The sequence below is a fragment of the Lipophrys pholis genome, assembly GCF_963383615.2.
Source record: "Lipophrys pholis genome assembly, chromosome: 14".
NCBI lineage: Eukaryota > Metazoa > Chordata > Actinopteri > Blenniiformes > Blenniidae > Lipophrys > Lipophrys pholis.
Genome location: NC_137633.1, coordinates 22,562,410 through 22,706,588, shown reverse-complemented (window position 1 = coordinate 22,706,588; position 144,179 = coordinate 22,562,410). Strand labels below are relative to the sequence as shown.

Here is a 144,179-nt window from a genome sequence, read left to right as displayed (position 1 = left end):
CGAAGCTATTGTCGTATTTACTGAAGTAGCAGCGCCCGCAGTATATAGCAGTGACCGTCGGAAAAAATGTTGCATGAATATGATCTATTCTCGTGAAGTCATCGTCTTTATCGAGATTGTTAATGGGTCCGAACAGAACCATCACGCGGTCCGGATCCGGACTGAGGTCTGCCATTTGGTGATGTCTGACGTAGGTAATAGCGCATGTGCGCTGATATTCCATTTCAACAGATATGTAAAGTGCACATTTTAAGCTTCATACCCGTCTTTAAATTGTGTTGATGGGCCAAGTAAAACCAGTTAGGATGAATAATAAACGACTTCTTTTGGGCCACGCTCAGTGAGCGGTTGGAGCAGTTCATAATCGTTTATTTTCATTAATTTGTGCATGATTATTGATAAAATGTTTTCTATGAATATAGTGCTATGTTTATGAATGGAGCTCTATGCTCCATCCCCCCGCCTCCGAGTTTCAATTTGTCACACGTGACTAACAGCTAGCCAATCAGGAAAAGACATTTGGTATTTCTGTGAGGAAAAAAGTTTTATTTTTGGATGATGAAGTAGCATGACACCATGAAGTAGATAACTTTGTCAAGATCCAAGTGAAGATCCAAGTGAAGTTCAAACTGAAGATTAAAGTGAAGCTCAAAGTGAAGATCAAAGTGAAGATCAAAGTGAAGGTCATAACAGGATGCTGTGAAGCAGATGTTTACAGCTAGTAGACGGCCCACAGCAAGACTGATGTTCCTCACTGAAATGTTGACCTTTCCTCGAGAATTACATTTAGATAAGCAATTTTTTCATTTCAGAGTAGAGAAATCCTAAGTTTGCAGGTCCAATACAGACACGGATACGGATACATTTCACTGCTGGGGAAAGCTATACTTCAAGCCAAAAATGTCAGATACACACTTCCACGACGAACTCCCAAGTTCACGTAAGAACTCCTTTTACACACACCTTTCTTTTTTTATAAGAACTGGATTGGATGTGGCGTTATTTATGGTACAGTGGAGAAATACTGTATTGTCGGGACCTGGACAGGTAGAGATGCCAACATGTGCCACCCAGCTGCTGGCATCACACAGCCAGCTGGCAAAGCTTGTGCCCTGGCAGAGAATTTGTTTATGCGCTGGTCTCATGAAAACTCATTTACACTCCAAGCTTGTAACTTTTGTGAAAGAATTACATTAGATATGGCTTCATTCATCTTTAATTTCATGTTTGTGGCCGTCAACATAGAAATCTATCTTTTACCCGATTATTGTTTTGCAATTTTAGGTTACATCTAGTATGTCAAAATGAATAAATTTATCAGCTGTATCAGTAAAAACTGCTAATGGTTATGCAATGCATGCCATGAAACCATGTCGCACTGTTTCCAGGTCCATATGCGAGTAATTAACTCGTTGGTAAATATTTTCGTGGGTATACAAAGGTTTGAATATCACAGGGCCTCTGAATTCCTCATAAACTACACATGCATGTCCAGAGTTAGATCCACTTTGTGCACTTTGCTTCATGTTGGGACATCAGCCTCCAAAACCACATGTTCCTTACATCACTTTGTCAATTCTAACTTTCTGTTTCTGCTTTGCTTGCTGCCATTCAGTTTGGGATTTGAGACACAAGACGTTGAAGTTCACTGCAGTTTTCCAGGGGCGGCTGACTCTTCTCCTGCTGACCGGACTGATAGCACTCAGCATCCTCTGTGAGTCCATCTTCTTGTTTTCACACTCAGATATTCACCGAAAATGTAAAGTCCCTAACAGTGTTGTTTCTCGTTGACAGATCACAACAACAATCAAGAGCATGAGATTAGAATGAAAGCCATGGCTGATGACAAAGAGGCCTTGCAGCAGAACCTGAGAACAGTTCTTACTGTGAAAAAGGCAGTCGAAACCCAAATAGACGACTTACAACAACAGTTGAAAGTCATACACCAAACGCACACCAATAACGATACACTAACTGAGGAACTAGCAACCCTTAAAGCTGCTAAAAGCCAGTTAGAGACAAGCAACGCAGCCCTAACCAAAGAGTTGGAGCAAACAAATAACCTTACAGATGCGTTGCAGTCAAATAACAATGTCTTGAACAGAACCAAGCAACTGTTACAAAACCAATACGACTCCATAGTCAAGCGTTTGAATGAATCACAGGAAAACTACACCTCTGTGAGCAAAGAAAGGGACAGTTTACAGAACAAGCTTAACAACACGGAGCAGCTGCAGAAAATGCACAATGACTTGATTGTGACGTTTGAAAACTTAGTCAACAGCTACAATGTGGTCAGCAGCGAGAAAGATGGGTTAGAGAGCAGCTACCAGAATCTCACCGAATACACGGACATGTTGCAGGCCACCTGTAATTTGTTGGTGAAAGCACAAGACACGCTGCAGGCCTCATATGAATCACTGGTGAAGGAGAAACAGGAGATTGAAAACAGATTTGCCAAGATAACGGCAGAGAGAGACCTGCTGAGGGTGAAAAGCGACAACCTGACGGCCCAGAGGGACCAACTGCTGGAGGAGATTCAGAAACTCAATGGAACCATTTGTGGTAAGAAGGGAAAAGAACATGTTTTTTTTACTAGAGATGCACAGAAGCCATTTTTTTCAAAGGAAGTGTACAAGTACGAGCAGATACTGGTATCAATATTGGTGCATCCCTAGTTTTTACATCTCTGAATATACTCTTGACCTGACTCTTTAAAAACAAGGGCAGTTGAAGGAAAGACAAAAGCACTAATCTCAAAATTGAATGATGCTACACATCAAAGAGAAAAATCTCAGATGCTAGAATACATACCATATTTTTCTGAGTACTTGTTTGCTTCTTACAAGTCAAAATGTAGTCTGGAAAGTATGCTATTTTATAGGCTTTATGCAGAAGCCTAAGAAAGGCTTGGATTATAAGGGTTGAAAACAACTTGCAGCCTGCTACATACTCATTTCAGTATCAATGTATGGTTATTAATCAATGCCTGTTTTACAGCCACAGGGAGCCCGTGCCCGTCCTCCTGGGTGTCATTTCAAAACAGATGCTACTACAGGTCTTTTGAACAGAGATCCTGGAACGCAAGCCGGGAGTACTGCCTGAACCAACAGGCAGATCTTTTGATCATCAACAGCGAAGAGGAATTGGTAGGTTTATCCATGTGGATTTGTCTTTTTCTGCAATAATAGACAAGCTCGTATGGCTTTGTGTGCTCAACTCTGTGGTAACTTGTACGTCTCTTCTATTGCAGAATTTCACCAAGTCACTGTACTCCTTGAACTCTGAGTCCTGGATAGGAATGCATGACGTTAGAAGGGAGGGAGACTGGAAATGGGTGGATGGGTCCAACCTCACCTTATCGTAAGGACATTCAATTATTCATCACTTTATAGTGCTGGAGATGAGTGAATAAGTTATTTAGACTGTGATACAATTATTATTAACGTTACAATTTTGGCCTGGTTTCACCATGACTACCGGTTTGTCAAAGGATTTTTGGTCCCCGTTTCAATCCGTAGACATAATTGTGAGGTAAAAAGGGGAGCATCCTTGGAAGGGTTAAATGGGGAGAAATGGGGCTATAGTTTGTCGAGTAGATTGACATGTGGACAGATGGGTCAAACCGGCAACCCCCCAAATGAGAGACAAAGTGTCCTTGAGCAAGACACTGAACCCCAATTTGCTCCCAGTGGATGGATTTCCATCGATGTGGTTGTTTGATTAATGTTAGCTGGTTTTACCTTCCGTGGTGCTGACTTGAATGAAGTAGACTAACAACATAGATGGATTGGTGTCAGTCTGGACAATTCTAGTTGTGGATATCATGAATGACCTCTCTTGAATGGCCAGAGTAATTCATCAAAGCCTACACGTTCAGATCTAATATGCCAGTTTTGATGCATGTGCCATAATTTGAAATCCAACATGACTTTTAATGTCTCTCCATGTATTTAGGTTCTGGAGCCAAGGCCAACCCAACAGCTATGCAGGCACCGAACAGGACTGCGTGGAGATGTGGCACTTGCCAACGATTTACACCTGGAACGATGAAACCTGCACTAGAGAAAACTACTTTATCTGTGAGATGTAGTGTCAGGTTCAACCTCTGGACATTTATTAAATCTGCAAGAAAGAACACACACCGAAGTCAAGTTCTGGTCTTACTCGCGAGGAGAACGGACAGAGAGTGTTTCAGTTACAATCTCCAACCCGCTCTGAAAACTCTCTGCGTCTCCTCTCTTTTTATTATCTCGTTCCGAGGTCACAGTGGAGAAACATAAGTCACACAGTACTTCTGCAATCCATGAGAAAGTCTGTTGGTACAGTGAATGTGATAACTTTACGTAGAATTATTCCAACATGTAGCCTTTCTGCAAACCAATAGAAACTGTCAGGAATGCAGACCGTCACGTCAGGTACACGCTTCCAGCCACTCATTGATCGAACTGACTGGGACACCACACACTTCTACAAAACCCCCTATGAACTAAGGCTCGAAGCCTCTTTCAGTGAACTGTTTCTCAAAGTTTCTCCCCCGAAGGAAAACACCAGCAACAATAAACAGGCCATAAAACAGCAGCCATCGTCTCCTCTCCAAAATCACCCTCTCAGTTGTCCACTCCTGCAGCTGAAGCCAAGTCTCTGAATTCAGGATGCTGAATTCAGACCCGGTAACAACCAGTTACCAGAGCAACAGCACCACGGACGGTGCTGTCCAGAACCAAACCAAGAAGGATGAGAGCTTTTGTCTGGGCAGAGAATAGTTAGAATGATGTTCTGTTAACATGCAATGTGTGTTTCAATGTGCCGCTGATCAGGCCGCAGCATCTCATGTTGTTTGTGTATGCACATTCACGCGCACCAACCAAGTCCAGGACTCTGGTTTTCCACCTCAGAACCAGAGGTCCAAGTGAGCTCCAGGCCCACTGGGAGCTCTGTGTGGAGGAACCAGGGTTCAGAACCGAGCCTCGCAGAATTCTCTGTCTTTCTCTGGTCTTCATCCTCTCTCATTCTCCCCCTTTCTTCACTAACCCGGATCTCCTCGCAGCCCTGCTCTCCTCTTATCTGATCAACATAAACTCACACACACTCCTGCATGTAATGCCTATGCATGTTAGCTGCTGCAGAGCAGATCTGCCTTGATCACTAGAGTTCTAACTGCAGGACCCGACCTCCACTTAGGACTCAGGTGCTCAGAACCGGGCCAACAGAACCGCCCGTTCGTTACGCCCTCGGTAGACTAACTCGCTCCGAGGTCATTACACCCCCTCACATTGACCCGAGGACGTCTGCCTCCACCTGGTGGACGTTCGAGGTCATTACACCCCCTCGTCACTCCAGACCATGCACACACACACACACACACACACACACACACACACACACACACACACACACACACACACACACACACACACACACACACTCCTTGTACATAGTGCTTGCTGTTTAATAGATTAGATCTCCGTGTTAGATGTCGTTTGCTATTTGAATGTGTTGATTTATGAGATGATTTCCGAATTATTTATGAATTAATACATTTTTATTAATAAACGCCTGTTAGCTGAATTGTACGCTTCTTGGTGATTATTGTGTATTTATTGTTGACAATTCACTGGTTTGTAACAGTCTGTGCTCGGATCTCACACCTTCCAATTTATTTAAGATTGTTATATTTTATGCAGAAATATTAACTAAGTTAAATAAACTTTTTACAAACGAGACTGATATTTTGGTATTAGCTATTTCCAGTTTATCTGGTGGTGCCCCGATTTATTATTAATACATAAATAACACATGTATGCAAATTAATAATTTTTTTATTAATAAATAATTTTTGATAATTTATTCTTTTTTTTTCTTTTTTAAGTAATTACTCAATTACTTTAGGAGTTGTCAATGAGTAAATGACCGTTTACTTCCATTAATAATTTAAATTTTTCATAAATTACTTCCAGTGATTTATTACTTTCAGTAATCTATTACTTACAGAAATTTAATGCTAATGACCAACCATAAATCCCAACAATGGGAAATGTGTCCATTGTGAACACATGCATTATGAACGGATTGGAAATCAGTAGCCTCGATGAAGACGAGTTCATCGAACTTCCTGAGGTGTAGTCACAAAAAAACATCCCTGTGAGCAAAGATAATATTCCCCGTCAAGAGGATGTTAACAGTTGGTCTCATCTGAAGGAGGTGAAACTTCCCACTATCCAAGCAGAAGTTGGATTGCTCATCGGAGCAAATGCTCCCAAGGCGATTGAGCCACTACAAGTGATCAACAGCGTGGACGACGGACCATACGCCGTGAGAACAATATTAGGCTGGACAGTAAACGGTTCTCTCAGAGGTGGAATGGAGACAAATAACTCGAAAGAAGTCACTACCAACCGAATCTCAGTAGCCAAGCTAGACGAGCTCTGGCAACTGCAGTTCAAGCAACACTTTCCTGATGCTGGACAAAACGAAGACATAGAAATGTCTAAGGATGACCAACAGTTTATTAACATGGTGTCTCAATCTGCAAAACTCATGGATGGTCATTACAGTGTTTGCCTTCCAGTGAGGAACAAGTCATTGCTCTTGCTAAACAACAGATCAGTTGCGGAGCAACGTGCATTGAACTTTTTAGCTTTTAGCTTTGTCCAGGATGAGTAGTGGATCATCAACTGGTCAATTGCATCTTTGGGCTCTTGCACCTGAATCACATGTGCTTGAGCTACTCTTTTGATCTCTGGCTCATCGATGTCGGGCATTCCAGGATGGGCGTTAGGGCCTCTAAATCATTGAGGTCTGAAGATTCCTTTGTGATGGGCCTGCTGTTTCTAATGGCCTCAGCTTCACACAGCAAGGTATGGAGACCTTCTTCATCTAAAGGCTGTTCCCTCACTGTAACATTCAAGATTTTTCTTACAGAGCGGATTAGTCGTTCCCAGCTTCCTCCGTGGTGGGAACCTGTTGGCGGATTGAAGTACCACTGGATACCTTTCTGTTGCAAGTCTTTTGCAATCTTGCTGGTGTTCCATTCATTGATTTATTTCTTCAACTCACGGTCAGCTTTCTGACTCGCTTTGTACGAGGTCACAAGTATGCGCATTGTTTGGATTACAACTGGGTTTAAAGTGCCTTCGACTGGCCAAGGTTTTTCGATGTCTGGCCACCGCTTATTCCATTTTGTCGACATCTTTGCAATACCTTTGATTAATGGATTCTGCCTTTCCACTACATTGACAGGAGTAGTCAATCAGAAAAGAATGAACCAAATGTATATGACCAAATATCGGGCATGTATAAACACCCAAATGTGTGTTTAATACTCAGATAGTTGTGTAGAGAGTTCGTGTTTAAAAATGTCACTCGCCTGTTCTGAATCAGATCGAGTGCAGCCATGTTGCTGTTGAAGCCAATATCTCAGTCGCTGTGATTGATTGACAGGAGGACCCTTGGAATCGCCACTCGTAACATGATTGGGAAAAAGAACAGGCAAAACAGGCAAGAGTTCAATATCTTATCAGCATACTATATCTCATAACACAGCAGTATATGCAAATCACAACAATTTCAATCTATATTCCTTTAAAGTCTAAGTCACAGCTTTAAAGAAGCAGCTACATATCTGAGTTTATTTTGTCCTTCATCCCCCCCTCTATTTATTTTATTAGTAATCCTAAAAGCAGAGCGAGGACAAAAGGATCAGAGCAGGGAGGGAGAAATGGAGAGGGAGGGGTGGGGTGGGGTAACTACACAAAGGTCTATGGTCAGCTGACACTTTATCTACCTATTAATACACTACGTCAGGGAGGTTTAAGAACGGAGTGGGGCGGGAAGGATCGGGCTGCGGAAAGGGAAGAAGTTACAAAAACTTCGGAGGCCACCCACATCGAATATTCCTATATGTGAACCTATGTTCATTACACTAGTTTTTTCGTGGTGTTCATCATGCATTAAACAGGACTTACTGTCCACAGAGGGCTAAAAAAGTCACCATGAAAGCTCATTGATTTTATATTTATCACAAAAGAATAGTCTCCTGGGGCTTATTGGATTACAAAAACCTTCCCTTATCTCGAGAAGTTTATAGAGTTTAGCAAAACATCCCCAAGATGAATTTTTATTTATTTATTCTAATTTAAATATGTATCGTAACGAATAAACGAGTCCCGTGTGATTGAATACCGGGCTCACAACAATATATATCATCCCAAGCGATCTAACGTCAGGCTCATGATAAATACCAGACATAATTGAATGAAAAAAATGGAGAGGAGAGAAAAAGAAAAGCAAGAAACTTAAAAAATAAAAAACAAAAACAAACAAAACATTTAGTCCAGGAGCGTAGCGGGCCGGCCGCCACACGCCTGAAAAGAAGAGGGAGCTGATCAGACCTTCTACAACCCTGGCCAAAACATGCACCTACGCGTCAGTTACCAACGTGCAACCGACGTGGAAAACAGAGTGGAGAAATACTCCCAGTCAAACAATTATATCCAATAAAATACAAATCAAGGATAATATCTAAACTTTTTTAATAAGAATATACCTCCATAAAAGCCTAAAAGTGGATATTAAATCCCCAAAGCTGATTACTCCTGTCAATGTAGTGGAAAGGCAGAATCCATTAATCAAAGGTAATGCAAAGATGTCGACAAAATGGAATAAGCGGTGGCCAGACATCGAAAAACCTTGGCCAGTCGAAGGCACTTTAAACCCAGTTGTAATCCAAACAATGCGCATACTTGTGACCTCGTACAAAGCGAATCAGAAACAAGGGAAAAAGGGCCAAAAACGTAAAGCAAAGAGACACATTGAACTTGGCATTCTCCAGTTGTTTGAGAACGAGGGACAGAAACGTGCTAAAACCACATCAGAGAACAAAAAGAAGACTGAAGAAGAAATAAAAAACTGTGTCAAAATAACAGATGAACTTCTAAAAGAGATCAATGAACCTTTCGCTCACACGGACCCAGTGAAGGTTCCCCCACCCAATGTCAAAGAAGTAAAGTTTAAGGACATTTACCCTCAGCTTCCAGTGGTCAATCAGGAAGGACGATATGTCATCACAGATGATGATGATTGTGTTATAGAGACTGGACAAGCAGAAACAACAGTGAGGATGATCCCAAGCATAAAGAGTAAATCAAAGACAGTTCGTCGAGGGTCTAAAGATGGACTGAAATTCAAGAAAACAGGATTTGGAACATATGATGACCAGAGTGACTCTGAAGGGGTCATGGGTGGCTATGATCCTGCAATCAGACGTATATTGTCGAAGGCAGAAAAGAAAGGAGGTAGAACCTCGAAGAGAGAGTACCCAGAGGTTGTCAGCTCCACCGACAGTAAAATGGGAGAGTGTGAAGAAGACTCGGATGATGAAGCTCCCCAATTCTCAAGAAAATTCTTTTCCATGACATCCAGCGCCAGAATGGAAAGAAACAAACAACAGACTTCAAAAGAGACCAGTAGGAGTTTAAATCAATCTATCTCAAGGGCTGAAGGAGAACGTGAGGCATTAGAGAGTCATCTGGAAGGCCTCAAGCTACAACAAAAAGAACTATGGGAGAAAGAAGCACGACAAACAGACGACAGATATGCATTACATTCAAGAAGAAAAGAGCTTGCCAACAAGATGCTCCCAGTAACGATACGAGGACAGAATCTGGAGCACAGGCCTTGGCAGAACACTGACATGTCGGACATCCTTGAGAAATTACCTACACTTCAGGACGGTGCCCACCCTTGGATTTCAAAGTTGGAGGAGATTATGGTAGAAATACACCCCGCTATAGGAGACATAAAGAGACTTCTGGCTAACCTCCTTGGAGTCCCAGCCATGGAAGAAATTCTACAGAATGCTGGACTGAATCGTTATGTGGGAACCGCGGTGAATGATGCAGAGTTGTTTGCCGGATATAGAGGTCGATTTTGGAAAGCATTAAGAGATACATTTCCAACAAATGTGCATCCTGACAACATTCTCATTGAACCACTGGGATCAGAAGAAAATCCGAGAGCCTATGTCTCAAGAGCCCACCAAGCATGGAGAAATATCACAGGAAATGATCCAGGTTTTAACCAAATGGAGCAGTCAATTCTGTGAGCCAAAATACAAAAGAGACTGCCAACACCAGTGAAGAGCAGATTAGCAGAGGTGGTAGGCCTTGGAAGCATGGCTAAAGGCGTTTATACAGATCATGTGGCTCACCAAGTAGAGTTATATCGAAAGAAACAACACGATCAGAAAGAACAAGATCAAGAAACTCTCAGAAAGCTCACTCAGATCCAACTGGTGGATAACAAGAAGTAAAAGTAGGAGGTAGTCATACAGAGCCAGCCTCCTCCAAATCAACAGATGCAACCAAACCGGGTCCAGACCCAGTTATCACACCTAACATCGATGACTTCCTTTGTTCCCTACCAACAGCCAGCTTATGGACAGACGCAGTATTGTCAAGAGAAAGTAGTCTATTTGGGTCACGCATGGACATAGAAGCATCTCTGATAGTCATTTAGAAGCCATCCGCGAGGTCCCGAGGCCTCGAACAGTCAGAGAAATGATGACATTCCTAGGCATTGCTGGATCAGCATGGATAGAAGACTATGCTAGTTTAACGGGACCACTTAGATCTATGATTAAAGACACGAGTAACGCTCAACTTCATTGTAATCTTTCTTGGACTCAGGACGGCCTTGTGGCATTTGAAACCATCAAATAAAGGTTACAGGAGGCACTAGCTTTAGCGCTCCCTGACTACTCTAAGAATTTTTTGTTGTATGTATCTACCTCTACTGAAGGAAAATACACATGTGCAGTCCTGTGTCAGCCCACAGGTACAGGGACTAGCCTTCAACCAATATATTATTATTCCACTGCCTTTTCAGATGTGGAAATGGGACTACCACTGTGCTAGTGAGCAATGGTGGAGGTCTCTCTAATGTATGACAAAGTATCATCAGTCACAATGAGTTATTCAGTCATGATTTCCACCCACCACAGTCTTAGAAATCTTTTGAACTATGGCAAATACACACTTACTATGCCCAGACTAAGGGATTATGTCTCAGTAGCCAAATATGCAAATATGTAACTCACATGTTTGCCGTTTCTTAAACGGTATATAAAGCCAGCCTGAACTTTGATAGGATGAGAGAAAGCATTTGGACACCTTTGGACATCTTTCCGGTACCACCCTTTTTTATTTGTTTCTGAGCCTAAGTAAACAGTTGTGGTCCTGTGGATTTTTTTTATGTGGATAAAGAAAAGGGAAATAGATAGAGCGTCAAGCTGAGGCTTCATTCAGTGGAAAACCTACAGGCTTCCTAAAGGAGTTAGTGAAAGGCGATCACGGTGGTGTGGCAGTTGGACAGCACTTTCACTTAGTGAAGTCATAATAATGTGATGGCGGAGCAAGTTAGTGACGTCTGCCGTGCCGCATTTGGGTTTTAGATTATTTAAAGTTGTACATGGCAGATTATTTGTGATGGCGAAGCACCCAAAAGCAGAGACGGGTAATCGGAGGTAAAAAGGAACAGTTTATTCTCTCCACAAAACACAAAGCGAGCCGGAGTATGGCTGAAAAAACAAAACAGGAGTGCAAGCAGCAAGCGTCGGAGACCAGACGGGAGGCGACACCAGGACCACTCAGGACGATCGACAATAATCCGGCAGCGCCCTTCGATCAGCTGCCGGCTGAAGTACCACGCTGATAATGATCAGCCTCAGGTGTGTGTGCTTGTCCCTGGAGAGTGCAGCACTAAGAAAAGGGGAGAGAGAGAGGAGAGGCGCACCACACAGGAAACACAGAACATCACATTATTGCTTTGGTAACTTACATGATCTGCTCCAATTTTCTGACATTGTGAGTTTCCCTTTAAATTTTGCTGCCGCAAGGAATTGTGGGGCAGCATGAGCTCGCCTCCTTTGCGAAAGGATGCATCAGTGGTTCCTAAGCTAAAGGAGGATCTAAAGCAGACCTGGGCATTGTACGGCCCCGGGGCCACATACGGCCCTTTGCTTGACTCTCACCGGCCCATGTAAGGTTAATTGGGAATTACATTTTTTTCATTCATTTTCTTCCGCTTATTTGTTTCCGGTGACAGTCTGAGCACTGTTACCCAGATCACAATGCACCGATTAAGAACCTTCCTGCAGGTGGTGAACCCACGGGAAGGTGACGCCCGGCGTGGGACACGAACCCACTGAGATTGTGAGTCTCATGCTCTACCAACTGAGCTAGCCGGGGGATTTACAAAATAAACATATTTTCTAATTTTACCTCATGCATAGACTAAAGCTGCATTGCTTTTATTTTGAAGTTGCATTTTATTCACGTACAGTGACGCAATACGTAAATCAAGACGTGCGCATGATTGACAAGACGACTTTAGCCCTCAAAAATGTCCACTCATGCTAAAAAAAGAAAGGTAGATGCCGAATGCAGGGTTTTCAACAAAAAATGGACTACTAAGTATTTAGTTACTGAAGTCAGAGGTAAAGCCGTGTGTTTAGTTTGCGGGGAGCAGATCGCCGTGTTTAAGGATTATAATTTGAGTCGGCATTATGAGACGAAACACATTGAGAAATACAAAAACTTGAGTGATGCTGACAGGGCGCGGACATCGGAAGCGTTGCTAGCTAAGCTACAAAAGCAGCAAGGCTGTTTTACCAAGCTTCACGCATCCAGGGACGCAGCAATCAAGACCAGCTTTGTGATATCCCACAAAATCGCTAAAAACAGTAAGCCATTCTCGGAGGGGGAGTTTGTCAAAGAGTGCTTGGTGGACTCTGCAGCACTGATTTGTCCTGAAAAAAAAGAAGCATTTGAGCAAGTCCCGCTGTCCAGGCGAACCGTGACGACGTTGAGGACATTGCGGGAAATCTGGAGCTTCAGCTGCAACGTGAAGTGGCAAGTTTTGACTTTTTCTCCTTGGCTTTGGACGAGAGCTGTGATGTCCGTGACACAGCCCAGTTACTCGTATTTGTCCGTGGGATAACGGACTTTAAGATGACGGAGGAGCTGGCTGCAATGGGGTCAATGAAAGGGACAACGATAGGGAGTGATCTGTTCACGGAGGTAAATACGTGCATGGACACACTGGGACTGAAATGGGACAGACTGGCAGGTGTCACAACGGACGGTTGTCCGAATCTTACGGGGAAAAATGTCAGACTTTTGAAACGTATGCAAGATAAAGTGACTGAAATCGACGCAGATCAGAAATTAGTATTTTTGCATTGTATTATACACCAGCATGTGTTGTGCAAGTCAGTGCTGAAAATTAACCATGTTATTGATGTTGTAACTAAAATAGTAAACTTCATCAGGGCACGCGCATTGAATCACAGACAGTTTGTTGCACTTTTGGAGGACCATGAATCTGAGCATAGTGACATCGGCTACCACACAGCTGTCAGATGGCTCAGCCTGGGAAAAGTGCTAAAAAGAGTTTGGGACCTGAAAGCTGAGATTCAAGAGTTTTGTGAGAAGAAAGGCAAAGACATCCCAGAGCTCTCAGATGAGGACTGGATGGCAGATTTTGCATTTGCTGTCATCGAGGATGAAATGCACATGATTTCCTCTCCCTTTGCCTGCAGTGTGGATAATGCACCCAGTGATGTTCAGCTGGAACTTATTGACCTGCCGTCTGATGCAGCACTGGAAGAGCAGTTTAAGTCAGGATCACTGCTGGATTTTTACTCTTCTCTCAAGAAGGAGAACTTTCCAAACATGAGGAGACATGCTCAGAAGACGTTGGTTCTCTTTGGCTCTACCTACATATGTGAACAAACATTCTCAGTGATGAAGTTTACTAAATCCAGGTATAGATCCTCTCTCACAGATGATCATCTGTCAGCTTTGCTTCGCATCTCCACCTCAGACATTCAACCTGACTTTGATGCACTCGTTAAAGCCCAGCAGAGACTAGATTTCTCACACTGAACAAGAAAAAAGAACTCCAAATGAGGTGGTTAGACTACAAATGTAGTAGACATGTAAAGGCACCAACTAGCAGTGAATGGGACACTTTCTTTGGAGGCCCTTTTCTCAAAATCACAGTTCAGTGACAATCATTATAATATGTTTCTTGCTTAATATTTAGAGTACAAAGACAATGTTGTGATGTCTTTAGAAAGCTAAGAACCTCTTTCCAACAGTACTGTATATGAAACTCAAAATGTGTTTTGGGGTGAATTTGACTGAAAATGATCACTAATATAATGAGTCACAAATGGTAAGAACGTTCACATTTTGTTTACCATTGTTGTGGGAAAATCTGATTGAATAAATTACATTTTTTGTAAGGCAACCTCACCTTTTCATTGCTTAATCATAACATATACACTAACCAGCTTGTCAAAACAATGCTATTTACTGATTTTTATAAAGAAATACAATTAATATTATGCAGAATTGAGTTAAGCCTTTTGACCCGGCCCTCCACAATATTTTCTGTTTCTCATGTGGCCCCATGGAAAAAATAATTGCCCACCCCTGCTCTAAGGGAAGCAACGAGCCTCCTTTCCTTTGCTTATTGAGAATTCGGACAGTTCTTATCATGGCCGCCACACAAAACACTTCCGGGGTGAAGGAAAAGTCGATAGTTAAGGAGAAAGGAGGGACAATTCGGATGTACCCTCAGTCTCTTCCTGTTCCAAGAGCAAAAACTGTTCTGACACCAGAAGGCTCTCAATCACATTATATTGTTTGCCCAAGCTGCCGAACAGCACAAGGGAAAAGAAAAAAAGGATACGGGGCTCTGGGGGCGTGAGAGCGAGAAAATCTTTCGTCTCCTCGTTGCTCTATTTGTGTTTTTTCATGTCTGTCTTGCTTCAGTACGGATCCCTGGTATGACGGCTCCCTCCAGCCACAGCACAAACCCCAGGCGGAGCTGTGTTAGCAATTGTAATTAAAATAAAAAGCTTAAAAAAATGAAACTGACTGTTGTTTGTTCGCTTTTGCACCGACTGCAAAATATCTCTTTATCAAGTAATGAGGTTTCTTTCTTCGAGCTCGCCACATCTTTGTAAAACTGCATTGACCATAAACTACATTTCCCACAATGCATGCTGATTGTATTATTTTTATAATACTAAAGATGTAAATTAGCAGTTTTGCTACAATCTGGCACATTTACAGTTTGTGTACAGTTTGTATATGCTTGTTCATTAATGTGTGTTGTCCCGATCAAATGAATAAATACATTTTATATTTCCCTTGAAGATTGCCGTGTATAAACATCCATCCAATTTTCAACAAGTAGAATTGAGAACCACAAATGATCCCAAAATATCCAGGAAGAGAAAAATTGATGGAGATGAAAGGTTGTTTCATGAGCAATGGGAAGGTGAATACATGTTTGTGCTTCAAGGAGAAAAAACTGTATGTTTTTTGTGTTCTGAGGCGTGTCGGTTGTCAAAGAGTAAAATATAAGTCCACATTTTGACACCAAGCACGGAGTTAGGTATGCAAAAGTTAGACTTAACAGAGCAACTAGCAAATATATTTTTTTACATCTATGCAAATGCATATGTAATATTTATAATATGAATAAGTAATAAAGTCAGTTAGTTAAAATTGAGGAGTAGTTACATTTATTTTACATTATATTTGTCTACATTTAGTTACATTTATATTGTCTACAGTTGCATTTGGCCCTTTGACAGCAACCATCATGCTGATGTGGCCCTCGGTGAAAATGAGTTTGACACCCCTGCTTTAATACATGTAAAACATACAACACACTGAAGAATACACCACAATAAAATTCATATACGACATAATGCACGAAGAAACATACCACATTACCAAACAGACAATACAGCATTTAAAAACATTACTACATCTATCCTTGAAGTGCGAAAGTTAGTTGCATTATCACATATTCCAATGTTAGCCACACACAGTGGCGTTTCTAGATGTAAATACTTGGTGGGGCAAGATTTTATTTCAGGTCTCGTGACACTACCGAATTCCAAAGTAAAGTGGGTGCACAACCTTTTAGCCATAATGTTATAACAGGCGCTGATCCCATAAACATGTTGAGCGAGTCTTGGAGATAGCCGATTAAAATAAGGATGATGGGATGCAAACCAGCTCATATTTCTTCATAGATGGTAGCTCAACCACTCGACCACCAGTAAAGCTAATAAATTGCTTGATTCTTAAAAAGGTTTTTCCCACCGCGACACAGTTTACCACCAGGTACCTTAAGTTTCCCCGCTAAAGTAAGATTTTCAAACTTGTACTTGTAAATAATCAATCTAATTTTGTTTCTTAACTGTTTGTTAGCTTTAGCTGCTAACAAGCAGGTATTTGTGACGACTCGCTCCGGTTCTGTGAAGCAGTGACTAATTGAGCGGCAGCCAGTCAAATCTGAGCATCTAATGACGTTGTGAGTGGGGCTTCGGGCTTCAAGCCCCACGAGGCGTCAAAATCACATGATCTGAATGAATAGAGCTACAGCCAGAGCATGAACACTTAGTTAACTGCATCCAATACACACTGCATGATGAGAGAGGGTCTAGCCCCACTAACGCACCATCGGTGTGGATCAGGAGGAAACAGCAAGAGGAGACCAATAACCAGGGAGTACAGTCCTCACACAGTAATTTGTGCCATATAAGAGGAAGTTTTATGAATGAATGAATGAATTTTATTTCAAATATCTATAAAAAAAATATGTAACTATTTGTACATACAAAAGAAAGAAAAAGTAAAAAAAAAAAATCTAAATAAACACAGAGCCAATTCATAACAAAACGCCGCACATTGTTCGAAAATGGAGTGGGAAGAAGTCCAACATTTTTAGTTTCCCACCCCTTATTACTTATTTTTTAGTTTGTACACAGATATCCTTATAATTATATAATACAGCTATATAACTATATACCATGTAGCATACCCCCCCGAATGTAGGATGACACTTTACTGATGGATTTTAGGTTTAATGGCAGTAAACCACCAATCTCACCGTAAGAGCTGGGGATACACATAAAAATAGCATATGAACTTACAGCCATACTCTTACATCCGTTAACCTAGCTTAAACATAACAGTTTTAACAATTCATCTCAGCTTTACAATAAAATCAATACAATACAACTTTCAGAAGCATAAAACAGTCAAATATAATTTCTTTACCACACAAACAAACCTTGTGCCTCTATCAAGGGGGCTGCCAGAGGGTAATACCAGTAAATGCAGTAATTATGCTCTGTGAAAACTTTAATCTTCTCCGTCTCCTTTCGTTGCCGTAAAACTAGCTTCTTGCACTCTAGAACAGGAAGTTGCGCTTTCAAAATAAAAGCATCAACACACAAAACAGGAAGTTGACTTTAGCGGATAAAAAAATGAACTCGGGGTTATTTACACTCCCACCAAAATTATGACTGTTGGTTTACATAAGAACAACAAATAATTTTCTCAAACGAAACAACCCATGTAAAATGGTTTCATTAGGAACTTTCCAACAGCAAGATGAGTTTTTGTACTGGACGCTCTACAACTGAAGGCTTACTAGAGCGTTGACCTTTGTTGGTTAGTCCTTTATCTCCAAATGAGATCTTTGCTCTTCTCACAAGTCCATCATTTCCTGTGACAGTCTCTGAAACTCTCGCAAGTTTCCATTCGCCTCTGGGCGATAGTTCATCCGTGTCCATCACAACATCACCTACTTTTAGATTCCTCTTAGGTGAGTGCCACTTTTGCCTTGAAATGATATTGTGAACATATTCCCGTCTCCAGCGACTCCAGAACTGCTCTGCAAGGAACTGCACGCGGCGCCACCTCTTTTTGCCATAGAGATCCTCCTTTGGAAAAGCGCCAGGTGGGGGTTGGATTTCATGTGGAGCAGATGATTAGGCGTAAGCGGTTCTAAGCTGTCCGGGTTGTTCAGGTTATCCACAGTTAGGGGTCTGCTGTTGACTATAGCCATAGCCTCATAGAAGAAAGTCCTTAATGAAGCACCATTGAGTGTACCATGAGCAAGTGACAAAGTGGTATTCAGCACACTTCTGACAGTCCTTTTTTGACGCTCCCACACTCCGCCTGCGTGACTGGAGTGGGGTGCATTCATCACAAAGTCACATTGCCTTTCTGCTAAGTAAGTACTTAGTCTCTGAGTGTTTAGTTCTTTTAGTGCTGCTTTGAACTCATTTTTAGCGCCAACAGATTTTGTTCCCTGGTCACATTGGATTCTTCAGACTGCACCTCTGATTGAAATGAAACACCTTAATGCGTTGATAAATGCATCAGTGGACAGGTCGTCTAATAACTCAATGTGAATGGCACGGGAACAAAAGCAAGTGAATAAGAGTCCATACCGTTTGTGTTGTTTCCTTCCTTCTGTTGAATGGAGGAGAGGGCTCTAGACGATGTGGGGGTAAGTTGCTCATCCTCTGACCTTCTGGAGCTTTGCGGAGTCTGCGGCAAGTCACACACTGACGGATGAATGAAGCAACAGTTTTACTCATTCCGGGTATCCAATAGCCATTTGCTCTGATTTCATTTATGGTGAATCCCTTTCCTTGGTGTTTGACTTTGCTGTGACAATGAGATATTATGAGCTTGGCTGCGTGAACATCCTTCGGAATCACTGGGTGTTTGAAAGAGTCACTTGGTGAATGTCGGAGTCTCCCTCCCACCTTGAGGAGACCATCTGTGTCCATGAAAACATCCAGTTTAAAAAGTTTGTTGTGACGTGGGAGCTCCTTTCCTTTGCTTAACAGTTTTATTTCTTGTCCATATGTTTGACTCTTTACATCACGAATGATCACACGTTCAGCGTTTTGTTGTTCACTTACTGTAGCTGGAGCACTTGACTTGATCTGCTTAGCCCTTCTAATGAGATGTGCTACAGCTTCGATTGATTTGGACTATGATGAGAACTTACTTAGACGTTCAGCAAGACTCACAGTGTTTGTGACTTTGGTTAACATTGTCTGTGCTTTTCTGACTTCTGGGTCTCCAATGACTAGATCTAACTCGACAGTTTGAAATGTGGGCAGTTCATTTTTCCACAAAAAGGCAGGGCCAGTGAACCAGCTCGACTTGATTAGCTCATTGACCATTTCACCTCTTGACGCACTGTCAGCCGGGTTCACTTCTGACGGCACGTAAAACCACTGCTGAGGGCTTGTGCTCTGTCTGATCCTTTGGATCCTGTTGGCTACAAAGGTGTGGAAACGGCGTGCATCATTGTTTATGTAGCCCAGTACCACCTTTGAGTCAGTCCAAAAATATTATTTTGCATCATAACACAGTTCTTCCCTTAACATGTTACTGACTGAGGCTGAAACTGCACCTGCTGTTAGTTCAAGTCTGGGAATTGTGGTCAGCTTTGTTGGAGAAAAACTCTAGCCTTTGCCATCACCAGAGACCAGTGAATCTCATCTTTAGCATTTTTGGCTCTCAGATAGCTGCACTGTCCATAACCACTTGAACTCGCATCAGAAAAGTGGTGCAACTCTATTTCTTTCGGCTCACCAAAACTGACAGGTAGATAGCAGCGATGTATGTTCAGCTTTTCGAGATTTACAAAGTCATTTTGCCAACTCTCCCACCTAGGCTTTAGTGTGTCTGATAAGGAGTCGTCCCATCCGATACCGTGTTGGCACATTTCTTGTAAGATCTTCTTTCCGTTTAAAACATATGGTGCTAAGAATCCAAGCGGGTCATAGATTGACGCAACAGTGGACAGAATGCCTCTGCGTGTGGCCGGCTCGACTTTTAGCGTGTTGTCAAATCTGAAACAATCCTTTTCAATGTTCCATTGGATGCCTAATGCTCTTTCTTGTGGCATATCTTTGAATGTTAAGTCCTTTGTGTTTATGCTTACAGCACATTCTGATGGACCGGATGCTTTGCAAAACAGTGTGATCGTTGGAAATAAACTTATGTAGACGGAGGTTAGCTTTGCTGCAGATTTCTCTCGCCTCCTGTGCCAACTGTATTGCTTCCTTCGCTGTGTTTGTGCTTGTAACACCATCATCGACATAAAAGTCTTTCTGCATGAACTGTGAACCTGCAGGATGTGAGAGAAGATGATCATTGAGACTTGTTCTGTTGTGTTTGGCTGAACAGTCGAATACGACACGCAGTTTTGTGGGCTTTTTGGGGTGATAAATCCCATGGTGGGGTATGTACCACTGTTCACCTTGTATTCCTTCATTGTGTATTTTTTCAATGTCTCCTCTTTCAATGATGTCATTCATGTATGCAACATAGTCCCTTTTGTAATTTTCGTCCTTGTTGCACTTCCGCTTTGAGTGTTCGAGTCTGATTTCTGCAAGCCTTTTATTGTCTGGTAAGTGTGGCCTTTCTTTGAATGGGAGAGGCATCTCATAGTGTCCTTGTTCGTTTTTCTTTATTCCTTCCTTGAGTTTGTCCAGAAAAATTAGATTCTCTTGTGAGACTGTTTTGTCGCTAGCTTTTGCGTCCTTAAAATCTGACTCAAGAACATTGATCACGTCCATAGGTGTAACAGGAGGTAGTTCTTTTACTGTTATCCTGTGGCACAGACTTGTTTCTGTTTCGTTAGGCACAGTGGAGCTGCCAACTATACTCCACCCCAGATTTGTCTGGATTGCAAATGGCTCACTGTCCTTTCCAAGTAGAACCCGTTTTGGAGCTAGAGTTCTGGGACCGTTAAATCCAATGAGTAGTCCAACATCACAACTCAGGAGGGGAGGTACCTTATCAACAATCTCTGACATATTCTATGTGCTGCACAGGACACGTGTGTGTGTGTGTGTGTGTGTGTGTGTGTGTGTGTGTGTGTGTGTGTGTGTGTGTGTGTGTGTGTGTGTGTGTGTGTGTGTGTGTGTGTGTGTGTGTATGTAAGAGATGAAGAAAGTTAATTATATTATATACTTTGGGACAAGGGGTGAGAGTAAATAAGTTTTTACTTCTCACTCCTTTTCGAATACTCATCTGACAATGTTTTTTTTTCTTGATTTATTTTTTTATTATTATTACTGTTATTCATTTATTTATTTATTTATTTGAGAGGAAAACTTTGTTGTTAATTTTCTTTTTTTTCCTTATTTGTTTTCGTACCTTATTCGAAATAAACATTTCAATCCATCAATCAAGAGTTGAAGATTCTTTAATTTCCTCAATTATTCTAAAAAAAATAGGTGAGAGTAAAGACCATAATTCTTTGTAAAATTCAGTGGGGTATCCATCAGGTCCTGGAGCTTTACCATCAGGCATGTGCTGGAGAGCTTCCTGCAGTTCTTCTACTGAGATGGAAGCTTCTAGACCTTAGATCTGTTCTTCTTTTAATTTCAGGAGGTCAACTGTGCTCAGAAAGTCTATTTCAGATTGTGAAGGGTCAATTTGTGAAAAGTAAAGTTTTTTGTAAAATTCTCTGAAGGTATTGTTTATTTCTTGTGGGTTAAAAGTGATTTTACCATTTTGAGTTTGGACTGAGGGGATTGTACATTTTTCTTTATTTCGTTTTAACTGATTGGCTACAAGTTTGCTGGATTTATTACCATGTTCAAAGTTCTCCCAGCGTAGTCTCTGCAGTTGAAATTGTGTTTTATGTTCAATTATTTTATTCAACTCTATTTTTAATTTCCTTAGTTCCATTAATAGGCGGTCGTCTTTGGCGGCAGCATGAGCTGTCTCCATGGTTTGGATTTTATCTTCCAGTTCTTTCTCCTTTATTTTTTCCCTTTTGGTCTTGTATGAGGAGTATGAGATGATTTTGCCTCTCATGACAACTTTAGCCGTCTCCCAGAGGACACAGGGAGAGACACCAGGCAGGTCGTTTATTTCCTAAAAGATTGGCCATTGTTTTTTAAAGAATGTGAGGAAGTCTGGATCCTTGAGCAGTGATGCATTAAATCTCCATTGTCTAATAGGAGGGGTGATTGTTCTATTAGTGACTGTCATAGTGACAGGTGCATGATCACTAATAGTAATGGGGTGAATCTGTGTGTCCAAGGTGTATTTAATCACTGATTTACTAGAAAGTAATCTAAGCGTGAATAGGATTGGTGCACTGCTGAGTAGAAGGTGTACTCTTTAAGAGTGAGATGAGAGGTGCGCCAGGCGTCGCAAAGGCCATAGTCACTCATGTACTGCTGGACTAAGTCTGTAGATTCCCAGTGTCGGGTGTTTGCTACTTTACTAAGGCCGTTTTCCAATTCTTAGAGCGCCAGTGTGTACTCGCCTACGTCACGAGTAACTACTAGCAAGGTGTCCTCGGAAGTGCAAATTTACGAGGACGCATCGCGCTCAACAAACAATTGGAACACGAGCGTACTCGGCATCACAGTTGTAAGAAGCACACGTAGTGGAGTTACAAAACATCACAAAACGTACAAAAAAAACAATGGAACGAGTGGTGGCAGCTGCCATGGCAGGTATGATGTACCGTGAAGCCAAGGAGGAAGCAGCACGACTGGAGGGAGAACCAGGAGAGATTAGACAGGGTGCAGAGGAGAAGGAGGAGGAGGAGGAGGAGGATGGCCCTGATAGCTCACCTCTCTGGTTCGGTAGGTGGGCTTAAAAACTTGGCTGATTTGTTCATGACATTATAGGATGACAACTTATTTGAACCTTTTCTATCAAATATGATGTTTGTAGTACAGTGTTAGTATTACTTCTCGCCCCCTGTCCTCCTATACTGCCTTTCTATTACTATTCATCTGATTGGAAGTAAGCTAAGAATAAAAGGTGATCAGTAATTCCTCACCAATAACACCATTATTTTACTGTTTGTTTTACTGAGTGTCTCTGATGTATTTTAAACTAAATAACCAGGATTCGACATACCTTCTCCTCATGTCTTCTATCATTAGGATGTACTGTATTTGTGTACTATACATCCTAGTGAAGCACATAAATCATTAGTAGTAATCATTTCTCTTTAGAGTAAATCCAGAAATTCATACATGGCTGACACTGTTGAGCAAAGTAAGATATTGAGCATAAACAGAGCAAGTCAGAAGTACAAGGAAACTTTATTGAACAAACAACATTACTTACAAAAGTAAAAGCACAAATAAGTTAGAAAGTGAGAAACATGAACTTCAAAACAATGACATGTTTTTAAACTTTTCTAAAATCCTCTCTTTTATTTACCAGGAGCAGAGGCCCCTGCAGCGATATGCACAGGTGAATAACACTGTGCCTATCCTGGCCACTTTTTTCTCTGGAGGGGACGTGACACCAGCCTTCAGGGTTTCCAGGGAGAGCATCGTGAGGCTCACACAAATGCTGCCCCGGGAAAAAACCCATGGATGGAGCCATGAGCTGGAGGTGCTGGTGACCATTTACTGGCTTGCCTGTGGCGCCTCCTATCGAGTCACAGCAGACATCTTTTCTGTGCCACAAACAACAGTGTGGCGGATCATCCACAACACTGTTGACGATCTCATGACCATCATCCATACAGTGATACACTTTCCCAGACAGGAAGAGATGGAGGACGTCGGAGCTGCTTTTGCCCGCCTGGCCGGCCATCGGGCATTCTGTCGTGCTGCTGGGGCAATTGATGGATGCCACATACGAGTTGTTCATCCTGCAGAGCCACAAAAGAAAAGTTATTACAACAGGAAACCTTTCCCCTCCATCATCCTGCAGGGCATTTGTGATGCCAAAGGGACATTCCTTGACGTGTACATTGGCAACCCGGGATCTGTGCATGATGCCCTTGTTCTGCGCAGATACCCCATGTACCAGAATTCTCTGTACCCACCAGCTGGGTACTTTCTGCTGGGTGATGGAGGGTATCCCTGCCTGCAGCGCCCAGTCTCTGTAATGACACCTTACTCACCTTAAATAACAAACTAAATAAATTGACCTCTCAACGGAAGTAGAATAATCATACAAAAACCTTCACTAATCCCTAACACCCAGTGTCACTGAATGAGTATGAATATTGGCCGTAACAAACCCAAAAAAACAGTCACATTCAATTTATTCAGAGCCCTCGCACAACATCTTACAGACGTGAAAGGGCATCGGCGAGGACATTATCACGCCCACGAATGTGCGTGATCACAAGATTAAATTGTTGTAAGCGCAATGACCAATTCATCAGCCTTTGGTTCTTATTGCGCATCCGATCAAGAAACACCAGAGGATTGTGGTCCGTGTATATGACCACAGGTACACTTGAACCACCGACGTAAAACCTCAAAATGTTCCAAGGCCATGATCAAAGCCAGCGCTTATTTCTCAATTGTGGAATACCACCGCTGGTGCCGATCCATCTTCTTTGAAAAGAACGAAACAGGATGTTCGACGCCCTCACAGTCATCCTGCAGGAGAACGGCACCCACGCCCGAGTCACATGCGTCCACAGCAACCTTAAAGGGCCTGTCAAAACAAGGTGCAGCATCTTGGTCTGGTCAAAGGCATATTGACAGGCCTGAGTCCAACAGAAAACAACTTTTGGGCTGAGAAGGTCAGTTAAAGGAGCCGCCACCTTTGAAAAGTTCTTGCAGAAGCCACGGTAATAACCAATCATAGCCAAGTAACGGCGGAGCTCCGTACGGTTAGTAGGCGGCAGAATTGCTAAAATCGCCTCAACCTTCGCCTGAACCGGTCGCACCTGACCTCCCCCCACCTGTTTCCCCAAGTAAGTGACAGTCGCCTTGCCAAACTCACATTTCGAGAGGTTCACAGTCAGGTTGGCCTCCCGCAGCCGCTGGAAGACTCTGCCCAAATGCTCCAAATGCTCCACCCAAGATGACCAGCAGATCACTACATCGTCCAAGTAGGCTTCACAGAAAGGCAAACCAGACAACACCACATTCATAAGCCTTTGAAAAGTAGCTGGCGCGTTGCACATGCCAAAAGCCATCACATTGTACTGCCAGTAGCCCTTTAACAAGTCAAGCTTACTGACGTACTCTGCTGCGCCCACGTGATCTACGCAATCATCCATCCGAGGAAGCTAATAACAATCCGGTTTAGTCACCCCATTTACCTTCCTAAAGTCTGTACAAAATCGGTCATCTCCGTTGGCTTTCAATGTTAAAAGACATGGCGAACTCCATGCACTGCTACTATTCTCGGCTATGCCATGTAGCACCATGTAATCAACCTGTTTTTTTCAAACGAGCGCGTTTTTTCGGATTGACGCGGTAGGGATGCTGTTTTATGGGTTTAGCGTCCCCCACGTCAATATCGTGGTAGAGCACGTGCGTCTGGGAGGGAACATCCCCAAACAGCGAATCATATGTCCGGACTAATTCGACCAGATCACACTGCTCCGACTCACACAGATGGGAAAACAACCTCGGCAAATTTTTCAACGCCACTGAGTTGGCAAACCTCCCCTGGGTCAACGCCACGGACCCGTGATCCTCCTCCGGATGTGCGGAAACGGACAGCTCCTGTTCATCTGTCGCCAAACTGATACAAACGTCAGCGCGTTCAGCACCACCGGCAGCGGACAGCTCCACAGGTGCGGCACCATTTCCTGACGGGGACCCCACAGGCTTAACACGCTCGAAATACGGCTTCAACATATTCACGTGACACAACCGCGTTGTACGGCGCTCAAATGGGTCACCAACAGCTGGGATTGGATACAGGGGCGCTGGAGGAATAACTTGATTTGGTTTCCCAGAGACTTGGCACCAATGACACGCCCGACAATAACGCGCAACATCGATTTTCAACCCGGGCCAGAAGAAGTGACGTAGAACGCGATCATAGGTTTTTCTAATGTCAAGATGACCAGAGAGCGGATTGTCATGGGCCAGTTTTAGTATCTCAGCCCGATACGAAGTGGGAACAACAATCTGCGTAACCACGCTCCACTCTTCAACTGGAGAAACATTCAGCGGCGTCCATTTACGCATTAATAAACCCTCTTTTACGAAGTAACCCGTAGACATGGATTCCTTCAAGTCACCAGTCACTGCGACTTCAAACACACGTGCCAAACTTCCATCTGCTTTCTGGTCGGCAATCAACTGCTGCCTGGACAGCGACTGATTGCTCGAATCAGGCACGCCTTTTTCACACTTCACATTGCCCCGTGTAGGTACCATAGGCTCTGCGTCTTTAACAATGTCGGATTCAAAGTCACGCATGAAACTGTCACTCAAATCAATGTCTTCTTTTTCCTGCTCCATCTGACGTTGAGCAGCTGCGCGCGTAACGGCGCAAGATGTAAAAACATGTGGATATTCCCGTGCTAGCTCGTCCGGACAGTTGGACACAATAGGGACAGGTGTGACTTCAGGCGTAACAAGCACTCTGCCTCCTGCTAAATCATTCCCCATAATTACAGACACTCCATTTATCGGGAAATCAGGGCGCACGCCCACCACAGCGTCTCCCGACCACAGGTCTGACTGAATGATGATTTTATGCAGAGGAACGCCAATGTCCTGCATATTGAAACTACGCACAGGGACCACCGCACCAACCGCAGTGTCATTGTTCAGCGGCAAAACACCTTCCAGAATAAAAGACTGAGAGGCCGCCGTATCGCGCAGGATTTTCACAGGGATTTTACATTCACCGGACACCGACACAAACCCGTCCATGACAAATGGCTTGAAGTCCGCGTAATCACAGGCTTTTTGACACGAAGTGACTGCTCAACATTACACACAGTTTTGATCACAGCAACTGGCCTTGTATTTTTCTTTTTAAGAACAGGACAACCAGAAATGACGTGACCTTTTTTCCTACAATAGAAGCAGGTCACGTCTTCTTTGTTCTTGCCCCCAAACGCATCAGATTTAACGTCTGCACTGGACAACGAGCTCGGGACAGGTTCCAACGTCTCACACACATTTTTACCTTCCTTGCCATCACCAGTAACTCGGCCAAAAGTGTTGAATGCAACGGGGCGCTCTGTAAATCCCGACTTGTGCGTCAGTACATATTCTTCCGCCAACACAGCCGCCTTATTCACCTCAGTAACTTTACTCTCATTTAAATATGTAGTGACTTTTTCTGGGGGACAATTTTTGAAATCCTCCATTAATATTAGCTGTTTAAGCTGGTTGAAATCAGTGATTTTTTGAGACGCACACCACCGATCGAAGAGCACTTCTTTCTCCCTTACAAAGTCCACATAAGACTGATTGTACTGTTTTCTCAGCCCTCTAAATTTCTGCCGATAGGCCTCCGGGACAAGTTCATAAGCACGAAGAACCGCAGCTTTTACTTTCTCGAAATCGAGGCTATCAGTAGCAGACAATGACGCATACGCTTCCTGCGCCTTCCCAATCAGTGAACACTGCAACAAAACTGTCCACGTATCTCTAGGCCATTTAAGAGACTCGGCCACTCTCTCAAAAAGAGTAAAATATTTGTCCACATCCTTTTCATTGAATTGTGGAACAAGACGAATATTTCTACTCACATCAAACGAGCTCACCTTATGTTGCTGCTGCTGCTCCATGGCCAATTCAAGCTCACGCAGGCGAATTTGAGCCTCCTGCTCAACTCTCACTTTCTCCAAAGACAATCGTTGGAGCTCCACTTCCAGCTCCTTCAAACGAACAGAGTCCTCACTGGAGGACAAACGAGGACTTTTTGCTGGAAATTCCACCATCGGTAAGATTCCCTTCTCAACAAGTGCCTCAAGCAGCTCCGATTTAACAACCTCCTTCTTACCTTGCTTCGAAACGGCTACTTTATAATGATCCGCAAGCATTATTAACTGCTCTCTCGTACACCTGTCAATCACATCTATGCTCGCTGTTTTCACAAACTCTTCCAGATTCAGTTTAAGAGACATGATCGCTCAAAATGTGCAGCCACCCCAAGCACCACTGTCTATCGCGCGCGCACACACACACACACACACACACACACACACACACACACACACACACACACACACACACACACACACACACACACACACACACACACACACACACACACACACACACACACACACACACGTCAGAATAAACTACACAAGAGTCCTGACTAGCCTCTCACCGCACTCAAAATAACACCAAAAAATATCCAAAACGAAGTCCAAACGAAACACCCCTTAATACGAAAGTTACCAGCTAAATTCACCCACAAAACGAAGGGCCAAAACACAAAGGTAACCACAGGGCGACAAATGACTACGTGCTAGAATTTTAATTAGAACGAGCCCCCATAAATATGTTACACCCCGAGGAGGAATGGAACATACTTTGAAGGACACAGGGAAACGGTTGGATTTTTACAATTTTTATTTAATTTTCTTTTAGTACGTTCGTTGGTTTTTAATTCAAAAAAAGTGTTGAACCTGAAAAGCAAGTGGGCTAGGTAAAAACTAGAACCCAACAAAACCCCATAAAAACCCTGTGTCCTAAACTAACAAAATATCAAAAGAACAGGTACCTGGTGGGCTGGCAAAAACAAACAAACAGGTGCGGTACCGGGCCAACCCTGTACAGGGCCGTAGGAGCCGGTACCAACACCCAATCTAACAAACGAAAACCCCAACCTACTTCTGAAGGATAAACAAATCGAAAACAGGACCAGTATGTATATATATATACATACTGTATATATACATACTGTATATATATATATATAAATAACAAACTAAATAAATTGACCTCTCAACGGAAGTAGAATAATCATACAAAAACCTTCACTAATCCCTAACATTTTCACAAATTAAAGCATATCACTGTAAATAATTGTATAGGGCTGTACAATATTGGATGTAACATGTTTTTTGTTTGTGTAATAATCAATACACAGTTGCATTGCAGAACAAATTGCCTCGGGTGGATTTCGTCAATCATAATTTATTTACAATTTTTTCCAAACAGAGCGAGATATCTCTCAGCTCTTTCCTCCGCTGCTTTCTCTCTCTCCTGTGCTCTCGCCATGTACTGCCGCTCCCTCTCCTCCTCTCTCTCCGCCTGCTCCTTCAGGAATTGGAGGACAGCATCGTTGTCCCTCCCTCGCCTCTGTACTCTGTGGCTTCGTCTGGGGTGGAAGAGGTAGAGGCTACAGTGCTGACAACGCCACCTGTAGTGGTAGTGAGGTTTGAAGCAACAACCAGGGGCGGAGTGATGGAGTGTTGCCCCCGGAGTGCAGCATCCATATCCCCATACCACTGCCAGGTGGCAGCGGTCACACTACCTGCCTCGACCCCTTTTCCCGTTGGCGGGTCCCTAAGCTCCTGAAAATAGTATTAAAATAATAATAGTACATATATTAATTAATACATTGAGAAGCTAAAGGTGCATTTACACATAAACAAAGACAAGTTACAAAATGCACCGTCTCAATTCTTGACCCCAGATCACCATTTGCACCTAAATTTATGCTTCAGGTCAGAGGAGTCACGGACAGTTATCATGCGTTACAATTAATATCACGAAATGAAGACAAATCATGGTGGGCCATCATGAACGGACACTAATATGGTTCTGTGCCGTTGGGCATCGTCACTTTCTCTCATTAATCTGTCAGGAATGTTGCGAATTCGGAGAATATGAACATTATATTCGCAACTCTTAGTGCCACTGTGTATGCGCACCTTCAGTGTGTAAACATACTCACCCTGCTGAAGCTCACTTCTTTTCAGGGCCACTGCATCTGTTCCGTTGTCTGTGTTACGTGTCATATATGATTACCTTGTATTTGGCCTTCAAATTGTCCCACTTCTTCTTGGCCTGTTTGGCTGTCACGTCCGACCCGGACGCTGTCACAAACTCTCTGATACGGACATAAAAACAAAAATAATTACACACTGCCACTTCAAGTTATTTATACATGGATGAATATATATGCATGCAATAATTCACGCATTCAAAAACAACACTCACTCCCATCCACATTTGGATGAGTTCCTCCTCCCTGTGAAGAGGAACTCATTGTTAGTTCGCCACTGGATCAGGGCTTTGGTTTCCTCAGTTGACCCTTGATTAAGATAGTACATGGTGTTAGTTTGAATCTACAGCATCCTCCAGTGTAATGAGTTGAAGACATTTACACAGTTAAGACAAAGCAATGTGGTCAGTAGTACCTTCACCTCTCATTTTAAGCATTAACGTCAAATTTAATAGCTTCGAACATGATCTTCCCCCTCAGCCGAGCAGATTTGCTTAGTAACTAATTGAAATTTACACAGACACCGTTAAGTTTCACACAAAATACTTTCTCTCTCATGTTTGACCACTGTAGAAAAATCTCAGCTAGCCGTCTGGATGCACAATCTCCGAAAACGTCGGAACAAATGTTCTATTAAATGTGATTTCAATATGTCGACCTCATTTCAACATGTTAAACAACTATATTGGCGCGTAAAACACTCTGTTGTACAATGAAGTTTATTGTTCACATTTTATACTCACAGATGTGCGTTTTTTCTTCTGCCATCGCGACCGTAATCTCTGGGCAAATGCATTATAGGTAAATTAGCTTTCCAAGACTGCACAGGTCCGTTTCGATGCATCCTCGAAAAAGTGGGCGGAGTGAGGGTACATCCGGGTATTCCATGTGTACTTGGTGAGAAACGGCCTAAGAATTGGAACAGTACTTGGTCTCCCACTGATGACGTTTCACGAGTACACGAGAGCACAAGTATGGACAAGTATGGGTATTGGAAAACGGCCTAACTCTGTCTACTTGTGGATTGAGGGCGATGTTGAGGTCTCCTCCCACTATCAGTGTTTTGTCAGAGTGTGTTGAGAGAGTGGTGAAGAAATTATGATTGAAGGAGGGGCCATCAACATTTGGGCCATAGATGTTTGCGATACACATCTCTATGTTCTGAAGAGAGATGTGAATAATTATAAATCTTCCCTCTGGGTCTGTGATTGTGTCTTTGCAAGAGAATTGTATTTTATTGTTGATTAATATAGCTACGCCTCTCTGTTTGGAGTTATAACATGCTGAGTATGTGTGAGGGGATTGTGGTGATATCAGTTTGTGATGTCCTGTTGTAGGTGTGTGCGTCTCTTGTAACAAGACAATGTCTGCCTGTAGTTTGTTTAAGTGTTCGAAAACTTTTTGTCTTTTTATTTGCGTGCCCATTCCTCGTACATTCCAGGTGACAAACCTGAGTGTGTTCCTAGCTACACTCATCTTCTAGGTGGGTTCTCTAATGCTGTGTGTGTGGGTGTGTGTGTGTGTGTGTGTGTGTCCGCGGATGATGCTTCGCATTTTGATGACATATGCAGCGGTGCGACGCTGGTGGCTGCTGTTGCCAGATCGGCTGTTGTTGCCAGATTGGCTGTTTTCCCCCTACATGATAAGGCCCGTTTACAGTGTGACATACCGGGATTTTCCACTGGAAGGCTCAGAAATCTGCCAACTCTCTAAAACAACATTAAACTGTAAGAGTGCCGTTCACTAACACCAGAATGAGCGCTGCTCACTAGGACGTCTTTGGAAAATAAAAAAATTATCGAGCCTGGCAAACTTATCAATCTCATTTTTAATTATCGTGCAATTAATTCATTTATTGATTATCGCGACAGGCCTACTTGTACCCTATTTTTGCTCTGTCCATCTTAAGAGTGTCAATGCTCTGAAAAAACAGCTATTTCCATGTGAGGATTTATGAAGTAATTTTTGAAACTGTTTCCAGGGAAACATGATGGATGTTTTCATTAGAGTCTTTTATATAATTTTATTTTCTTTAGTTGGTCAAAAATAAATTATGACCAAAAGGGGGGATAGTCGTGGTAAAATGATATCTTGGCCTTATACTCATTATATTTGATCATCATAGGCGTCCTACTTTCCTGGCTTTAAGCTAGCAACTCTTGGTTCACTCCCATTTCCAGCTGGTTTTCAACCAGCAAAGATTCCCTCACTCCCTTCTCCTGCAAGGCCTTATCTGCCTGGGAACCAAGGTCAATGGTCTGCTATCGCTAAAACTCAGCAGTTCAATTGTTCTGCTTCAAACCCCTCCTTTTCCTACCCAGCGGTTAAGACTCACAGGTGCAACTTGTGAGATGCACAGTCGATCCTGCAGACATCTGAATGCACTCTGCTTGATCCTGTGCCTTGGGGACCCCAATAAACCTCTCCTGGCAGAAAAACCTTGTTTTAACACTTTATTCCAAACAGCACCAACAACAGCAACAAAATATCCACAACGTCAGTAAAAGTTGTTTTAATTGCAAACGTTAGCTGATGTTACCATTATTACTATTATGATTGTCATCATCATTATTATGAGTAATAGTAGTCAAGGTGGTTGCAGTAAAAATGTAAGCCTGGGAGTTTGAAAGTTTGTGTTGCGGGTCACATAAAAAAGCACTCTTGAAAAAAGTGTTAAACCAAAAAAGGACTCGCAAAACCAACTAATTATTTACACATTGAGAGAGACAGAGACAGAAATACAGGGAGAGATTTACAGTTTACTTTTTAAATTCCATAATTGTTATTTCAGTGCTGCATTTGCTTCTGTTCTCATTTCATCTATTTATTGTTTTTAATTGTGGTCTGTTGCATTCAAATGATAAAAACTGCTATATAAATGAACTTATTATTACTATTGTTGTAATTTTTGTTATAATACACCAGTTAGATCGCCAAATAAACAAAAACGGATGAATTCACTCACCAATCAGTGAGAAAAGCGATGGGATGAGGAAATTCCTCTCATGTATGTTGCATCAGAAAGCCTGTTTCTGGATTCTGTTTCTTTAAGTCAGTGATCAGAGGTGAAGAACACTCCACCCCTAAATCCTCCACTCTTCCTGTCGCAGTATTATTAGACAGTGAAACTTGCTTTAAGGTGCATTTACACATCAGCGCGATGAGTTACCAATATCATTTTCCATCATTCCTGCCACAAACCTGAAATTCTTTATGTGACATAATGCATCTGAATATAGTTCTCAAATGGGCCTGACATTCCTGATATTCCAGAAACATTTTTTTGGCGGCCAGTAAATCTTCCAAGAATATCAAGAATCGCCTGTATACGTGAAGTTTGCAACTGAGCATGTGGATTAGTTGTGATGTGTGTTTATGTGTGTTGATTTGTTCTACATCGTGACAGCATTCGCTCCCTGCAGCATCTTCCTCTCTGATCGACACCATGGAATTTCTCTGAATGCTGAGCGATCTGGAGTGTGTGAACTGTTCACTAGCTGTTGGTAGAATAACTGGGGTGTGTGGAGTCATATATTTTTATACCCAGTTGCGGACCTGACTTGTTTTACGTCCTGGGCGAACACCCGGCCTCCACAAGACGGACCTGAGACGGTGATTCTCATTTCCTCTGGTGCGCGGTGCGCTCTGGCAGCTGGACACATATCACAGCAAAGTCCACAACTGAATGGAACAAATTCTCCCGATTCGTCGTATTCCTGACTGATTAATGATAGAAAAATACGATACGCAACGGTGCACAGCAGCCCGCTACAGCGCACAGCTCCGGTGTGTGTGCATATCAAGCATGGGCCGGGAATAGAAAACTAACCTGTTCAGTCCAGTCAGAGTTGAACTGACACTTTTCCTGATAAAGTTTCTTTGTTTAATTTTGACTTACTTTGCGGGTCTTGAAATGGAATTCCGTGGACGTCCGAGGAGAGCGCGCATTGACGTAATTACGTCAGACGCACACAGACTCCGGCCCAGACTACGGTGTGGGATAAGGTCAAAACAAGTTAGAGCAGTGCATTTTTCCCCCACAAATTCTACTTTATTTCATGTTGATGGGCAGCTCATGGGCCGGCGTGGGCCAGACAGTTGGGCTGCCTATTGAGGACCCCTGATATATATGTATATATATATATATATATATATATATGTGTGTGTGTGTGTGTGTGTGTGTGTATATATATATATATATACCACAGTACATATGTGAACAATCCGACGCTTGATGAATTCTGCTTCATAATGATAGGAAGAGCCGACATCGAAGGTTCAAAAAACGACATTGCTATGAACGCTTGGCCGCCACAAGCCAGTTATCCCTGTGGTACAGTTTATGTACCTTGTAAATTTAATAGCATTCTTTTTTCAACATACTTTGTTAAATCCAGTCCAAAAAATCCAGTGCAATTGACATACAGTCAACATTTTTCTTTCTTTTCTTCCCTCAGAAACAATCAAAGACCCTGTAACATGAGCCTCATAAACAACCCTCCCAGACCAACAAATAGACCTCCAAGTCAAAATTCAAAAAATAAATAGAGTGTACAAAAATTAATAGATAAGATACCACGACCAAATAGAAACAAATCACGAACAGTAAAATTGACAAGACAGACAGGCCCGAAAGGGCATGATCAGCATCAGCAGGCAATGATGTAATACTACAATACTTCGTCAGGTAAGAGTTTCTCAAAATAGTGAAGCAGAGGTCTCCAGTGGGTGCAAAACCTCTCTGACCACCCTCTAAGAGAGAATTAAATTTTCTCTAACTTAAGGAGAAGTAGGATATCATGTAGCCACGCCCTAAAAGAGGGAGGTTGCGAAGGCTTCCATAAGAGAAGGATTTTCCTGCGGACAATCAAAGAAGCAAAAGCAATAACATTGTCCTGAGTGGTCGAAGTGACAAGATTATCAGGAGACCTGCCAAAAATAGCTTTACTATGTGGAGATGGATTGATATTCAGACCCATAATGTCGGAGATGGACTTAAAGATAAGATAAGTCAACAAGTAATAAAACTGGAACAGGACCAAAACATGTGAGTCAGGTTGCAAGGAGCCTGGGAGCATCTACCACAAGTTTGATAACATTCTTACCTTTATATTAACATATATAATACTTTTTAATAGAGAAAGATAATTAGAATATATAACTATTAAATATTGGAGGTGTAGAATTTGATAAGTTTACTTCTTCCTACCCCTTTTCATGCATGGTAGTCAGATTTATGAGGTGTGTGCGTGTGTGTGTGTGTGGGGGGGGGGGGGGTCTAATTAAACATAAATTATATAATTTTTGTATAACTATATTTTCAAAAGATATAATTTATCAATTAACATCAAATGGTATATATATGTATGGATATATGTGTGTGTATAGAAATATTGGATATGTATGTATGACAAAATGTATTAAATGTCACATGACTGAAATTAATTTAAAAAAAAACATTTTTTTGTGGAGATCCAAATGAAAAAACTCAAAGTAAAGGTCAAAGTGATGATGAATGTGAAGAGTCAAAGTGAAGATCAAAGTGAAGATCAAAGTAAAGATCAAGGTGAAGGTCAGCAGATGCTTACAGTTAGTAGCCCACAGCAAGACGTTCCTCACTGAAACGTTTAACTTTTTCTCGAGTATTACATTGAGAGAGGCATTTGTATCATTTTAGAGTGGAGAAATTCTGAGTTTGCAGGTCCAATACGATACGGATAAATTTCACTGCTGGGGAAAGCTATATTTCAAGCCAAAAATGTCAGATACAGTCGTCGACGGATTCCCAAGTTCATGTAAGAACTCATTTTACACACAAAACTTCTAACTTTTCAGTAGTACAGTATGTTCATCTAGTATGTCAAAATTAATACATTTATCAGCTGTATCAGTAAAAGCTGCTGTACGGCAATGCATGCCATGAAACCGTGTCGCACTGTTTCCAGGTCCATGTGCGAGTAATTAACTCGTTGGGAAATATTTTTGTGCGTATACAAAGGTTTTAATATAACAGGGCCTCTGAATTAAATTGCCTCAAACTACACATGCATGTCCAGAGTTAGACCAGCTTTGTGCACTTTGCTTCATGTTGGGACATCAACCTCCAAAATCGCAAGTTCCTTACATCACTTTGTCAATTCTAACTTTCTGTTTCTGCTTTGCTTGCTGCCATTCAGTTTGCGATTTGAAACACAACACGTTAAAGTTCACTGTCGCTGCCCTGGGGCTGCTGACCCTTCTCCTGCTGACCGGACTGATAGCAGTCGGCATCCTCTGTGAGTCCATCTTCTTGTTTTCACACTCAGATATTCACAGAAAATGTAAAGTCCCGAACAGTGTTTTTTCTCGTTGACAGATAAGGACAACAATCGAGAGCATGAGAATAGAATGCAAGCCATGGCTGATGACAAAGAGGCCTTGCAGCAGAACCTGAGAACAGTCATCACTGAGATAAGGACAATCGAAACCCAACGCGACGACTTACAACAACAGTATAATTATGCAATGAAACTCAAAAACCAAACGCACACCAATAACGATACACTAACTGAGGAACTAGCAACCCTTAAAGCTGCTAAAAGCCAGTTAGAGACAAGCAACGCAGCCCTAACCAAAGAGTTGGAGCAAACAAATAACCTTAAAGATGCGTTGCAGTCAAATAACAATGTCTTGAACAGAACCAAGCAACTGTTACAAAACCAATACGACTCCATAGTCAAGCGTTTGAATGAATCACAGGAAAACTACACCTCTGTGAGCAAAGAAAGGGACAGTTTACAGAACAAGCTTAACAACACAGAGCAGCTGCAGAAAATGCACAATGACTTGATTGTGACGTTTGAAAACTTAGTCAACAGCTACAATGTGGTCAGCAGCGAGAAAGATGTGTTAGAGAGCAGCTACCAGAATCTCACCGAATACACGGACATGTTGCAGGCCACCTGTAATTTGTTGGTGAAAGCACAAGACACGCTGCAGGCCTCATATGAATCACTGGTGAAGGAGAAACAGGAGATTGAAACCAGATTTGCCAAGATAACGGCAGAGAGAGACCTGCTGAGGGTGAAAAGCGACAACCTGACGGCCCAGAGGGACCAACTGCTGGAGGAGATTCAGAAACTCAATGGAACCATTTGTGGTAAGAAGGGAAAAGAACATGTTTTTTTTACTAGAGATGCACAGAAGCCATTTTTTCAAAGGAAGTGTACAAGTACGAGCAGATACTGGTATCAATATTGGTGCATCCCTAGTTTTTACATCTCTGAATATACTCTTGACCTGACTCTTTCAAAGCAAGGGCAGTTGAAGGAAAGACAAAAGCACTAATCTCAAAATTGAATGATACGCATCAAAGAGAAAAATCTCAGATGCTAGAATACATACCATATTTTTCTGAGTACTTCTTTGATTCATACAAGTCAAAATGTAGTCTGGAAAGTATGCTATTTTATATGCTTTATGCAGAAGCCTAAGAAAGGCTTGGATTGTAAGGGTTGAAAACAACTTGCAGCCTGCTACATACTCATTTCAGTATCAATGTATGGTTATTAATCAATGCCTGTTTTACAGCCACAGGGAGCCCGTGCCCGTCCTCCTGGGTGTCATTTCAAAACAGATGCTACTACAGGTCTTTTGAACAGAGATCCTGGAACGCAAGCCGGGAGTACTGCCTGAACCAACAGGCAGATCTTTTGATCATCAACAGCGAAGAGGAATTGGTAGGTTTATCCATGTGGATTTGTCTTTTTCTGCAATAATAGACAAGCTCGTATGGCTTTGTGTGCTCAACTCTGCGGTAACTTGTACGTCTCTTCTATTGCAGAATTTCACCAAGTCACTGTACTCCTTGAACACTCAATCCTGGATAGGAATGCATGACGTTAGAAGGGAGGGAGACTGGAAATGGGTGGATGGGTCCAACCTCACCTTATCGTAAGGACATTCAATTATTCATCACTTTATAGTGCTGGAGATGAGTGAATAAGTTATTTAGACTGTGATACAATTATTATTAACGTTACAATTTTGGCCTGGTTTCACCATGACTACCGGTTTGTCAAAGGATTTTTGGTCCCCGTTTCAATCCGTAGACATAATTGTGAGGTAAAAAGGGGAGCATCCTTGGAAGGGTTAAATGGGGAGAAATGGGGCTATAGTTTGTCGAGTAGATTGACATGTGGACAGATGGGTCAAACCGGCAACCCCCCCAATTGAGAGACAAAGTGTCCTTCAGCAAGACGCTGAACCCCAATTTGCTCCCAGTGGATGGATTTCCATCGATGTGGTTGTTTGATTAATGTTAGCTGGTTTTACCTTCCGTGGTGCTGACTTGAATGAAGTAGACTAACAACATAGATGGATTGGTGTCAGTCTGGACAATTCTAGTTGTGGATATCATGAATGACCTCTCTTGAATGGCCAGAGTACTTCATCAAAACCTACACGTTCAGATCTAATATGCCAGTTTTGATGCATGTGCCATAATTTGAAATCCAACATGACTTTTAATGTCTCTCCATGTATTTAGGTTCTGGAGCCAAGGCCAACCCAACAGCTATGCAGGCACCGAACAGGACTGCGTGGAGATGTGGCACTTGCCAACGATTTACACCTGGAACGATGAAACCTGCACTAGAGAAAACTACTTTATCTGTGAGATGTAGTGTCAGGTTCAACCTCTGGACATTTATTAAATCTGCAAGAAAGAACACACACCGAAGTCAAGTTCTGGTCTTACTCGCGAGGAGAACGGACAGAGAGTGTTTCAGTTACAATCTCCAACCCGCTCTGAAAACTCTCTGCGTCTCCTCTCTTTTTATTATCTCGTTCCGAGGTCACAGTGGAGAAACATAAGTCACACAGTACTTCTGCAATCCATGAGAAAGTCTGTTGGTACAGTGAATGTGATAACTTTACGTAGAATTATTCCAACATGTAGCCTTTCTGCAAACCAATAGAAACTGTCAGGAATGCAGACCGTCACGTCAGGTACACGCTTCCAGCCACTCATTGATCGAACTGACTGGGACACCACACACTTCTACAAAACCCCCTATGAACTAAGGCTCGAAGCCTCTTTCAGTGAACTGTTTCTCAAAGTTTCTCCCCCGAAGGAAAACACCAGCAACAATAAACAGGCCATAAAACAGCAGCCATCGTCTCCTCTCCAAAATCACCCTCTCAGTTGTCCACTCCTGCAGCTGAAGCCAAGTCTCTGAATTCAGGATGCTGAATTCAGACCCGGTAACAACCAGTTATCAGAGCAACAGCACCACGGACGGTGCTGTCCAGAACCAAACCAAGAAGGGTGACAGCTTTTGTCTGGGCAGAGAATAGTTAGAATGATGTTCTGTTAACATGCAATGTGTGTTTCAATGTGCCGCTGATCAGGCCGCAGAATCTCATGTTGTTTGTGTATGCGCATTCACGCGCACCAACCAAGTCCAGGACTCTGGTTTTCCACCTCAGAACCAGAGGTCCAAGTGAGCTCCAGGCCCACTGGGAGCTCTGTGTGGAGGAACCAGGGTTCAGAACCGAGCGTCGTCAGAATTCTCTGTCTTTCTCTTGTCTTCATCCTCTCGGTCTAAGCAACCGCCGTGTCCCCAGAAAGAGCGAGTCAAATGCCTCTAGTGGTCGCGTGGGTCATCGCAATCCCTCTTGACATCCACCTGGTGGACACCTCAGGTTATTGCGCTCTCCCTCTGCGCGCCGCCGCACGCCCTTAGTGGTCGTCACAGTCACCGCATTGACCCGCCGATGTCTGCCTCCACCTGGTGGACGTTCGAGGTCATTACACCCCCTCGTCACTCCAGACCATGCACACACACACACACACACACACACACACACACACACACACACGCACACACACACACACACACACACACACACACACACACACACACACACACACACACACATTCCCAAAAACATGCACTGGGGGTACCTGAGCAAGTCAGCACATGTCCAGGCCCGTCTGGAGTTTGCCAATGACCATCTGGATGATCCAGAGGAGGCATGGATGAAAGTCATGTGGTCAGATGAGTCCAAAATTGAACGTATTGGTTGAAACTCCACTCGCCGTGTTTGGAGGAAAAAGAAGGATGAGCACCATCCCTAGAACACCATCCCTACTGTGAAGCATGGGGGTGGAAACATTATGCTTTGGGGGTGCTATTCTGAAAAGGGGACAGTACGACTGCACTGTATTAAGGAGAGAATGAATGAGGCCATGTACTGTGAGATTTTGAGCAACCACCACGTCCTTCCCTCAGTCAGAGCATTGAAGATGGGTTGCTGGTCTTCCAATATGACAATGATCCGAAGCACACAGCCAGGAGAACCAAGGAGTGGTTCCGTCAGAGGCATATCAAGGTTCTAGAGTGGCCTAGCCAGTCTCCAGACCTAAATCCAATAGAAAATATTTGGAGGGAGCTGAAACTCGGCTGCTCAGCGACGGCCCCGAAACCTGAAAGATCTAGAGAAGATCTGTGTGGAGGAGTGGGCCAACATCCCTGTTGCAGTTTGTGCAACCCTGGTCATGAACGACAGGAAGGTCTGACCTCTGTAATTGCAAACAAAGGCTGCTGTACCAAATATTAACACAGATTTTCTCAGGTGTTCAAATACTTACGTGCAGCAAGAAAATACAAATATATTATTTAAAAAACATACAATTTGATTTCCTGAATTATTTTTATTTTCTCTCTCTCACAGTGGAAAAGCACCTACAATGTAAATTTCATGACCCCTCCCTAATTTTGCAGGGTGTTCAAATACTTGTGTTCCTCACTGTATTTTGCAACAAGAATGATTCATTAAAATTGACTATGTAGATTTTGTAATCATTTTCTGATCTTGCAAAAATATAGACAATTGCATTACATACACTACGACCCCAACAAAACTTTCTAGTGTAAATTTAAAGGTTATTAAAGCAATATTTTACCAGTCTGGTCCACTCAAGATGAAACTGGATTGTGTGTGGTCCCTGAAGTAAATTAAATCTTATTTAATAATTATTTTGTATACATCATATATATATATATATATATATATATATATATATAGTATACATCTGTGTTTTGGTTCAGTTATGTGGTTTTAAATAATCATGACATATCAACTGGTCCTACAATTTGCTCAGACTGCCACCCCCGAGACCCAGAAACGGATAAGCGGAAGAAAATGGATGGATGGATGGTCCTACAATTTGTCCTCGCGAGCCATCCCTCCGAAGAGAGGACACCTGTCTTCAGGGGACACTTGCCCTTCGACTTTAGGGTGTCCCTACACTGTAACAAATTTCACTGTAAAATAACAGTAAAATACTGGCACCAGGGACACCCTTATTTTACTGTTATTTTACGATACAACTCCTGTTATTTATTTTAACAGTATATTACCGTATTTTGAATTACGGTATATGACCGTAAAATAACGGTGGCAGTTGTGGTTATTTTACAGCGCATCTACTGGAACTTATTTAACAGTATAATACTGTTTTTTGAATGGCAGTACCTGACGGTAGGATAACAGGGTTGTCGTTATTTTACAGCGCATCGACTGTAATTTATTTAGCAGTATAATACAGTTTTTTGGATTACAGTGCATGACGGTAGGTTAACTGGGTTATTGTAATTTAACGGCGTATCCACTGTAAATTATTTGACAGTATATTACCATATTTGGATGCCAGTACGTGACAGTAGGAGAACTGCAAGTTCTGACAGTACAACGAGCGCTCACTCTGACGCAAAAAGACATATTCATTACACATTTTTTTGTTAAAGCCAATCTTTCCTAACCTCTGACCTTGAATATAACTCAGATAAGTTTGAGAGCCCTGGTATAGAACACAAGAGAATATATACATTTCTGTAGTTTATTACAAAGGGCTCATTTGTACAGCAGACTTTGTAAGATTGGTAACACAGACAACATTTGTAGTAGAAAAATGACAAAGTATTGCATTACCACATTTGGAAGTAACTGTCTTCAATACAATCAGTGACAGGCTTTACTGAACTTGGAACATAACCTCAGACGCTGATTTAAAATACCACCTAGAACAGTGTAACAGAACAGTCCAGCTTGAGAACAAGTATTTTACATGTGAACATTACAACAACAAACAGTGAGGAATTGACGGCAGCATTTGGTTGGTTTCCTCAGTCAGCGCTGATGAGTGCCTGTAAAAAAATAAATAAAATAAATAGAATTTGCAACACAACGTCTGGAATAAATATACAAATATGAAGGATTAAAGAAAGGAGAGAAAGAAACATAAAAATGAGGTGAGAGAGTTTAAATGTGCAGACTTACTGATATGATTAAGCAAAGTTAAGGAAGCTGATTTTCTTCCTTCGTCATTTTCACAGATTGAGAAAGGCAGACATTACTACGATGGAGTACATAATAAAATGTGCTTGATCTGTTTTTAATGTTACAAATGGCAGGAACACACTAACACCCCTCGCTTCTCCACCTGGTGACTGGTGAGACTGGCCATTGGAGGTCCTCACCCTCACTCACTCCCTGTGGAAAATCCTCCAGTTCCTTCCTGTTTGTGGTTGCACAGTCAACTAACCACAAGTTAACACAGGTTAGTTAAGTCTTCACAAAACTGGTGATTGACTGTAATAACAGAACAATCTCTAAGATGTTTATTTAAATAAATCCTTGTTATCTCTGGCCTAATGGGGTAACACAATAGTGAAAGCCCATACATCGTTAAACTGCCTGTGAGCTGCTTCTGCCTCTCTCTCCATCGTCAACAAGGTTCTGTTGGTGTGACGGTTCTGTGGCTCGCAAACCTGGATGAACAGCTGGCTTTTACCTCTAGAACTTTCACCTGCTGTTTCAATAAAGAAAAAATTAATTTGAGGGTCTGGTTCTTGGAGTAAAGTCCAGTTTAAAACATCCGGTGAAGAGAAACTCTTTTCAAGTGAAGAGCAGCACAAGAATTAAACAGACTTGACAATAATACAGTGATTATTATTACAAACGGGATGTCAGTGGGGACTTTCCTGGAACTTTGTCAAAGAGCTCACCCAGGCGAGGTTGGTCCATCAAAGAGGGAAGACAAATAATAATGCTGCAGACCAACATGTGAAGGTTGCTTGAGGTGAAGCCACTTGACGAAATAATGAGGGAAGGAGCTCATGACAGGCAAAAAGAGACAGCATGTGAAGTTTAATGCACAATGTCTGCGTTAAGACCATTTATTGTTTTGGTCACAAGGCATTGACCTTTTTTAAGCCTCCAAAAAGAAACTCACCACTTTGAGAACATTTCATCTTGTGACTACAACTATGTACGTGACTAAATGTTTTATTGTGAATTTCCATTGGCTGTTGTCTCAATGGCAATCTGGTCGGCGCTCTTGCTTTACAGACAGAAGATCATATGTTCAAGCCCAGTTAGTGGTGTTACTGGAATTTAATTGTGTGTACATGGGTTCTCTGGTTTCCTCCCACAGTCCAAAACAAATGGCAATGTTTAATTGCCTGTCTGTGTTTGTCCTGTGTAAGACTGATGACCTGTCCTTTTTCTTTTGAAATGTATTTTCATTGACATCCGTATGACGTCCAACGAAGACGTCGAAAAAAACTTTCATTCAGACCCCTCTGAGGACGTCTTCTGGATGTATCGAGATGATGTCTTCTCGATGTGCTTTGGACCTCTTTCTGCTCAGTGGGTGGTTGAGAGAAAATACTGTTTCGTACTGTTAAATTACAGTTATTTACTGTTATTGTGAAATGACTGATTTGACTGTTAATTTACATGTGAGGGATGAATATTTAACTGTATTTTACAATTATTATAAAATACAGAACGATACTGTTGTGAATCCCCCGTAAATTTACAGCAATTTGTTACGGTGGACGTCACCATGGTAACTGACGCTGAAAGTCTAACCTGCTCCGGAGCAGGTTATGTTCTCGATAAGAGATCAGAGCTCCGCCTCCTGACCAATCAGATCTCTTGGAAAACGCCCTGCCCGTTCTTAAATGATGGTGATTGGTGTGCAGGTTCAGCACTGAGCTGCAGCAGAGAGAAATTAATTTAGAACGATATTTTTGACATAATAAAATAAATCCTGGTCACTGAGGCTTTGAAGGATGTTTTTGTTCTTGACTGGTTCCAGGTCTGTTTATCTCCACGAGGGTTGATCTGGAATAATGAGGTTAATGATCACACCTGACAGAACTGCAGAAACAGGAATTTATGGAGAACTACTCGTGTCGTCGCGGTGATTAATTAATATTCCAACACAAAATACAAGAGAAACTCAAAACAACTGGATGGAAAATCTAAACTAAGAGACGAGCAGTGAGGAAGTTCAGCCTGACATGTTTCTACTGTAATAAAGTGAAATTGATTGATCAGCGGACGTGCTGTCCGTTCATATCGCTGATATATTAATCTGGTATAATCTCACTAAGTCACACATTAACAAGTCAGGAATGTTCTGGCTTTGGCTGCAGCAGCAGTGTTGCTTTTAGCAGCTGGATGTGTTTTAATTCTTCATTTTCTCAGAGAAAAATCGCTCCTTCAGTAATCTGTAAACTGCTCCGCAGGATTTCTCTGTGTGTGATTGGTCAGACGCTACAAACTCCGCCCCTTTCACGTGAACGTGCATACGTAGGTCTGGGTTGAACCAGAGAGTTGATAACCTGCTTGGTAGTAACAGTTATCAGGATCACACACATCTTGATAAGTCAACCCAGGAAACAGAGAGAGATCCTGGATATGTTGATCACGGTTGGACGTAATCACTCTGGTGATTATTGTGTATTTATTGTTGACATTCACTGGTTTGTAACAGTCTGTGCTTGGATCTCACACCTCCCCCTTTATTTAAGATTGTTATAGTTTGCACAGAAATATTAATTAACTTAAATAAATCCTTTTCCAAATGAGGCTGTGGTGAAGTGGTGACCCCTTTTATTTACTCATGAATAAATAAAACATTTATTCAAATTAAGAATGTTTAATTAATAATTTGTTTTGTATCAATTCATTAACTTTAAGTAATTAATCAATTACTTGCAGTGATTTATTACTTTCAGTAATCTATTACTTACAGCAATTTAATGCAAATGACCAAACATTAATCCCAACACCACCAACAAACAGCGGTGTATCTTGTGACTAACTTGACTCCCGATGACGCCGGAATGGAGCCTGATTGCAGTCTGATGAGTGATGTGAGGTTGAATTTAGCAGCTATACTCGCTGATTAGCAGTGAACCTACATACAGCGTCTCTGGATTGCACGCTCTAGATTTGTTTTCATTGATAAACTCTGTGATCTATCTGCGTCTGGGTCCACCTCGGTTCCTGACAATCCCGACTAAGCACCAGCTAATGCCCAGTTCACACGGCAGGATAATTAGGCCGACAATTAGCACGACCCTGTTGACTGTGACGCGTAGCCAATCAGAAAACGAGGTGAGGTAGTGGCGAGGAAACGCCGAACCGGACCGACAACCATGCTCCCGTTGTTTCCACTCTTTTGATCGACGCCTCTTCTTTTTAAAATGTGTTGTTTCTGATAAAAACACACCACAAACGATCGCCAATACGTCCTCTTCGTCCGCCATGTTTGTTGACTCTGGAATCACGTTTGATCTCGAGAGGTTTTGCGAGACTTCCCATCTGATGTGGGGATGTTCGTGAGTGAAATCGGTTTGTGTGTGGTGTGTTGACGTTGCCGTGTGGCTGCACACCACACACTGTCCGACTAAAACTGTTAAACCTGTGATTATTTATCGCCGTGTGTGTGGTCTCTTACGACAATTTTGAAATCCTGCAGTGTGAACCGGGCATAACAAACCTCCACGTTCACTTGCTGCACATATCTTACTTCATGCTAATGTTATATGCCAAACTTATAGTTTCTCAACAATAACTTGCATTATAATGAAATATTGCAATGCAGTGTTTGCTAACTAATTTAAAGGCTTGTTGTGCCACAGGTTTCGTATCCATCAGTCGTGGCGGCTGGAGGATTTTGCGTGTCACAGAGCAGGAAGAACGAGGTCCATCGAGCGAAGGTCCGTCAAGGCAGCAGGAGAAGAGAGTTTGATTTATGATTGCGTTTGTGTCCGTTAAATCTCAAGGGAAAGCACGAATACAGTAGAACCTGTGAGGAGTGGACCCGGTAACAGTGGGCTCCCTGTACTGGGCGGACACGTCCCTGTGCACGGACACATGTTTAACTGTTAACACACCTTGATGAGCGACAACCTGCCTGACGAGGACAACGGACAGGTTTTCCCAAACGCCGTTCGTAAACCTGTTTGCCCTGACTATTTAATAAAACCTGCAAACGCTAGTCTTGTGTGCGAGTCCGCTTCTGGGTTTTCCTCGGACCCCGACACACCGACTCCACTGAGCGGTTAGCTATTGTAGCTTGTAGCATCAGTCAGTCATGATGCAGCAGGAGAGAAAATAATCCGTCTTTCTCTGAAACAATTCCCAAACTGAAGCTGCCTCACAAAACCAACACCTATACCATCTTATATTTCCCCCCTTTCTTCAAATGAACTGCCCTTATTTCAATATGTGCACCAAACAAATAAATCGAATCAATTCCCTTTAGAAGAGATGTTTTTCAGAGAGCGTTAAACGAAACATGTTCAGGATATACTTTTATTTTTGCACTATATCAAAGGGAACACTCAAGATTTTTAGGGTAATAATGCTGTATTGCTGTCTGCTCGGGCCAACTTGAGGTGCATGTGTTGAACTAAAATAACTATTTCATGTTTTAAATAGCATTTGCAGTGGCGGACATGAGCACAAATACTGAAATTACTGTGAATTTGTAGCATTTTAGGAAACTGTTTAAAATAGTAACTGATGTAAATTTACTTGTAAGTAAAAGTTCTACTTTCCTTTAAATGTCCTACATTTAGAATCAGGAAAAGTTACTGAGTACACATAACTTGAATTATTATTTAAACTTTTTAATCTGTATTTTTGTAGCTAATGAGTTTAATTTCTTCACTTCTACATTTGTTGACAGAAGTGTCATTTTCTAGATTGGATGATAAAAGTGTCCTTAATGACAGTATTTCGTACAGGTAAACCCTTTTTTTTTAAACTTATTGACTTATTGTTTACAAACACTTAGAAGTGGTTTAAAAGGTAACTAATATCTGGAGTACTTTTTGAGAAGAATTTTTTGCCCTTTTAAGGGTTTGCTTCTCGACAACAGTACTTTCACTTACGATTGAGTGCAACTGAGGCTGTTTAACAGTGATGGTACTTCAGAACCTATTTATGAAACCTTCAACGCAATAAATAGTCTTTTTTTTCCAGCAGTTGCCATATTGTCAGAGGTGGCAAGAGTACTGGAACTGTGTACTAAAGTGCAACTCTTGTTACATTACAGTGAACAAATTATACATTATTAAAATTGCTGTTGTTAATGTTAGTAAGCCTACAAATTTCTTTTCTCTAAAAGAACTCAAAGTAGAATATAAGCTACTTTTAAATCAAAGTTAAGTTGTGTCGTCAGCCAGGAATTTGTTTCAATTCACCTTAAATGATCCAAAAATATTAAATATGTTTGTAGCAGGATTCCTGTACAAATATCATAGTATTTAAAAATTACACATGGGTAAACAAATGTACTCGTAAGACACGGATTGTTTTTTTCGAAAATGTAACTTGATTACAAAATCATGATTTATGTTCAGGAGCAAAGTTGATTAAAACGTACTCAAGTATATGTGAAATGACACTTATACAGTAATGTGAGTATTAGTTACTTCCACACTTCTGTAACTGGTAGTTTGGTGACTATGATACTGTACATTTCATACGGTTTCATATTATTACTGTGTCAGGTTGTGAAATATGCTGATTTTTTAAAGGAATCGCCTATTAACTAAACCTATTTCACCAGTTTGTACAGAACTAAATGAGAATAAAACTGAATAAAACAACAGAATAAAAGATTGCAAAAAATGATTGAAACGTAATGCTAATTAAAACCAGCAACTTACTGTTTTCCTCAATCTATAAAACATCAGTGAAGGAAAACCAGAGGTCCTAATTTAACATGTAAGATTTACATGTTACATACAAGATTCTGTTTTGTGATCCTAAACAAAGGATATAAGGCCTGTTAACTTTTTATATTAATGAGATTTCCTTGTGCTTCATGTGTCGAATGCATGTGAACATGTCCCGATGAGGTGTGAGAGATTTATTATTATAACTTGTAAAAAACTAACTAAAAGAAAAGTGTGTGTCCTGAACTGTTGGCACACAGTGGGAGGACACCCGGTTTGAGTCCAGGCTCAATGTTTCCAAGTTTTAAAGATGTGAGGTGTACAGAAGGAAATCTAGTTTGATCCTGATCCATGTCCTTGCTGCCGAAATGAGACAAGAAGACAAAAGACCTCGAGGTGTTTATTAATTCGTGAGAGCCAGCCAAAGTCAGCCACGCGCAACAGAAAGAGAGGAAAAAGTGTGTGTGGCTGCTAATGAGGCGGCCGCTGGTCTGACTCTGCTTATAAATATGAATTCTGGCACCGGGCCCTCGACTCTGAGGCCACCAGCCGTTACACATCTATTTGAAGAAAGGAAACAAAAAAAAGTGAGTGAAAGTTTAGTGAGATCAAAGTGTAGACCGTGTGGGGGGGGGGGTTATCTTTATATTTTTTTTATCTCAACAGTGAAGGCCGGATTATATTCATTAGTGTGTCCGTGAGTCATGACTCCACGCTGAGTCATGGATCCAGTGCAGGCTGGTTGAGTCTCATCAGTACAGAGAGAATCACTCAGCTGAAACAACCTGTTGAGAGAAAACTATCATTTTGTGTTACTGAATTACTCTCCTGAGCTTCACCAGACGCTGACACTGGGTTTTCTGTTCAGTCTGTGTGGCAGTGGAGACTTCACATACTGATTAACCCGCGCTGCCTCCCACACACACTGAAGAAAAAACACATGTACACACAAACATCCTGAGAGCCCTACAAATAAATGCTGGATACCACACACACACACACACACACACACACACACACACACACACACACACACACACACACACACACACACACACACACACACACACACACACACACACACACACACACACATCTAATGAGAGGAGGGTTTGGCTTGTGGCCGGTGCTGAGGTGACAGAAGTGGTAATTTCCTGTGGCAGATTTCTAGTGGAGCGAAGGAAAACACTTCAGAGCTGCAAACACGGCCGGATGAGCAAAGATACCAGAAGAAATGTGACATACAACACCGAGTGGGAATATTGAGGGGAACTATGTGTTTGTGATGTTGCACAGATGTGACATGGTACTTTAAATCAGCTCATTGTGAACACCTTGTCTTTTTGTTTCTGTTCATATCAAAATAAAACGGTGTTTTGCTGCCACCTGTTGGAGAGATTGTGGCGGTGACAGGAGACGTCAGTCTCTAGATTTTACTGTAAAACGTTTAATAGACCGGGGCAGAGCTTCCAGCAGCCCCCACACTGGGAAAGAACCCTGTGCTACTGGAGGAGATGTGGAGCATCGTGTTAAGGTACCTCACAAAACCCCAATCTGAAGGTTTGTGAACACAATTGTAGCTTGATATGTTTTGATTTCACTTTGAGGATAGTTCTGTGTGTTTTCACTGCAAAAAGTGAATTCAAAACTATATTATGTGATTCCTTATAAGATAGAGTTGTTCTTGTTTTGCAACAACTTGTTTAGGATTCTGTTGAATAGCTTAATACTGATGGTCCAGAGGAAAACAATGTGGAAAGAGATGCAGCCATCTTCTGTACATTTGCATCTAATTCTGGGTTTCTGATCCCAACTTGAAAAAGGTAGGTCAGGTCAGTCCGTCACAAATAAACAAAGACAGAGAGTCACGCTCATATTCTAACCTATGGGCAATTTAGCGTCACCGATGAGCCCCAAATGCACGTTTTTAAAGGAAATCAGAGGGAAGAAATCAGAATAAACTCCATGTGCACAGTGAGACTGCTGTACAGAAAACCTGGCACAGACTCAAACCGACAACCCTGCTATGGGGCTGGAGTGCTAACCACTCTACCACTGTGCAGCCACCAGGTGACTTATCTGAGGCCCCACTTACACCACGATATTTCAAGTGAAAGTAAATCATTTTAGCATTTTTGTTTCACAAAGTTTTTGCATTTACACCAAATTGAAAACGATGTCCGTTTCCATGGGAAAGATAGAAATGATAAAAATGATCTTGTATGGCCACTAGAAGGCACTGTTGCTGGTTTTTGTAATCAAACAACCCACATGCAGCAGAAAACAATAAGCTCTAAATGTTAACAATGGGAGTACACAGACATTTGTATGGACAGACAACCGAGTTGGATTGTTATTACAGTGACTGCCAAAATAAAACTACCAAGTCCAGGAGAATACGGACTGGGAGTCATAACATGATGGAGGAAACTTTGTTCTTATTGTCCAGCTGCTGAGCATGTGCACAACTACTAGTTACTATAGCTCTCCTGCCTCTGTGCAGCAGCAGTCAGTGTTTTCAAAAAAGTCATGTTTTCCTCCATTTTCATGGAGACGAAGATGGAGCATTTTCAAAAAGTTCCACCTGGGGAGCTGTATTTAAAAAATTGCCCCCAAAACAGAGCAAAAGTTTTGCATTGACGTTTTAATATGTTGTGGTGTAAACGAGGCCCAGATAAAGGAAAGGGAGTTAGACAACACGAAAAAGAATAAATAATAAGAGTTACAAAAAAACGGTTCAAATACACAATCTATTCTTAAAAATACTGCTACAGCCTTCATTTTTATTAACATTTTTTTATCATTTTGGTGATAACGACAAAGAACTTCATACCCACTTTAGATAATTCTGATGTTTCTTTCCTCTGCACACCTCGAACCGCCCGCGTCACCACGGACGAACATGTGCTGCGGAGACGCGCTCCAACACGCGTACTGAGAGCCAACATGAGGTCGAGTTGTCCAGCGGGTGTAAAGTTACGAGCGGACAGGACACACCTCTAGAGGGAGTTCCCGGGGAGGTGGAAACAAGGAGCCGATCGTTTCTCCTGCAGGAAAACCAGAAGCCGTTGCTTTCGCTCCGTCCCAGGCAGGCTGCGCCCCGCGGCTCTGCGTCTCCGCCGCGCCACCGCAGGAAAATGTCCGGGATGGGCAGCTCTTTACGCGCGGCTGCGCTGCTGGCTTTCGTGGTTCTCTCCATTCTGGTGTCACTTCTGATCAGCAGCGTGCAGCAGTTTGGAGCGAGAGTAACGCACTTTTCCAACGCGACCGTTCCCGGTGATGAGGAGGAGCTGGCGTCGCTCCGCGGGGCGTTGATCTACCAACTCCGACAGAGAAGAGGAGAAATCATTCCACTGCTTTTACCTGACGAGGAGGATAGTGACAATAATGAAAACTCCCTGCCACAGGAGTTTTCCCTGTGGCAGAACGAGGCTCTGGACTCTTTGGATTACAGTCTGTGGAGTGAGATCACACTTGGCTCCAGGAGAGCGCATCTGGATGAGATGGACTGCGACTCCCTGGTGGACATGCAGGCGCTGGAGGTGCTCGGGTCCGGATACACCAAGCTGGTGGTCAAAGTGAACCTGGCTGGAGGTCAGCCTGTGGCTCTGAAGCTCGTCAACGAGCAGGGCATCGACATGGGGAAGTGTTTGGAGGATTTTAAAGACCCCCGCGGCTGCCGGGAGCTGGTGTCCTACAAGCTGAAGAAAGAAATCGTCCTGCTGCAAAGACTGAAGCATCCAAACGTCATTCAAGTGAGCGGGCACACTTTATTTACTTCAAAATCGTTCCTTCTCGGCTGATTTAAAGTAATTCTCTGCATTGTTCAGGATTTAAGTGAAGGAAAGTGCGGAGCATTAGACGGCTGTGTTGATTTCTGACTGCTGGAAAAACTGCAGGATATTATTAAGATTTTCCATAATCCTTGAACCACAGCTCCCTTTTCCCTTTGTCTCACGCAGTGGACTGGATGAAAGGTTTAATTAGGTCTGCAGGGCCTTCCCTTGTAATTAAATTAAATTCCGTGACCCTGCTCTGACCTCTGGGTCCAGTTTGGCAGCAGCAGACAATGTGCCTCTGTCCTCTCCACTATTCCCAGTCGCATCTGAAACCCTCTCAGCTTATTCACTCAAAGGTTTCAGCTCAATTTAGAGCCGGTTCAGACTCAACTGGTGGGTTTGATTTTCAAATGCAGACTTAGTGGGACATTTTAATTGATCAATTTGACCAGCTGGCTGAATCAAATCTCCAGTAATGTGATTTTTACTGGCTCAGGCCAGAGCTGCTTCGAGCAACGCTGGCAGAACATCATGTCCTCCCGTTCCTCTCCATGTGAGGACACTGAGACGTTTTCACTTGCTGCTTTTTGTTCTATTTCTGTGGAGTTTCCCTGGATTAAAAGTCACAAGGAAAACGGTGGCATCATGTTCTTTTTTTTCACTGGCTAAACTCTCCCCTCTTTCTTGTGACTAACCACAGTAATTTTCCACTTTACAGCTGAAGGGTCACTGTGCAGGAGGCCAGGGAGGAAGAGGAGGAGAGGGAGAAAGAGTCACAGTCATTCTGGAGCAGGGGAATCCTCTCCAGATGATCCAGCTGCTGCAGAGCCCCTGGGAGGACAGATTCAGGGTGAGTGTGTCTCTTCCTGCGCTCTTCAGCTGTTCGTCTGTCATTTATCTCCCACGGCGGGCGGCTGCACCCTCCCTCTCCACCTCCTCATTGGGCCGACAATGTGTGGAGTCGTTGTTCTCGTTGGCAGAAGACATGGCGGCTGACAGAGGACGGAGGTGGACATTTGAACCTGCTGTAGGTCTGACATCTGTGCCTCCATGTATTTGATCAGGCTGTGGCTGGAATGGAGAGGGTCCTGGAGTTAATCCACTGCTGGCTGGGAATGTCATCTCATCCCTAACACACACACACACACACACACACACACACACACACACACACACACACACACACACACACACACACACACACACACACACACACACACACACACACACACACACACACACACACACACACACAGGTACGCTCACACTGTGGGAGTCACCAGAGGCTGAATTCACACTCCACTGATCCAAATATGTGTGTTTTTGCGCATGAGTGTGTTTGAAAGAAAAGGAGAAATTTTAGCAGGAGGTTGGTGGTGGTGGTGGATGGGGGGATGGGGGGAGGGGGGGGGGATGCATGAGCACACACATTTTGTTTCAGGATTAGCAGAGTAACCTGACATTCTGCAAGTATCATCTCCACCCTGGGCCTCGTTCTGCTGCATCACTCAAATAGCCGTTCGTAATACCCCCCACCCCCCTCCCGGAGCGCCTCGGCCCCTTTCAGCTACCCTGCATCTGCGCAGGCTACAGTAATCCGGGGGTGTTTGGTTTCAACCAGGCCTGTTTTTACTGTGCGCCGATCCCACCAAGTGACGTCCAGGAGACTCGGGGCATTACCTAACGCTGCAGCTATGTTTGTAGTGTGACAGAAGCATTTCATGCTCTGTCAGCGCGTGGCTAATGCCTTTATTTTGCCTTTGGTAGCCTACTTATTTTCTCTTTCTGTTTTTATTATAGGATTTAAAGAGCACTATAAAAACGGGTCTCAGGAAATGGCTTGCGAAAGTGGTGTGTGGAGCGTCTTTAAAAGCGAATGCCTTTGCCTGGTTGAGGGTTTTTATATTCAGACATTTTTAGCAATGTAATGAAGTTTAATTACTTTGTCCAATGTGTCACCTTCTAAAGGAGGAAACAGTCTGTGTCTAACGTCATGATATTCTGGGATGGATTTCAGTAGACACAAATATGAACCTACAACTTTACATCTAATCAAACAATGACGGAAAGTACATTTTCTTTTTAAGTTACTGTTCCAGTTTATAAGCTAAAGCAGTCAGCTGGAAATAAATAAAGCCGTTTTTCCTAATTCAGTTGAGCCTGTTTTTTAAATAAAATGTGCAGGCCCGCTTTGTTCTGAAAATTGTTTAGATACTGGACTGTAAAACTCAACATAATTATTTTGAGTTCATTGCTGAGGAATTGTTTAATATGTGAAATGTGTGTTTCTGCCTCTTCAATTTTCAATGTCTGGCAGTTCTTCTGTATTTTATAGTTGTTGTTTTTTTTGTCTGTAATGAGAAGCTGGTGTTACAGATGTGCAGCTCTGTGGTGTTTCTGATTGTAGTCCAGCGGCTAGTGTCTGAACTCAAAGCTTTATTCCTCCGTGCTTTCCAGGTATCATTAACACTGTAGTGTGTGCGTGTGCATGTGTGTGTGCGTGTGCGTGTGTGTGTGCTGGATGGCTGCATTTGTTCTGCGAAGATTAAAATCTTCACAATTTAGTGACACAATTAATAATCTTTTTATAGCACAATTGTTGTGATTCAGAGATTAAAAAGACAAACTAATATTAAACCCGAAACATGTTTCATATTAACCACACTGTCACTCGATTAATGAGCAAAATATGGTTTATTGTTTTTTTCCAGGATAAATTCATGACTTCGCATTTTTTTGCTTTAATCTTTGTGTTACAGTGAGAAATGTGAAGCAGACGCGTATTGTCCTCAGTTTATTAATTCTGGAAATGAGCAGCAGATTTCAGTGGTGTGTGTTGTGGCTGCTATTAATTTATCCTTGTTAGTTTTTGGGAAAACGGGAATTATGAACAGGAAATTAGTAATTCCAACCACTTGTTTGAGGGTTAAACACTTAAATGTTTTTTTAATGGAACCGTTTTTACTTGGAGACGCTCAGATTACCTCCAGGAACGGCTCTTTAATCCATCAGGAGAAGGGCAAGCAGTAGAGGAGACCCCCATCGGCAGGTTCTTTGATTTAATTTGGATCATCTGCGAGCAGACAAAGCTTCAAACTCCCCTGTGATTTATGTAAAACAGGACCTGGACCCCAGATTGAGACCCACAGTTGATTTTATTTAGCTGTTTCAGTCCCGTCACGTCTCCACTGTGATTCCAACTGATCTGGTTCTGGTGTGTGTGTGTGTGTGTGTGACCTCCAGGTGTGTCTGGACCTGGCCAGGCTGCTCCACTTCCTGTCCCGGTCCCCCCTGGGCTCCGTGGCCCTGCTGGACTTCCAGCCGCGGCAGTTCGTCACGGTGTCCGGCTCGCTGAAGCTCACGGACCTGGACGACGCCAGTGCGGCGGAGACCGCCTGTCGAGCGGACGCTGACTGCACGCTCCAGTTTCCCCACAGGAACTTCAGCCTGCCCTGCTCGGCCCGGGGAGTGTGTGAGGGGCTGAACGAGAAGAGGAACGTTTACAACGCCTACAGGTAAAGGAAGAGAACAAGTGACAGTTTTATTACACGATCGACTTGTGATGGATGAATGGAGCAGCAGCTTAAATATAGGCTGGAGTGGCACCTAAAATGATGACGGTAAAAGACACGCAGCTGGAAATTTGATGGGGAAAGTGTGATGAGTGCTCTGCGAGGTTTAGCGGAAAAAAGGAACGTTTCCCCTTTAAGCGGCTTTTAGATTTTTTTGACAGGTTTATGGAGCTTGTTTGCTTTAACGCCAGACTGGGACTTGTCATGTTCTGCCTGTCTGTCTGTGTGAATGAGCTGTCTCTGCCTGGCCTCAGGTATTTCTTCACCTACCTGCTGCCTCACCAGGCCCCGGCTGGCCTCACACACCTGGTCGACCACATCATGAACTCCACAGGTGAGGCCGAGAATCGGAAAGCAAATCATTCCATTACGGTAGTCGTGTAATGACATGCCTCCTTCTAAGTGCTTCATTTAATGAGCCCGACAAGATGCTTCTTGACATGTAACATAGTGATGAAGACAAGTTGTTATCATCTGAGATTACACGATTCAGATTATTGAGCACGGTGAGAAAACAAGCCAACAGCCACACAGGCGGACTTTCTGCTTGGAGAAGGTCGCCAGACTGAATGCTGTGTGTGTGTGTGTGTGTGTGTGTGTGTGTGTGTGTGTGTGTGTGTGTGTGTGTGTGTGTGTGTGTGTGTGTGTGTGTGTGTGTGTGTGTGTGTGTGTGTGTGTGTGTGTGTGTGTGTGTGTGTGTGTGTGTGTGTGTGTGTGTGTGTGTGTGTGTGTGTGTGTGTGTGTGTGTGTGTGTGTTCAGGGGAGCTGAAAGCTGACATCAATCAGACGCTGGAGGCCTTTGAACACATCCTCCTCCTCTACAAGTCTGGCCTCCACCTGGACAACCTGCCCCCGTCAGTAATCCGAGGTAGGAGCTTGTGAAACGAAGTACTCTTCTGTACTCCTTTTCTTCATGGGCGGATTGTTTGGCTTTTTCTGATCCACAGTCTGCACCTCTGTTTTCGTCTTGTGTCTCCGGGAGACGTTTCAGGGGGGCTGTTCCTCCCGCAGTCACTGTTTTGACAGGTTTATTATGCAGCTGGAATGAGAGGACAAGACCGACAAAGTGGGATTTAATCTGGTGTGTCTCACTCAGAGCTGTGTTCCTGTGAGAAACACACCGCTGTTACTGCGGGATACAAAGTTTTGTCTGGTTTTCTGAAGGTTCATGAACTCCTTTGATCACATATTTACAGTCTTTTATTCCTCCTTTATTGTTAACTCCTCAAAAATACTCAAATGACTCAATAAGAGGTATATTTGGCACTTTTAGAAGTATTTTAATCATTACAGGAAAACCCATTAAAGTGAATCTGAAACTAAATCGTGTTTCTAGTAGTTAAACTTTATTAATGGAGGTTTCATGATATCGGATGAACGTGTGATAATATTGTTGAATATTGCAAACAGTGCTCTTTCTCTTGCCTCTAAATTACACATCATAGTGAGGCTCCATCTGAGGTTTCCATGCAGAGCATGAATGAAAGGTGCACTGAAACATAGTTTATCGCAGTTGTGTCCGTCTTTTGCTGTAATTTATTTATAATTAGTTCTATATCTCTGCAGCACTATTTTTTTTTCTCTTCATTCATTTCAGGCATGTGACATTCAAACATGTTGTGCCATTCACAGACATAACCATATACATACACGCATATCCAAAAATATATACACCATTTGATGATAAAAAAAAAAGTTTAATTATATCTTGTGAAAATATAGTTATACAAAATATATAATTATATTTTTAAATATACACACATGCACACACCTCATATATCTGGTCATATTAGATATAGAAATACACAGTGTGTAAGCATGAAGCTGATCCAAACCACACTTTATCATTTCCAGTCTAAAATCTCTAAATGGAAGACATTTTTGTCATAAATACACGTGGAAGCCAGTAGAGTTATTACAAATTTAAAAATTCCTGTTAATTTAAACAGGACCTTTTCACATTATTTCAGTGTTCATGACATCGACTGACCGACTGTTGTTGTCTTGGAGGAAATGTTAAAAGTACTATATGTGATCATTGTCCGATAAAAGGTTAAGATGTATTCAATTTACTCTCCTCCCTTTAAAGTGCGCTCACAATGTGTGTTCTTATTCAAACCCATTCATCTTCTGTAGTTATAAGTTCATTCTGTTGACAGATAAATGTCCTGCTTCATGTTAAATTATATATAAGCAATTGTTGGTCTGACAAATATGTAAGGAATGTACTTTAAATACAGATATTTTATACATACAGTAAATTTAATTCAACCCCTCATATAGATAGTTTTCATGTCACGTCACACGTCCGGGATTCACACAGTGTGTTTGATAATTGTGACGGTTGAGTGTGTTTGGGTTTGCTGTATTTGCCAGGGCCAGGCGAGTTGGAGTGGACATTTGAACCGATAATGACAGTGACAAAGGAGATGCATATTGAACAACAGTAGCGTTAAAGTGAGAACAGAATCAATAAAAGCAATACCTGCCATTAATATCAAGGTTAACAGACACAATTTAATTCATTAGACGGGGAGAAATTGGCTTCATGTCATTGTTACTTAAACAAAGTAAAAGTACTCCACCTGTAACAAAGTGGTCTGAGCGCGCCTACATTGTAGTAACTTAAAGTCTAAAATTGCAGGTTTTTTTTTTTAAATCATTGACCAAGAACAAGCTGCTGCTGATCGCAGTTTGTTTGACCCACAACTTTTTACTGTCTATTCTCAAATCGGAGCTTTCAAAATATAACGTCAAAACGTGGATTAATCGACCACCGTGGCTGATGTGATTAAAGATCGTAACACAATCAACATATCTGACGGGCAACGCATTTCAGGCAGTTTGTCCAGGCAGACTTGCCGTTGCGGACGCCGGCACGTGCACGTAGAAGCAGTTGTTCTGGTGTTCACTGAAGCGAGTCTATATGGAAGAAGCTAAACAGCACGTTGGCGCCTCGATAAGAAATCTGAGTACAAGATCAGTCAACTGACGCAAAGTGTCATGCACACTGCAGGAAGGAGTTTTCTTCTCACTGAAGCTCTTCCAGCTTAAAATCCCACGTTAACGTGAAGCAAACGTCAGTCTGGGTTCTGCTGACGGCTCAGCGCTGTAAAGGAGACGCGCTCGGCTCTCCTCCCCGACGGTGTTTGTCTCGAGACGATTAAAAAGGAGTAACCGGAACATTGATGTGGATAAATGTTTGTTTTGAAAAGTAGACGTTTTTAGTTGGCATGAACAGTGTTCAATCGTGCATATTCTGTATAATCCCTTCTTTCTTGAGTCTGTTTGCTCGTGCAAAATGAAACCTGATTAATATAGATTCAAAAGGAACGATGTTTAATCAGGATTCATTGAAATTATTTCACAGCAACGCCGTGATTAATCTGATTAGAAATTGCACCAAAAATAACTAAAAGTTTGTTTTAAAGTCAGTACTGTGAGTTGGTGCCGAGTAAACTTTAAGTAACAGTAGTTGTAGTCAAATACACTTAAAGTAATAGTAGTCGTCCTTTTCTGTGGGTCCTCCCCCTCCCCCTCCCCCTCCCCCGCTCCTCTCAGCCGTATGAAATATTAATAAGCGAGCGGCGGGCTGCATTCCTGTGGGGAGGTTTTCCGTCCCCCAGATGCTGGACTGTTTATACAGCAGCACTTTGTGAATTTAATCACAGATCAGGGTGAAGAGAGTTTCAGCCTAACGAGGACTGTGTGTGTGTGTGTGTGTGTGTGTGTGTGTGTGTGTGTGTGTGTGTGTGTGTGTGTGTGTGTGTGTGTGTGTGTGTGTGTGTGTGTGTGTGTGTGTGTGTGTGTGTGTGTGTGTGTGTGTGTGTGTGTGTGTGTGTGTGTGTGTGTGTGTGCATTATTTCTCCATCTTGTGGCTTCAGCTGAAACACGTGGAGCCTTGTGTGTTTGTTCCTTCACTTAGTCCTGGTTTGGACCTGCTGGGAACTGGCGCTGCTTCACGCAGCCGTGTGAGAAGATCACAGCTCTCGTACTGTAAATATAAACTGTCAATATAAACTGTAAATACACAGACGGCAGCTTGTTAATTGTTCCGTAACTGGTTAAACTGCTGGGTTCAAAGTGTCTTGTTAAACATGTTCTGTCCTGTCGGTTTAGTTAACAACGTCTTTGACTTCTTTACGCTGCAAATGTTGCACAGATTAACAAAGGAGACTGAAGTTTGAAAACATTTACATTTATTTCCCTGCTTACAGCGTGATAGTCAGGAGTTCCACCTCGTAGTCTGGCTAAAGATTATCTTTCGAGATTACATTTGAACCAAATTGTATTTATATTTATGTCTCTTGTTTATGTGCTGTCAGATCAGTTACTTATTTTTATTTTGTCTAGTTTTTTTTGTCTATTTTCAGTATGGATCTTCACCCTTTTTGTTAAATTGTTACCTACCATTTTTATTTTCAACTCCTTTGTCTCACCATAGATTACAGATAGCGTCTCCAGACACATTGCAAATATTAATGGATTCAAATAATGAATAGATGTAGGTTGTTAGAGATAGTGTGGGAAGGTTGTAGCTTTTTTATGAAAGGGGTGTATAATTTAAGTTTGATTAACTGAACTGTTGGGCAGTCCGTGTTTTCCCTCCTTCTGAAAACTGTGTGGATTCTCCCCTTAAATCTGAGCAAATAAATGGGAATAATCCTTTGAAATTATCCAGAGAAAATAAACAAATATGTATTTCCAAATTGGTAAAATGGTGTGTGTGTGTGTGTGTGTGTGTGTGTGTGTGTGTGTGTGTGTGTGTGTGTGTGTGTGTGTGTGTGTGTGTGTGTGTGTGTGTGTGTGTGTGTGTGTGTGTGTGTGTGTGTGTGTTAATGTGAATCTGCTGACAGACGGGGACTCGTTGCTAAAGTGCCTGCAGCTTTTCCACGAACGCCAACGTGACGCTCCCTGAAGCGTCAGTCAGAAAGGGCCGAGGCGGTGTCGTGAACGGAGATTGATATTCTGCAGGGCATTAAAGTGAAAAGAGGTTCTGTTCTGGCTCGAAAAACACAGACCTTATATTCATAAGTCTTTGTCTGAGGTCGTCCACCTTTTACTTTCCCATCAGGCCCCATTTTTTCTCCCCTGAGAAGGATCCTTAAACACTCCGTCTCCTTGTTCCCTTTTCTCAGACCCTGAAGGCAGATCCTTGTGTCTTTCCCTCCTAACAATACTCACACACACACACACACACACACACTGCTGCCCTTTAGGAAGTGTGTGTAACTGTGTACCTCCTCCATACGAGCTCACAGACCAGGCTTTTGTCCATTTCTGGAGGTTGTCTGCGCGCTGCGGGCTTTACTCTCATGGCTCCTGCTAATGCGTAGCAGATGATTTAAAGCCAGATCCACAAGACGTCTGGCCCGGAGAATTATAATGATGAATGTGCTGCAAATGTTTGGAAGGAGGAAGGTGAAGAGAAGGAATTTCTGCAGTGTGGTGCAACAGTTTGGAAGCGGGACGCTCTGAGCCGGTGTCAAATGAAGCTTTCGGACGTATTTATGAACTGAAAGGGATCCAGAGTGCCGTGGCTTTAACATAAATAACATTTTTTGTCACTTAATTAGCGAGTTTAAGAATTACAGGAAGAAAAATAAGACAAGAAAGTTTGTTACTTTCTCCCTTTATTCCAAATTGTTGCCTTTTTAATGGAAAACTATAAACACCTTTGAAGAAAGTGAAGCCAAAAACTATGTTTTATTGGGTTATCTCCTGATTTTGTTTTTAACCAAATAAGAATAATCAACAGATTAATTCAGAAATGTAAAATTTGAGTCACAAAATTAGCTGAATTCATCAGATACTAAAAAAAGTTCTTAATATATCTTTGTGCACGAATTAAGGGTCCAACTTTAAGAAAAGGAAGCATTATCTTACTTTATAGTGTATTTTGTTACTAATTTCACAGTTCTTTCATAGTTTTTTTTGTTCATTTAACTCCACAGTTTCTTCTTTGTCCTTCTTTGTCCCCGCCTGTACTGTGGTAAACCTTCATCTCCATCTGTCCGGAGCACTGAAGTGTCTTCTCCTCTGCTGTGGTTAGATTACACGCTGACGCGAGGGATGGCGACCTCGGGGGACGTGGAGTACCGCTGCTGGCCGTCCTACAGCCAGCAGGGCTGCGTGCTGTCGGTGCACGGCGCCCGAGAGGCGGCGCACATCTGTAGCTCCCACTCGCAGTGCGGCGGCTTCACGCTGAGCGGGCGCAAGACCTGGACGGGTGAGGAACCTCGCTGCGCAAACGGAGCGACACTTTTGACCTTAAATGGACGTGCAGATGGGGAGAAACACACTGCGATGAAGTGCTGAGTCAACTTATTCAATCGTATTTATTGTACACATAAAGAAGTAATACATGAGGACAACTTGTGGCGTCTTTAACCTTTAACCTCTTCAACCTTTTTCAATGGATGGATAGATCACTCACATCATTTAAAATTTCCCTTTTTAAGCCTTTTTTTTTCTTAAAGTAAAACGTGATCTAATCGTTATAATAATGGGAAGTTCAAATCTGTAAAATCTACAAAAATCTTTATTTTGGTTTTAACAGGTAGAAGAATTCTAAGTAGAGAATTAGTTAAAGTTTTTTTTTCACCAGATTTTAATACCCAGTTTAAATATTGCTTGTAGTAAAAAAGGCAGTTTTTCCCCACAAATTTTCCCGGAGAGGTTAAAACAATGTGTTCAAAAGAAAGGAGATGAAAGTCCAGACGTCTGTGTCGAAGGCCTCATTTACACGACAACGAATTCGAGTGTATCCACAAAACTTTCTTCACTTTTGGGGGGTCCGTTTACACGACACCAGTTTGAGGATGCACTGTATCTACAAAGTTTTTAATCCGGCTCCCAAGGTGGAAAGATTCTTTCACGGCGCAAATCCCTCCTGCAGAGACTGATGGAGGAAACAGAGCCTGTTACTGCGCATGCACATCTCTCCCCCTCCCTCCTGCTCATTCAGTTGTAAACAAACATGGCGGCCGCGTAGTGGTACGACCCGCGGTCTATATTCTAGTTTTATCGTTCATATCAGTAGTTATGAGTTAAGAGTTGAGACTCACCCCTGATAGCATCCGATGTGTCATCAGTCCATGCGGATGTCGGGTTCTCTCCATTTTCTTTACGTTTATAGTGTTTTGTTCTCTGCACACACGTCTGTGTAGTTTCATTACAAAATCAAGCAACAGCGGACTCCAGTGGACCGGCATACTAACTACACCGTTGTCTGCGTGTCCGCTGCTGCAGTGTAAACGCACTCCTTTTTTTTAAGCGGATTAGGTGTTGTCACGTGAAACGTTGTCGCGTAAACAGGGCCCAAATGTAGGGAGGAAATCTAAAAAGTACATCTAAGGTTACCTTTGTGCTCATGTACTTGTACTTCCTTCTGTCTTTTTGTTCAAAGCTTTGAGTTTTTTAAACATTCCATTGTCGCTGTTGTGAGGGAAAACCCATTAACTTGAATTTGTGTAGAAACGAACATAAATCCTCAGTAAATCCCACCTGCCACATGACTAAGACAGCTAAGTAAACACGCTCCGCTCTGTTAGTCTTTTGATGAAGCTTTTTTAAAGTTGATATTTGTTGTTGTGTAATTCCAGTCGGGACATGTCACTCCCCACAGCTCGTGTTTACCGTGGCTCTTGTCTTCTGTCTGGTCGTGTTTCAGGCCGCTTCCTGGCTTCGTTCCGCAGCAGCTTCACTCACCTGGTGCCCGACGGCACGTCGGACGTTTACGTGAAGAAGACCAAAGCTCTGGATGCTCCAGTTTGACCTGCAGAGCGAACGGAGGGACCAGTGGAGCCGCAGCTACCGTTGAACCGCCTCCTCTCCCCGACGGCTTCCAGTGCAGTGAGACTGCCGGTTTGAAGCCGAGGATGAGGAGGGGGCAAGTGAATGTGATGTATTTATAGGGCTTCTGCTCGGCGGCTGTTTGATCTGCCTGCCAGCGCTCTACCTCTGCCAGCGACTATTGAAAGGGATTTCCCTTCAGGTACCATTAAGGAGGGAGAGCCTTGTGCTCGCGACATCTTTCCTTCTTCCTTTTCTTTTCTTTTTTTTTTTTTTTTCTGCCCTGCCCTTTATTTGCCATGTGTGTTGGCTTTTCTTGGGAGGCCGGGGCCCGACGTCAGATTTTTAAACCAAAGAGTAATAAGAACAGCCGCTGCAGCCGAGTGTTTGAAGCCCGAGGACGAGAAAAGAAAACAAGCTCTTCTACAAATACACTTTGAAGTTAATGCGTTGAGGTCGAGGCTGTTTTTTCATGCTTCCCCGGCTTAACCGTGCTGCGGTATGAGACGGTAACAACCATGTAAGCATTTACACATCAACAACCAGAGAAGATGATTGAAACCATTCCAGAGCAGAACTGCTTCCACGCAGCTCTGTAAACTTCGTTCTAGCATTTAGTCCGTAAATATTTATGTGACTGAATGAAACGGGATTTTTTTCTTACATGTCAGTGCGTTGAAACTTACGTGCACCTTGTGGGTGAAACTTTTTATTTTTCAATGAAAAATTATTCACTTCAGTGTTTTTTTATACTTCACTCGTTGTAACTGTACAGATTTGTTATTTGTACTTGTATAAATGTTTCTACTTTTTACCGCTGTGCTCATTTGCATTTTATTGTGTGAAGACGGTCTCCAGCTAACAGCCGGCTTATTTCTCTTTAGCACCTGTGTGTGTGTGTGTGTGTGTGTGTGTGTGTGTGTGTGTGTGTGTGTGTGTGTGTGTGTGTGTGTGTGTGTGTGTGTGTGTGTGTGTGTGTGTGTGTGTGTGTGTGTGTGTGTGTGTGTGTGTGTGTGTGTGTGTGTGTGTTTCGGGGGGGTTAAAGTTCTTTAGCTCCTCGCATATCCATACATTTGTAATCTGTAGCCATCCGATTGGCCGCCACTCGGATTTGTGGAGCTCTGCAGAGTTTGCACAATACCAGAGGAATGCATTCACATTCACAGTCATGCTGGGCTCATTATGAGGCTTAATTAATACATGTAAATTAGCTCACTTGTTGGCCCTTTCCCAGACGGGGGGTGGGGGGGGGGTTACTGTAAGACAAAGGCAGACGTTGGGACAATCGGAGGTTTGCACACGAATGATCTTCCATCTGTGCCTGCGGAGGGAACCTGGCGGGGTGGATGTGAGCGCAGGTCTGCTGGGTGATTTATAAAGTCACTTTGTAATGAAGCTTCATTGGGGGAAAATAATCAAAGATTCCTGCCACATGTCCTCACAGCTCTTCCTTTTTCTTTCCTAATGAAGGAAGGGAAACGACTGTCATCCCACTTTTTCTTTAAAATCAAACCATTTGACAAACCTTAATTTTCCAGCATGAATTTCAGTAATGGAACAAGCAAATTCAAGATTTCATACCCATTTCCGCAGGCCTGAAAAGACGAGCCCACTAATGAGAGTTCATAGCAGAGACCGGAGGCCCGAGGGTCTTTCCCTCCCTCATGTTGGCCCCTTGTTGTCTGGACAAAGCCGCCTGATTAGAGTCTAGATGATACAGATAAGAGCTCAGTGTTTAGATTAGATAAGACCAAACCCACTGACACAGCCAGAACAACTAGAAATACGGGTTAAATTCAGGGCGGTTATAAGAATGTTTTTTACATATGAAACCACCGACAAAATGAGTTCAAGGTTCGAGTCCCAGCGTCTGTAAATATGAGGTGAGCCTATCTCAAGCTTACCTCTAAACAGATCTCTAAACACAGGACCGGAGATAACCGGACGGGGCTTTTGGTGTCGCTTCTGGTTTCCGATTGTAGCACACGGAGTATTTAGGATCGAGTGAAACAAAAGACACGACACAGCTTCCTGGAACACTCATTCATATCGAGATATCTGTTGTTTCAAGAAGCTCCTCGCTGAACTGTGCTCCTGCAAGCGACTTGCATGAAGACGCCCCTTCCATTCCCCCTGAAATGTAAGAAGAGAATTTCACGCCACATGTGGCATCACTCCTTCCCCTCTAACTGCTGGTCGGAGGTGGTGCAGGTCAAAGTTCACCCGTCATCTCTCAGACATCTGGAGCGCCACGGTGACAAACGGCTGACTCAGTGGATTCGTCTCAGGATCCGATGTTGTCAGCGTTGATGATGTGAGGAACAATCCCTCCACTTCCCGCCGGTGATGAGCTGTAATTTATTGGAAGCAACAGCTGCGGTTCCTCTTCTCCACGGCGGCTCCGAGGAGAGAAAATGGCTGACGTTGCGCTGGTTTGTTTTGGCAGTGCTCCTGATGGAGCTAATGGATGTTCTGGCCTCAGACGCGTGTTGTTTTATGTTCATGGGCGTTCAAATGCAGAATGTTGATCGGCTCATTAGGTTATCCAGCTGCTTTTCTCCCACGCCAACTGTGTTGGAGGTGAATCGGCTCTGTGCTTCTTCTTCTGACTCTGAAACCTTCAGAGTAAAGTCGTCCCTTTCTTCCCCCGACTTCGGTTTGTTTAAGGTGAAACTATGTGTGGAGGTTTGAAGTTTGATCCCCTCAAAGCTTTCTGTTTTGTTATGAAAGTCATTTTTTGTTTAGGGATGTTTTCCTACTTGCTCTGTGGTGAGAGATTGAAAACACGGCTTTCCTGTCCTGGTGTTCATGTGTGGTACACTGTTCCTCTGTTTTCTAACCGTGTAATTGACAAGTTGGAGCGGCTCGGGGAGGGAGCGGGGGAGGAGAGCGATTGTTTTTTTTTTGCTCAGCTCCGTACCCCTGCATTTCTGTTTTTGTAAGTTTCCAGTTTCACCCGACTTGTTTCCGTCAGGTTTTATTCATGACCTCCATCTGGAAATAATATGAGTTCATGAAAACAAGCCATCAGCAATTTTAGGGAAGAATTGTGTGTGTGTGTGTGTGTGTGTGTGTGTGTGTGTGTGTGTGTGTGTGTGTGTGTGTGTGGTATTGAGGATGTGTGTGTGTGGTGGTGAGGATGTGTGTGTGTGTGTGGGGGGGGGGGGGGGGGGTCGTTTGCAGGGTTCAGGCTCTACTGATGTACTGCAGTGACATGAAGGCCTGAATGACTGAACCAAGAACCAAAACCTCCATCATCCGCTCTTAAAATCCTGCTGCAGTACATTTGTGGTCTCGCTAAAGTCTTTGAATCAAATGCAAAAGTTAGTCATCAAATGCTGGAAACCACAGCTGCTGGGAGGAATTACGTGTCAGACGGCTCTCTGGCAGAACGTCCGACCTTGGCTCAGGCTAAAAATATGCATTAAGTGAGTGAAAGCCTGCATAGTTGAGCAAGGAAAGAAGATCTGGCTCGTGTTTGTGCTGCTGGCTGCAGCGTCCGCGGCCTTGGAGGGGAGAGATAGAGCAGATATTCAGTCGACTGCGAGGCCAGCTCACAGAAACACCTCTGTGTTTGTCTGGCCGCCGCACACAGGAGGCCGGCTGGTCACACCTGAGAGCCTCTGAAGAGCAGCCAGACATTTAGTCGGCCCCGTCCCGAGCACAGAGGCGTCTCAGTCCGCAGGCATATCGAACTGTTGAACTAACTATTTGTCTGTCTGCCTGGAGGAGATACCATCTCTTTTAGAGCCATAATGGCTTTAGCAGGCCCCCGAAGCAGAGGGAGCAAGTAGGTGTGTGTGAGCAGAGGTTTTCATTTCTGCCCGTCTGCGTCGGGGGTGTGTGTGGCGGGATCATGTTTTAAAAGCCCTGAAGTTAACCCCAGTCAAAAGCTTTACGCCGACCGCTGAAGCCACAGAGGCGTCCTGAAAGGTGTAACGGCTCGGCGTTGTATCCAGTGACATCTCTGCGGCTCGCTGCAGCTTCCAGCAGAATCTCAAGCGTTTGTGCTGGAATGAAAAGAAGAAGAAAAAAGAAGAACTTTTGTGGGAAGCCTGTTTGACTGAACTCTGAAATAGCCTGGAAACTGATTCCACGTCCTTTCTGTGGAGAGTCAGTTATGAGATCTCCACATGTTCTGCTCTGTGTTCCCTCCCTCCACATCACAGCAGCAGACCGCCTCATTTTTTCTTTTGAAGCCCCCCCCACCCCCCCACCCCACCCCCGCCTGCTCAGCAGTCCATCCATCATACAGAGTCTGTGGAGTCTGTGGAAACTCCATCCTGCTCTGCTGCTGCCACAACTCAGTCTGCCTGCAAACACTCCTCCACAACCTCAAACACTCAATCTGAAACCCTCCACCTCAATCTGAAACGCTCCTCCACAATCTGAAATGCTCCACTACAACCTCCACATCCTCAAACGTTCCACCTCAATCTGAAATGCTCCTCCACAACCTTAAACGCTCCTCCACAATCTGAAATGCTCCTCCACAACCTCAAACGCTCCACCTCAATCTCAAACGCTCCTCCACAATTTGAAACGCTCCTCCACAACCTGAAACGCTCCTCCACAATCTGAAATGCTCCTCCACAGCCTCCACAGCCTCCACAACCTCAAACGCTCAACCTCAGTCTGAAACGCTCCTCCACAATCTGAAACGCTCCACCACAACCTCCACATCCTCAAACGTTCCACCTCAATCTGAAACGCTCCTCCACCATCTGAAACGCTCCTCCACCATCTGAAATGCTCCTCCACCATCTGAAATGCTCCTCCACATCCTCAAATGCTCCACCTCAACCTCAAACGCTCCTCCACAATCTGAAACGCTCCTCCACAAGCTCCACTACCTCAAATGCTCCACCACAACCTCAAACGCTCCTCCACAATCTCAAACACTCCACCACAATGTCAAACACTCCACCACATCCTCAGACGCTCCACCACAACCTCAAACGCTCCTCCTTAAGCTCAAATGCTCCGCCTCAATCTCAAACGCTCCTCCACCATCTCAAATGCTCCTCCACAACCTCCACAATTCAAATGCTCCTCCACAATATCAGCAGCTCCTCCTCAACTTCTACAACCTCAAACGCTCCTCCACAACCTCCACAATCTCAAACGCTCCACCACAACCTCAGACGCTCCTCCATAATCTCAAACGCTCCTCCATAATCTCAAACGCTCCTCCTCAATCTCAAACGCTCCTCCACAATCTTAGATGCGCCTCCACAACCTCCCCAATTCAAACACTCCTCCACAACCTCCCCAATTCAAACACTCCTCCACAACCTCCACAATTCAAACGCTCCTCCACAATTCAAACGCTCCTCCACAATTCAAACGCTCCTCCACAATTCAAACGCTCCTCCACAATTCAAACGCTCCTCCACAACCTCCACAATTCAAACGCTCCTCCACAATCTCCACAATTCAAACGCTCCTCCACAACCTCCACAACCTCAAACGCTCCTCCACAACTTCCACAACCTCCACAACTTCAAACACTCCTCATGCCAACAACCTTCCTTCACCATTTATCTGTGTCCTGCTGCTGATGTTACGTTGTTCCATTTTATATAGAACTACAACCCTGCACCAGTGTTCGCCTCCTCCACCTCCTCTCTCATCCTCCTCTTCTCCCTCTTCTGCCACTTTTTCCTTCTTCTCCTCCTCCTCTTCCTCTTCTGGTTCTTCTTCCTCCTCTTCCTCCTCCTACTCTCTCTTCCTCCTTCTCCTCCTCCTCCTCCTCCACCTCCTCTTCCTCCTCCTGCCAGTCTACAACTGCACCTTTCTTCTTTTCCAAGTCATAACTGCTGTAAAGCATCTGGAGTTTCCCCCATTGCTTAACTGGCTGCGACCCGAGGGCAGTGTGTGTGTGTGTGTGTGTGTGTGTGTGTGTGTGTGTGTGTGTGTGTGTGTGTGTGTGTGTGTGTGTGTGTGTGTGTGTGTGTGTGTGTGTGTGTGTGTGTGTGTGTGTGCCTTTTGTTGCGTGCTCTGGAATCCCCTCCGTCACACCTCGACTGTTTCTCAGTGGGGGGGTGGACTTGCGGCCCCCGGCCAGAGGAAGACTTCCTCCTCTGCAGTTAATCTTCTACCAGAGACACAGTGACCCACAGATTATCACACATTAAATGAATTAGTGCTTTCAGGACCTTTAATTGGGGTTTTTCCACAATAAGCCACAAACATGCTTTGCACACAAAAACCTCTCTGGAATGTGCACACACACACACACACACACACACACACCCACACACACACACACACACACACACACACACACACACACACACACACACACACACACACACACACACACACACACACACACACACACACACACACAAACACAAACACAAACACACACACACACACAGAGTCAGCATCATTCCTACATCATCTTTTATTTCCTCATGAAAATATAAAGTTTGTGTAATATATTAATATATATATAAATCTTAGTCAAGTTAGGTCCCTGTATTCGTCACAAACAAACACTTATAAACAGTATGATGTGCCGTCAAATGTTGTATGTATTTATATTCTAAAATAGAAGAATATGAACACAAAGCAGACAACAATGTTAATAATAAAAATGAAAATTAAATTAAATTTAAGGAACAATTCAATCAAAATTGATTGATTTAATTAAAGTTAAAAAAAGCAGCTTGTCAGCAACGTATTCTTATTTCACAAGTTTATTCATCTTTGTCTACATAAGTGTGTTTTAGCTAAAATTACCACATGTATTAAATACATATATATGTATGCGGTCTCCTAATGTATTTTTGGTGTCTGATTGATTCTTACTGGTTAAGGTGGTAATACATATGTTAATCTAATTTTAATTAGCTGCAAATGCCTTTTCTCTCTCTTCTGAGCATTAAAGTGCAGCGTGTGTGTGCAGGTTGTTAAACCTGAGGAAAGCTGTGAAGTGAAGCCACAAGTCCCCAATTAGGGTTCTGCCCACAGTCATAAAACAGTTAGTGGAATCATTCAGACGCTGTCAGAATTAACACTATTAAGACTTCATTAGGAGCTGCATACAGTAGTGCTGCTGCTATTGGAGGGTCATTAACACGGAGCCATTAAAGGAGACTGGAGGCTGTCAGCCCCGTCGTTCGTCCATCCACTCAGAAATGTGCTTTTCCTTGACGTGTTGTATTGATGTTCATTATGCAGCCGGGATGCGAAAGGATTAGCAGGTCAGGGAGTGTGATGTTGCATAATGAAACTCTTCTGAAATGAGTAGGCGTCATCAAGTACACTGAAAAAAAATAATTCTCAGTCATTTCCACAAATGCAAAAATAATTTGTTGAGTTAATGTAATTTAATCATGTCACACATTTCCATCAATTCATATTAAGTAGATTGAATCCCATTTATTCATATTATCTGAACAACATGTATTAGAATGAACCATTTAACAACAAGAAACTCGATATGCTCATGTTAATCAAACATATTTCTGATATGTAAACTGAAAAACTTTTTTTTTTTAGTGTAGTTAAACTCAAAGGTCGACTCAAACTAAAATATTTTGTAAAGACTTGTTAACTCTCAAACTTGGTTAGACTGGTGCTGTGAGGTGGTGTGAACAGCGAAAAAGCCATTTATGAAAGAACCATGTGGGCAAAGAGACTTGAACAGAATAAAGGAGAGAACAGCATAAAAGAGTTTACTGCTTGTTTATTTAAGGTTTGTCTGGGAGGATTTACCCACAGAGGTGTTGACATGCAGGCTTTCCCCACAAGCTGTGATCAAAACTGTGAATAAACACTGAAAACAGCTTTGATGTAAGCAACACAGAGAAAGTATAATATCCCTCATTATCTGTCAAAATGTTTCATCATGTTAGATTTCTTTCATGTTTTTCAACTAGAGGCTGAATCTGAGTTATAAAGGCACAGATTCACATTAATAATACATATTTATAAAAGAATGAGAAGAAGTCAAATAAGTGATGGAATCCCACCATAGTCCTTGAGGATAAATAGCCGTAGAAACACATGAACAGTTAAACAGATGACCTGCGAGTTTGTATGAAGATCAAGTCTACACAATAAGAAACGACACTAAACTCTCAGTAGCTGTATGTATTGTCACGTTTTGTAGAGATAAAGAAATGAAGATAAGATCATCAGTTGTTCTGAGATATTCATGAGAAAAGAACTAGACAGTCGACCACATTTCTTTTAAATCAGTATGACTTTTCATCTGGTTTGAAGCGTCTGAGTGAAAAGTCCTTTTGACAAAATATACTGTATATGTATCAGACTATCCTCACTGCTCTCCAAAGGTCTGAATCCAGAAAGAATCTGATATCTTCTGTTGTGTGGCGAGACTTTCAGATTAAACCGGCTTCCTGATCCCAGACTGAAGATTTTTTTCTGTATGTATTTATAGTTACTTTTACTCTTGTACATTTTGCTCTTTTAGCTTTGCTGTTTTAATCTTTCCTTGTTCTTTCCGCAGACTTTTGCTTTTGCCACTTCCTTAAGTTTTTTCATGTGAATCACTTTGACTTCCTGTCTTGCTGGAACAGGTTTTTAAAAATAAACCAGTTTCTTCTTCTGTGAGGATCTTTGCATGTTTCACTCGTGCTCTGCGGGTTCGCTGGACTCTCCGGCTTCCGGCTGCGATCCACAGACATTCCTGTTGGGTTCAGTGGTGAGTCAGAATTAGCTGGAGGTGTCAGGGCAGACTGGTGCTGGACTGCAGAGCGACGGTGTTCGCGAGGATAATCTCCCATGTAATCTGGATAACATGAATGGATGGAAACATGGACAACCTTTATCACCTAAAGGGCTGCTTTGGTCACTTTCCAACAAAACTTTGAAACAAGGCCGACACAACTGTCAAAGTGTCACGTATAGAATTGGTATACATAAAAATAAATTGTTCATAAAGTTTCAGTTACAAGTGACACTGGGAAACACTTAAACACATTTTCAGATGTTTCTAGAATTCTGGACCTGATGTGAGCCGTTTCACCTTTTTTCTTTTTTAGACGATTTTAACATTTGAGCTTTTTGACCATTTCACTTTTAAGCCGTTTTGCAGGTTTTTTCCCTTCATTTTAATAGAATAGAACAGAATAGAATGCATTTATTGTTAGTATACATATACACGTATATATAAGTAGAGAATAGTGCACAGTAAACTGTTGAGATGCTGTATTTTTCAGTAGTAATTGTTTGGTTTTGTGAAAATATAGACATTTTCATCAGGTATACTCTGTGCCACAACAAACAAAAACATTAAACTTTAAATTTAAAGGTTACTATGGCGATATTTTACCAGCCCGGCCCACTAAAGATGAAACTGGGTTGTTTTTAGCCCCTGAACTAAAATGTGTTTGACACCTCAGATCAGATGAAAGTGAATCTGTATGAAATTGTTGGTTTTATAGCTTCCTTGGTTATAAATAGGTTTTGTGTTTTCCAAGCGACTTAATTGGTTTCTTTCATTGCCACGTTTATAGCAAAATGGAGACACAACTCGAGAACCTGCTTTTAACAGCTTTACAACGCAGTTAAACGTCGAACGCAGTCTGGGCACCGTCCTGCACGTTTTCCTCACCACAAGTGACCGCATGTGGTCAGAGCGTGTGAAAGCCGTCGCAGGGCGGCCAGTCCGCTCTGTTTGCAGGAGAGCGCGGGGTCGAGAGGTCTCGACGGGGTGAAGGTTTGGCTTGTGTTTGCAGAACGGGGCCCGAAGCTGTTCTGCAAACAGGAGATCAAAGGTGGGAGCCGGTGGTGGAGCCAACGCAGGGATGACAGATACCAGAGCTGCAAAACCCTCCGGCATCTCTACATCTGTGTTCTGTCTCCGTCTCCAGATAACCCCGGTGTCCCGGCGTTAAACGCCGACCCGCTGCTGGACGAGTCCACCGTCTGACCCCACTTAGTCACATGCTGAACTCTTCTCTATAAGGTAATCCTCCCAGTCAAGTGACAAAGGGGTCAGCTGAGTAAGCTGCTAAATAATTCCGCTGAGAGCGAGGGGGAAAAAAGTGGCGGTTGGCTTAATGAAAGCTCAACGCCATGTTAAGTATGTTCTGGGGAACTTTTGTCCTCTCAAGCAGGGCAGTAATCTGGACAGCATTACCAAACGCCTGGCGAGCACTTTCCTTTGTCTCGTCCAGGATGAAAGGGCTGAAGTGAGGGGGGGGGGGGGGGGGGGGGGGGGGGGCGCCGCGTTCGATTCTGCAGCTTTTGCTCTTCGGAGTGTCTTTCTGTCTTCTTCTTTTCATTAAAGAGAGAGTCTCTGCGCTAACGCTTCATGCCTTGTTTGATTGTGTTTAGTGAAACTTGCCATCTGACCTTTTTTGTTCTTCCGAGGAATTCAATAAGGTCCTGTGATTCTGTGAAGATATCAGAATTGCAGCGTATCGTGAGGAGTCACTTGACCTTGGAATTTTCGCCACTTTCGTCAACTCATGAGTACAGCAAAAGATTTACCCCGATGCAGAGCTCTGCTCCTCAATAAGACGCTACCGCCTCCCGCAGGTTACTGCAGCTACTGCTGTCAAACCTCATGAACTCCAATCTGAGGGTTGAGCAAGCCGCTGCTGCAGAGTCAGGGTCAGTGTTTTACAGGATCCAGGGGAGAACTGAAGATTACACTGAAAAACTACCACTTCTCAAAACGTCGCAAAACAAACTCCATTTCTTTCTTTCTCTCTTTTGCTGCAAGGTGACAATACAAAACACATCTTCATTTTATTTATATCTGTAAAGTGTGTGTCCTTCATAGAGCCACTATGAAGTCATATCAAAGAAGGTCTGCCATATCTAAGAGAAACATTACCCCTCAGTTACAAATTTAGTATCCAATCGCACAGCGAGCTTCACTTGACGGGCATCAGTTCTGTCCACTGGTCAGATGGTCGAGAAGAGTGGAGGAGGAAAGGCAGAAAGTAAAACAAGGAAGCTGAGCAGGGAAAGAGAGAGTGTCACGACTTCAAGGTGAAAAAAATACAAACCGAGGGACAGTTTCTGTAAGAAGAAGCCTCTCGTCTGACTGTGGCCATGTCTGACTGTGAGGGGCAAACTCTGGGTAAGAACACGAACACACACACACACACACACACACACACACACACACACACACACACACACACACACACACACACACACACCGCAAGTCACCCATGTTTGTACATGTGCTTAAGGGAGATACATGAGATGCATATCTGAGTGTGCATGTCTGTAAATTGTTGGAATTGTGTGTGTGTGTGCGTGTGTGTGTGTGTGTGTGTGTGTGTGTGTGTGTGTGTGTGTGTGTGTGTGTGTGTGTGTGTGTGTGTGTGTGTGTGTGTGTGTGTGTGTGTGTGTGTGTGTGCGTGTAGGGGGGGTCTAAGCCTTCCACATGGGACAGCTCACCCGGCAAGTATCCAGCTGCAGCCGGGAGTCTGTAAAGTTTGAGTCCTTATATGGAAGCTTTTAGAGAAATGGAATCTGGTTTCATCAACAATATTAGAGAATGACTCGGCATAAATATGGAGAAGTATGTACAGAGATAGAGAGAGAGAGAGAGAGAGAGAGAGAGAGAGAGAGAGGAGAGAGAGAGAGAGGAGAGAGAGAGGGAAGAGGAGGAATGCAAGGCTTGATGAAGATAATGAAGTCATAGAGAGTTGTTACAAAGGTGTGTGTTGTAGGTGACTCAGCTGTTTGAGAGAGAGAGAGAGAGAGAGAGAAAGAGCTGGGGTTTTTTCTGTCAGCTGCACTAGTGGGAATTGACCCTGCACTTATGCTTTGTTGAAACTCTCTCTCTCTCTCTCTCTCTCTCTTTCTCTCTCACTCACTCACTCACTCACTCACTCACTCACTCACTCACTCGCTCTCATGATTCAGTATAACCAATCCTGGCTCAGCAGGAGAAACTCTTTGAAGTGGCGGCCTTGACATGAGCAGCCATGATTGTTGTAATTGCCTTTGCCAAACAACCGCCCGGCCTCGGACCACACCTCCTTATCGTACAGAATCATGGTCCCCCGAGGCGCTCTCCAGGAAATCACATCAAGCTCCATAAGCTAAATCACCCACATCAAAGCCGCTGAACCTCAGTGAAACTCAGTTCTTTTGTCTTCTGTTGATCCTGAAGTTGGTCTAGTAACTCAGCAGCAGCCATCGTTCTACATCCTTCATTACAAAGTTTTCAACTCTACGCACTTGAATGTGTATATGTCATTATGTTGCCTTGTGCGTCTCATCAGCTCAGCTTTTCTGCGTGAAGTGTGCATGTTCTCCCTGAGGATGTGTGGCTCTGTACACTTTCTTCTGATCACAAACTAATTGGAGATCTGCGATTGTGTCTAAGTGTGAATGTGATCTGCAGCGAGCGGATTTATGTCTGCTGGGCCTGGTTCTGCAGAAAGTCTCCACCTCTGAATCTGGTTTAGCAGGGGGGGGGGGGGGGGGGTTCCTCGGTAAAAGTTTCTTGAAATGACTGTGTTGGATTTGGTGCAATAGAAATAAAGTGTAATTAAATTGACTGTGTGACTGTTTGTCACACCTGAGATGGACCGATGACCTCTCCAGGATTTAACCGTGTACTTTGTGTACTCAGCGCCATGCGACCCCAAGTTTGATAAATCAATACACACAGTAGATGGATGACGTATGGACAAAGCTGGTGGGAGAAATGCTGCAGAAGACACCGACTTTGTAAATCTCTGGAGTGACCGCCCACAGTCCTCCAAACAGGGTCCTTAGTGTTGCCGCATGTAATCCTTGAATTTGTTTGTATTTACTGAGACGAAATGTTGGATTTGCAGGAGAGTCTGTCGATCTCATTTATTAACTTACGTAGATAATAATAAATACCCCAAGATACTGCATGAAAGCAGCTTATTTCTGACATTTTTAACCTTACAACACTTAAAGTTTTAAAACTTAGGAATATAGTGATGAATAAGCCCCAAAACATTAAATGTTTTTTTAAATGTGTGTTTACTCCTGGGCCATGTAAACACGTGGAAGACCAAGGGTACAAAGTGAAAATGAATAGGACAAGTGATATAGTCGCTCAAGAAGTTTGTCCAGTTTCAGGTTCATGAAATTTAATCAGATTCTTTTATTTGTTTTTATTGTCATTACCAATAAAGGAACAGCCTTCATGTTTCAGGTAACTACCAGGCTAAACAATAACCTTTTGTCACTTGAAGGAAGGTCTATCAAGTAGAACTGTGATATAATCCTGTACTGCAGTTTTACAGCTGTGCTTGTTTTATAAAAACCTCAATGAGTGCAATGACTTTGCACAGCAGAACAACAGCAGAGGTGTCATGGATGTCCTCCAGGGGGCGCTAGATGCTCATTTTATATTAGTGGCAGTGGGAAGTTAGAAAAGAATGAGGAGGAGTTGATATAAAATACGAGGAAAAGCACGAGGTAAGTAAAGGAAACGACGAGAAACAAGAAGATGTTCTAATATCAGGTGTTGGTAAAGTGTTTTTATGATGAAATGTGGAAGTTGAACCTTTTGGGGAAACATGAGCGTTGGTTGGATTTGTTAACCTTCTACAGCTTGACTTTTTTTTATTTTGGAAGGTAAAAGACACTGCGTGTCACTAATTGAGAACTTTATGGTTCCTAATAATGTATCAATGACCAAAGCTGCCCTCCAACTTCCCACAAGCAGATTAAAGTTCGTTTTCTGTGCTGTGATGGCTTGAAAACATCAAGGTTTTCAATTATACATGATGAAACACAACGAAGAGATTCAGTCCAGAAATCCTTATTTCTATAGGAAATCATAGCAGACACAAGACAACATGAAAGATAACTACCCCGTTGCATCAAACTATTCTTAAAGCCATGCTGGGGGGGGGGGGGGGGGGGGGCTGTAAAAACACCCATAATGCAACAGCTATAGGAGAAGGTTTCCTGTACATTTCACTGTATTTTGCACCAGAAGGTTTCATTACAATTGACTCTATGTTGAGATTGAAGTAATTTTGTGTAGTGATTGTTTTACTTTTGCAAAAATATAGACGTTTCCATCACGTATACTAAAAAAACCCAAAAAGTTTGAATTTAAAGGTTATTATTGAGCAAGATGACACTGGACTGTTTGTAGTCACTGAACTAAAATGTGTTTTAAACCCTGCTATAGAGGCTTAATAGCTGTTTAACACTGGGAGACCTAACAGGGAAAGTCACATGTGCTTACAAGGCTCTTCAGATTGTGGAGCAGTACATTTAGAAAATGGACTGAAGCCATTTTAGAAATAACCACAATGTGGGGAGCTTTAAGAAGTCGTGCTTTTCCACAAACAAAATCCATAGAAATTGAATTGTATATGATAGAATCTGGAACACAGACATGGAATCAATAACAGAAGGGCAGAAAAAGAGATCTGAGAGAAAAGCAAAAAGGTGGGACATAAACTACAAATAGGAGGGGAGTTGGAGGGGAGATGGGAGGATGAGGAGTGAGGAGCATCTGCACACACCGATTTAAAGAGGAAGGATAAGCAGCTTTGGCTGCTGTGTGTCTTGTAACTGAGACTTATGGGGCCGTCGATGGGAGCTGACAAGTCATTATGTGGCTGAAGACGGTCAGCATCCGGCCGACACGTTGTACATGGAGGCGTGTGTGTGTGTGTGTGTGTGTGTGTGTGTGTGTGTGTGTGTGTGTGTGTGTGTGTGTGTGTGTGTGTGTGTGTGTGTGTGTGTGTGTGTGTGTGTGTGTGTGTGTGTGTGTGTGTGTGTGTGTGTGTGTGTGTGTGTGTGTGTGTGTGTGTGTGAGGGAGAGAGAGAGAGAGAGACAGGACGCTTTCTGGGAAGTGCAGATGACAGATGAGGACATCGTCATGTCCGGCTGACGTCAGCTCTCCATCTGTGCCCCGAATGCGAGACGTGAGGACAAACAACTTTTAAAGCCGTGACTGTTACAGCCTCGATACGGAAAAAAATATTCTATTTAGCGTCATCATATCATCATGATCTCAGGCAGAAGACCAGCATGACATTGTCTTTGACTGTGGCCTAAAGTCTGTGCTCCTGTGTGAGGCAGTGAGAGAAGCTGCAGACCGTCGCTGTGAGGCCACGAAGAAGCTGAGGTCATCATCTGACAGCGTGAGATCTCCTCGCTGCACCTCACAGTATGGCTGCTGTCTTCTGTTAGGGACAATAATAATGTGACGATTAAACCGTCTCCACATTCTCCATCTTCCTACCAAGATGTTTTCCCTACAGAAATGCTGCCAGAATAACAGCTTGATACTCACTGGGCTTAATTTGAACAATTCCTGAATGAAATACAAGTTAATGTTTATATTCCTGTGCAGTGCAACATGCAGCCAAACCTCCTGTTTATGAAAACCACACGGTGATGAAGTGAGACGGCTAAAGACTGAGATATTCTATGAAAATGACACAAGAACAGAGACTGGAGGAAAACATTTATAAATAAAATCAATGAAGGAAAAATTTTAAATGAGAAATGAAACATTTATTATATAAAGTGCAGCAATTCCATCCATTCCTCTTTTTCTAAAGACGTAAAGACATCTTGTAATTTCGACGATGTTTCTCAAGGTCGAGGCAACACTTCCTTTATTTGTCCTCAAGAGATCTTTAGCGTAACGACACGCAGACACACTGGATACAGAAGTAAACATCATGTATGGGTCAGAAACCAACAAATCCGTATATAAGAGTATGTTAATAATAAAACATGTATTTATGTATACAAGCATAACTCACATGATAAGAATATATATGTTATTTTACCTTATTTCCCTTGGCTGTATATTTTAGTGCAGTTTTGTTGCTGTTTACTTTTGCAATGTGACTACATGAATGATGTGTTCATGTCTGGGTGTTCAGGCTGGTGCAGGGAGAAAGTAGACCGCAGGAGTTCACGGATGTGGAGGATGGGTGGAGGGTGGAGGATGGGGTCGACATGGATGTTTCAGCAGCCAAGTCAGATGTGATTAATGTTGTCGTTGCTTCAGAGAACACACAGCTCCGCACTTCCACACACTGCGCCCGTGTTGCACACCAGACCTCTGCAGGAGTTTCACCATAGCGTTTCGCATTTCTGTCCCTTTAGATAAATGGATCATTTACATCTACAGAATTTACAAAGGTTGAGGAATTTCGATTGCTCCCGCTGACCTGCCCGCCGCTGTTTTCTGCTTTTCAGCGGCCTCACGCGCTCATTATGCTTCATTAACATATAGATTAGATGTAGAGAAGTCACTCGGTTTGGAACCTTCCTCACTCCTGTGGCGTCGTTAGTGTGAAGGCAAAGGGTGGTGGCGGGAGAAAGGAGGCGGTAAGAGGTATCAGAAGGTGAAGCAGTGAGGTGATATCCACTCAGGGTTTTTATCAATGGTCTAGTTTTGTGGCAGAAGAATGCAGGAGGGCCTCTTTAATAGTCATTCTGATTCTCTGGGTCGCTTCATGTGCTTCAGATGCTATTTCCTCCTCCCGTCTCCTCACGTCAGCCCTGCTCACTGCTTCCCTCCGTGCTTCCTGAACAGCCAATCCTGTTCGTCACACACATGGAGAACAGTGACTGCATGTCTGCCCACAACGTCCTCCGACTTCTGGCTCTCTTTTCCTTCCTCTGCAAATGAAACCGTGACGATTACAAACCGCAGATTTGTTGTCAGAGTCGCTTTAAAAAAGGTGTGAAAAGACTTGGCGGTGAGGTTCAGGAGCTGCTTCGGAAGGAGGAGGCTGCAGGGTGGGTGGTGGTGAACAGTGTGTGTCTGCTGTAGCTCTGGGATGGAGACAGTTAGTGGATCCATGCATGGAGAACTGTGGATGCTTCATATTGAGTCTCACGTCCTGTGATCTTGGTGTCTGGCTGTTGTTTGGCTGAGACTGATTCCAGAGGAGGAGGAGAGGACTGGAACCTGTCCCACTGCCCTGCAGCCTCGGGATTAAAAGCTCTTCGCAGGTCAAACGCAGAGTCTCTTCCTCGTCACTCACGTGCCGTCTCTGGCTCTCCGTCAAGTCCGTCTCCACACGCCATCCACAGACTTAATTCGTTTACTATCGCCGCCCTTGAATTCAATAAGTGTTTACCTTCCTGCAAGCACGCTCATCCCTGCATTCACTCCAAGTCCTCATACAGTTATTCCTCCACAACCTCAGCTAATAATTTGTATTTCAACACTTCCAACATACATTTTAACTGCCCTTGGCTTCAAACACAGTACTGCTCTCTTGACTCACTTTTTTATTTCTAACAGGCAAATGTGGGCCTCTGAGATATTACAGCATCTGGCAGAGAATTTCTACCAGCATAATGCTGTTAGAGTCCATGACTGAACGACTGCACTATAAACACAAGTGGTGACCCAGTTTCCCTGAATCGTAACATCACTTTCTGGCACGGCTGCTGCCTGTGTGACCCACAGCAGAGCTCTGCAGTGCGGAGCTGCTTTTCTCTGATAAGACAATACGCTTCCAATCAAAGAGCGTCACTTCTCTCACTTTGTTCCGGGCGATGAGAAAACAGAGAAGGATTTTTTTTGTGTGTATTGTGAGAAGAGCTTCATTTTTACATTGTCGCTTCAAATCCAGCGTCTTTGTTACGATCGGAGAGTTTTCTCATTGTGTGCGAGGCTCCAGCCTCTTCTGGCTCCTCGCACTGAGCCGCTATCACTGTCGGATTCTTCCACACTGAAACTAGGTCACATTTCCACCACATAATTCATGATAAAAAAAAATAAAAAAAACTCCACGGTGACAACGGCTCCTCTTTGTGTCTTCCAGCTGATCTCGAGGGGTTAAACTAAACGATCTGTCCTTTTTTAACGCACACAGCAGAGCGTGTGTCTTCATCAGACAGCGGCTCGTCAGTTTCATCCTCATTAATGTCACAGTCGACGTTCATAGTGGAACATCAGCAGAAATCACCAACATGCCCACAGTACTACAGGCAGTCCAGAGAGACCACGGAGTTCATACTTTAGTGTCATTAAACAGGTTTTATTCTGGGGAGGATGGCTTATTTTCCCCCAGCAGGTGGAATGATGTGCTGTCACTCAGCTCTCTCCCTCAATCCACACAGTTATTAGACGGAGGCGCGCTGTCAGTCACTGGCAGGATTACCTCCTCTGCTCAGCATCTCAGGGCATCGGCAGTGCAGCTCGTCTTTATGAGGAATCACCCTGTCAGTCCGCGAGGTCAGTCCAGAGGACGGAGCGGCTTCATCACCCCCGAAGTTCCAGTCGGGGTGCAAAAAACCTCAATGATGAAAAATACTCAGACTCATGGAAGGTTTACTGGAAACATTGAAGCTGAAATATTAATTGATTTAACAGGAATAACGTGAAGTATCTATAGTCATGGAAGAAAATGTGTAATTCAGACTTCAAGCAGCAAAAATGAAGGAATGTCAAAGTGTTTCAGGATCTCTGAGGGTTTTTTTTGTCCTTCCACATTTTGAAAACAATGAATTAGAAGATAAAATATTAATATTCCTGATGGAAAACTGTGGAACTGCAGTCAAACGAACCATAGAACTGCCAGCTTGGTTACGATTTCTAATAATGTCTATGTCCTGCAGTGACGAGGATCGTTTGTATTTATAGTGTCAAAAAAAAGTCTGAAAAGTTAAAAGATGGTGATGTTAATGTTTTCTCAGTTATTTCAACAATCGCTAGAAAACACAACCAAAATGATGGAGCTGATAAAATATTGTATATGAGATACTGTATTTTATATTTTCTTGTCTGACTCGTGACCTGTACTGTCCTGTCACGTCCTGTTCCGACCAGACTGGACCGGTCTTCTCCTGTCCTCTCCTGTCTTGTTGTGTCCCATCCTGCCTTTTCCTGTACTGTCTTGATCTGTTTTCTCATGTCTTATCTTGTTCTGTCATTTTCTGTCCCGTCTTGCTCTCTCCAGCTGGGATCAAATTGACCCCCCTGTTTGGGGAATGTAATTTATGTAAGTTGGATAAATTGCGTGAAGCATTATAAAAGATAAATAGATGATTTATATACTTTTAAAGAATTATAGAAAATGAGCTATCTGTAATAAATCAAATACAAGTTTGTTTGACAGGTTGAATTAAATAATGACGGAAATTAACTTTTTCTGGTAATATAATCTTTAGAGATGCAGCTACATGTAAAAAAAATGTTTTTAAATAAAAATCTAATTTGCTGTTACACTGCAAGTTATGTCGTTTGCACATTAGCCAATCAGTTAAAGTGGGAATGAATAACACCGTCTTCATGTTCCCTCTTTGTCTTGGCATGAACTCAAATTAGATTAAGTTTTCCACCACCAGCGGCATTTACATTTTACATTGGTCATGTTTAACTCCTTATCTTCCATGTGTAATCAGCCTCAGTGTTATGTGGGCCTGAGTGCCTCTCAGCTTTTATCAAACTTATCCCTCAGTTCAGTCTGACAGGCTGGCAGCTCGCCTCATGTTACCGGCACTCTGTAATGCTTCACTCTGTCCCGTGACGCAGCCACTGAGGCGTGTGTGCTGTACGTCTCTCTACTGTAAAGCTAAACGTGTCCTATTGTCTAAATTCTGTGTCGACATGAACATTGGGAGCCCAGGTTGGATTAATTCATGGTGTAAAGCTCAAAGCGGCCCAATAGCCAGGACAGGCACACAGATGGTGGCTGGATCACTCAGAGGATTGACCTTGTTTCCGCCTCGGCTCTGGATTTGATTGTGTTTAATCCCGGCCCACTGACAGACCGACTGATCATCTGTTGATAAAAAAACATGGTCAGCAGTTTTTTTTTTCTTCCCCCAGAAAAAAGAGAAAGAAGTGAAGAGCCGACTCACATTGACTGTGACCTTCAAGACTCTCCGGAGGCTGAGCGCTGCAGTGACGGCGTCAGCAGGACAGGTGAGCAGGCAGCGGAGAGCTGAGGAGCAATTCAGCAACAAAGAAAACCCCCAGAGATCTGTTGTTTTAAACTTCACAATATGAGTTCATTTTCTTTCATTCAAACTTTTATAAGCTCAAATCATCAGAGACCAAACAACAGTTATAACGTCATCTTGAAGACAGTTTTATGATGTGCTGCTGGTATTTCCACCAAAGTCAGCAAGTTTCCATCAGCCCTACCTCAGCCTGGTCAGTGTTAAAAGACCACTTTGCACCACAAGGTGGCGTATTGAGTCATTCAAAGAAGCAGATCGATGATCTTTGCTCCAACAAATAGCGATGCTGTGAGCAACTATACAACATACTTAAACTTCTACAAGCATCAACCCAAAAGAAGAGCCAAAACTCTAAAAGCCAATCAATTGACAGTTTCCTATTCAAATACCTCACCACCGCCACCTGGTGTTCAACACAAGCAAAACCTGAATTTGACATATTGCCCCTTTAGAGTCGCTCACTCCATACTTTGAACCCATATGTGACTAGAATGATGACCATCACTTACGCATACTAAATAAATGACTTATATATTTCCAACATGAGATACGAGGCACAACAAGGTGAGGCACCTCGAGATCAGAGGTGTCAAACATAAGGCCCAGGGGCCAAAAACCATTGAGATCAGGAAGCGGGACATCTACATCTTCTCACATACCTGGGACTCCATCCTCCAGAGACCACCGGATGGCGGGGGGGCGTGGTCGGCCTGACAGAATCTGACAGATCTGTCAGGCCGGTCACCTGATAAAGCCCAACAGGTCATCACACGCCAGATGACGCTCTGAGGAAGGCTGCAGGTGCAGCCAGAAACATGTCAGCCAAGTGAAAAACGTTTTCCTGCATCTGCATGTCGTTTATTAAAGAACTCATACATTTGTAATCAGAATGACAAAATGAACATAATCCAACCAGTAACTGTTTGGTGTTGTGACGATATAGACATCTTCATCACGTATACTCTGCACCACAACAAAGAAAAACTTTAAAGTTTAAACTTAAAGGTTATTAGCCCTCTATTCTACCGGTCCGGCCCACTCGAGATGAAATTGGAAATTGGTTTGTGGCCCGTGAACTAAATGTGTTTGACACCCCTGATCTAGATGGAGTAAAAGAACCTGGAACTTCCCAAAGAAAAAAAGAAAAAAAAGACATTGCAATAACAATAACAATGAAAGTGAAAGGGAAAATAAATCTCTCTGGCTTTGAAAGTTCAAGAACAACTTGATATCCTGAGCACCACCACACCATGACAGAACAGATAGATAATATATGATCAGAAGATACTGATTGATTGAAGAATATTTAACCTGTATTAGCTGGTATCACATGTGTCCTCTAGGGGGCAGTGAAAATGTTTATCTTCCATCACTTCCTTTGGGAAACTTGTTGGCAAACACAGTCGATACACACCCAGCACCGTCACACACGCTGTCATGTTCGGTGTGATCAGTTTAAATCACATTTCCTCTCTTTGCTGAGATTTTATTCTCCACCTTCTGCTGGAGGAGATTTCTGGAGCAGCCTTTTGCTTTTTACCTGCTTTCTGCTCAGAATGGAGCAATAAACAGAGAATTTTAGCCACTTCAGAGCATTTATTTTGCATTTTTGCCCACGGAATGCACGTTTTAGGATTTCACGGTGTTTTATATTTGGTATCCTCACTGCAGCTCCTGTTTCTTTTATGAGCGATTCACTGATGTGCAGTGAAGGTGGAGACAAAGCTGCAGCATTGACCCGCCACCTGCCACCCGCTGGGTTGTAGGTGGGGTTTACAGCCCCATGGGGCAGGCTTTTTTTTGGGGGGGGGGGGGTTACCCCAGGGTTAGTGGCCTCCTCTCACGTGAACATATGCACATTGAGACACACACACAAACAAACCCACCAGATCTGTCCCTAATCTCAGTCCCAAATCAGCTCTGCGATGAGATTTACAATAATCTGAAGCCCCTCGCAGACAAAACAACAGCGTCAGTCACAATCATCAGAGCAACACACAACACAAAGGGTGTTTGTTATGCTTCTGATCAGGAGACGACACAGCTTGAAATTCCCTTTTCTGTCTGAATCAAAACTCTGGATCTTTTGGCCTTTTGGCGAGTCGCAAACAGCGAAACACAGAATGCTCTGGAATGTAAATACACTGCTCCATTTTTATGCCTTTCAGCTGAAGATAAGAACCTTATCCTGAATGCCGACAAAGAGCGAGGTGTACGACTGGCGTGAAGGTCAACTCTTAGTACTGAACAAAACAAGTGTTGTAGTGTTTAAATGCATCGTTGGTCTACAAGGAGCACCTTGTTTTCTTGCATAATTCTGCCTGTGATGGAGCTGAGCAGGTCTGATGGTGTTATTGTGTAATGAGTGAAGCAGAGTGCACACTTTTCCTGAGGTTACCAGCATGCAAGACCCGTGAACCGTGAAATGATCAGCCGTTAAAAGGCTCTTCGCTGCTTCCCTTTCATCCTCTCGGTGAAGGTCGAATCGAGCCGGGTGACCTCTGACCCACACAGACTTCATGATATCATGACATATAACATGTTTCTGCTCAGGAGGACGGATTACATCTAATAGCCTAGTTTATAATGAGCAACAAACTTTCCCTTTCATGGTTCTTCTCCCTGCCGACGCTTTACATGCTTTTGTCAGCTCTGTCTTGTGACTTAAAAAGAAAGGGGGAAGTGTCTGTGACGTGAATGTAGGCCACGACTCTGTTTTCTTTATGCTTATTTTCTTTCCCTGCAAGCTGGGATGATAAATAATGCACACAGACACACCCTCCCTCCGCCGCCCACTCAAACCCCCCTAGTCAGAATTAAAAAGCCTCCAATTCTGGTGTTTTCCAATACGGGTTCCCCCTTTTCCCCTCTCTAAACTCCCACCATGCTCACTTTTTAATTTGGTGCCTCTCTTTATACACCGCACCCTCCACAAGAACCCCCCCCCCCCCCCCCTCCCATCTATTCCTCTCTCCCCTCAATCCCCCCTTTCCCCCTCTCGTCCTTGTTTTAAATATCCCCTCGGTCTCTGCGCGGCGGTCTGCAGCAGGGCAGATAAGACACACGCACACACACACACACACACACACACACACACACACACACACACACACACACACACACACACACACACACACACACACACACACACACACACACACACACACACAGAGGACATGAACGTAATCATCTTTAGACACGGCAGAGATCCTCTGGCGCTCCTTTTCCAAATGTTTGGTGTCGGCTACAGGAAGAGGCGTGTGGTTTGTGATGCAGTGTCCCCATGTGACTCCATAGAGTGTGTGTGTGTGTGTGTGTGTGTGTGTGTGTGTGTGTGTGTGTGTGTGTGTGTGTGTGTGTGTGTGTGTGTGTGTGTGTGTGTGTGTGTGTGTGTGTGTGTGGGAGAATAATGCAGCATCTGTTGTAGCGGCTCTCCTTCCTGCTATATCTCTGTGCTTCTTTTAATCTTTAGTCTTTTTTTCCTCTGTTTTTACTTCTTTGACCTTTTCTCCTTTCTTGTTATTTCTGGCTGTATTACTGTGACCCCCCCACCCCCCCACCCCCCCTCTCTCTCCCTCTATGACTCTGGAGGAGGATCTATCAGTGAGTCCCAGCCCCCTCGTGCTCTGACTCGTCCACACTGTGTGACAGGGGAAGGCTGGGCTGTCCCGAGCATTATCTAAACACTCACACAGCTTGTGACACACACACACACCACACACACCCCACACACTCACACACACGCACACACACACACACACAGCTTGCCCTGCGCTGTCAGCTCAAGCCCTCTTAAAGCTGTTTTTTTGTGGCTGGAGATCAGTGAGAGCTAACGGCACACAGCTGTCTGTGCAGAAGGACGAGAGGAGAAGAGAGGGAGGAGAGAAGACCAAGAGGAGGAGGAGGAGGAAGAGAGGAAGGAGGAGAGGAAAACAAACCGACCAGCAGCCTCTTAACTTGTGCGTGTCTCTCCTTGCGAGCCGGCGCCGTCGTTCCTCAGCTGGGTGTGTTTTCTGCTCCACTTCAGGACTTCTCTTTTCTTTTTTGAAGCGGTGCTGGAAGCAGGAGAGCGGCTGGAGTTCACATGACATAATCGGAGTGAATGGGTTGCCATAGTGACTCAGCCAGGGAGTCTGACCCGCGCGGAGTGAATGGAGCGAGCGCCTCGGACGCCAAGTGAACGATAAACTAGCGGAGGGGAGTCACCGGCGAGGAGAGAGGAGAGAGAGAGAAGGAGTGGAGGAGGACGGCTGCGGCAGCACGGAGCTGAGAATGGAGGACGGCTTTTCCAGCTACAGCAGCTTGTATGACACCTCATCACTGCTGCAGTTCTGCAACGGTAAAACTCACTCGTCCTTCTGAACCTGACACCAGCCGGAGCTATTTCAGACCCGGTCTGTATGTTGTCCTGTGTGGCTTCAGCCTGTCCTCTGAGCTTTAAGTACAGATTAACACACTGCTCCAATTTAACTTTGTGCAAAAGTAACATTGAAATTGAAATCAGTGCGCGTGCAGTTTGGAGGTCAGTGCAGACGAACTCACTGAGCAGGTTTTTATGGGCTTGTGGAATCAAGGCCAGAATAATGTAAACAGTGTGTGTGTGTGTGTGTGTGTGTGTGTGTGTGTGTGTGTGTGTGTGTGTGTGTGTGTGAGCCGGCGGCCGTCAGGAGAGCTGTAAACAAAGACGAGGGCGGACGAGAAGCAGGGCTCCGCTCGGTTCGCTCGCAGCGCTGCCGGGCTCCGCCACATGTGATGAAGGCCGTGTTATAAACAGAGTTCTCTCCCGGGTGAGACAAAGCAGGAGTGGCTGTGCTGCTGGTGTTCAGCTCGCTGCCACGACGGGATTTGTCCTCTGACAGATGGAGAAACGTACCTCGGGCTGCTGATGCTGTGGGTGGGACGGGGTGACTCAGGAAGTATGACACACCAGGATGACATCAGGGCAGGATTTAGTCCCGTACAGCTGCAAATCTTCTGAAACCAAAAAAAAAAAAAGAAAGTTGATTTACATCTAAGCTGTGCTGGAGAAGGGCTCCACCAGAGGTGGAAGGAGTACAGAAAATCTGTGCTCAAGTACTTTGGCTAGAAATGCACTCAGTTAAACACTGAAATATATCAACTGTTGTACACACGTGCAGATTTTTCTCACTTCAAATTATAATAGGGTCATGAGAAGGTTTGTCGTGACTCATGATGTTAAAAGTAACTTGCACTGTTCTTAAGTGTGACTTGTATTGTTGATAACTGTTGCTTCCTCCATGATTAAATATAAAGTGAAATATGGATCATATAGGATATAATTCCTGCTGTTAACATGTTTCTTGGATATATTTATTTGATCTTATTGCAATACATCCTGGGAAGATGCAGTGTCGGCGTCTTCATGGTTAGTCAGTGTGAGAGATCATTGGTTGAACGTGGATAATGAAATAATCAATAATATTTACTGCGCTGTGTAAGCACCAGCAGTTGATGGGATGAGATGAACACTAGTGCTCAACTGAGCAGATCGTAGATGAGGAATTACACGGAGGCGTCTCCTGCCAGGGCCACTGGCCACGGCAGTATTTTCACGCATGACTGATGAGGTGAAACTAGTTAAAAGCTTTTTATCCCTCGTGGATTTCCTTCATTAAATTTATAGGTTGAGGTGGAGATGCAGACAAAGAGAAACAGATGAGGTGGAGAAGCGTGCAGCTGGGGCCGGACTCCATCCCGCCGCTTCATTCTTTATGTCTCTGACTGCAAATTCCACCATTTCTGTCTTTAAGGAGCCAGATTGACTCTTAACGGGACAATATGCTTGATATGAATCAGTGTTGTCTAAAATAATCACCAGGATTCGACAGAAACAAGCGAGTTGAGATGCACCAGCATTTTAAATATGTTCACTAAGGCGTGTCCACGTACTTTCACCGATTGCCGGCGCTGACACACTTAGTGCGAGGCCTTCTGATAACAGTGACATTCAAATATTCTTTTGAATATCACATTTGAAAACTAAATCAAAATAAAATACATAAATCGAAAACAGAACTGAACTGGAAATGGGAACTCGGTAGAGCGCATATCCTCGCCGACGCCACATTTGTCACCATGGAAACCGATGGATTACGAGGTCATTTGGTCCACCACACCACTCCTCCCATCATTTGTCATGGTCGTTTGAACTGCTTCATGTTGTTGCGATGTTCAGGTTAATTGATGTTCTGTTGGTTCCCATTATTTTATCTTATGTATGATTGGCTGAGAGTGGCGAAGGGGGGGCGGAGTTAGCAGTGTGCTAGCAGACGGCTAAAGCAGCGTCAGCCCTGACAGTCGGCGCACCGCGGAGCTCCAGCGTCTCTACAATGGAGGTAATATCTTACCTCCCCAGCGTTCCTTTTTCCAAGATTGTATTTCTGGCCACATTAGTGGGCTTTTGGGGAGCTGATGGGGGTCAAGGGTCATGCTCAGAAGGCCACAGTTATGACCTGTCCACTCCGGGAATCGAACCTGCAAACTCCACTGAACAAAGTTAATGTGAAAGTGTTGGTCTGAGGAAGCAGGTTTGAGCCTTTGTCTTTAAAGTCTTGAATATCTTCCCTCCAGTCTGGATCACCAACCAAAAACAACCAACAGACTGACACCAAACACAGAGGAACAGCAGGAGCATGACTCTCAGCGCACCTTTAAAAACCAGATCATCCAATTCTGACATTATAACAGATGGATTACAGCCGTCATGTCGCTGTATTCCTGTTACACACTAACTTTATGAGCTGACAGCACATAAAAGCTGCTGGACTGACCTGAAAAACAGGTGTAGCAGTGCATGTTATTGTAACAGAGGCTTTGAACTATTGCAGGGGAAATGAACGGCCTTTAAAACACCTGCAGATTACAGTGCGGAGGCATGCAGAGCTCTTCAGTCTGTTGACGCTGCGTCACGCTTTTGGCTCGTGCTTGGGGTGACAGGTGAAACGCGTGATGTTCAGTGAAATATGTCTGTAGGCTGCAACCTCGACCTTGAAATTCTTCCCTCAAAAATGTGAAACATGAACAACGCACTAACAAACGGATGATTACGCCGGGCTGCACCTCTCTGCAGAGTGCAATCTCCGTGCTGCACTTTTTGCCGAGTCATGGCAGTGAGCAGTGGGAAAGCCTCAGAGTAGACAGTGGGAGCTGGTTTTGTTTGTAATCGTCCATAATGTCACGTTTCCTCTCTGCGAGCGTGAAATAAAGTCCACTGCTGTTGCCAGGGATTTTCCAGCCTCCACCCTACTGCTTGCTCTCTTTTTCCCTTTCTTTCTTTCTTCCTTTCTTTTTTTTTCCAACACAAACTGAGAGAGCAGCGTCTTGTTCCAGCAGACTGCTTAATTGGGTGAACCTCTGTGTGTGTGTGTGTGTGTGTGTGTGTGTGTGTGTGTGTGTGTGTGTGTGTGTGTGTTGTGTGTGTGTGTGTGTGTGTGTGTGTGTGTGTGTGTGTGTGTGAGTGTGTGTGTGGTGTGTGTGTGTGTGTGTGTGTGTGTTGGGCCTGTAGGCCATCGTGACATCATACTGTTCTTCTTCTGTCGACTGAACCCAGATCCACTTTAGAGCAAAAGTCAATGATGAAGTCATTCATTCCTCCCTCTCTCTCTCTCTCTCTCTCTCTCTCTCTCTCCCCTCTCGCTTCCTCTCTCTCTCTCTCCCCTCTCTCTCCTCTCCCCCCCCCCTCTCTCTCTCTCTCTCTCTCTCTCTCTCTCTCTCTCTCTCTCCTCTCTCTCCTTTCTCCCTCTCTCTCTCTCCTTTCTCCCTCTCTCTCCCCTCTCCCTCTCTCTCTCTCCCCTTTCTCTCCTTTCTCCCTCTCTCTCTCCCCTCTCTCTCCTCTCTCCCCCCTCTCTCTCTCACTCTCTCTCTCTCTCTCTCTCTCTCTCTCTCTCTCTCTCCCCTCTCCCCTCTCTCCTCTCCCCCCCCTCTCTCTCTCCTCTCCCCCCTCTCTCCTCTCTCTCTCTCTCTCCCCCCCCTCTCTCTCTCTCCCTCTCTCTCTCTTTCTCTCTCCCTCTCTCTCCCTCTCTCTCTCTCTCTCTCTCTCTCTCTCTCTCTCTCTCTCTCTCTCTCTCTCTCTCTCTCTCTCTCTCTCTCTCTCTCTCCCTCTCTCTCTCTCTCTCTCTCTCTCTCGGCTCATCCAACCACATTAATGTTCACAGACTAGGTCAGCTAAACTGCAGGAAGGCGTGCAGGCTGCCTGCTTTGTCCTCAGGAGGTCGGGATAAATGAAAATTAGCCCCATTTCTCCCTCAGATGCACAGAAACACAGCTGAGGAGGGAAGTGAGTTCTTTCCCAGTGAAATCACATTTGAAACATGCTGGTCCAGGACAGTTTTGATTGAGTTAGTCTGGCTTGTGTGTCTCGTAATGAGATTGCCGTTTGTTTCATAGAATGAACTAATGTCTTGCAGTCACATTGGCAGCATCACTGTCAATTTGAAAGGAAATGATGTCAAGATATCGTTTTGTCAGTCGTTCCAAGTTGGTTTAATTTTTTTCTACCCGACATTACTACCATGGATTTACCAAAGGGTTCACTTTTGAGCTGGATTTCATGCAGAAACACTGGCTGGTTCACTGCAGCAGTGTCAAATTTATTTTAGTTTAGGGGCCATAAACAGCCCAGTTTCATCTTAATCAGTGAAATATTGTCATAATATCCTTCAAATTCATACATTGAGATTTTTCTTTGTCGTGGAGCAGCGTATACGTGATGAAAATGTCTATATTTTCATGAAAACCAAACAAATACTACAGGAATTGACTACAATCTCAACATAAAGATGATTTTTCTGGTTCAAAATACAGTGAAATGTCCATGAAACTCAATTAAAAATATAAAAATGTGTGTTTTCATCGAAAGTTTTAGAATTCCTTGATGATTTTGCCGGTTTGGAGCCTCTTGTGGGCCAGTTTTGGCCGGGAGGCCTTATGTTTAACACCCATGGTTTACTGCATCAAGTAGTTTCACAGAAGTTTTACTTCTGTTAAATACAGCATGTCGTGATGTTGTCATAAAATACTTTAGGCGTTAAAAATCTCAGACGCAAATCAGCAGATTTCACTTTTTATTTAACCTTTCATGTAGATTTTGAACAAAATGAAGTATTTTTACTTCCAAAAATGAAAGTGAGTGTGTATTTTGTCAACATCCCTAAAAAGGGAGTTCTACTCACTGCTTGGTTGGAACAGACTAGAGTCTTTATGATCATTGTTTGAATGTGGTTGGGTTCCTCTGGTCACTGCTGGCCGTGCACAGGAATGAAATATAACACGCAAGGGAATAGAAAGTACTGCCTTCCAGGTTTGGTGATAGAAGCTGTTTATTTGATCTCCTTGTTAAAGTTTTAGGAGAGCGGCTCTAAGAACAGGCTGGGTTTATTTCATCCAGCTGGACTTGTTGTTGTTGTTGTTTAGTGAAAATGGCTGGTGTTGTGTTGAAGAAGCTCTCTGCCGCCCTCACCACCTGCTGCAGGTCCTTCGTGGTCTCAGGACGCTCATTTAGAATAGGATTGATGTTTTTGCTCTTATAACTTATGACTCTGATGGAACTTTAGATGAAAACTATCTTGATTGCTGGACCATTTTACAGATGATATACAAACTGTTATATATATATATATTTATTATATACATGTTGTTGACGATATACATCATGGGCAACAATACATGAGATTTGAGCAACAGCTGTTTGCTGCTTCTTCTGCATCAAAGCCTAAAAACGTATTAACATCTTGCTGTAACATGGATGCAAAGTGGACTCATGATTAAACCGATTAGAAGAAACTCATCAGTTACTTTGCCTCCTTGTGCCTCCTTGTGCCTCCTTGTGCCTCCTTGTGCCTCCTTGTGCCTCCGACACATCAAAAGCTGCCGACGTGTTAATAAGTAAATCTGTTAATAACTAAATCCGGCTCAATACTGATGATCACACTGTCAGATCTATTCACCTCTTCATTTATCTCCTGAGCTCATGATGCCCGGTCCGATTTGGATCAAACCGTTCTGTATCTATGCACCTCAACACACCGGCCTGACGGCGGAGGGGGCGGGGCTTAAAGACGGTAAGAGAGTTGCAGTTCACGTTTGAATTAGCGTGAGCGCAGATGGTGGAGCAGCCGTGAGGCTGAAGAGGGAAATGAGTAAAGTCAGGGGCAGCTTTGATGTTTGTTGGATGTTTGTTGGAGGTTTTGACACCCGGTGGAGGCGGCAGAGCCTCTTCTCCTCCTCTTGGATCTGCACCTTCAGGTTTCTGCATCTAAACCCTGAATGACGACGGCACGTGGAAAAGGATTAGGATTTAATCTGTGCTCTCGTTACCAACAACAGAAGCCAAGGCAGAGTGTTAGGGTGAAGATGGGGCGGGGGGGTGGGGGGGGGTATATGTACGTTAGTTTGGTTTAAGACTGTTTGACTAAAATTTATTCCTGATTTCTTGAACTGCAATGAAACCAACTAAATTATACTTTATATTCTTCAAGCATTTTATTTATAAATTACAGACAGTTTTATATAATCACATGTCTGCATTACTGTAATAATGAAGTGTTCTGAGTATTTATGAATGAATTCCCAGATAATAAGTTTCTTCCTCAGTGTCATTTCTATATACATATTAGATTGTCTAGAAATGTGCTCCAAATGTAGATATTTTATACAGTAACACTAGAATGGATGGCCGCCATTCACAATGCAATTCAAACATCATTTATACTATTTGACAGTGTTCCAGAAGAGACTTTTACATGTTTACTTGACTATTTTTCCTCCGTACTTCCTGATTATTTCATATTATCCATCAGGGCGGAGTAAACCCTCAGAATTCTCGGCACAAAGATATCAAAGATTCAACACTGAGACTGAGGAGGCGTCAGGAAACGATGCTTCTGCCTGCAGTGACACTGTGACGGTATCAGAGCCGTCGAGGAATAAATATCGACCCGGACGAAATAACTCATCCAAAACCGCTGACTCATGCTAAGACCGAGATTGATTTCCTATAGCAGAGTCGGTCAGAGCTCGCGCCGCTCTTCTTTTATTCCCTTTCAGCTGGACTGGAGGTTTCCATCTTTTAAGCTCTGACTCGTCCGTCCTTCACTGTTTCTCAGGCTCTTTCCCCCACATGCTCGTCCCCACGTCACACTCGCTCAGCCTTTCTGTTTGATCTGCTGCGAGAGCCTCGGATGAAGCTCACGGTGCTTTTTCTTTTGTTTTTTTCACTTTGATCACTTAAATATTGAACTGCACTACGTCTCTGGTCACGAGTCATGCTGCTCCCTTCTCCTCCTCCTCCTCCTCCTCCTCCTCCTCCTCCTCTGTATCTGCTTCTGTCTTTTCTCACGTTCTCCTGATAAGGTTTCACTGTCTGTGTTCATAATGATGAACCAGTAGCTGTTCTCTATATTTCAGCTGTTTTAAACGTGTCAGGCTGCAGAGACCGCAGCGCGCAGGTAGGAGGTTAACCTCCCAGATTAACCCAGTGTCCGTTTTAAATGCAGACGAGACTGAAGTATCTGCTTCTCTTACTGGAGCTTCAGCTGAAAACCTTCTTAAGTAGGTCATCTCAAACCATCGTCACACACTCTGCACACAGAGGAGAATTTATCTGCAGAGCACAACGCCTTGTGTAAGATCTGCATGGAAGATTAGGCCTCCGGCCAGGATCAGACTGTTTGGCTGTTTTGGCCGACATGTGTTCAGGCCCGGTCGTACAGTGTGTTGCTGACATCTGTGGAGCATCTGGCCAGTGGGGAGACGCTGCGGAGGCCATATGCAGCCTCTGAAAGTGAAATAATGGGGATAAAATACGACCTGGACTGGATGAGTGAGTGGGCTTGTGCCTTTTAACATTGATCGGCTCTATAATCTGCATCATCACAACTCGCAATAATTTATCTGTTAATCATTTTCCGAGTTTATTGAGTAGTCAGTCGGGCTTTAAATTGTTTTACGTCGATATCGTTATTAGCAGGTATCGACACAGCTCCTACATACGCGATGATATTTGAGTTTGTGAGGCAGAATGCATTGATTTGTTTTTGAATTGTTGCTCAATTAAGTTTTGTTTTGATTTTCATCATTCCAGTTATAACACAGTCATCTAAAGGCTCAAACATTCAAATGAAATATTTAGGGAAAAGTCAACAATACAACACGAGCAGTAGAGGAGACAGTGGGACAGAGAAACTCCAGCAGGTAGAGGGTTTGTGGTTAGAACAGCTAGTCTGCTCTGGGCAATATAGAGGATGGATGGATGGATGGATGGATGGATGGATGGATGGATGGATGGATGGATGGATTAAATTTAACATTTTCATTTTCAGGCTGTACTTGGACATTTTGTAAAAATGTCAAATTCCACATTCAGAGTCACAAAGCAGGGCCACTGACAGTGCTTCAGAATCCATAAATTAAATTAAAATGAAATGAAATAAATATGGCGTTTCTTGAAGCATTCTTCACTATCACAGTGTGTGTTAATTTCTCATGTACGATTGTGACTGAAAAGTGAGTGGAAAAGGAAATGTTGCGAGGCGGCAGGCAACGAGACGTCACTCTGTGTTGAAGCGAGTGTTTCCTCTCTTCTTCTCTCGTCTTTTCCTCCACTGGCACACTTTCAGAAGCAGCCTCATCCGTGACCTACTAAAACAATCAGGCATGTAAAGCCGGAGTGTGTCGACTCCTGAGCTAAATATAAACCCCAGCGCTGGGTCTAACCTAAGCGGCTGGCATTTGCACGTACATGTGTGTATTTTCATGTGTGTGTCCATCCTAAAGTTCACTGTGTGTGTGTGTGTGTGTGTGTGCGTGCGTGCGTGCGTGCGTGCGTGCGTGCGTGCGTCACAAGGTCAAGAGAGGAGACACGCAGGCTGAACGAGTCCTTGAACAGTTTGTTTTTTCTGCATAAAACCAGCAAAGAGCCTGAATCAGAGTCGTGTGGTGCGAGGAAGAGGAGGACTCTTCCTCTCAGTAGTGCTCAGCGGGGTCAGTTCGTACCTGTGGGGGAGGGCACCCTGCAATAAATCACACAAGTCAGCACAATCCCAGAGAGACGGCATTATTTTTAGTCTCTGCTCAAAGTCTCACCGAAGCTTTTCCGTCCAATCACAGAGACACAAAAACCAAGAGGCGAGGAATTCATTTAGAAATTCATGAATTTGAATGAGAAGTCGAAGGATTTCAGGTATTTGAATTTGAATGAGTATGGAAATGATTTCCTGCACAGATCATTTGTGTCTGCGCGTGCGTGTAATTGTACATAAATGTCGCTGTTTAAATGTGGAGCACGTCACCGAGCCTTTCAGAATTAATTGCAGATAACTTCATTGTGTGGTTCTTATGGAAATGATCTGGGTCGTCCTGTTGTTTCCAGTGAGTTTGAAGTCACAGCTCATCGCTTTGCCTCATTTCCACACCGTTGTGATGTGAGCAGATATAATTAACCTCTCGCTGCCCGTGGTGCGACTCCCAGAGGCGGCTCTGCTCCCTAATTGGTCTCTTACATCTGCTGTTAATGGAGGAACGGTGGGGAAAGACCCGCTCTGGGTGCGTGACTGTGTCTCCCTCATCGCACCGATTCATCCTGTCCAGGACAGATGGAGAGTCCCATTAGAAACTCCATTAAATATACATTCGTCTGGACGACAGGTCCAGAGATGAGGAGGGAGTAACTGCATGTTATTTCATGTTTTCTCCTCCACTCAAGTCCAATTTGTCTGATGGATGTTGGTTTTGTTCCAACCTATAGTGCAGGGATCTGCAAAACTGTAGCTTCATTCAGCTCAGAACGTCAGTGGAACCGTGAATAAATGCGTAATTCATCATGGACAAACTTACTCTTATTTTTGTCCCATCCTTAAAGTTTTAAGGCTCCACAGTAGGTTCATCTAAAAGTGCTCCTTGCATGTGATGCATTTCTTCATTCATCAATAATGTTTTTCTGGTGTTTCCTTTTCTTACAGCAGCGACAGACTTTGATGAAATGTCAGCTTGTCCTTAATTGTAGTTTTTTACTTCCATAAATACAGTTTGGTAGAGGAAGCAAAGCTTCAAATGAACACTTGTCGGGTGTGTAATCAGAGTTTGTAGGATTAATATGTTCTGCAGCTCCAAAGAAGTGTTATTTAGAGGATTGGCCTGAAGCGGGTCTGGGGAATAAAGGTCGCAGACCGTTGGTTCAGTTTGTGTGCAGAAAGAAATCTAACAAAAGATGAAGATTTTATAGAGTCTAAAGAGTTTGTCTTGGACCGCGTTTTCAAGTGGAAATGCAAAAAGTTGCTGCGTTTTAAGGGTCACGTTACACAACAACGGTACCGAGTTACTGAAAACACAACTTTTTGAAAATGTTTCCATGGAAACGGGGGGAAACACAACTTTCTGAAAACGCTCAGGTTCCGTCTTCATGGTGACGGCGGAAATGCTGCTGATGCTCATGAACACAACTGCTGAAGTAAACAGTTGTTCTGCACATTAGATGGATGGTCAATAGGGACAATGTCCAGAGTGTCATGACTCCCAGTCCATGTTCTCCTGGGACTTGGTAGTTATAGAGCTGACAGTCACTGTAATAACAAAAGGACTTTATTGTCTCTCCGTACGAATGTCTGTGTTCTCCCACTGTCAAACGAAAAGAAAAAGGAGCTTGTTATACATGTTGATGTCTTCTGCTGCAGTTGAATTAAAGTCAAATTGGAGTTACAATCAAACCAAACACAGGACATGATTAACCTCGTCAAAGAAAATAACATATTCAAATTGTGGAAAGTATTTCCAACAAATTAAAACGAGTTTTTCAAATCATTTTTAGTAGTATGACTGAAATGTAAATATGTTGCGTCAACATGATTCATTAGTGTCACGGTCACCTGATTACAAGCGTTGAATCCATCATAATTTGTAAAAGTTACTTTATTTTATTTACCCTGGGTTAGGGTTAGGATCTGACTTTATTTTACTGCGTCACTTCAACTTGTGTGATTAAAGTAAACGTCGCTTTATTTATTGGGGTAAATTCAACCACACTTTAACGGTGTTGATGAAACTAAAGTAGTGGGATGTTTTTATTTACTCGGATGGTAAACAGAAAGGATTTTCTATCACAACCCCTCAGAATGACGTTCTGTTGACATAAAATCAAACTTTTATTTTGTTGTACGTCACACTACAACAACATGATTTAAAAGCTTTACAACCGCAAAACATGGATTTATTTGATGGATGTTACAGGTTTCAGAGTGTGTAGACGCACCGCCTCCTCACGCTTTCTGTACTTTGTTTTAACGACTCACTGTTTTAATGAGGAATTCCTGTTGCTGACATCTTTATACATCAAGCTCAGTTTGTAGCTGGAGGATTAACCCAGCATGCATAATGTTGGATTGAGGACAGCACACAGCATTGTTGTGTCGCAGAATAAACGTCACAGCAGCTGTCAGCATGTTGAATTCACATGTTTTGGTCCAATGTTAAAAATAACCTTTGAGCCTGAAGTCAACTGGACCGAGTCCAAACTTCTCCTCTGTTTGGTTCAGACCCGAGAGCCACACCTTGTATGAACTTTGCTTCACGGTGTCGTGACCAGAACTTCTAAATACAACTTTAGTTTTTGTAAGTAACTCTGAAATCTTCACAGTATTCATGCTGGTTATTAAAGACCTTGATGGAATTGGATTCCTACTGCTTTGTCCTTTAAATGTGATTCAGGAAACATTGAATTTAAAGCAGAGTCCTGCAACAAACCCTGTTTTTTCTGCTCGTACAAAGTAACTGTGAGAGAAAAAAGAAAATGTAATGCTGTGGCCTTGTCAGGCTTTGTGCTCCCTCGTGCAGAAAATACCAGCTTTCTAGGTGAAAACTCTGTTTGTAAAGTCGGATTGCTCAGAGCAGCAAACCACAGACTGAAAAAATAGTCTTTTTCCTTCGGACTAATAAAGAGACTTTCTTTCATGGGAACTTTAAGAGCGTTCAACCGCCACTAACAAAGATCTCTGCTCTCTTATGTCGTACACACGCCGCCTGTGGCTTCTCTGAATTCACAGAATATTAGCAGAGCTTCATGCGGTTTAATATAGATCGCTTCTGTTCACGCGACAACGTTGTCAAGTGAAAAAGCAAAGAGTCCCATGCCACCGAAAACACAACTTTTTGAAAACGACTCTCAAGGTAAAACTTTACAAAAATCCTTCGTCTCAGTGTCGACGGCAGAAATGCTGCTACTGCACATACACTCTTTCTGAAACTGAAATGCAAAAACTCTGTGGTTGATTCGTGCTGGCTAAAGGCCCATTCATACTCCATAAGAGTCGGTTGAAGAAATTTGGTCCGGCTGTGCCGACCGTCCAGGCCGGAGCATGAGCCTGAGAGCATGAGAGCGGAGTTACGTGATGCACCTGAACGCATCAGTCTAAGCTGCTGCGGTTAAAACCAGACCAACATGAACTCTCGGACAAATACCTTGTCTTTCATTACTGAAAAAGCTCAGCGAAACATATTTCTGAAAACATTTTAAGCAAGAAATAAGCTGCGCAGTCGAAAAGTTAAAACGCCGCTTCACCGGAATGTGCCTGCTGTGAGGGGGCGTGGCCTGCAAGTTCGACAGCTTCTCCTCGGAGTATAGACTCTGCTGCAGAATTAGTTTTATTTTTTATTTTTTTTTCGGCAGCTGTCTGACGTCACAGCTTCTTGTTCTTTCTTCTTGTTCTCCTGGGCTCCTATGGGAGTATGGAGGGGCCTTAAAGATGAATTCATGTTCTCATTATCCAACGTCTAGAGTTGACGGACAGGAGGTGTTCTTGTGGAGATTTCCCTGTGCACTGCAAATAAAATTGACCTGGGGTTCTAGATGCAAAGGCAAGGGCAACCAGGGGGCATCAGAATCAGGTGATCCACCTCCACCAGCTCCACCAGCTCCTCTCATTATGGAGGAGCAGCTCTGTTGAGTTGAGTGAAGCTCTATATTATCCATCCATTTTCTCCCGCTTATCCATTTCCGGGGTGTCAGTCTGAGCACTGTCACCCGGATCACATTGCCTGTCCTGCAAGTGGTGGTGAGCCCACAGGAAGGCGGCGCCCGGCGTGGGACATGAACCCTCTACCTTGAGATTACAAGTCTCATGCTCTACTAACTGCTCTATATTATAACTACAGTTATTGATCTCATTGTTTTTGGTCTCAACCTAAAGTGAGGGTCAGCTCAGCCCTTTATTCACCTCAGTTCTCCCGCCGACCCACCAGATACTGAAGAACTTGTTAAAAATAAAGATTGCATGTCAAAAATGTTCATAAGCTTAATGGAGAACAGCCACCAAAAATCCACACTGATAGTTGAAAACATACTGGACAGCAGAAGTGTGTGTCGGGGTGTAAAACTCTTCTAAAAGTCTCTTCACACTAAAATCTATTTTTGATATTGGTCTTTATTGTCTCCTCAGTGCCTTTGTGTTCGATCTCATCCAGTCAAACTGGAGGTGAAACTCTGCTGAAAGGATTTGGCACAAAGACTCTGTTTCAGTGTTTTTCACACCCAGGAAATCTGGTTTCCCATAACAACACACACACACACACACACACACACACACACACACACTGGATGGAGCAGCGTCCCGCCTCCTGTTCCTTCCTGCTGGTTGTTACCGGAGGACAAAGCCTTGTTTTATGTGGCGAGAGGTCTGGGCCGGTCGGCACTGAGAGCGAGGATTGTGTTGAAGTCTGGAGACACTGCCGAGCATGACTCGGTGCTTCTGGGGCCTGCTGCCTCAATAAAACGTCAACGCTAATACAAGGACGTCTTTCTCCATCTGTTTATCATTTGTTGTTGAAACCCGGGTGGAGGAGTTACGCAACATTTAGTACATTTCTGTCCCGAGGAGTCACGCAGGTCTCAGTCTAAGTTTACACGGCCACGATTTCAAGTCAAAACGTAAAAGGTTTGCTGGTGTTTTGAGTGTCCCGGTGGTCGGAGCCACTGAAAACAACATTTTAGACGCTGGAAGTGCTGCTACTGCACATGAGCACCACGGCCATAGTCAGTAATTCTTCTGCACATGCTCAGTAGATGGACAATAAGAACAATGTTTCCTCCAGATGAATTATTGTTGCTACAGCAGCTTCATGGCGTTGACTTGGTACAGGTTTACCTCAGTATCATATCCTCAGTGGATAGTTCCTGCTGATGATTTATGACCTTTAAGGAGACTCATAAATGCTGCAGTTGTAGAAAAGTATACGCAAATGTCATGTCTGCTCATCAGAGTTCAGCTCCTCTTCATCATATTGATGCACCTTGGAAACTGAGTTCATCTCTAATTGAGTAGAGCAACAGAGCCGGGAGCCAAACAACAGCGTGGAAATACTGAAGGAACATCATTAAAAAAAAAAAAAACCTCTTTCAGTCTCACTTTGTTCCAGTTCAACCTTCCATCTCGTCCCGGCTCCAGCAGACGGAGGCCAGACACTCAGCGAGGTGCGAGAGCTTGGAGATGGAAAGAGAAGAATACAAATCCTGCTGCTCAGCTCAAGTCCCCGGAGTTTAAGGATCAATCGCATTGAGCAAGATCTGCTCCACATATCCAGAATAATCCCCCGACACACCGCCAACACTTCCTCTGACTGAGAGCAGTGTGTGTGCGTGCGTGTGTGTGTGTGTGTGTGTGTGTGTGTGTGTGTGTGTGTGTGTGTGTGTGTGTGTGTGTGTGTGTGTGTGTGTGTGTGTGTGTGTGTGTGTGTGTGTGTGTGTGTGTTTTGTAAAGCAGACTGTATATACAGTGTGAGCTGGAGTTAAGAAGGAGTTATTCTGCCTCACTGGGCCATGACTTTATACCTTTTTTTTTTTTTTTTTTTTTTTTGCCAATTATTATTGTTTTTGTCTTTCCTCACCATGGTTTATCTTTTGTTCTTTATCTCCATCGTCAGACTGAACAAACGTTTGAAGAGTTTTCATAAATAAGATTGTATTTTCGAGGACTTTCTGTTCCAGAGCTTTCGTTTGTCTCATCGCTCAGCGCTGTCGCCAGAAAAAGGCCAACGCACAAAGTAGAAGTGGAGCAACCTGTCAAGAGAGGACGCTTCACAAAGCTGCTTCACTCGTTTCCTAAAATAAATCTGTTTTATGATTGGGAGACGCTGCCAGTCAGATTGTTCTCATGCTTCTGAGTGTTTTGGGTGAAGATATAAAGACTTTAGAGTTTAGTTTTCTTATGTTGCATTCATACATTGGGTGTAGTGGTTAGCACTCTGCCCTCATGCTGAGAAGACCCTGGTTTCTTTACACAGCCACTGTCTATAAACGATGTCAGTTCGATAGGGCAGAAACAATGTTTTCTTGTTGGTTCCACTATAAACATTAACAATGGAACACGGACATTCTAATGGACAAGCGACCAAGTTGAGTTGTTATTTCGGTGACTGTCAAAATAAAACTACCAAGCCCCTGGAGAATCTGGACGGGGAGTCCTGAGGAAACATTCTTCTTGTTGTCCACCTACTGAGCATGTGCAGAACAACTACTCACTACGGTCGGGTTGCTCATGCGCAATAGCAGCGTTTCCGCCGTCCCCACGGAGACGTTGCCGTGTAAACGGACATAACTCCCAACGCAGCAAAAGTTTTGTGTCTTCACTTGAAATCGTCGTGTAAACGGGACCTTGGATGAAATTGTGTCTTTAAATTGATCGTAGGTGTGAAGATGTTTGTTCCTGTTTGCCCTGTGAGGGACCTGTGACCTTTGACCCCATTGCTGGAACGGGAACCTTAATGTGATGAAGCAGGTAGAGAAGGTGGATGAAGATGTAGATGATTATGTTGCTTTCAGTCTGATCCTTTAATCCACAGTTATTAAATGAGGAACATCATACTGAAAACTAGAACGTCACTCGGTAGAGCGCAAAACTTCGCCAACGCCACATTTGTTTGCGCAACCCATATAGCGTCGCTAGCAGGTTAGCCTCGTCGATGCTAACTAGCCCGTCAGGTAGCAATATCACATCAGCGGTTAGTATCTCCATGGCAACAGCTAATCTACTCTCCTCCATGAGGTGCCTCTCCCATCCGCTTTGTATGGGACATTTTTTTGCAGTTTGTGGGGATTTATTTGGAAACAATTAGCCGTTAACATCCCAAAATCTGATTGATTGGTCCTTGCATGATGACAAATAATCCCTGAAAATCTTATGCAATTTGTGTTAATAGTTTTTGCGAAAAGTTGGTAAAATACATACAAACCTATAAATAAATAAATGAATACACGCAGACAAAAACACAACCTTCCCCCAAAGTTTATTGGCGAAGGTAATGAACTGACTGCTGGTAATGAAAAAAGTTGAATTTGTGACATATTGATGGACGTTGCTTTAGGATGAAAAAGGCTCAAATCAGTCAAATTTGCAGGATTAATTGCTCAGAACCCCGTAGAAGTGGACTGTCAGTACACGCCACTACAACAACCTGCCACTTTTAATTGATCCAGCATGGTTTTGTTTCAGTGTAATTCAATAGTCGTATTATTTTAAAAGACCTTCGCTGCTGTTTCAGAATTACTCCAAATAGCATCACGTCAGCACACAAAATGCTGAAGCCTGTCTCTCCTCTCCCTCCCCCTCCAGTAATTGTTTCACTGCCCCTCAGGAGACATAGAAGCACTGAGCTCGCTGCACTATCCCGTCCTGCACTCAGGCCTGTTGTAAATCAGTGTTTTGCTCGTGCTGCGGTACGTTTCCATCATGTGTCTGTTTGAGAGGGTGAGGTGGGGGCGCCGCCTCCCACCCGACCTGAGTCTGACCCCAGGACGGATGCATCTGATGGGAGGAAGGAAGGACAGCGAGCTGTCTCATGGGGGTCGTTCGGCCTCTTTATGCTCCTCTTTGACCCAGGCACACTCTTTGACGCGCACACACACACACACACACACACACACACACACACACACACACACACACACACACACACACACACACACACACACACACACACACACACACACACATAGCTCTTTTTTTCTGTCTCTGCCCGCGTCTTCCTCTGTTTCTCCTCCTTAAGCCCCACTTAGTTCATGTGTGAGGGCTTCCCTCGCTCTGATCCACCGCTGGCTATTTATAACCCGGTAAGTCGTCGTCAGCAGCGGCTTGTAAAGCAGCGTCTGTCTCAATCCGACCGCTGGATTAGCTCACACACCTCCGTCTGCTGCTCGCTGCTGCTCGCACACGCCATCGGTGACATTTTGAGTTTCTGTACCATCCAATTCTCTCGCTCATTATTCACTCTGATCTCGAAATCAATTCAGTTTGAATTCTTCATGCGGCTGATTTTGATTGATGACTTCAGTCGTACTGTAATTTTCTAAATGCCACAATGTTCAGGCAAACCATTCTTCTTGTCTGAGACTGCAAAATGCCTGGAAATACAGGAAAAACACACATTCCTGCATATATGTATACTTTTCAGCCTTACTCGTACTACTTTGTTGAATTCATTCAAACTGATTGATCTCCATTGGGCTGTTCCAGTAAAATGAGTGTAATTATGATTAAATACTGACTACAGAGTAGAACACTCTGGAAATGATCCCATGAAAAATTATTTTTATACCTGAAAGACCTGATCTGTTCTGAATAAAGTACAATCGGAGGGTGTTTTTTTTTTTTAGCTTGTCTTGATTTGGTGGAAACCAAATTCAAGTCTCCATATTGTTTGTGTGTTTCACTTAATTCAAAAAGTGGAGTTTCGCATAAAGTGCAGTGGTGGTTTTGGATAAATCTTTTCGAGAGCCTTTGTAACTCACTTGTTGAGTCGAGAGGATAGTTGGTGCTCACCTTGCTGATCCTCCTTACTCCCAAAACTCCACTCCACACATATTTGATTGGTGGTTTGACCCTCTCTACATTTAATAACACCAATAAGGCAGAATGTGTGAGAAACTGTCTGTTACCTTTTTTTAATCGCCTGCACGTATGAATGATAAAGCTTAATTTGACTGATACTGCTAACGTAACTGAACGAGAGGCAAAGTGATAAAGTCCATACAGAGTTTGCACACCCCCGACATGGACTGACTACTTTTACCTCTCCTGTCTTTTATTTGGGTTTTGAAGTGTGGCATAATCTCCACCAAAATATGATCATTTTGAGTTTTGTTGCCTTCATTGCTTCCAGCCACAGAGTTTCTCCTCTGAACGTCGTGTCCAGATTGATCTCTTTTTACCGACCAGTCTTTGTCCAGCAGCCAGGTGTTTGCCGTCCCTGATCTAGGAGTTTTATAATCAGGTTATTTTCTGGAACGCTTCCACCAGCCCCCATTGTGCTCCGCCTCCATCAGAGAAGTCTTCAGCCGGCCATGTCAGCCTCTAAATCACTTCCTCCTTTAATTAGGATTCAGTCCAGACTTCCATTAGCGTGGCCGGTGGCATAGTGAAATAAGTTTGTTTAATCGGTGTGACGCGCCGTTCTGGGGAGAATTGGCTCTCCTGAAGGCTCAATCTGAAGCGGCGCCACCTGGCTGCCTGCGTCCAGGATAAGAAATTAAAAGTGTTGTGGCCGTCGCTGTGGCGAAAGCTGCTCTGCCTTCGTGTCTGGAGAAGTGGACTGAAATGTTGTGACAGCATGTTTCCTGCGGCTTTTTATTCCCGATGCGTCTGATTCTCTGAAACCTCTCGTTGCAGCTGAACTGTCCATCAAGTCGATTCAGCTTCATTGTTTGAAGTGAAGGAAAACACACATGAACTGCTCCTGTTTGTCAGTGGATTATTGTCTCGGGCACGTTTCTGAGACAGCTGCTCTCCAGGCTTTTACTCGGGGCGCACGTCCTCAACGTCATCGTTTATTTCCTGCTGTATCTTCGTGAGGCAGTGAGTCAGCTGAAAAGGCGGAGCGCTCAGCCCAGCACGGAGCTGCTGCAGAGGATATTTTATACATGAGGTGGACGTGCAATGCTCAGAAGGAGAGGCTGCTGTTTCCATGCTGACCTGCAACGTTTCCCTCAGACTATTTTAGTCTTTTTACTCCTTTGGCGAATTGATCCCCGAGGCTGACGGCACTGCAGAAGGGGAAAATGGGTCAATGTGTGCAGCCTTTATTATTGATGACAGCGGAGTCAGGAAATGACTCAGGAAGAAAGTGGAGCTACAAACATTTTGGCTATTTCAGAGCGTCTTTAATTTGACCTTCACTCAGTGCTTGTAGATACAATTCAGGAGCTACATGAAGTCCAATGTGACCAAATCTATGCCAGAGCAGATGATCAATAAAAGGTCGACGTTAAAAAATGAATACCACTGTGTGATCAAAGGACGTATAAAGACTTCCAGTTTTGAATAAACAACATTATTATTCTAAACTTAAAAAGTCTGCTGAATAACAATAAACTGAACAAATATCACAATTTCTCCCTAAAAAAACTCTCGACATTGAGCTTTTCTTCAGATATTTCTGTGAAAGATTCTCTACTCCCTGTTTATTCTCTCCATCCTTCCAGTTGTTGTCTGATTTGAACAAAACGTGCCTCTGGATGAGAATCTAGCATCATTGAGGGTTTGGATTTGAAACTTAGCCCATGTTTAAGCGACAATAATTTCTAATGAAAATACAAAACTTGCTTTGGGTTTTGAGGGTCTGTTTACAGGACAGCGGTGCTCGGGGTCACGGAAAATACAACTTTTTGAAAAGGACACTTTCTGGTAAGGGTCCATGTTAACGGCAGAAACGTTGCTCCTGCCACTGCACACACCAGGCGAAGTCAATAGTTGTTCTGCACATGCTCAGTAGGAGATCAATAAGAAGAACGTTTCCTCCGTATGTCATGACTGCCCGTCCATCTTCTCCTGGGACTTGGTAGTTTTATGGTTGACAGTCACCGTAATAACAACCCAACTTGGTCGTCTGTCCACTAGAATGTGTGTTTACTCCTGTTGTTATTGTTTACATCAGACATCAACACTATAATGTTTTCAGTGTTTCTACCGTTTCCATGTAATCAGTCATCGCTTTCAAAACGTTGCCGTGTAAACTTTTCTGAAACGAAGAAGCAAAAACGATGCGTTTTCACTTGAACGTCTTGTTCAGCCAGAATCATGTGTTTTAAGACTTTAATCCGTTTAGATACAGGAAGAAGGGCAGATTTTAAAGAATGTTAACTCACCTTATGAAGGTTTAATGAACTTCCTGTAAAATCAATAATAAATTACATTACTTCTGTAAAGGGCCATCTGACATCCTCTTTGCTTTCTGAGGATTTCTGCAGCCTTCAGCAGGTTCAGTCTACAAACATCAGCCTCACAGAGTGGCTTGAAGGCTCGTGCTATTTCACCATGTCACAAATATTTCATCAGCTTTGTGAAAAGTGGATAAATGAGGAGGAACCAAGTAGAAGTGGAGTCCATCTTCATCGTGATCGCTTCTTTTTACTAAACACTCGATATATTAAGTCAGTTTTGCTTTACTTTACCTCGTTACAATATCAAAACAACATTCAGTTCATTCACCTGACGATCTGGTAGAAATACATTTACTTCTTTCGGTTCTTATTACTATTTTAAAATATAAATTCACTTTCACGTGTGCCACACTAAATAAGGTCACTTACGTGTAGTGCTGCACGATTGGATCTCTGGGCGTTGGTACCATCTGCTGCCCACTGCTGCTGTTTGATATTCTCTAATCTTGATAAAACAGTGGACAAATAACTTTTCTTGACCTTAACATAATGTTCATATTTCACAGTGAGGTCACTTTTCACCCAGATCAAATATTCCTATATAATCTCATGTTGATAAATGGATGATGTTTTACAGAGCCTTTAACCTTTTCCAACACCGTTTTGATCAGTTATTGGATTCCATTGTTTTAATCTGAAAATTTGACCCAGAGGAGCTTGAGTCTAAAGAAGTATTAAAAACTAAATGTTATTTATTTTGTATTTTGGGTGTTTTTAGGGAAGCTCGTCAGATTTCAGACATAATTTAGATGTTTTCACTGTTGTCATATTTCATATCAAGTCAAATAGTTTCAACCTGATCAGTGGGTCAAGGGTTAAAAAACATCTTCAGGGTCTTTGGGGTCATAGAGCAGCTTCATGGACCCTCTGCGGGCCAGTTTTGGGTCGTGTGCCATGTATTGAACACCCCTGAGCTGTGGAGTGATGGACATGCACTTAGGAGGCGTCTGGTCCTGCCAGGCTGACGATAGGTGGATGTCACGGTGTGTTATGGTGAGCAGGTCAGAGATCTGTCTCATTCAGGGTGCAGACGCACTCTGACCAGGTAATGAAACAGGAAGACAGAAGGACAGAGGGAGAGAAGCTGAGTGAGACTGAGGGAGAGGAGGTGATTCAAGCAGACGGCTGACAGGTGTGAACATCGTGGGGGTGTAATGTGGTGATGGATGTGTTGTAAAATAAAGATTGACATCTTATTGATAATGATTCAGAGGGCAGAGGGTGTGTGTGTGTGTGTGTGTGTGTGTGTGTGTGTGTGTGTGTGTGTGTGTGTGTGTGTGTGTGTGTGTGTGTGTGTGTGTGTGTGTGTGTGTGTGTGTGTGTGTGTGTGTGTGTGTGTGTGTGTGTCCTGATCCCACAGAGCGCTGTCACATCCCCCCGCAGATTTAACCATGTGGCTGTTTGATGGTTCCATCACTGTCGCGCTATGGAGACGAGAACAGAACCTCTGTGACCTTTCCTCCTTCTGAACGTAGCCGTGAATCTGTGGCGCTCCACTGGTTGCGAGCGGCGTTCTGGTGGCAGACGGAGGATGCTCGCACCGAGCCGGGCGGCGCCGCCGTGACACTCGCTCATTGTACTCATTCCACTGATGGTCATTGTGTCAGCGTTTGCAGCAGACCCTCAACAGAAGCTCAGGAGATAATAGAAGCTTTATGTCAGAATATTCACTGCGTGGCGTGGCTACGTGTCGATATGAACCAGGACTGCTTCAGAGCAATCATCCCAGGTGAGCAGAAACTTATTAAGGCGTTCTGACAGTGCGGAGATGAGGAAGATGAAGAGGAGAGATTGGCTTTGTGCATTATGAAGCAAAAAAGCTGGAGTAGGAATCTGCGTGAGTGTATAAAGTGATGTTTCTCATTGTGCTCGCCGCCGTCACAGTAATGTGATAAATTATTCACCTGCAGAATTCATCTGATGCTCCGTCTCCACGTCAGGGCTTTCATTATGGGATTCTCACTCGGTGGGCAGGTGAGAATATTAGAAATCTCACACCAATCACACCTCCGTCGACTCTGCTGGAGGTTTTGTTATCATAGAATGTCACGTATTCTGAATCTCTAAATCTATTCAGCAAATCATTTTCCACCCTGTCATCACCGATGTTTTCATGCTGGCTGCACTACAGAGACGGAAAATTAGGAAATATCGCCACAGTTTGGGGAAAAATGCTTTTATTGTTATCGGAATATAATCTAACAATGTGAGTTACAAATTTTCTTCTCTTGTTTCACTGAAATCAGATTCACATTTACCTAAAATATCTAAATCTAATGTGTTCAAACTCTGACATGAACGAGGCTGATTGAAGACAATTTCACACGTTTGTCCTCATCTCAGGATGAGTGACTTGGTGATAAGATGTTTGTTATAAACTTTACAGTTAAACAGCAAAAGTTGTAAGAGTTTCTACAGTCTACATTAATAAGAACATTGTCATCGGCATAAAAAAAGCATAAAAAGTACTGAAATTTGCATTTATGATGAAACTATACCAGTAATAATGTTTAGAGATTAAGGAGACTTCATCTCCTCACATTCACTACGAAGTGTTTGACTGTGATATAAAGCTACATACGGCTCAGGATTTTCTTGTTTTTGTTGTTGTAGTTGTAAGTAGAAGTGTTACACGATGAGGATGAGGTTATACTTCATGGTACATGTGAACTTGGGCTGACGCAGCAGCTCTGTAGTGTTTTCCTGTCCCCTATTGTTTGTGCATGTAATTTAACCTGTTTACCAAAAATTTAAATAGAGGCTTGGGGATTCTTTCTTAAGAAATTCCACACCGGATGATACATTTGCTGCTGCTTCTCACATGTCACATGTTGTAAATATGGGGATTTGGGTTCCCCCAGGGGATAAAACAAGATCCTGTTGGGAAAATGATTGTAATTTTCGAGATAAAGACACGATGTGAGGCTATGATACGATAAAAGATAGAGTAAGGTGAGTAGTAATCATGAGTGTGTGTGTGTGTGTGTGTGTGTGTGTGTGTGTGTGTGTGTGTGTGTGTGTGTGTGTGTGTGTGTGTGTGTGTGTGTGTGTGTGTGTCAGCCAATCTTTATTTATTCGGATTTGTATTTCCTGGTACGAGCATCATGCGTCCCATCTGCCTCATGCTCCAGTTTATTCTCAATAAAACATTTCATAAGCAGCTGACAGGCTGCAGATTCTCTAATTGATTCACTAATGGTATTTTCCATCTCATAAACAGATTTGGGAAATAGTTTTTCTGGCACGTTTTGACAATTAAATTAGAGTGTTTTATTGGAACTCGTAGGATTATGCTCTTGTGAGAATTGATGGGAAAGGGTAGGAAAGTAAGTGTGGCCTCTTTATTCATTATTTCTTTAATGGCTTTGACATTGAAGAATGTCTTCCTGTTAATATCCATGAGTCCGTCGGATAAATTCCTTCTTATTCCCCAAATACGGCAAACTTATATCCACATGCAAACATTTGTTGAGAGTCTCTGATCACTGGTGACTTGAATCCTCTGAGCAGCGTTTGTTTACTCGGGCTCCTCGCATCACTTTGTAGCAGTTAGTTCACCACATCATCCGATCCCCTCACCCTGAAATCAAACACGTGGGCGCCGTGTTCGGCGTGTCAGAGACGCCGCCGCTCGTGCTCGTTTCAGAAAGATCGTTTTCAGAGGTCAAGAGCCGCCCCGTGTTTCCTCGGCGTTGTGTATGAGTGCGGCTCTAACACACATCCTGTGTGGAAACACACACTGCAGATGTGCCTAATCACCAGACGCCTGCTCTTTAATGCATAATGCATCGCACTGTTATTACAAGTCTGCTGGGAGAACACAGTGGAGATTTACATGAATATTTCATCAAACCAACGGGACATCAAAGTCCTGATGGGTGTGTGCTGGTGCGTGTGTGTGTGTGCGTGTGCGTGTGCGTGTGCGAGTGCGTGTGCGTGTGCTCTCATTAATGAAGTGGACCCTGGTGGCCGGTGTTTGGCCTGTGTCAGAGGTGACCATCACATGTTAAGTCAGTTCAAAGATAAAGAGCACACGGTATAAAAAAAAAAAACCTCATGAATAAAGATTTGAATAGAAAAGCAGCTACTTCTGTAAATCCAACGGAGCAAAAGGTTTTTACTGTCAAGGAGTGTGAATGTAGAAGACATGAGCTCAAACTGTTTGCAGCTTTAAAGTTCTCATGAAATAAAAGATTTTTTTTTATTTATCTCAAAGATCTGCAGTTTTCTTGTCAGATTTTCACCCCAAAAAATTCCTCTCGAGCCATAAAACATGTTGAAACAACCAATAATGTAATAACTTGACATATTTCCAGTGTATTAAAGCCAATAATGTCACAACTTGATAACAATTTGATCTGTTATCATAATATAATTTGTATCATAATAAAATTAATATAAAATATAATGTTATCATCATAAAACATAAACTGGGCTGGATCACTTTGTATTGAATTCTAAAGTTATTGCCGGTACATTGTTGGCCTTATTACATTTAGAATGGCCCAAATTATTACATTATTTATTTATTTTTTTGTTATTTAAGTATTTGCCATTATTACATTATTGGTTGCTTCACATGTTTACAGCTTTTGTTTCTGTTACACAAATTAAATTTACGATTCACATCTTTATAAATATATTTTATCGTGGCTATAAAAGACATTGTATTGTATTATTCATGTTAAGCTGTTTTAGCCACTTTGGTTATTTAAGCTGTGCTAACAACTGTTTGGGGCTTTTTTAGACATTGAGTCATTGTTTGCTCCTCTGGATTCGAGTCATTTTTTATCAGTTTTAACCATTTTAGTTGACTTTTGGCTTATTTAAGAATTTGTAACTATATCAGGCTTGAAACTCAACATTTATCACGTGAATGAAATGAGGTTGATTCCCTAACGTTCAGGTAACTTAATGGCATGTGGCACGTATTCCAACCCGTTGAGACGTTCTTAAGTCTCTATTTTAAAACGGCAAGAAAAAAAAGTCCATTTGGAACCGTGTCGTTGAAAGTGTGATAGAAAGTGGACCTGCTGACACTGATCATGTGTCTCCATCGGTCCTCCTGGTAGAAGCTGTTGAGTCAGGTGGAGAAAGCACGTGGGAGATTTTCAAACTGCAAAAGGACTTCACTTTTCCTTACCGCCTCGGTTTGTGTGTGAATCCACGTGACCGCCAGCGTATATGTGACTCCATGTCCGCCATGTTCCCCCTCAGATGACAGCGCGTCGGCGGCGAGCAGCATGGAGGTGAGCGACCGCATCGCCTCCCTGGAGCAGCGGGTCCAGATGCAGGAGGACGAGATCCAGCTCCTCAAGTCGGCGCTGGCCGACGTGGTCCGCAGACTCAACCTGTCGGAGGAGCAGCAGGCGCTGGGCTCCCGCAGAGGACCCACCAAAGGTGACTCTCTGAAATAGATAGCAATAGAACCTCACCGCCACATCAGTCACTTTAATTCTGTCCTTTACATTTCAGCACACCACAGATTTACACACCATTAGAAACAGAAGTCCTCTCTCTCTTTGAGTTCTCTCTGCTGTGACGTCTTTTCCTCCCTCTGACCGGCTGTCCTGGACTTACTCCTGGTCTTACTTCTGGTCTTACTTCTGTGTTGTGTTCCTCCTGTGTTGTGTGTTCCTCGTGTTGTGTGTTCCTCGTGTTGTGTTCCTCCTGTTGTATGTTCCTCGTGTTGTGTTCCTCGTGTTGTGTTCCTCGCGTTGTATGTTCCTCGTGTTGTGTTCCTCGTGTTGTGTTCCTCCTGTTGTATGTTCCTCGTGTTGTGTTCCTCGTGTTGTGTTCCTCGCGTTGTATGTTCCTCGTGTTGTGTTCCTCGTGTTGTATGTTCCTCGCGTTGTGTGTTTTCCGTGTTCAGACCCAGCTATGATGAGAAAGTCTCCCTCAGCAGACGGCCATGTTGGGAAGCCAGGTAGGTCGTCTGTGTGGTTTGTCTCCACTAACCAGGCCTGGTGTTCACACACGTCAGTCACTGCCTGCCCCGTTGCCTCGTTGCCCTGTTGTCCTCTTACCCCGTTGCTCTGTGGCTCTGTTGCTATGTTGCCCTGTTGCTATGTCGCCCCATGTTGGTGTGGTGTTTCACTGGGAACTGCACTCTGCACAGTGATGTGAAGTCGTGGATGAAGGTCTATTTGTTATGAAGCAGGAGGAACTTGTTTCAGCACAGAAGCATTTTTCTGAGTTTCACTGAGTTTCCAGTGTGTTGAGATAAAATACAGCAAACAGCTGCTGACTGCAGCATCACACTGTCCACAAAGACTCCAGACTGTGAGAAGCAGGTGATTGTGAAGGTTCACAATGAATCGAGATGAAAAAAACTGAGTGTCATGAAGACTGATTGGAATCCTTCGATGAGTCAGAGTAAACAACCGTGAGTGAAACAGATTTGACAGTTGCAGGACTGTTTATAAAGAGATTCCCCCTGAATATCCTGATGCTGCAGAACAGACCTTACTTACATGGATCTTTTTCAAAATGTATCTGCTAGTGAAGAACTTTTGTTCATTGTGAGAGGAAGATTATTTTATGTAGATTAGCCCTTTCTTTCAAAAGTGGATCTTGTATCTTACTCTCTAGATCAGAGGTGTCAAACACTTTCTAGTTCAGGGTCACATAAGAGCCAAATGTCATCTTGAGTGGTGAAATAGTGCCATGATAACCTTTAAAAGGAAACGTTAAATATTTCTTTGTTGCGGCGCAGAGTATACCAGATGAAAAGGTCTGTTTTCACAAAAACGAACAATTAGTACGTAAAATCACTACAATCTCAATATAATCTAATTTTAATGATGCAAAATACAGTGAAATGTCCATGAAAGCTGTTTCATTATGGGTGTTTTTATAACCTCCCCCTTGACAGCATGGCTTTGAGGGCCAGTTTGTTGGTGGCGAGGTTGCTCGCTGTCATGACAGCATCACGATATCTCAGCTCGGGTCTCAGTGTTTTGTTGTGTTCGCTGCTCTTTGTATTTTCTTTGAAAATTTCTTCCAAGTTGCTTGCTGGTTCGACCGGATTGGAGCCTCTTGTGTCAAATAAAGATGTTAAAAAGACACACGAGCCAAAAAAATGACTTGTCAGACAGTCGAGTGTTGGCTGTGGTGTTACAACGTGTAAAAAATAAACGTTAGAATTTAACTTTAACCTTATAAAATGAATAAATCAAGTCATTGGCGTAAACTTTTACTTAAAAATCTCCAAATTTCAGTTATTTTTCTTTGTTAATTAAATTTTTTTGGTGGTCTTTTTAAAAGATAATGTATCAGGTTTCCATGAACTTGCATTTCTAAATATTCACAGTTGTTATTTACAGCTATTTTACATTTTCCTGGTCTGGCCCACTTGACATCAGATTGAGCTTTTCGTGGCCCCTGACGTGAAAATAAAATAAATCTACTACATTTAATTAAGTCTGTCTTTGTTTATATTGTAAAAAAAAAAAAGAAAAAGAAAAAAAAAAGCAAGGTTTCTTTGGAAAGGAGTGAATTTCTTTCGATAAATGTTTAAACCAGCAGAAGTTCTAACAGCCTCCATTCACTGGCTGATCTCACAGAGCTCCATCACTTGTCCTCTCTGCTCACTCTACCAGCAGGAGGACATCAGATCAACAGGAAAGCACAGGCTGATTAACCACAGCGTTTAGTCGGCGGGGTTTGTTGCCGTTCTGCATGTGGACATCTCAAGTTAAGATGTGATAAAACGGCCGTCGCCCTCGAGGCTGATCAAGCCTGCATGTGAAATCGACGGCGCTCCGTGTGTTTAACGTCTTGGGCCGCACATCAGAGTGATGGAGCGCAGACAGATCAGTGAGCTGCAGCCAGTCGCCGTCTCAGGACGCAGTTTGTGTTTGAGACGCAGGGCTGCTTTCTCTTATTGTCCCACTGCAGGAACCAGCAACACACACACACACACACACACACACACACACACACACACACACACACACACACACACACACACACGCACTCACAAGGTCTGTCTGTTATCTCTCATCTAGTAATTACACAGCAGGAGCAAAGTGAGGTTTGTAATTCTGTTCGCATGTTAAAGAAGATGGATGTGTGTTGTTCTCTTTCTGCGTGCGTGCGTGCGTGCGTGCGTGCGTGCGTGCGTGCGTGCGTGCGTGCGTGTTTGTCTTCACTGCAGGATAAAACGATGTCCATTAAATATTTATCGCTGCAGTTTGGTTCGGTTATTCTGCGGCTGGCTGCACTTTGCACTTATTGTTCTTCTCTTTTTCATTTATTCAAACACAAACAATCCAGATGGAAAAAAAAAGAAGAAACACTTAGGAAAAAAGTTAAGTAAATATAATAAGATTCAGAATCACAGAAAGGTGTTTATCATGATCGCATAGTTTTTAATTTCTTTTAATTTTATTCTGTTATTATTTCTCATCTGTTCCATATTAAGAAGTTGAAAACAGGAAATGGTTCTACTAAATACCCACTAAAAGACTTTATATCTATGTCAGTTGTCATTATAATACACAGATTAAAGTGATAAAGAAAGAAAATACTGTAATTAAATTTTTTTGGGTACTTTGAGTACAGTTTACTCATTTTATATTACTAATTTTAGGTCATGATTTCAATCAATATTCAAACTCTTTGATTTAGATTTCTTTGCCTCATATGTTCTTCCTGTTATTTGGAAAACAACAACATATGTTCACTTATATCATTGAGTCACTGTTTTATTATTCAATGTTTGAGAAATGTGCTTTAATTGTTTTCATTTCAAACTTGTGAAATAAATCCTACTAAACAATGAAATGCAGTTCAGAAGTCCTGAATAATTGACTTGTAATTCCATGTTTGGAGGTTAAGCAGGTTTTATTTCAGTAACCTTTTCACCTCTGCTTAATATCATATATTAATTAAAGGCGGCACTGTAACTGATTAGGAAATGCTCAATTTGGAGGTGGAAAGAAGCTTTTTATTTGGATAAACTAGACGTTTTCAATTACAGTACTTACTTGATGTGTATTATGTTGATTCTTTAATTCATGATGTGTTGATTGTTTTTGATTATAGTCCCTATTTGAAGTCGTTACGTGCTCTAATGACTTCAAAACAGAAACCATGAATGTAACATTGATCACAGTTAAACAGTTCATAATGCAGCTTTATCATCGCCACCTTAAACAAACCTGAAGTCCGGTGCGCCGCTCGTCCCGGGCTACAGTTTACGTTCTCGTGTGGTTCAGTTAATGTAAAGTATCTCTGAACGTGGCGCGCTCTGGTCTCTGTTGATTGCAGCCAGGCCGATGATCGCCACGCTGCCGCTCCGGCCCACGGTGAACAACGGGACCATCCTACCAAAGAAGGGCGGCGGCACTCTGCCCTCCCCGTCTGGATCTGGATCCAGGAAGGACAACAACACGTCCGCAAGCAAGAGGTCAGGGAGCTGTGCTCTACTTCCTGTGTGTCTTTAATGAGCTTCTGCCATTTCGGCACAAACGGTTCCAAAGCAGGTGGATTTATAGGTGAGAGCCACTGAACCATCCCTTTGAATTAATGCTGCGGGGAAAAGAGGACGTCACACTCTCAGGTGGCAGTGATGTATTTATTGTTCAGAGGTATTTCTCTGCTCCTGTCGGTCTCCGTGGAGCACATCGGATCATCTCAGCCGTAAACTGTCACTTTATCTGAAAAACTCACTGACATTTAAAAGAGCTCAAGCTCAGTGTGTGTGTGTGTGTGTGTGTGTAGAGCAGGTTATCAATCTTTCCTGCCAGAGGAACAATAGTCTCTCTCTCTCCTCCTCTGGATGACATTTCCATAATCAGACGAAGCCCAGCAGACAGACAGCGGAGACTCGCTCCTCCAAAAACATGTCAGCTCCCCGCGGCGTAACGTTGGTTTTTTTTGTGTGTGTGTGTGTGTGGGGGGGGGGGGGGGGGGGGGGGTGTTATTCATGATGTGTGTTCAGGGATGATTTCCACCTCTGAGAAGTGAGGCTTATTTTCACGCCTGCTGCTTTTCACCGTCCAGTAAAGAAAAGCCTCCGAATGACGAAAACCTGATCTGAACAGCTGATAAGTACAGAGACGCTTCATTCATGTGCAGCTTCTGTAAATAGATTAAAACCTGGAGGAATAACACACTCATTCACACCACCAGTCGCTTTAAAGACACAGATTCACCTTGTAGTGAAGTTTGTAAGGAACCCGGGGGATCTGGTGGTGACCCAGACATGCACAGGGATAACATGCAAATTCCTCTCTAATCAAACAGAGGGTCTTCTCACTGTGAGTGACAGTACTAACCACTGTACCACCAGGTCCACCAGTGGAGTCAATAACACATTCTTCACAGGTTTTGACAGAAGTTATCTCCAATTACATAAAGTATATATATATTTATTTATTTATCACAATAATATGACCAGATGATAATCACACATTTTCAATTCTGCTCTAAATATGTTGTTTTTATGTCTATTTTATACAAATAGAGACAAACAGAGCCTCATATGAGCCTAAACAGTATCATTATAAGCTGGTCACTATTAGAACTGTTGGGTTGAAATCATCAGTCGTCTCCTCCATCATGTTGTGTGTTTCCATTATTTCCTTGTTGTCCGCTCTGTTGCGTTATCTCTCTCTGATAACTGTCTCATGACCTGGTTTCCTGGTCACGTCTCCACCGACACCAGTTTGTCCTCTTTGTCTCTTCCCACCAGACTTCTCTACCTGCCGCTCAGGTGAGAGAATCACCAAGCGTCTTCATGGCTCCATCTCTCACGTAACGCCAAACTTCATCTCCGCCCACTAAAACACACATCAGTGCTAGTAATTCCATCTGTGACGCTTCTGTGTATTTTATATATCTACGTAAAGTATCTTTGCACACATTCAGTATGAAGTACACAGTGGTCACAGTCCCTTCAGGCCTGGCACAAACACAACAAGCTCTAATGCCCCGTGGCCCAATTACCACCAACCCTCATGGGATCACACTGTAAACAGCCTCTCTCTCTCTCTCTCTCTCTCTCTCTCTCTCTCTCTCTCTCTCTCTCTGTCTCTCTACCGAACAAACACACAAACGCTGTCCAGAAGGGGGATAACCGCCACCGGCCAGTTTTAGGATGTGAATAGACGTTTCTCCCGTGGGGTGGATTAAGTGACTCGGCCTACTGGCCATCAGATTGCTGATGGAGCCGTTTTATTGTTGCGGCCGGCCGGCTGGCGGCCCGTCTGCTCCGCCAACATGCAGATCTGCTCAGGTCTGCACTGACACTGTGGTTACTGTGTCCACAGGAGAAAACACAGTAAAGGAGTGATGAATAAACACAATAAAAATGAAAATAAGCATGCATAGATATTTAATTTAATTTAATTTAATTTAATTTAATTTAATTTAATTTTATTTTATTTAATTTTATTTAATTTTATTTAATTTTATTTAATTTTATTTAATTTTATTTAATTTGCACACATAAACAAACTCAATATTACACACACAGATTATTCTAATAGGTTCATTTACAAGGCGCGATGTGATTTGCATCTGGAAATATTGGTGTTATTTTTATAATTTTGTTCTGAATCAGTTCGAAAAGGAAGATTAACTCAGCTCAGCCTGCAGCAGAGACGCCGTTGTGGTGAAAGTCATTTCCTCAACTGGCTCCTCGTGCCTTTTATTTGTGGGCTTTAAAATCAAACGCTTTCTGTGTTCTTGGGTCTTGTAAACCTCTTCCTCCACCTCCATGGTCTCACCTCTCATTACTGCTTGTTGGACCTGATCGCCCCATAAAGAACACATGCAAAACAAATGGAAGCTTTACGTTTCCAGCAGATCATTCTCGTGTAAACCAAACCCTCATTTCAATACTCACGGTGTCACTCGTGGTGTTAATCTTAGTTGGTCTCCTGCAAAACATAAACTGAAAGAACAAACAGTTTGTTTGCTCACGCCATTTTATGCTTTGCCTCACAACGAGTAGTAATTCTGGTTGAATACAGTTCTTCATGAGTTACACATTACAGAATATTACCAGTAACAGCTATTTAAAGAAAACCTGTTGCCAGTTAAATGCTTCAGTTATAAATATCTTCTGAGTCTTTATATTTACTCCTCTGCACTTGCTGTAACTGTTTTTATGGTTTGGCTCTAAAGCTTATATTGTCATTTAAATATGTCTGTAAACCTCTCACATAATGAATTCACTTCTGAAACGGTGTTTCCATAGAATAATTTAATGCTCTACTTATTTCTTCTGAAAGATCACAAGGTAAAAAGGGGAAAAAGTCATTCCCATGAATGTTTAAAACCTCTCACAAAGATGTTTGAGGATTTGACATAGAACAAAAACAAAAAGTCTACATGGAGCAGTGAGTCACTATCTTCTCCTGAAAAGTTTCCCACTGCTGGTGAATGTTTGCCGTCTGTTCTTATTGGCCAACAGTTTGAGCGGCTGTATTACTGCTTTCCCACAATCTGTGCATCTGACCTCGTCCTCACGCCATCGCCACTCCAGCCAAAAGCGATCAAACAATCGTTCTCAGCTCTGGAATAGTAGAACAAGTAGAAATAATCAGCATATTCTACACCACGTCGTGCAGCTTATCACCACATGGACTGGAACAATTCAGATAATCCCATGACGTATTTCTTGTATTTGGTCGTCCTCAGCACTGTGAGGAGAGCCAACTCAAACGAACACGTGGGAACTCTCTCTCGGAAAGACTCGGGCGACTCCAAAGGCAACCGAACCCGCGCCGGCTCCACCGGCAGCAACTCCAGCGGCAAGCGCAGCGACAGGTAACACTGGCGTCACCGTCTTTCAGCTCGGCGGAGACAATCAGACATGAAACACACAGTGATGGTTGGTCTGACTGACTGATCTGTGCTTGACTTGTCTGCTTTGCAGCAAACAGAGGGATCCAGTGTTCAACGCAGGTAAGAATTCACCAGTTCTCAGGTTAAAGTTCATCTCACTGAGAGGAAGCGGCGGGTTATCTGTCCGTCCGCATCATGTCTCATTTTGAATATGTTAAGAAAAAATGTAGCACATCACTTCCTATGTGTTACATCACTTCCATCATCCATACTCCTCTACATCTCTGCAAATTCTCACTCATCATTTCTTTTGATAATATTTCAGCCTTTCTCAGCTATTTTTCTTTGTTTGTTTTTTGTTTGTTGAAATTCATTTGAAGTCTAATTGTGTATTGTTTTCAGGGAAGTCATGAACTTACATTACAATACAGGAAGCAGCTGAAGCTCTTTAAAATCAACGATTTAAACTTTACATGAACGTCTGACGCACGTGTTCCTTCGTAGCAGAAGATTTAGGGTTAGGGTTTACTGTTTACTGAGGTCGTGATGTGCGTGAGGAGTGACACGTCCACACGAGGACGAGGCCCCAGCTTTTTCAAATAGTTGCCTTTTTTTGCCCCGTTTCCACGGAGACAGAGTCGGGGCTGTTTCGAAAAGTTCCACCTTGGGAGCCGTTTTCAAAAAGTTGTGTTTTTAGTGACTCTGGGCACTGCTGTCGGACACCCAAAACATAAGAGTGTTGCGTTTTCACTTGAAAACGTTGTCGTTTAAACCCTTAGAAGCATAAAATGGACAATTCTGAGGATTTCTGTTTAAAAAGGATGAAATAGTGAACAATTAGTGAAGTGCTGCTGTTGTGAGGTCTTCCCAATCTGCAGTATTTCATACATTTGAAGTACAAAAGCAACTTTATCAATTGTGCTGCTCACCAGGACCAGGACATAGAACATGTCCTGGGTTTAGATGGTGGAATTTCTTTGAGCTCCAGTTGTTCGTACAGCTTTCGCTCATTAAGTCACAGAGTAAAAAAAAAAAAAAAAACCACACAAACAAGTCGTCCATAAAGAGAAGCTTCCTGCTCGTCTCGTAACACAACCGAACAAAGAAGCTGGACATTTAATTCTTTGAACAAAAAGCAGCAGACGCGTTGTAACAAGGTGATGAGACAGAATATGAAATGAGACGATATTGATCACATTTCCCGTCTCCAGCACATTATTGATTTCTGTGTAAATTGAATTGCTGTTCTCCATTTGGTTCACTCACCTGATTCCAAACGTCTCCACGACGACACAAAGATTAATCAGAGTTTTAAAATCATTAAAATGTTACAAGCGGACGGCCACACTGAATCACTCCTGCCGTAAAGCTTTTTGTTTTTTATTTAAATTTGAGGTCACACCTATTAGCCTCATGCCTGTTAATACAGTTTAAGCTGCAGCCTTCAGATTATGAGGCAGAAATGTTAATGCATTCGGTTTCCTCACCATTAAATTGCATATCAGGATGTGACTGTTGACGACCTTTAAATGTCTCTGAAGTTCATTGTGTTTAATGTAGGCTGCAGAAGAAATGCCCCATGGAGACGATATTTATCATTCCTGCTATTGAACTTTGAAATAATTACAAATAAAGCAAAACAATTAGGGTGAAGTAGGACTGGGTGACAATCAACCCAATACATGATCAATGCAACAACTGCAGGCTTCCTCCTGCATGTGATTTTACATTATAATAAATAAATTCATCCAAAATGAACATTTAATGATTGTTACTGCAGCAGAGTCTGATAGGAAGGACGAGCAGCAGTTAAACAGGCCTGGAGGTCATTGAGATCATGAGATTCGGATGAAAAAAATCAAGAAGAAAACTAAAAATTATGTTCCTAAAACACATTTCAACCAAAGGAAAGTGTGATAGAGACAAATTCAAATAATGAAGAAAGCTTTGGCGCTTTAGGGCCTGATCCACCAAAGGTTTACAATTGAAATGAAATGAATGAAATTACCAGGACGCATTCAGAATCGACAGACACACAAAATAAATACTGAGAGTTTATCCTAATAGATTAAATATGATTTCCTACTTTTCATGATAAGGAGTCATTTGTTAAGCTTGCCCGCAACAATTCTAGTTTTTAATTTAAAAAAAATTCTTTTTGAGGCCAAACTCAGACCCAGTTTACGCGACAACGTTTTCAAGTGAAAACCGAAAACTTTCACTGAGTTTCTGGTGTCAGCGGTGCTCGGGGTCACTGAAAACGCAATTCTTTGAAAACGCTCCGACTCTGTCTCCGTGGAAACGGCGGAAAACGTTTTGAAAATGCTGCTACTGCACATGCACACCTCAGTCATAGTAAATAGTTCTTCTGCACATGCTCAGTAGATGGACAAGAACAAACATGGCGGCTCCCACAACGTCGTGACTCCCAGTATTCTCCCGGGTCTTGGTAGTTTTAAAGTTGACAGTCTCTGTAATAACGATCCAACATGGAGGCCTTTCCTTACCAACAGCGCCAACTCGTGGCCCAACATGAAAACTACTCGTTTTCAGCATTTCTGCCATTTCTGTATAAACAGACATCATTTTTTTCCGTTGAAAAACATTGTCGTGTAAACAAGGCCTCAGATGTATTTGCTGAAGGCTCCAATATATTAGATAAGTCCCTCCACCATGACGTCCGACGGCCCTTCTTTGTAAAGCAGGTCACTCCATTGTGACCGCAGGGCGGCAAGACAGACGTCACGCTGTGTTCGTCTTCATGTAAACTGGCTCTGAAGCACAAAACCCTCATTTAAATCTTCACTCGCGGCTCTTCTTAGTGACTCACCTGCAAAACTGAAAGTGAAAGCTTATCGATTTACATTGATGGTTTCTGTGAAAAACATGAAGAACTCCTGCATTTAACAAGAAATGACTCCTTGGTGGGTTTGGGGGGTCTTGGGGGGTTTTGGGGGTTGGACTGGATCGATCTGAGAGGAGGTGAGACTCAGAGCGTTACAGACAGACGCTGCTGTTCATGTCAGGACAGACCAGGAGGTGAGGAAGCCATGCCCCCCTCATCCTCACCGGGTGCTTGTGTGTCTCTCTGTGACCTTTACAAGGGATGCGACGTGTGACCCACTGCAAAGGTAGGCCACGCCCACGTCTCCTCCACGCCCCGCGGCCTCCACAGCTCTCCGCTCAGCTGCGGTGCACAAACTAATCACTCAATCAGGACCGTCACTCCAACCTCTTGGAAGAGTTCACAGTTTTTTGTTTTGGTCATTCCTGCAGCCCGCAGTGAACAGAGAGCTGTGCAGACGGGGGCAGGAGTGTGTGGACAGTGTGTGTGAAACTTTGTTTGGAGAGTCATTAACGCACAAACACGCTTCCAGTCCCACCTAACCCGCAGCGAGTGCTGCGTCACGGTGCGCCCGCGGAGCCTGCAGCTTCACCAGACGTCGCTCTGTTTGCTCACAGCCTCACTTTGCGCTTGTAGGCATTCAGTCTCTGTCACCATGGTAACAACACAAAGATTTCTGCCGCGGCTCGGCTCTGTAAATCCTGTGTGCTGAGATTCCTCGCTGCAGTCCAGAGCCGGTAGATTTGCCTCTGCTCTTATTGTCTCTCAAATGAGTATTTGCAACTCAAACACGTCCAGTCTCTGCTCTGGGTCGTTCCTATTGAAGCCTGTTTGATTTCTCAGCTTGTAGTTTTTCTCACAGTGTCGTCGGTTTTGTGCCTAGTTCCCCTTCGGCCAAGTATTCACAAAGCTGCCAAGAATTTCGAAAAGCCAGGCTCATTTATTCTCTGGTGTTTATACAGGATTATTTAAGCTACATTTAAAACACTGCAGGTAATCTGTATTTTCTCAGGTTCTCAACACTTTAGGCCAGTCACTTCTTACAATGCAGCTCAGGTCCGCAGAGGTGGAAATAATGAATAAGTAATTATTGGAGTTAAGTTATTTTGTTGGGCTTTTCTTTAACTTTTTTTATAGCATTTTTTTTAGGCCCCGTTTACGCGACAACGCCAAAACTTTGGTCACTGAAAACACAACTTTATGGAAACACTGGGACTGGTCATGCGCACCATGGCCGTAGTAATTTAGTTTCTCCTGGGACTTGGTAGTTTTATTTTGACTATCACTGGAATAACAATCCAACTTGATCGTCTGTCCATACGATTGTCCCTGTACTCCCAATGTCAGTGTTTACAGCGGCGTGCTCTCTGCTGCATGTGTGTGTGGTTTCATTATGAAAACATACAACAGCACCAACTAAAGGCCCAACATGAAAAGTACATCGTTTTCAGCGTTTCTGCGGTTGCCGCGTAAACGCCAAACTTTTTTAAACGGGGCATAATTCTTTAAATAATTTTTTTTAAAAGCACTTGAACCTTTCCCGTTAAAATAAAGTGTGTAGTGATAATGTGGTGCAATGAAAACAATACGACAGCAGTCGTATGTCTTCCACCTCTGTCTGGATCCGATTTTCTTCCTGAAATCTTCATCAGAAAATATCTGACACCAGTGGACCAGCCAGTTAATTCTAATGGAAACCACTGCACGACACGGCATCCATTTCTTTTTTTGTTTTCTCCTGAAATGTTTGGAGACAAACAGGAGTTGCTCCAGTTAACATGCTAGCTCCCCAGTTTCCTCCTGATAGTTTGTGTCTTTCTTTCTGCTAAATGTGACACGAGACCGTCGATGTGTCGGCTGTTGATACTGTTTTTGTTTTGCCCCCTCTGCATCGTTTGGCCCCTCCACCTCCACCTCCACCTCCACCTCCACATCATGGGCTCTTCTGCTCTTTGCCCCTCGTCTACATTCTAGTCACGGTACAGCTTTACCTCAGCCGCTCTGCCAAACGGACGGAAAGCGGCGGCGGCGCTGCCGCTTCGGCCGTCGCCGCCCCCGCCCCCGCCGCCGCCCCCGTCAGACCCTCAGAAAGCACCAAGGCCGCCGCGGCCAGAAAGAGCGGAGCCGCAAAGGCTTGCGCGAGCAGAAAGGCCCCGAGCTTCAGCCTCCAGCTGAGGAAGTCGGGGAGTCTGACCTCGTACTCGCCCCTCGACACGCCCAGCTATCGCAGCCCCGTCAAGTCCCCCAGCCAGTACTTCCAGATCTGCTACTAACTCCTGTAGAACAAGCTGTGGAGATCATGCAGCTGCTGTAGACGTCACTGTTATTGAGGTAGCATGAAGCCCCAGGTCAGAACAGAGACACTTTAATGGTTTTACTTTAGATCTGCACCATTAAGATGATGTGTTGTCGCCCACCATCCCGGCGTCTCATTATGCCAGAGAACATTCAGACCAGCAGCATCTCATGAGAATAACAAAGTATATCCATAAATCCATTAACATAGATTGATCCTCCTCCTCCCTGATGAGCTTTACTGTTTCATTTTGTTTGTTTTGGTTCCCTTAATGTGGACCGCATGGGTTATTACCCAGTATTAGCATGTTCTAAACTGATGAGTTTCTCATCATCCTTCTTTTGGATCTGTTTGTTTATTTTCCAGTAACTTTTGCGTTGCTCTGCTTGTGTCTGCAATCTGTGTCGGTTAATCTGCTGTGAGCTGAATATTTACAAGCTGTGGAAGTTTTTCACTTCTGTTTGATGTTCATTTTGTGCTTTTCGTTGTCAAACATGTCTTTAAGAAATAAAACTCTGTTCAAATGTCTTTGTGTTTGCTACTTCTGTCATTTTTAGGTTTTCATTAATTCAATCATTCATTCATTCATTCATTGCATCACATCATTTTCAATCACGTCATAACAACAAATACTTTTTCTTTTCTTGTATGTGCTTCTTGCATTCGTTTGACCTCAGAAATCTCACATAACAGTGACTCATCTCAGTATTTGTGTGTAATAATCCATCATCTGATTGTGTCTGTTGCCTTTTTTAGAGGAAGGTTATGTGAAAATGTATTTGAAGGGTCGTCCCATCACCATGTACATGCCCAAAGAGCAAGTGGACGGCTACTGCCTGGAGGCCAGAGCCGAGCTGCCCTGCAACAAGCTCAAACTGGACTGGGTGTATCCTTCTGTACCACGGAATATATTCAACGCTTTATTTTACCTCTGTCAAATAAACTGGTAGCTGTAGACATTGGCTGAGATGATATCAGCTGTGTTTTCTGCAGAAGTTCAAATCCAATCCTGGGTCTGATTTGGGGAGTTTTTTGAGCAGTAATCCTCCGAGAGAGAAATACATCGAGATACCTGCGAGAGGAAGCTGTGAGTGTTTGCTCTGCTTGTCAGAAGAGATCTCCATGTTCAGCTGCGGCGCCGCTGTCGGAGTCGAACTCGTCTCTCTGCAGCCTGCAGTCAGATATAACCTGCAAACCGCAGGCAGACGACCAGTCAGCAGCTCCTCCTCTGCTCTTTTAGTTTCACTGAGACACGGTTGTGGTTTTTCTTTTTTGACAATGAGTGAAAACAGAGTGTTGTTAAGTCGAGTTCCCATCATGTCTGATTGGCTCTAAAACTGTTCCCACATTTTAGATATTTGAGTTACTTTGTATAGTGAAGCAGCTTTGTGCTTGTATTTCTAATTCTCTTTTGTGATTAGAATAATCCAGCAGGACAAAGCATGTGTTGACCACAAGGTACAGCCCTGTCTTGGCAAATTGCACCTAGTATGTGCAATTGTATTTGTTAAGTGTGCGTGACTTATTAAAATTTTAAGTGTCTGGATTATCAGAAAAAATAAGGAGGTGCAGTTTATGGCAGTTTTTTTTTTAATTCCCTGCTCTTTATTTCAAATATCTGACATAAACGTCACCCTCTAATCTATGTATGATACTGTAGAAATATATTCACTGTAAATTATTTGGCATTTGCCAAAATTTTAAATCCCATTTTTAGACACTTTCACATGGTCTAGTTGGTCCCAAAACATTGTATTCAAAGTTTATTGCCCCAAATGCAGCTTTTCCTTGATTTTCTATTTGAATATTGGATCATAGGAGCTTCATTCAGAATCTGCTGTGTCTGTGTGAGCTGGACTGGCTCCGCCCACACATGCCCATCTTGGGAAGAGGAGGAAGTACTTCCTTTCGTGGTGCCATGTGCCAGAGCAGGGCTGCCTAATTGTGGGAGGGTCAATGGGAGGACCCACCTTGATCGTGATTGGCTAAACCCCCAATGACACTATATAGGGTTTGATTTTTGATTGGCTGGTTGGAGCAACACACTTTTTAAAAACTGAAACAAGCCAGAGAGAGAGAGGACAGACTTTCTTTACTTCTGGGGCGTCATTCCAGGTATGGGGGCGATTATTACTGTTGAAAAACCTTTAGAAAGTGAATTTTGCATATGTGACCACTTAAAAAGTGATTTACTTATTTTTAGTGCTCGATGTTATAGTATAATCCTAAATCAAGATTTAAAAATCTTATCTCATTAATCTTTTTTAAGCAGATGTTTTCTTTGCTTGGTGCTTCCAGCATGTTGTCTGGTTTTGCTTTTCTTCTTTAACCTGCTTAACGTCCAGCTACGGTTACCGCGGTCGAGACTGCCGCTCCAACCTTTACCTGCTTCCCACCGGAGAGACGGTGTACTTCATCGCCTCGGTGGTCGTGCTCTTCAACGTGGACGAGCAGCTGCAGAGACACTACACTGGACACACGGACGATATCAAATGGTGAGAAGACAAAATGCATCGCATGTTGTTTTACTCGGTGTGTAAACATGTGGAGGACGACGTGTCAAGGGGACAGAAACATGAGTTTTCTGTCTATCATGCTGTACCATTAGAAGAGACTTGAGCAGTCATCATGATTCACCAATAATTATGTTATATCACTTTGAGGTTCACAAATGAAAAACTCAACAGTGTATATTTCAGATCACAGGCTGGATCAGAAACACATTTTTACTCCTGTGAAGAGAAACTATTAGAGCTTTAACCATCTTGTGAGTGTTGATTCACCGTCGAGCCCTAAAAGGAATGAATTTGTCCTAATGTGTTTCTCTCCCTCACACATTATACATATTAGTACAGGCAGCGAGGAGCTCCAGTGAAAATCATATTCATAGCTTTAAAAAGCTCACTCACCAAACGCAGCCTTTCATGTTCTGCTCATCTTTATTCAAATGGCTCTTTTGATGTGGAAAAGGCTTTTAACTCCTTTTTAATGTCTGCTTTTCACGTGTTTCTCCGCACCAGCCTGGCCGTCCATCCCGATAAGATCACCATAGCAACGGGGCAGGTGGCGGGAACCTCTTCAGACGGGAAAGTAAGTGATTCCTCATCACTTCACCTCTCCATCCATGGTTCATCATGATATAGGGTTCGACAGCTTTCTTTAAAGACTTGCTGTGTTGAATTAAAGTTATGCCACTGCTGTGCACTAGGTGGCGGTGTTACGTCAATCCTTCATTTGGCTTTCAGAGCTTTTATTTTGTTTGGTTGAATGTTGCAGATTAGGGGGAATGTGACAAGGCTTTCCATAACATCAGGGTGCCAAAACTCTAAGGTTTTCAAATGAAAACACTAAACCTTTGTTGCGTTTTGGGTTCTGTTTACACGACAACGGTGCTAAGAGACACTGAAAACTCAACCTTCTAGAAACACTCGAGCTCCGTCTCCGTGTAGATGGCAGGATTGCTGCTACTCCGCATGCCCACCCCGGTCGTAGTAAATACTTCATCTGCACATGCTCAGTACATTATAAGAACATAGTTTCCTCCAGAGTGTCATGACTCCCAGTCCATATTCCCCTGGGACTTGGTAGTTTTATTTTGACAGTTGCCGTAATAACAATCCAACTTGGTCGTCTGTCCATTACAATATGTGTGGTTACATTTCAAAAACAAACAACAGCACCCACTTGTGGCCTGACATGAAAACTAAATAGTTTCCGATGTGTCTGCCTTTCTGTGTAAACAGACAACGTTTTCTAAACGTTGCCTTGTCAACAAAACCGCACTTGAATCTTTGTTGTGTAAACGGGGCCTGAGTTTGGTCATCTGAAAACATGTCAGCACTTTTTGTACGTCAGTCTTTCATGAATCTTTTTTAGTTGGTAAAAGGCACAAATTTGCTTCTCAAAGTCTCGAGCCGTGCACGGCAGCCATGAGCTTCAGTGTCACGTTACTGATTCCTTCAGCTGCTCATTAAAATGACACAATACACCATCCTGTGGTGAAAGCTGGTATTACATGGCTAAAGATGATGTTGCAGGTTGAAAAACCTTCTGACTTTGATAGTTGTAAATCTAAAGCTACATTGTTATTGTTTTATGTAATTTATCTGATTGTTTTAGTTTGTTTTGATTTGCATTAAACACAAAGAATTACTGTAGAGATGAGATGGAGGCAGATGATTCTCTGTGTCTCTCTTCAGTGACTCTAACATTACACATTACTGATGGTTTGTTTGTCCTGGTGTTTGGCTCTTTCTGTGTGTGTTTATTGAAAGCAGCTGGTTCCTCACGTCCGTGTTTGGGACTCCGTCAGCCTGAACACGCTCCACGTCCTGGGAATGGGTTTCTTTGACCGAGCGCTGGTCTGCCTGGCTTTCTCCAAGTCGGTAAGAAAACACCACTTCTGAGCTGCTTCAGGCCATTTATAAAATCACACTGACGCATACACTGAGCCAAGTAACCCTCTCTGATGGAAACTTCAGAGAAGAACCCAGTGCAGATTCATCCAACCTAAAGTGTCAGTGGAGTTTCCATGTTCTTTGTTTGCATTCAGGGCACTTTGTTGTTGTTTTTTCCCACAGTCCAAACATGTTAGGCTGATTGATATTAAAAATTGATATCCATCATGCCTGGCCTCTCTGTTTCACTTCTTTTTTTGTGTCCATGAGTGAACAGAGTAACAAATGCAGCAAAAATCTACAAATTTGACTTTTCAAATGAGACTCAGATGAGACAGTCCAGCCATATCAGTGCTTCCAAAAAGTAAAATTAAAACTCTTCATCATGTTTTCTTTGGGTACTAGTTGGAACCAGAAAAATTAAGGAAAACATGAAAATCAGTGACGGTTTGCACTTGTGTTGGTACTTTGCGTACGCTGCAGGAATGTCACACAATCTCCCTGTAAGATTTGGGTCAGGATCCGCCAGCCGTTAGCTTGCGTGCTGCGGGATACTCGCTCAAGATCTGCAGGTCTCTGGAAACATCGGGCAGCTGTGGTGCAACACTCCACAAACATCATGCAATAGGAGGCGTCTGCTCACTCCAGCGTTTTGTCTTCAGAGTTTGATCAGAAATGAGTTTTGCTACAGAATTTTAAAACTGTTTGAACTTCAAGCTTCAAACAAGGAAAATGTGCAAAAGCTTCAAGACTTTTGACATTTTGGAAGCTGTGCTTACCACAGGTAGACAAGGAGAGTATTTTGTGTTTCTGAAAGTGTTTACATCCAGAACAGCTGTGAGTTCAGGAATTCTTACAACCACGGCATCGGTTTCACGCCATTTTTTGCATTCAGCTAAAAGACTCATTTCAATCTTGTTTTTAAATCTCAGAATGGAGGAAACACGCTTTGCGTTGTGGATGACTCCAACGATCACGTTCTGTCGGTGTGGGACTGGCAGAGAGAAGACCGGATGGCTGAAGTGAAGGTAGCCTCCTGCTGCTGTTTATCCTTTTGGTACTTGTTTTGCCTCTTTCTCTTCCCGATCAGCTGACGTTGTCTCTTGCTGTCTCGGCTCAGTGCTCCAACGAGTCGGTGTTTGCTGCAGACTTTCATCCCACCGACAGCAACGTTGTGGTGACTTGTGGAAAGTCTCACCTGTATTTCTGGCACCTGGAGAAAGGCTCGCTGGTCAAGAAGCAGGGGCTGTTCGAGGTGAGACGCCACACAGATTTAATGAGGACGAGCAGAGTGGAGAGGCCAAATGCGGAGAATCATATGTGTGTCTGTTCTTGTGCTCGCTGCAGAAACAAGAGAAACCAAAGTTCGTCTTGTGTGTGACCTTTGCTGAGAATGGAGATGCCATCACTGGAGACTCCAGCGGAAACATCCTGGTGTGGGGAAAAGGTACGCAGTGTTCCTCTGTGAACGTTACTGTGACTGTATGATCACAGGACTGCAGAGAAACGTTGAACTGACTTGTGTGATTCTGCATCGATTAATGTTTCTGGTTATGAGGAAGACCAGGGGTCACATGGAGGATCAAATCATCCACTGGATGAAGTGCACTTCTCATTCACACTCATGTTTCCTCCCTCCATCACGCCGTCCGTCAGATAACCTGCCGTCTTCAAGCGCTCGACCTTTCTGTTCGCATCAATCTGCTCTCGTCTCTGTGATCCAGGCACTAATCGAATCAGCCAGGTCATCAACGGAGCTCACGAGGGGAGCATCTTCACTCTGTGCATGCTGAGGAACGGCACGCTGGTGTCCGGGGGGAAAGACCGCCGCCTCATTTCCTGGGACAGCGGCTACCAGCAGATACAGACTGTGGAGGTGAGAAACCCCAAAAAAGGCTGAATAATATAAATGTAGTCTGCTGGAACCTGGTTGATAAGCAACACTGATATGTTAAGCTCCGTCTGGTCAGCAAACTGCATCATGTGATGAACATTACAGAGCCTGAGATGATTCATGGATCTTTATGTCAATGATATTTGTGTGTCACACTTTGTCCTGTTTGCTCAGAGGCGTCAACATGTTGTAGTAAAGGTTCGTTTACATGAAGTGTTTGTTCAGGTGCCGGAGTCTTTCGGTCCGATCCGGACCATCGCCGAGGGCCGCGGGGAGACCGTGCTCATCGGCACCACCAAGAACTTTGTTCTGCAGGGCAGCCTGGATGGAGAGTTTGTGCCCATCACACAGGTATTGGAGCTCCGCAGTATGAAAACCCATCGACAATTCATCACATATAAATGGCGACTCCACAAACGTAACATATATTGTGATAAATCTAGACTAGGGGTATTTAGCCCCTCTGTAGCGGCTCCTTGAAGCTCTCACTAAATTATACATTTTGTCATATTTATTTCTTATTTAGGCACCAGCCATTTTCAAATGGGCTTTAAAAAAGAACTAAAAAGAGGAGAAACTGCTAATACCACTAGTCTACCACCAACAGTCAAAATAAAAATCCTAAAAAAGGGGAAAATACCTGCTGAACTGCAAATTGTTAAAAAGCTCAATTGTACAAATTATCAAAAAATGCTGGAAAAACAAGACTGAAACCATAAAAATCAGGTGAAACTGTGATGAAATGTTTCCCATCCTAAATTTTAATCAAAACTTCATGACTACACAGATTGTGTATCGAGGTAAACGTGTTTTGTGGCTCCATTTACATTTCATTTGGTGGAAAGTGACACAAACGGCTCTCTGGAACATAAAGGTTGCAGACCTGATGTAGACGGAGACGGAGAAGTTATGAACAGTTGGATGAAAGTGAGTCTCGTCTCTTCAGGGCCACACGGATGAGTTGTGGGGTCTGGCTGTTCACCCCTGGAAACCTCAGTTTTTAACCTGTGGCTACGACAGGCAGGTCTCCATGTGGGACTCAAACTCTCATCAGCTCATCTGGACCAAGATCATGGAGGTAAGATGAAGCAACACTGCCCCCTAGGGTGAGGCAAGGGAACTACATATGACACAGCACATTTAATAACAGTGAGCGTAGTTAGGCTATATGTGTTTTTGTATTTATAATCCTTACATAACTGTATTTGCATTGAATTGCTCTGATGTTTGATGTTTGAAACCTCAACAATTAAATGTGAAAGAAGGTTTTATGTGCTAAGCAACACGGTGGGCAAAGTAAAGGTGAAATACTTGTACATATCCCTGTGCCCTCCTTTCTGACAGGACGCTGCTCAGGCCGCAGGCTTCCACCCGTCAGGTGCTGTGGTCGCCATCGGAACCCAGACCGGCAGGTACAGGCCCCTGTCCTGGTCTTGTTCTGTGAAGTTGAGTTAAAATGGTGTGAAGGCAGGTTGTAAGTGTGTGTGTGTGTGTGTGTGTGTGTGTCCACCCTGCAGGTGGCTGGTGCTGGACACGGACTCGAAGGACTTGGTGACGATGCACACAGACGGCAATGAGCAGCTGTCTGTGGTGCAATACGGCCCAGGTACGTCACATCAGCCTGAGCGCTCGTGTTCTCATCCCTGGACCTCCATTCACGAGTTTTTCTTTATTCAAAAGAGCTGATAATCTGTGGAGACTGTGCACGCCATTTTCAGTACACCAGTTATATCGGTCATGTCTGCAGTTTAGTACTTTACAATGTTTACATTTCATTTGGATTCCAGCAACCTTCCTGTTTTCTTTTTCCATATTTAGACGGTAACTTCCTGGCCATCGGCTCCCATGATAACTACATCTACATCTACGCTGTGGGAGAAAATGGCAGGAAGTACAGCCGAGTCGGGAAGTGCTCGGTGAGCCTTTATAATGCCTCTCACTCAGCTTCAGCTTTATATTTAGTTCCCTCCTTGTTTCAGTCGGCGCTCGCTCGCTGTGGCTTCACAGCCGAGCGGCAGACTGACAGAGGACACACAGCTGAGTCACACACAGTTCCAACACTAGTTCTGCTCCTTGAAAAGCCTCTGATGTCGTGTTCAGAGAGAAGAAATGTTCTAACTGTGACTCTTTCTATCTGCACTCAGGGTCACTCCAGTTTCATCACACACCTGGACTGGTCCGTGGACTCTCAGTACCTGGTGTCAAACTCAGGCGACTACGAGATCCTCTACTGTGAGTACGATCCGCCGTGTCCTGACGGTTCGCTCTCTCCAGGCCTCGCACTGAAACATATCTGGGAAAATAGCGTTTAAATGTCTGGAACATGTCCAGAAGTTCAGCTCCTTGTTCCTGTACTTTTTGAGACAGTCTGCAGACGAGTGAGCGTCGATTCAGTCTGCAGGAGTTTAAAGAACGCGTCAGTTTTCTGCTCCACCAAATATTTTCCATCCAAGGTTCTCTCTGTGAACACACCTTCGCTGAATTCACCCAGATGTGCTGACAGCTGTACCTTCTTCGCTCTCAGGGATCCCGTCGGTGTGTAAGCAGGTGGTCAGCGTGGAGACCACCAGGGACATCGACTGGGTCTCGTTCACTTGTCCTCTGGGCTTCCAGGTCTTTGGTGAGAGCAGGCCTCCTTCCTTCTACCTGTCCAGGTGCGTCTTTGTGTTTCATACTTGCCTTACGGAGACTCTGCTTCTGCCTCTCAGGCCTGTGGCCCGACGGCTCGGACGGCACAGACATCAACGCCGTGAGCAGGTCCAGCGACAAGAGCCTGCTGGTCACCGGAGACGACTTCGGGAAGGTCCACCTCTTCTCATATCCCTGCTCGCAGTTCAGGGTAAGACACAAGGAACGGGAAGCGATGAAGTGAAAACACTAACAACCCTGGAAGTAACTTGTTTGTATGAGTGTAAGATGTAACTGTACGGAAGAGTATGAGGGCCACTGGTGGAAAATTTTTTAATTCAGAGGCTAAAAACTCATGCGCTTAAAAATCAAAGTCGAAAATCAAAATCGCGATTTTATATATATATTTTTTTTTTAATACAAAATGGAAACGTCCGTCTCCTCTGGTCCATCCACATGCCAGCACAAGTCACTGCTTCTACAAAATGCATCGCAGGCGGTTTAATGAAGTGGTGAAACGACGCTTCAGAACAGGCTTCAGCTCATAAACACGGTGCAGTGATCATCAGTGTTAGGACGAGAGACAGTGCAGCCTGCAGCTCTCCGTCGTGTACGGTCATCGAGTACGAAGGACAAAGGCACTGATCCCGGGGTGCTTATAAACTGTGTTATTATTAAACAAGGAAATCCTGCGTAAAAGCAGAATTCCATAAGCAGTAAGCAGCCCTGTATAGTCAGAATTATTTGATTTAATGTGATTATTTCGGCATCCACAGGCAAATGATGAGGGCCGGACAAACGCCTTCAGTTTTTATTTAAAAAAAAAAAATCTTGACATCAATTTTCTACTTTTTTTCTCAAAATGCAGGAGGATTTTTTTTTCCCCCCGATTTTTTTTTTTCTTGAGTGGCCCAAATACTCTTCCATAGTAACTGTAATCATAATTAAATACAATTTACAAGTGTAATCAACTTCACTACGAAGTCACCGCAATTTGACTTATTCTGAGTAACAATAATTAAAACAATATTTTAATTTTGGACAAATTGTCATAGTGTAATACTTTGTTGTACGTCTGAAAAATGCACTTTCAATAAAGTTAGTTTATACAGGAAATCCAGCTTTATATAGTTCAAATATAACTAATACTCTTGAGTGCTTGGGTTGGATTAAACACAGTACATATACTTAAATTAAATGTATGCAATGAATACAGATTTGTAAATATATCATTGAAAGTTTTTTTGTTATTGTCAGTCCTAAAACAATTAGAAAAAGCACACGTTATGTGACTGTAATGGCTAAAATGAAAGATTACACAACAAAAAAGCTTCAAATAATTCAGGTTTTTGCAGAACGCTGTGTTGATCACGCTCTTTTAAAAAAAAAAAATTTTCTTAATACACAAACCTACTTTTTTCCCTACTCAGGCTCCCAGCCATGTTTACGGCGGCCACAGCAGTCATGTGACCAACGTGAACTTCCTGTACGACGACAGCTACCTGGTGTCGACCGGCGGGAAGGACATGAGCGTCATGCAGTGGAGGATAGTCTGAGCCGACTGACGCAAACTCTACTAAACTGCACTAAACTCAACCAAACTCAAACGCAAAGACAAGAAGAAGAAGAAGAAGAAGAAGAAGAAGAAGAAAAAGAAGATGAAGATGAAGAAATGCACTGAAGGTGTCGTGTGAATTACGAAAAACAAAATCCTCTTTCTTCTCCCACTTTTTCTGTCTTCACACTACATGTAAAGAAATAATCCTGCTCTCACGTACCGATGACACGAGACACAAGTAAACCCAACGAAGCAGAACCAAAGGCTCGGACTTTATGACTCGTACTTGTACTTGTACAGTTTGGCTGCCGCTGTTCCTGTGTGACGCTCGCGCCGCCGCCGGTGATGGAGCGAGGAGATCCAGACCGAACGTTCACCGAGCCGCACCGCGACAAAAAACTGTAGAGAAAGACAGAAAGGACAGTGGGATTTTTTTTAATTGTTGAACTTTCATTTCATTTTGTATTAAACAACTCAGGAAAGCACTAGAAAAGTTTGGAAAAAAAAAAAAAACAACTTTCCCCTTTCTATGAACATATCAGGAAGAGCTTCTGGAACATTTGCACGTAAAATCAGATGTTCAGCCAAACTTGATTTGTTTTTATTGACTGTTGAGTCTGAATTCACCTATTTGGTCACGGAAAAGCAGATTTGTCCAGAAGCTGATTGTTCTACTTTCAAGCCAAGAAATTTAAAGTGAAATTCAATCGACCGGATTCACCATTTCAATCCAAACATATTCCAAGTGTTTGTGCTTCCAGGTCTTAAAAAAAAACCCAGACCTTTCTCATCCAGTTTTACTTTGTTTTCTCTTTCCTGAAATAAACCATAATGTTTAGTCTTAGATGGTAAATGATCCGAGAGGCCTGAAACAGATCCCAGGAAAATGTTGTTTGACTCTGTTTCCTGTTTTGTTTTGTTTTGTTTTTTTAAACCAATTGTCGAATGCTTGTGATATCCGTCTTTGGCCTTGATCACAAAAACAGTCCAAATCAAGCATATTTAGAATTTTCCAGTGATGCAAAGCCGTTTCAGAGTCTTTCAGCACGTTTATTGCACCGAGGCGAGTTTACAAAGAGGAGAGACGAGACCATGACACTGTAATCATCTGATGTCCACCATCAGTCACTGGCAACATATTTAACTGAACTAAACCCTCCTGTGGTGTTTGTTTGTTTGTTTGTTTGTTTGTTTGTTTGTTTGTTTGTTTGTTTGTTTGTTTGTTTGTTTGTTTTCTACAATGCACTGCTTCTGGCTGAGAATCCTACATCAGGTCTATTAATCTATTTAGTGGAGCTTTCCATGAACTGTACGTAGCGACTGGTTCCAGCAGCCACTGAGTCAATGTGATTTCTCTGAGGTGATGTGGAGGTTTTCGGGGGGGTTGAGCAGGTTTTAGTTTGAAAATACCCGCTGCTGGTGTGAGTCATGTTGCTCTGAAATCCCGGGGGAGCAGCTGAGGGCGGCGGTAGTTTGATCTGGAAATAAAAGTGCAGTGATTCTAAACTCCACAGAGGGAATGTAACATGACTTGTCTTACCGCTTATAACACCTGCAGCTGCAAACACCATAGAACATTTCACCTCTGTCTGAAAGTAAAAGAAACATCAAACTCCTGCTTCCGTGTCTGTATATTGCTCTTCGCGACATTTTTGTAATTTATTTATTTATGCAAAGTCGGGGGGGGTTTCCACTTCTGATGTCTCATGGCCGTCAAAGTCCAGCATGATTTACCACTTCTAATTTTCTCAAAAGAAATAAGAAAAGAAATAAGTTGAATGGTTTTATTACAACTGAACTGTAACAAGATAGATTTGACTATAAAATCTCAACACGATATATTCTACATATAAAGGATAAAACCAGTTCGATAACTGAGAACACTTATCTTCTCAGAAGAGTTACACATGTTATTAGCTGGGTATCGCAGCAGCCGCTGACAATGATAATAATGTGAATAAACACCAGGAAGTGTGAATTCAACCATAAATCACCACTTGGTGTGACACAGAGCATATCTGTGGTGAGAGAGTTGGAGGAGCGAAGGAACGAAAAACACTCATGAGATTTGAAATATAAGGCGATACACGGAAAGGTTACCAAAATAAAGAACACAGATTAAAAGATCTGTATATAATTAAAGCTGCAAGCAGCCTTGAACGGGTCAGACCGAGAATGTCAGTCGGCCTATGTGTCCTGCTCTAGGTGTTGTGCTGCCGCATGAGTTGTCAGGGAGGGAATTTAGTTTGTTGATGAAGGATTTTACTGGGTTCCAGGTGGAATAGAAGAGGTCTTTCATCCCACCTAAGCTCGTATTGAGGGGTGAGTAGAGAGTCAAATGCTATAAGGTCCTTATGTTTATTCATAATCCGCTGGTCAGTTGGCACTCCTCCAACGATGGCTGAATAGGGGTTTGGTTGCAGATTTAAGAATAATGCTTGTGTGAGAACTCTGAAGACTGCAGACCAAGAATTCCAGAGGGACGGACATGACAAGAACGTGTTAACGTTGCTGGAACATGACATCTGTCACAATTCTCATCCAGCTCGGGATGAACTCTGTCCAGCCACGACTTGGAGAGGTGAGCGCGGTGTAAGACCTTAAACTGAATTACACACAGCCCAACACATGATGTTCTTCCATTAACTCTTTTCTGAGCCTCAGTCCATGATTCCTCAGGAATTCTATCCCCAAGCTCCTCCTCCCATTTCCCTTTAATTTCACTGAGAGCGGTGTCTCCATGTATGTTGTGATAGATTCTTGAGATGAAGCCTTCCAGATTGGGAGGGGATTTGGAGAATGTCATCCAGCAGTAGGCTGAGATGCATTGGGGAAGTTTGAATTTACATTTTCTATGAAATGTCGGACCTGAAAATATTGAAAGCTACTTGACCAACGGAGTTTGAATTTTTGAGAGAGATGGCTGAAGGTCGAGAAAACACCCTCACTGTCGAGATCTTTAAATCTGGAGAGGCCAAAGTCTTTTCCACAAAGTGAAGGTATAGTGGGACAAAAAGATGACTGTTACAGACGGGGGGGGGGGGGGGGGGGGAAATCCGTTAAACCAAAGTGTTTGGAAATTGTGACCAGATTTGTAAAGTATTGATAAGGACGGGATTACAGGTATAGGTTGGACTAGACAGAGGGAGGCTGGAACTGACCAAAGCGGGGAGGGGTGTCAAAATGCACGACTCATTTTCAATTTCACACCATGAAAGCTTTGGTGCTCGGAACCAGTATATGATTTACTGAATATTAGCAGCGGTAGTGACACTAATTTGGCAAACCCAAACCACCCTGGGCTTGATGTCGCTGCAGGAGCCATTTTTGTAATCTAGGGGCTCTAGATTTATGGAATGGCAGGTCACTTTGTGGGACTGTAAGAGAGGTTGTTCACTGTGATGCATTCGCTTTTTGTAAGGTTGGTTTTATATCCTCAAAAGATACCAAATCCATGCAACAGTTGAACTATGAGGGAATCACACTGGACCGGGTCAGACACATGTAACAACAGGTCGTCAACATAAAGAGCCACCTTGTGTTCCCTCGCTCTTCTAGATATTTCATTTATTGCTGAGGTTGATTTTAACATGATGGACAGAGGCTGAATAGCGAATGTCCATGTTGATGATGAAAAAAATTCAGATTTCTTACCGTTCATGCCCACTGACGCCTTAGGTGAAGCAAAAAGGAGTTTGATCCAGGCAATAATAGTGGCTCTAAAACCAAAGGCCTGCAGACATTGAAATAAATACGCCCGCTCCACCCTGTCAAAGGCTTCCCCTGACTCCAGAGAGATAACCACCTTTGTTACCTCCCCGGATACATGACAGTATATGAGGTTAAGAAGGCTCCGGATGTTAGGAAAGGAGCAACGACCAATCATAAAACCAGTTTGATCAGGGGAGATCACCTCGTCTGTAACAGATTCTAGATGCCGGGCGACTGCCTTAGATAGAATTTTAATGTGACTATTTAACAGCTGGGCTGATATGATCCACTGTGTTCTGTCCTTCCCTGGTCTTGGTAGAAGTGTTATGGATGACATGTGACAAGGCCCCAGTATCCAGCTAATCATTAAACACTCCCAGAATAAGTGGAGTTGATTTGGTAGAACATTTTTTATAGAACTCAATTGGATATCCACCGGGGTATAGAGTATTGACGGTCTATGTCCAATATTGAACTGAGGAGTTGTTCCTGTTCTTGCCTCTGCCTCGCTTTATTCACCCTAGATGTGTATAAGATAACATCCCCCCCTTATTACCGCTTTAAGTGTCTGCCAGAGCAAAGAGGGGGAGGGGAGGCATCCTCCTTCTTGTTAATTCTAGGAAATGATCAATGGCTGTTGAAATCATTTGACCGAATCAGTCATCTGTCAATAGTGTAGAATCAAATCTCCATGGGGGCCGGTCAGTAAGTTGAGTGGGAAGGAAAGATCTAATAGAGAGTATTATATGTTTTTAACAAAGGGGGGTAATAACCTGTCAATAAAGAAGTAATCCATTCTGCTGTATGAGTGGTGGACTGAAGTGGAAAACACTTTACTATGAGAGACTCAGATATAACAGTAAAACAGTCTTGAGGATTAGATATAATGTTTGTGGCACTGAAGAGTGTTTTTTTAATGAAGTATGATTGCTGTGCCACGTGACCTAGAGCTAAAACTTGAATGAAAAACTAACTCACAGTTTTTTAATCTGATGTGTTCTTTAACCCGTAAATGTGTCTCCTGCGAAAAAGCAACTTCACATTTTAAGAGTTTAAGTGTGTGTAAGTATTCTAGTTTGCAGACTAACTCTTCACATTCCATGAAATAAATCTTACATTTGCCCCTCTTGGACTCTGATTACTCTTGTGTGTACTATTCATGGTTTATGAGAAGTACCAGTAATATTCATGGGGATACATGATCCGCTGCACCACAGCCCAACATTTATTCCACAGAAGATATATAAAATGCCTCCACTTGAAAATATATAATGAAATGGTGAAAATAAACAACAGTTGAAATGACTCTGAAATCCAGGGATGCACACCCCCAAAATCACAATAACTAACAGAACTCCTAAATATGTAAATAATAACAGGACATTATAAAACAAAACATGATCAATGCCAATTTTTACCTCCCCAACTGAGGAAAACTGCAGGCGCACCATGTCTCCACTGTACTTCTGGGACTGCACCCTTATTAACTTTACATTTCCTCAAGGTATACTCCCAATCATTTAGTGCAAAAACAGTAACACCACTATTTGAACATATAGAGAAGGAAGTTGCCAAGATATAAGAAAAGAAACTGCACCTATAAATAAGACATAACTGGCATTGAAAGAGAAACAAACGCAGATCAGCTTCAACCTGGTATCAGATATTAAATTGTTTACTTCAGAGGAAGGTCTGATGTAATGTAAGAATATTTATATGTCACACGCTGATTTAACTCTTGTACTTACAGGAACGAGAAACAGCAACACAGGAAGGAGGCGAGAACAGGAAACTGAATAAAAACAAAGGAAAGAATACCCGAGTCCAACGAAGGGTGCTGTTGGTTGTTTTTGTAATGAAACCACACAGACGTGTGTGCAGAGAACAAGACGCTATAAACGTGAACAAAATCAAGAGAACCCGACATTCGTATGGACTGTTGACGAATCGGATGCCATCAAGGGAGAGTCTCAGTTATAAAACCACTGATAGGGACTAGAAAACTACGGGTCGGCCATGTTTGCTTACAGGCGCATAAGCAGAAGGAACTATTTTTCAACAGGGAGGGAGGAAGGGGGAGATTATGTGCATGCGCAGTAAGGACGCTCCATAGTCTCCGGCAGTCTCTGCAGGAGGGAATAGCGACCGTGAAAGAATCTTTCCACCTTGGGAACCGGTATTAAAACATTGTGGATACAGTGGATCCGCACACCGGTGTCGTGTTAACCGACCCTCAGAAGTGAAGAAAGTTTTGCGGATACACGCGAATTTGTTGTTGTGTAAACGGGGCCTGAATTATCCAGTGGTTGTAAAATTCCTGGGCGTCTTCAGGTGACTCAAATGTGAACGTTTGCGCCTCAAAAGTTACCACCAGGTACATCAGACGGAACCGTACTCCCTTCTGGAAGAGCGCCTGTTTCGAGTCATTGCAGGGATGATTGTAGGACGACTGGTCCACAAAACTGCAAACCTTGACAACTTGTACACGGACAGCACCCTCAGGGGACAACTCATCCATGGAGGACATTTCAGAATTTCTTTGAGAAAATAAATCCTGTACAATGTACTTTTACATATTGTTAGTTCTAAATTATATTTTATATATTTTTCATATATCCAGTATATGTCAATATATATTTAGTACAGTATCATATGGCTTTGTTTCTCTTTGTTTACCATTCTCTTAATGGTAAACAAATTGAACAAGTGCATGTAAATACATTTCTAGGAATAATTATTGATGAAAAGCTCAGTTGGAAGCCGCTTAACTTATATAACTCCCTCATTCTTCCATATCTGAATTATGGTGTGGAAACAAGGTGCAATAATTATAAAACAAACATTGATGAGGCCATTAGACTCATAAATCAAGCTGATTAGTATGCTCAAACAAATCCTCTGTTTGCCATATCAAAGATGCTAAAAGTACATGATATTGTCAACCTTAATACACAAGCATGTTTTTGTGTCAAAAATACGTAATAATCCTTCCAAATGTCTTAAATATACTCTGAAAATCAACCCTTCAAATCAGTAATGCTGAAAAAATTAGTTGTGGTCCAGATGTCTGGAAACACATGGAGGAGTTGTCCCGGGCTGGTCTCTGAAGCAATGTGTGAACTTTTGCGTCGATCAGACCACGTCCAGGCTATTTTTACATTTCACTTCCTGTTTGATGGCGTGATTGGCCATTGCCACGCCCCAAAATCGCGATACGAGTAAAAGTAATCATATGGTTGTAATGAGGACCGGTCAGATTTGACGCAGATCAAGTGATGTTAAGGACTTTTACATGTTACTTCCTTAGTTCTCGGTGAAATGGGATTCTGCCGCTACCTTTTTCTAATTTTGCAGGTGGCGCCGTTGAGCCATTTCGCAAGTCACATGTGTAAATCCCCCAAATTATCAGATTTTGTGCCGGACCTGACTACTGTGAAAAGTCTCACAAAAAGTTATGTATGTTAAGGCCCTCAAAAGTGCGATTCTTTTTGGTAAATGATAATAATAATAATAATAATAATAATAATAATAATCTGAGGACATTCATTAGGGTCCTCCTGCACTTTCAGTGCTCGGACTCTAATAAGCAGAAAATCTGAGTCATATTTTTGTATGGAAGAGGTTGTGCTCCTTATCCAAGTTGCTTCATCAGTTTGTGGCATTTGCTTGAATTGAGGCACCGATATGACATCATACCATTGAACCCTGCACGTGTGCTTCTTGGCCAAAGATGGTCACTATTGAGCAATGAAATTGGAGCTCTTGTGCACAAAAACATTCTTTTTTGTACAAGAATACAAAAAAAGTGAGAAATAAATAGACCAGAGTCATCCATCTAGGTTCTGCATTGCTTTATCCAATGTTCTGGCGGCAATGCTGTGAGTTAGAGGAGCACAAACATCAATAATAATACCTGCATGTGTGCTTCTTGGCCAAAGATGAGCACAGATGAGCAAAAAAATTAAGATTGCGAAAATAGTTTTTTATGTATAATATATGTTAAAAAACAAACAAAACAAAAAAACCTGAGGAATAAATAGACCAATGATCCAATAAAGCCTTGTCTTAAGGCTCACCAAATGTATTGGTGAGCTTTATAGCAAGAAGGTTGTGGGTTCGAGACCGGACCAGGCCTTTCTATGTAGAGTTTGCATGTTTTTCTTGGTCAGTTTAGAGACACTTCCTCACATGTTTTTGTACTCGAAGAGGAAACCAGAGTACCTGTTCATTACCTTGTGACCAAAACAAAGAACTGTGTTAGAGTTCGCTCAGACATTGTGCAGTCTGCATTAAACTTCACATGCTGTCTCCTCCTGCCTGTCACAATCTATTTCCCTCATTATTTAGATGACAAATCAATAATCCTACAGGCAGTTGGACTTAACAGATTGTGACTTGTCTCTTTCAACTGATTCTGGGTGTCTTAGATATCCACAACCTTTATGTGTCATTTATCAACTAGTTCTGGCAAATAGACGTCAAATATCTGTCCAGATAACGGCCTGGATGGACAATTGAGTTCAACGTCTATGGACATTGCTCGCTCAGTGACAAGTTACTGAGGCTAGGAGAGAAACATCTTCTAATTCAAATGACTGAATCTTCGTGGGGTTGTGTGGGGCTGAAGGCAAGCTCAGAGCACAGAGCGATTGTCTCTCAATCTCCCCCTGTGAACATGTTGAAGTGTCCTTGAGCAAGACACTGAACCTCAAATTGCTCCCAATGGATGGATTGAGCACCTTGTATGGCAGCCTCCACTGAATGTAATTAACAGTGTGAAGCACTGTGGGGACTGCTCAGGTGCTGAAAAGGCGCAATAGAAGTTCATTCACCATTCCTACCCTTCACATTATTGCGCAAAAACATTTTGGTTCTGTGCACAAAATGCTCCATTGTTGGCTCAGACATGAGGCACAAATATGACGCCATACAGCCTGCACGTGTGCGTCTTGGCCACAGGTTGGCACTATAGAGCCGGGCAGATGCCCCCCCTCCTCCATCCCCCCCGCCTTCTCACGCCGTATTAACGTTTCCCCCTTCAATTCTCTCCACCTCACCAAAACACTCCGAATGGGAAGAAGCTATGGCGTGAAGCTGCAGACTGGTGGTTGCGGGCAGGCTGATCATGGACTTGAGGAGACGCAGCAGCCGCAGAGCGAGTGGAGCGCGCAGACAACGGAGCACAAAGCGCACGGCACAACAGGCTCGT

The 144,179-nt window shown here is 43.1% G+C and overlaps 2 protein-coding genes across 5 annotated transcripts; both read left to right on the top strand.

Annotated features, from left to right (window-relative positions):
• Window positions 1-50,653: 50,653 nt before the first annotated feature.
• pkdccb (protein kinase domain containing, cytoplasmic b) lies at window positions 50,654-63,560 on the top strand. The gene is made up of 7 exons (XM_080479281.1): window positions 50,654-51,348; window positions 52,091-52,222; window positions 54,616-54,887; window positions 55,199-55,278; window positions 55,705-55,812; window positions 60,997-61,173; window positions 62,617-63,560. Exons 1-7 carry the CDS (start codon window positions 50,731-50,733, stop codon window positions 62,718-62,720), a joined length of 1,491 nt encoding a protein of 496 aa, XP_080335407.1. The 5' UTR covers window positions 50,654-50,730; the 3' UTR covers window positions 62,721-63,560.
• Window positions 63,561-73,623: 10,063 nt separating this feature from the next.
• eml1 (EMAP like 1) lies at window positions 73,624-135,789 on the top strand. 4 transcript variants are annotated; one of them, XM_080479974.1, is made up of 24 exons: window positions 73,624-73,806; window positions 82,496-82,591; window positions 112,061-112,243; window positions 116,117-116,255; window positions 119,495-119,623; window positions 119,733-119,761; window positions 122,746-122,772; window positions 125,539-125,668; window positions 127,128-127,277; window positions 127,803-127,872; window positions 129,060-129,167; window positions 130,112-130,207; window positions 130,300-130,434; window positions 130,527-130,626; window positions 130,904-131,055; window positions 131,299-131,424; window positions 132,020-132,151; window positions 132,418-132,485; window positions 132,591-132,679; window positions 132,892-132,989; window positions 133,218-133,305; window positions 133,598-133,693; window positions 133,782-133,912; window positions 135,132-135,789. In XM_080479974.1, exons 1-24 carry the CDS (start codon window positions 73,779-73,781, stop codon window positions 135,255-135,257), a joined length of 2,526 nt encoding a protein of 841 aa, XP_080336100.1. In that variant the 5' UTR covers window positions 73,624-73,778; the 3' UTR covers window positions 135,258-135,789. The 4 variants fall into 4 exon arrangements, with proteins under 4 accessions (XP_080336100.1, XP_080336101.1, XP_080336102.1 ...); XM_080479975.1 differs by lacking the exon at window positions 122,746-122,772; XM_080479976.1 differs by lacking the exons at window positions 73,624-73,806; window positions 82,496-82,591 and adding an exon at window positions 86,315-86,968.
• The last annotated feature ends 8,390 nt before the right edge of the window (window positions 135,790-144,179 follow it).

Excerpts from the sequence above, each read along its gene's own strand:
- eml1 (XM_080479974.1), top strand. The coding sequence starts at position 73,779 with ATGTCTGACTGTGAGGGGCAAACTCTGG. Across the intron at positions 119,624-119,732 it reads AGCGGCAAGCGCAGCGACAG|CAAACAGAGGGATCCAGTGT; the intron begins GTAACACTGGCG and ends TCTGCTTTGCAG. Across the intron at positions 133,913-135,131 it reads ATCCCTGCTCGCAGTTCAGG|GCTCCCAGCCATGTTTACGG; the intron begins GTAAGACACAAG and ends TTCCCTACTCAG.
- pkdccb (XM_080479281.1), top strand. The coding sequence starts at position 50,731 with ATGTCCGGGATGGGCAGCTCTTTACGCGCGGCTGCGCTGCTGGCTTTC. Across the intron at positions 51,349-52,090 it reads AGCATCCAAACGTCATTCAA|CTGAAGGGTCACTGTGCAGG; the intron begins GTGAGCGGGCAC and ends TCCACTTTACAG. Across the intron at positions 54,888-55,198 it reads AACGTTTACAACGCCTACAG|GTATTTCTTCACCTACCTGC; the intron begins GTAAAGGAAGAG and ends GCCTGGCCTCAG.